The sequence below is a fragment of the Xenopus laevis genome, chromosome 8L, assembly GCF_017654675.1.
Source record: "Xenopus laevis strain J_2021 chromosome 8L, Xenopus_laevis_v10.1, whole genome shotgun sequence".
NCBI lineage: Eukaryota > Metazoa > Chordata > Amphibia > Anura > Pipidae > Xenopus > Xenopus laevis.
Genome location: NC_054385.1, coordinates 5,064,958 through 5,209,136, shown reverse-complemented (window position 1 = coordinate 5,209,136; position 144,179 = coordinate 5,064,958). Strand labels below are relative to the sequence as shown.

General features: G+C 41.1%; 1 protein-coding gene across 2 annotated transcripts; it reads left to right on the top strand.

The window, feature by feature from the left end:
- The first annotated feature begins 30,118 nt into the window (after window positions 1-30,118).
- Window positions 30,119-133,380, top strand: col5a1.L (collagen, type V, alpha 1 L homeolog). 2 transcript variants are annotated; one of them, XM_041572351.1, is made up of 66 exons: window positions 30,119-30,537; window positions 57,410-57,577; window positions 60,706-60,919; window positions 63,584-63,746; window positions 80,003-80,134; window positions 80,276-80,416; window positions 81,045-81,332; window positions 81,751-81,936; window positions 82,157-82,216; window positions 83,908-83,949; window positions 84,091-84,153; window positions 87,370-87,444; window positions 88,376-88,468; window positions 88,731-88,787; window positions 88,909-88,962; window positions 89,280-89,333; window positions 89,492-89,545; window positions 89,640-89,693; window positions 89,772-89,825; window positions 90,019-90,063; window positions 90,287-90,340; window positions 91,105-91,149; window positions 91,260-91,313; window positions 91,757-91,801; window positions 93,261-93,314; window positions 93,605-93,649; window positions 95,939-95,992; window positions 97,918-97,962; window positions 98,802-98,855; window positions 102,009-102,116; window positions 103,186-103,239; window positions 103,534-103,587; window positions 104,097-104,141; window positions 104,245-104,298; window positions 104,681-104,725; window positions 106,551-106,604; window positions 107,066-107,119; window positions 109,897-109,950; window positions 110,968-111,075; window positions 111,319-111,408; window positions 111,486-111,539; window positions 112,659-112,766; window positions 115,732-115,839; window positions 115,976-116,029; window positions 116,120-116,173; window positions 116,259-116,366; window positions 116,965-117,018; window positions 118,201-118,308; window positions 118,397-118,450; window positions 119,129-119,236; window positions 119,345-119,398; window positions 119,674-119,727; window positions 119,823-119,876; window positions 120,852-120,905; window positions 120,994-121,101; window positions 121,208-121,261; window positions 122,522-122,575; window positions 123,277-123,384; window positions 123,672-123,725; window positions 123,859-123,894; window positions 123,984-124,037; window positions 124,148-124,400; window positions 125,369-125,481; window positions 126,267-126,335; window positions 127,868-128,101; window positions 128,906-133,380. In XM_041572351.1, exons 1-66 carry the CDS (start codon window positions 30,435-30,437, stop codon window positions 129,050-129,052), a joined length of 5,580 nt encoding a protein of 1,859 aa, XP_041428285.1. In that variant the 5' UTR covers window positions 30,119-30,434; the 3' UTR covers window positions 129,053-133,380. The 2 variants fall into 2 exon arrangements, with proteins under 2 accessions (XP_041428285.1, XP_018084979.1); XM_018229490.2 differs by lacking the exon at window positions 126,267-126,335 and adding an exon at window positions 126,145-126,213.
- The last annotated feature ends 10,799 nt before the right edge of the window (window positions 133,381-144,179 follow it).

Sequence of the window (144,179 nt, the reverse complement as noted above, 5' to 3'; positions counted from 1 at the left end):
CTCCCTCTATTGCTTTTATTGTGATGTTCTTTCATCCCTCTCTCTTTCTTACACCTTCGATATCTCTTCCCTTTCTTTGCCCCCCCTTTCTTACTATTCATAGTCTACATCAGTATCCTAAGCGGATAAGTTTTTTTAGCAGGCCAGGTTTCAGTCCCGTATGACTATCGCCTTAATTGTGCAACTGTTGGTTGTAGGTAAACAAAAACAAAAAGCCTATGACCAAGTGTCCTAGAGACATGAAACGCGTCAGGCATGAGATGTTTATATAAATACAATTTTCATATTTTTATTTATCATCAGTCTGATCTATGTGTGACCTACCAGAGTGCCTTGCTCCAACTTTTTGTTTACCTACATACGGTTTGTCCACTCCCTTAGGCTGAGGGCCTGGGGCAGGAGCACCTGGGCCACCTGTTCAATTCGGTGAGTTATTCTACTGGTGAAGTTTTATACTTAGACATATTTGTTTGCTGTACAACTGTTGGTTGTAGCCCATCTGAGCAGCTCCTTATCAATAGCATCTGTTGGTCATGAGAAAAGTATTTCCATAATTTTGAAAGTGTAATAAAGCCTCAAAAAAGTTAGGCCAGTATATGTTAAGCAAAATAGTTTTTGCTTATGCATATGTGTCATTTTGGTCAAATTTGCCAGGTGGGGTCTACAGGCTGTCTGTCACAGTGAGGGTGCAGTCTTTTCCAAGGGACCATCAGTGCGTGCTGGTAGTTTTAATTACTTACATAAATATGAGTCATTACGTTTATAAAGGTGGAGGTTTTTCCGCACTCCGGTGCCCAGCATCTCCATGCAAAGCCTTGAAGTCAAGATTAACTCATGTTTTTTTAGCTCTGGAAAGGTCTTGCTATTAACAAGGTTTAGAAAAATAATAATATTGGTTGTGGCTTTGAGGTTAGGCTGCCTCTTCATTTTTTAGCGTAAAGTTTACAGCAACAGCCACCACAAAAGGCACCAAGTGAGACATTTCATTCCCAGAAGATAATCGGAGAGAGATTTCCAATAACCAGCTCCACAAGTTGTAACAAAACTGCTTTGAATTCGGTGCCTTTTAGCCGACCCCCCCCCAGGAACTGTGCTACACCATATTCCTTCTACCTCAACACTAACATTCTTTAATGTCTGGATGTTAATTAAACAAACAATCATCGCTTGCTTAAGAATATAAATATATAGAATTCTCATGAAACTTGCCAACACTTTGGTTCAGGAGCCAGATGTTTAAATGAAATAGAAACGTACCACGGAGAAGGCTGTTTTGTTACCCCACCTTGCAGTGTCACCTACGTCAGGAATGACTTCATCGTGCACAACAGCAACAATTTCCAGTATGAAGTGCCAAAGCCCAAACGGAGACCGTTTCGATTTTGTATCTTTTTTTTGTTAAATATTTGTATTTATTATTATGGCCATGGAAAGGAAATCTTATTCTGGCTAAGGAGATTAATTATTGATGGACCATCCAGTTGAACTGGCCACTTGGTGGCACATGTCTCGTCTGTGGACCATAATTAGAATCAATTAGACACGTCGGCATAATAACTGTGCAGAAATGTAAAGCTTGTAGAATATTTTTTTTTTTTTTTAAACAGTTCTGACATAATGGAATTCATCATCTTGAGACGTCTGTAGAAATAAGTCCAATCAACTGGACTTGCTGTGGTTCACCAGTCATCCAACTGGCTTTCTCAGTTCAGAATGACTTGTAAATAAGATCTTTCTGGCAAAAATACAAAATGTTCTGAATTGCAATGTCAGATGGCCCACAAGGATACCAGAAAAACTCCCAGTGGGCCCTCATGCTGTTACACATTTGGCCTATTTCTTGGCTATTTCCTATTTCTATGAGAATAAAGAGACTTAATAGATGGAATAATAGATTATACAGGTATGGGACCTGTTCTCCAGAATTCTGGGACATGGGGTTTTCCAGATAAGGGATCTTTCTGTAATTTAGGTCTTCATGCCTTAAGTCTACTAGAAATTCATTTAAACATTATATAACCCCAATAGGCTGGTTTTGCTTCCAATAAGCATTAATGATATCTTAGTTTGGATCAAGTACAAGCTACTGTTTTATTACTACGGAGAAAAATGAAATCATTTTAAAAAATTCGGATTTTTTGGATAAAATGGAGTCCGTAATTCAGAGCTTTCCGGATATCGGGTTTCTTTACCTGTAGTATGTAAAGAAAAGATCATAGGAGAATAGAGGTTGAGTGAGGAGAGGAAGAAAATAATACTAAGGGGCCGATTCACTAAGGGTCGAATTTCGAAGTTAAAAATACTTCGAAATTCGACCCTCGGATTGAAATCCGAGGGTTTTAGCGCTAATCCTGCGATCGATCGATCGAAGGATTTTCCGTTCGATCGAACGATTAAATCCTTCGAATCGAACGATTCGAAGGATTTTAATCCAACGATCGAAGGAAAATCCTTCGATCAAAAAATCACAGGCAAGCCTATGGGGACCTTCCCCATAGGCTAACATTGACTTCGGTAGCTTTTAGCTGCCGAAGTAGGGGGTCGAAGTTTTTTTTAAAGGGGAAGTACTTCGACTATCGAATGGTCGAATAGTCGAACGATTTTTCGTTCGATTTCGTTCGAATTCGAACGAATTTAACCAATTCGATGGTCGAAGTACCCAAAAAATACTTCGAAATTCGAAGTATTTTTCATTCGAATCCTTCACTCGAGCTTAGTGAATCAGCCCCTTAGACTTTTAACATGTAGGGGCTCCCTGACCATCAATTTCTTTTAAAAAAAACTTTTATGGGGTGCCCTGGTGCCACAGTTTTTATTTTTTTTAACTTATAAGGGGGCCCTGACCAGCAATAGCTTTTTATAACTTGTCTGTGAGGGGGGTTACCTTTTTTAACGCTGATGTCTGTGTGTTTTTTTTAACTGTGGAGTGGGAAGGATCTGGGGTGGGGGTTGGGGCATGGGGTGGGCGGGTCCCCGAAAATTTTGTTGAAATGGGCCCCGTGATTTCTAATGGTGGCCCTGCTAAGGAGCCACAGTAGACTTAACTTACTTGACTTGAGTAGCGTGGGTCATATCCCGCGAAGAATCTTCTTTTCATTTTAACCATGGATTCCCAAGCAAAGATTTAAGCTTGTCTAGGCTTCATACAGTATTGTACTCTCCCAATCTGCTAATTTCCATAACTGTAAGATGATCTGGAAAGGACTGCATCATGGGAGATTGCTCAAGTGCAAAGGGGGGCTCCTTGCATATTACCAAAGTCCCATGTCCTTGTCACATCTATGGATTTGATATCCCATCTAGGGATGCTTTTAATTACAAGGAAATGAAAAGAAAGTATACAAAGAAAAGCTCGAGCAACTGCAGCAGTAAACTGACAGCAAGTTAAAGAAATAATTTCCAGCTAATTGCATATTTTCTATCCCCCTTCGGGCAACCTGAACCTAAAGGTCTCCTCAAAATCTACTTTCCCTTTTGAGTGGATGACAAGACATCTTTGGTCTCCTTGTTAATAACATTGCGTTCGTTAATGCCCCCATCTATGGCATTTCTCTTTGAAGCGTAAAGTAAAACATTTATAATTGCGTGATTAATCTCCACCTATCGCTGCGGTGTACGGGGAAAGCAAATGATTCTGAGATGTCACAGTGGAGTTCTTTAATTTAGTAATGTATCATTAAATTAGGCATAACATTTTCACAAGGGAGTTTTTCCTGCCATCAATTAGAAAATCTAAAGTTTCATCCAAATTACTGGCTAATCGGAATCCTTGGAAGAAGTTTTTGTCTTATAACATGTTTCAGGCTTCCTGGCAAAACAGTGGCCTGGCTGAGTTACTTTCCAACCTACAGACACGTGCCAATAACCAAGTGAAAGCTGCTCAGAGGAAAATATATAGCCAGGTCTGTTTGGGCAGACAGAAGGGTCACCCTGGGAGGACTTATTCCTGGATATTGTCCAACCTACAGTATTACGAGAGAGTCCACAAACCAAGGCAACTCCCTTGTAGCGATGGTTAAACAAAACAAATAATATTCTGCTTCTACAATTGTGCCAAAAACATTTAGAAAAGTTTAACACCCGCAATATTTCTGTCCTCCTGTATCTGTATTCTGTATCATTGAATTGTCTTACCCTGGGTGGTGCTTCTATGGGTTTGAACAAAGTAGAAGGCTAGAAAAAATGGTAGAAGAAATGGTAGAACGTTATAGATAGCAGGAAATTATGGATAAAACCACTCAACATAAGAAGAGGTGAAAATAGCCAAAATTTATTGAAAACGGAAAGAATGGAATGGTCTTAAGAGCAGAAGAGATGGTAGAAGGAAAAGAAAACTTTAAAGAAAGATGAGAAATGAGTAGTAAAAATAAGTTGTCAAAAAGTGATGAAGGAACCAGGAAAGCAGATAGAGGTGAGAAGAGAGACAAGGGCAATAAAGGATTGGAGCAAATCTGTGCATGGAGCAGAACGGTGTAGTTAGTGGAGGACAAAAATGTTTGTTTACTAGAACATGTCAAAGTTATTGAATTATAATTCATTGGTTCATTTGTATCTTCTGCTCATGCTTATTTATCTAGAATAACGATGTTCAAATTGAGAAGAACTAAGTCTATTTTTTGATTTCTCTTGAAAGCGTTCCCTAAGATTTGAAGTCCTCTGAGCAAACTGAACACGGAGTTATACAATGTGCATAATGACAGTACTGCAAATGTTCACTGTTTGTTCCACAAATAAATTTGATCAAGGGGAACTAAAATATGTTAAATTTCCCTTTTTTTTTCTTGATTAATCTAGACATGTTGCCCTGATGTCTATTAACATTTTACAGTGAGCCTCATTTATACCATTTCCGGCATTTTTGGATCTATTTTTGGACCACCACTACTGGGCAGATTTTACAGTTATTTAAGTTTTCATGGACGATGGCTGGCAGGAGACAATGTGTTCATGTAACATAAAGCTAAGTTCTTCATTTTGATTTCCTAGAAGTCCATCTTAGGAAGCATATATATACCTAACATAAATACAAACTTCTGATATCTCTGCCTACAGGACACTCACACTTTTTTTTCATTATTGGAACTGAATTGTGCCCCATATTGTGTGGGTTTTCCTCTTCCAAGTACTGTGGCTTCCTCCCACACCCCAAAACATACAGGCAGGATAATTGGCCACCGAATTAGTGAAGGAAAACCTAACATGCATTACTTCTTAGACGCCTCACTTATTTCTCTCTGAACATATAACATATGTAGCCCACCACATACATACATGCTACTTTAGATCAGTGTCACATGGTGGAACTAAATTGGTAAAGGCCACTTAGTGAAAACTATACATTTTTGAAGAGAGCATGTTCTTTTTTTTTCTTACATGCACCCAGTACAAAAGGAAAATGTTCCTTTTGGTAACCTGAAGCCCATAGCCTAGTCAGAAAACTTGAGGAACTTGATTAAGGTTTTTGATCCGTAAAGCAGTGAAGCAGTGAAATGACTCTTCTGTAAATTGTGGCTGCACTTTGATTTCTTTTCACTCTACTGTAATCAAAGGAGACTTTATATCATTTACAGCAAGATTCCTAGAGGAACCTTTCATATCCCATCCAAGCACCAATTCTCCAAAGTACCCATTATGGATGGGACTCGCGTCACAGCTCATTCATTATGTAGTTGAAACAAAAAAACAATTATTGTCCTGAAAGTGCAGCAGATCAGGGGTGGTTTAGTGTTTCCAAATTCCTCCTGTGTATAATTACAGTTAGCTGCTTCTCTGGCAAGAATGCCTTTAGAGCTGGCTCAACTCAGAAAGACAGATTTTTCAGTAGGGACAGTGCTCTTGACTACTACTCTGTCATGATGTTCTGAATGGAACGCAGGCGTGTTCTCTGCGATATAAATGTTTCATTTAGTATTTCTGAAGAAATTGCATTCTTATTTGCTGTCTCACTGGGGCGTGGGTTAACTGAAAGTGAAGAGTGCGTGTCCAATCCTGGTCTTTTAGGGGCATTGCAGGAACATCAAGATAATGCTCAGCATTCGTGTTGGTGTCCTTTGTTTGTGTTTTTGGTGCAAAGTGGGATTTTCATTGGTTCCTTAGTACAGTTAAATGATCCATTATCCAGAAACCCACTATCCAGAATTCTCCGAATTACAGAAAGGCCGTCTCCCATAGACCATTTTATCCAAGTAATACACATTTTTAAAAATGATATCCTTTTTCTATGTAATAATAATAAAACCGTGCATTGTACTTGATCCCAACTAAGAGATAATTAATCCTTATTGGAAGCAAAACCAGCCTATTGGCTTTATTTAATGTTTCCATGATTTTCATAGTAGACTTACGGTATGAAGATCCAAATTATGGAAAGATCTGTTATGTGGAAAACACCAGGTCCCAAGCACTCTGGATCACAGGTCCCAAACAAGTACCTATTTGCCCTCTAATTTTATTTCGGCCATCAGAACTTTGCCTAAGCTGGTTTCTGTTCTGATCCTGTTGAAGCCTCCTGGTTTTCGACTTCTGTCTGTTTTTGGACCTCAATTCATACAACCAGCCCTAACATCTTGCCTGCCCCCAACCACCATTTTCTCTTACCCTAGTCTGTACCTTGCTTTCTTTGGTTGACTTCTGAAGTGAGTTGGTTCCGTGTTGGTGCCACTGAAGAAAGTTCTGGAGCCCCAAAAGTGGACATCTGTGTAGACTAGTGAGCCAGATGTCCTACCACCAGCTCTCTCCACAAGGTTTTACTAGAAGGCTTGGAAGTTATACCATTTAGCAACTCATTAATAAAACAAAACAGTATTCTGAGAGGTTGGACTAACTTGTTTCCCCTTTCTTCTCCGCTTTCTTGTCTCAGAAACATCCTTTAGAATGCTGCATGGAACTCCTGACTGTTGTTGTCCACAAAAAATACTTTTTGATTGTTGGCAACCTCAGGACTAGGACTATAATTTACATTTTTGACCTTTGTTGGAGTTTCTCTCTCTAAGTTTGATCAGTTAGAATGCATTGGTTGCTTTGAGTTAACTTGCCTTTTTGTGCTCCTTCAGATGATAACATTCCGTTACCCTAGGAAATGCCTGGAAACGACTTAACATAATTAATATGGATACAGTTGCAAAAAGCAAACCCTTGCCAGGAGAGATGATGGATTACAAGTAAGGCTTCTAAAATTTTCACCTAAATAATTTAACTCCAGTGAAATAGAAGATGAAATGGTAGACTCCAACACTGAAACCTTCCATGGATTTTTTTTTATAACATTTCCCTGCCTTATTTAAAGTTTTAAGGTTACATAAGGTTCAGACAGTTAAAGTGATCTTATGTCTCAACCCACTCCTCCTGTGTTGCAAAGAAGATTAGCAAAGGGAAAGTTGATTGCTTTATACAAGCTGCTCTGGGCACATCAATGATTTCTGAACTAAATTTCGAACATTATTCTGCAGGTAAAGGAACTGCAATCACTGGAAATCATAGCTTAGAACTGTATAAAGCCCAGACCTTTCCTGGATTCCCTGTGGGCTGTATTGGGTGTTTTTTCCCCAGTTTCTAGTTGTTGGTTTATTCTGGGATTTTCTGTTTTGATTTTTGTCTAATTGCCTCCCCTGTCCTATCATGTTACTCAACATACACTGGGATTGACTTTTGCATAATTCTGGCCAAAATACAAGGCTTTGGAATTGGGTCTGTAATACCTTCCAAGGAGCAATGAAGCAAAAGCTCAATAGATATAATTTACTTCCTAATATTTCAGTTAATTGTGAAAGTTTGGGGCCTTTTATAAAGTGTAAAAGCTATAAGCATATGTGTCTCAGCTGAAGTTAATGTGTTCTAAACCTGTTGTAGAAAGAGACAGATCTTGGATATTTCTTGAATGAACTCTCCAGTCATTGATCCTGGCGTCAGACCGCTGTTTAGCAGTTCAACATTCCTAATCTGTGACTAGTGTCATTAGGGGTCATTTACTTGGATGCATGTGGACCCTGGATGCATGTGCAAGAGCAATAAGGGGTGCACCTTTAAAAAGCAGTTGTGTCCAGGGTCTAGCTGTGTTCTGCACCTGATTGGACATCCACCAGTGCTCTTTAAAGGGATACTGTCATGGGAAAAAATGAAATCAGTTAATAGTGCTGCTCCAGCGGAATTCTGCACTGAAATCCATTTCTCAAAAGAGCAAACAGATTTTTTTATATTCAATTTTGAAATCTGACATGGGGCTAGACATTTTGTCAATTTCCCAGCTGCCCCAAGTCATGTGACTTGTGCTCTGATAAACTTCAATCACTCTTTACTGCTGTACTGCAAGTTGGAGTGATATCACCCCCCCCCCCTTTTCCCCCACAGCAGCCAAACAAAAGAACAATGGGAAGGTAACCAGATAGCAGCTCCCTAACACAAGATAACAGCTGCCTGGTAGATCTAAGAACAGCACTCAATAGTAAAAACCGATGTCCCACTGAGACACATTCAGTTACAATGAGAAGGAGCAGCAGCCTGCCAGAAAGCATTTCTCTCCTAAAGTGCAGGCACAAGTCACATGACCAGGGGCAGTTGGGAAATTGACAAAATGTCTAGCCCCATGTCAGATTTCAAAATTGAATATAAAAAAATCTGTTTGCTCTTTTGAGAAATGGATTTCAGTGCAGAATTCTGCTGGAGCAGCGCTATTAACAAATTTATTTTGGAAAAAAAATTTTTTCCCATGAGAGTATCCCTTTAAAGTCTGAATGACGTGTAAAGGTGGCCATGCATGCAGACATCTGGTGGTTGAACTACATCAACTAACTGATGCAGTCCTCAATCCGATGGAATTTTTAAACTTGGCCAGATATCAATCGGAGAAAGCCCTTCGGATGTCCCCATACACTGCCCAATAAGCTAGTCTGTTGCCAGGTTATATCATGAATAGCCACCTTAAGTTTGGGGACTGGTGGGGGGACACCACATCCTTTCCATAGTCCTGGTGGGCCCTGAACAGCTCAGTCCAACACTGCTTGGACCTGATTAGACTTGGCACAGCGGAGATATAGGGAAACAATTTCCTCATTAATTACAACACACTTTTAAATATATAATTAATAAATACATTTAGGAATCTACATCTTTCAAATGTTTTTTTAATGAGATCCAAAGGATTTGTCCTTGTTTTTTTTATAATAACATACAGACAGGAATGCATTATAATTATGCCACTGAGTAAGAGTTCTGCCTTGGAATTTCTCCAAATACCCACAAAGTTCTTTAGATACGTTTCACGTCGCTCCCTGGATACACAGTCTTTCTAGTGAATCTTATTTTCCTGCTTTTGTTTTATTTTCAATTAATCACTGATTTATTTACCAAATAGGTCACTTTGAGCCAAGCATTTTGAGTTTTTTTTTTTTGTTAGAAGGAAAAAACAACCACAATTAGCAGTATTAACAGAGACCTCAGTTTACAGTTGCAAATTCTGGCATGTAAAATTGCTGCGTCTGTGCAAAGGGGAGAGCAACACTCATCGCCGTGTGTCCTTAAATGACTGTTTCAGATAATCATTTTTTTTCCTTTTGGCTGTTCTAAGATTTATTCAGCTTGGTAATGTCATTGTTCTGCAAATAAGGTCCATTTTTTTCAGTCGATAAGACCTTGTAGGTCTCTTGGCAGTTGTGTTCGTTTTTTTTTCTTTGATGGTCTTTAAAAATTCTGTTTAATATCTGATCTTTATCACATATGAAAGCCTAATCTGATAAACATGCCTTTTCTATTATGTGGTCTATAAGAACAGATTCTTGTAGTGACTGTAGTAGCAATATATGTAGTCCTATGTGTTGCGTTAGTGTCCTCTTCAAGGAAAACAGATATATTTCAAGAAGATTATATCCCTGGTAAAAGATGGTGGGATAGATTGAATTCTGATGGAGGGTCAGTATGAGAATTGTCTATGTAGTCCCATTGATATCAAGATGGGCATTCCCACCAACCCCTTGAGGATGATCCAAGTGTTTAGACAAAACTTAGATGTAGTCACTTGAAGCTTAATGTAAAAATTGACACTGATGTTGGATTATGACAGGTGAATTCTACTCTTGGAACCAACCAAACCACAAAAAGATCATATGACTATGCAATAGCGGATAGTGTTGGATATTACTGGCTTATATACATACATCCCAGCTTTCTGATTGGGCATGACATGAAATAGGATCATGGATGTTTCTATAGTTTATTGTGTGATTACTTAAGTAATTTCAGGTCAACTGTGTCCAGGCTGCAGGCTATGAAAGTCCGTAAAACCAACTATACTACCTTAAGCTTTGGAAAGTTTTATAATCTTCTACATGGCCCTACATTTCACACACAAACGTATATGGGGTTCAATGGTATAGCAGCGTATCATAATTTTAATAATTTTTTATTCTAAAAGACACATACAAATCAACAACTTTATGTGTGTTTAAGAAAGTAATTTCCCTTTGTTAGATTTGTTATATGTGGTTTCTGCTAGCTAGTATCCCAAAGAATAGACCCAAAATTAATTCTATGTATGCAGAAGGAACGAATCCCCTTTCTGCTGCTGTGGACTAGAGCATGTTTGGACAGATAAACTTTGCTAGTAGGGACTCCTTAAGGAAACTATGCCAGGATACAACAGGAATGAGCTCTTCCCCCTCCTCTACAAAACCCAACGCATTCCTTTGTGTAAACCTAGTTGAATGATGTGGCAATGTTAGTTTTAGTTGAAGAAAAAAAAAATGAAATGGGGCTTGAAATACATCATTTAGTGACCAGCAACAGCAGTTACAGATGTCTCAAGCCACTAGCTTGTTCATTCTAAATAATATACATAGTAAATTAGGCTGAAAAAAGACCCACATCTATCAAGTTCAACCTTTTTAGTCTATTTATAACCTGCCTAACTGCTAGTTGATCTAGAGGAAGGCGAAAAACCATATTTGAAACCTCTCCAATTTGCCTCAGAGGGGAAAAATTCTTTCCTGATTCCAAGATGCAATGGGACCAGTCCCTGGATCAACTTGTACTATGAGCTATCTCCTATATCCCTGTATTCCCTCACTTGCTAAACACCATCCAACCCCTTCTTATACCTATATAATGTATCAGCCTGTACCACTGATTCAGGGAGACGATTCCACATCTTCACAGCTCTCACTGTAACAAACCCCTTCCCAATATTTAGCTGGAACCTCTTTTCTTCTAATCAGAATGGGTGACCTTGTGTCAGCTGGAAAGACCTACTGCTAAATAAAGAATTAGAGAGATTATTATATGATCCCCTTATATATTTATACATAGTTATCATATCACCCCTTATCAACAAAAAAAACGCTACCCCGGGAAATGGCCCTAACGTTTTACTTACCCCTCTGTGAAGATTCAGGGATCGCGGCAGCCATCTTCCGGTTCCTCAGTGATCTGAGAATGAGGCCGGCGTAGTGGCGCATATGCAGTTGGGGCAATTGCCCGGTTCGTGATGATTGCACGTGTACTGAAATTGACAGAAATTGCAGAATCGCTGGAAGAAGACACGAAGACCCGGAAGACGGCTGCCATGAACTGAGATCCCTGAATCTGCACCGTGGGGTAAATAAAAAGTTAAGGCTATTTCCCCAGGTAGCAGCTACACTGGGGAGGGGGGATCTATGTAGGGTTTTTTTTTTTGATAAGGGGTTAAATTCTCCTTTTAAGCGCCTTTCTTCTCCAGCGTGAAAATCCCCAATTTTACTTTCCTCATAGCTAAGATTTTCCATGCCTTTTACCAGCTTAGTTGCCCTTCTCTGGACCCTCTTTAATTCAAAAATGTCCTGTTTGAGTGATGGAGACCAAAACTGTAGGGCATATTCTAGATGGGGCCTTACCAGTGCTCTATACAGTGGAAGAATGACCCCCTCCTCCTGTGACTCTATGTCCTGTAATTTGTTATAACAACAATAATCATAATGCATTCTATTCCTTGGTAATTATATAAAGTACTTGGATGTGAAACCATCCCTGATAAATTGCCATAACTTTTTATTAAAAATCAATAATCTTCTACAATAGAAAATAGTAATAAAACAAACTATGTACCACTTTTTGGATCACGCAGCCGATGTCTCAAACTAATTAGTGTCCCCAGTGAAATCAGTTGAGAAGAACTACTCTAAATGATCTTCACTCTGGACTTTCAGTAATAACTAATAGAACAAATAGAACAAACCTTGCATTAATTGGCCTCCCACAGCACCAATTCAGGACCCCTAAAGGGGACCATCACTACAGTTTGGTGCCTGTGATGTCTTTGTTTTTGTTGTGTGCATTAAGAGCTAACATCTGGTACGCAACAAACTGTGGGAATATGTCTAAGAATATAAAATAATACATTGAAATATTATATTTTATAAAAAAAAAAAGAGGTGTCCAGAGACAAAGGGTGTTGTTTCTGTTGCTGTTTGTCAGCAAAGGGAATATATAAGGTTCTTTTTCATGAACGTCCAACATGGAATGTAAATTGTTTCGACAATGGTGACAATTTCCTCAGTAGTATCATGGGAATTAGCAGGTGTTCGAACCTATAAAACCCTGGGACCTGTGAGCTAATTTTGCTGCAGATGTGAAATATCACTTATAGTGAAATAAAATAACCTCCAATTTCCTTTTTGTAATTTACTTTACACTGAAATAAATCGTTCACTCTTTGGAACTCTTTCCACACACCCAACAGCAACCTCGTCCCATAAAATGTAAGACAATTAAAATTAACATTCCATTGTCTTCTCCAGAGCTTTATACATTGAACTTTTGCTGCTAAAATGTACTGCATGATAATCCCTTCATTTTCATGTCCACCCAAATGTCCTTAAAGGGACACTGTACAAAAGCAGGCATGGTCCAATCATTTAACACATTGATTTTTTTCACTGTAAAGCATGGATCTCAACTGTCATTGAGCTACAGCTGAGCAAACATATGTGAGGAAGTATCATTGGTTAGCCAACCTAGCAGAACTAAAATGTGGAGAACTAGGTCATTGATGTCATCAGGATGGCACCTGGTATGTTGCATATTTACAAGTGTTTTGACATCATTTTTATAGCACCCCCACCCACCCACATATTGTAGACTTTGCCGATTACATGGAGAAAGTTGGACAGGGATGGTTTAGATTACAAGGTGCTTGTTATTTAACTGTGGTCTAATCCATTTTCTAACAAATTCAACTGAAGGTCTAATGAGATTTCCAACATTCCTTCATCAGCTTAAAGTGTTCTGGCCCATTTAGTCAGTTCTGAAAAGACTGCTCTTTGATTTAGCTTATAAAAATGACATGGTCGATAATGCGTGGTTTAGATTCTCTCCCCGACTTGGGCTCAAGCTATACCTTGAAAATGATCACCAAGCATGAAACTGTATTCATCATCTATAAGAGACTACAAAATCCATTTTTAGGCCTTGGGTAATTGAAACCATCGTGCCTGAATGTTTTGGCAACAGGTTTTCCAAATAACATTATTAGTCATTTCTTGCCTAAAGAATCAAATCTCCCTTTATTTCAAAAGATAACATACTGGGGCGTATTACTGCGTTCTTTCAAGTTTAATTGGGAAGGGGTCTCAAAACACATTTATTTTCTTATGCAAGTCTACCGTAGAGGGCTGTCTGATTGAAATAATAATATTGGAAGTCAATGTTTCAGATTCAGATCATCCAGATGGATGCCTGCAGGCCAAATGTGGTCCTCTATAAAGTGTTTTATGTCACTTTGCCTACCCAAGGACTTTTATAATGTAATGTCAGACAGGCAGCCTACTATGAGGGAAAAAAGTTTGGGGGCACTGGTTGCTTATGTACCAAGATTTATGCAAGACTGTGGTCCTCTAGCCTTTATGGTGGATTACAAATGGTTCTCTACAAATAAAGTATAAGTTTCAGGTCCAAGCTGATAGCTGATGTGTTGGGATGGGGATCCCCAACCTATATTTACCCATGATTTACATTCAAATGTAAAAGGAGTTAGGGAGCAACACAAGAATCCAAAACATTCCTGGGGGTACAAAATAAGGGCTGTGATTGGGTATTTGGTAGCCCCTATGTAGACTGGTGGCCTTCAGGAAACTCTATTTTGTAGCACCTGGTTTTTATGCACCAAAACTTGCCTCCGGGCCAGGATTTTAAAAATAAGCTCCTGCTTTGAGGCTACTGAGAGAAACATCCAAGGGATTGGTGAACAACATGTTGTTCTCAAGCCAATGGTTGATGATCACTGATCTCGGATAACAATGTTACATTTGAGAAGAACAAGAAGAACTAAGTCTATTTTTTTATTTCTCTTGAAAGCTTTCCCTATTTTCACAATTTGTTCCATATAAAAATAAATTTGATCAAGGGGAACTAAAATATGTTGAATCTCCCTTTTTTTTATTTTTTTACTTGATTAATCTAGACACGGGATCACTGTGTTAAGATCATTGGAACAAAAGCTTAATTCTGGAATTACACCAAACTAGTCACTGGCTAAGATGCCATAGACAGTCACTCTTTAGTGGGCTGGGGGGAGGCTGATTGAATAATTAAAAATCCCAGGGCCTTTTTTGGGCATTTTCCGGTACAAATTGGCTGGTCTCATACAGTTAGCTACGTAAGGAAAATATTATGAAGTCTGGCTTTAATGTAGTGGATCTTTCCATGTGTTCCTCTCCTGACAGGGATAGATAAGCTGCTATCATGATCAGATTGTTGGACCATGGACCAGATTACCAGATCAGCACAATTTGGACACCCCTAAGCAGAGATATAAAAAAAAACCTCTAGAAATGTAAAAGTGAAAAGATTCACCAGTAGAAATGTTGGGTTCGGGTGCCAAACCCTGGAGAGTTGAACACAGTAGAAGCATATAGATGGACTGGCACACTAAAGACTCTGGTCTATTTATATGTTTCTATGGTGTTCTACCTCCTAGGTGGTAAAACCAGGCAAACATGTGCGTATTTGACAAACACAGCAAAGAAGAGACTCTTGATGTGTTGAACAGTTTTGGTCTTCTAGAAGTTGACCACCAGGGACTAGTTGTAATGGTTCATCTTAGAAAATTGCAGCCAAGAATTTGCTGGCTTTTACCTTTTAGCAGCTTGTAGTCCTCTGCTGGTCTTCAGCTGAAACATGGCAGGTCATTTTGTGGGTGGCAAGCCTGGCCATGCCTTATTTATGTAAGACTGTAGACCAGTCAAAAGATTTTGCTATGTGTTATTTGTGGCCCTTAAACACTCTCAATGCAAGATCTCTTTTGTTTATTTGTTTTCCAGTCTGCCCCCAAGCTAGGTTTAGAACATTCCGTTCAACTTGCACCCTTTATTTAACAATCTAGGCTATTTTTGCAATGACTTGCAGCCATTTTTGGTAACAAGACATATTTATGTATTAAGCGCTGTGTCTGTAATTAATTTAAATTAAAATCAGAATTCTATATGGTGCAAAGTAATCACAAATGCAAAAGTCCGGATGTAGTCTCATTGTTCGCCAGTCTTTGAACATGTTCTAGCTAATGGTGTCTGACTGGTACTAATTACCTAGGATAAGTTTTATTTGGTTGCAGGGTTTTGTTTTTGTTTCTCATAAAACATATTATTAGAACATGAACATATTACAACTGTGACTGTCAACTGGGCCTTATTAACAGTCCTTTTATAAATAGCATTTGACATAAATTATGCTTAAACAGACTGTAAAGCTTGTTTTAGCCGCAGTACATAGTATTGCTATACATTTCCATTATAGTGGTTGTTCACCTTTGAATTAACATTTAATATGATGTAGAGAGTGCTACTCTGAGACAATTTGCAATTGGCTTTCATTTTTTATTTGTGGTTTTTGAGTTATTTCGCTTTTTATTCAGCAGCTCTTCAGTTTGCAATTTGTCATCTGGTTGCTAGGGTCCAAATTACTCTAGCAATCATGAACTGATTTGAATAATAACCTGGAATATGAATAGGAGAAGCCTGAATAGAAAGAATAGTAATAAAGAGTAACAATACGTTTCTAGCCTTGATGGAAAGAGAATCAATATGAGTTGTTGATGTGTATAACCTACTGAGGTCTTATCAATTTTGCAAGGATGTCTCCAAAAGCTATGGCCTTCAGCAGTGGCCTCCATGTAGCAGGATCATCCATTGTGAACACAGTGTATGCAATTTATGCATCATGGGTTGGTCACTGACTTTGCATCTATTGCCATTGACTTTGCAACCATTGCCTTTACATCCATTGCCTTTACATCCATTGCCGTTGACTTAGCATCCATTGCCGTTGACTTAGCATCCATTGCCGTTGACTTAGCATCCATTGCTGTTGACTTGGCAACCATTGCTGTTGACTTGCCATCCATTGCCATTGACTTGGCATCCATTGCCGTTGACTTGGCATCCATTGCCGTTGACCTGGCATCCATTGCTGTTGACTTGGCATCCATTGCCGTTGACTTTGCATCCATTCACTAGAATGAATTCATTCTAGTCATAGAGAGCATGGGGGAAATCCAGTATTAGGTTAAGGTTTTTCCAGGTTTAATTGAAAACCTTCTATCCTAGGGGCCTTTTCATAAATAAACGTGAATGAGAGACTCAAACAATGTGTATTAATAAGACCACATTTGTTGGGCTTTTGGAGATGACCATACTGAAGTTTAACCATGAAGCTGGTTTGGTGTCTCTGATGTTGAATATCTTATCAAATAAATAAAAATGATAATAAAATAAATCTATTCATTTTGGTGTCTCCGATGTTGAATATCTTATCAAATAAATAAAAATGATAATAAAATAAATCTATTCATTTCCAGAGCTGCTGAATTAAGTGGCTGGATATTATGAAGTGGAGATTGTGGTTTATAGCCAGTAATGAGCTGGCTACAGTCATACAGTTTCACATCTTTATAGTTTAATGTACCAAAGTGAGATTTTTCTCCCCGGCGCGGCACTTTCCCACGCTCATTTCTAGCGCTCGACTGCCGTTTTACATAATTAGCACTAATGAAAATTGAAAGCAAAAAGAGAACCCTTTGTGATAAACATATCAAGGTCCATTAAATAATTACCGACTATTTATATGAACAACTGTTTGCAGTCAGGCACAAGCAGAGCCCGTCCTTTCCATAAACAGAAATAAATGCTTTGCACGTTTTTCGAGAAAGTATCAGTCGGTCGTTCTTCTTTCATCTGCATTTTTCATGTTTTTTTTTTTAAATATTTGCATGGTTGTTTAGAATGTGGCTCCTACACCCCTAGTTACATCTTGGGAGCAGGTTAATCAATAATTGTTAAATTTAGAAAGATGATTTTGGAAATATGGTGCAAGAAATATTCTGGGGAGAAAAAAGACCCCCCCCCCTCCCCAAACCTTTTAACTTCATGAATGTGGAAAACACTATTTATAGTTAAATTTGAGAAGAGGGAAAAGCACACAACCTTTGTTAAATGTCCCTCCTGGCCTTGTTAAAACGTATGCTTTTCCATCATTCCCCAAACCCTATTCGAGTGGGTCTGTTAATCTGGTTACGACCCATTCACTCATCACCATGTGCGGATAATTGCCCAGAGTTATTTTAATCATGTAATTAACTGATGACAGTGATGTCAGCCCCTTTATATCTTTCCATCTGCCCAGTGCACCTGCGGCAAAATAATGGCTTGATCTATATGCACACTACAGAGAAGGAATGTTCTGGGCACACAATAAGCTATACCCTCATACTGTACTGTCTAAGGGAATCAATATGGCACCTCCCTCCTCCCATATGTATAAATACAAATATACAGAGAAGGAATGTTCTGGGCACACAATAAGCTATACCCTCATACTGTACTGTCTAAGGGAATCAATATGGCACCTCCTCCTCCCATATGTATAAATACAAATATACAGAGAAGGAATGTTCTGGGCACACAATAAGCTATACCCTCATACTGTACTGTCTAAGGGAATCAATATGGCACCTCCTCCTCCCATATGTATAAATACAAATATACAGAGAAGGAATGTTCTGGGCACACAATAAGCTATACCCTCATACTGTACTGTCTAAGGGAATCAATATGGCACCTCCTCCCATATGTATAAATACAAATATACAGAGAAGGAATGTTCTGGGCACACAATAAGCTATACCCTCATACAGTACTGTCTAAGGGAATCAATATGGCACCTCCCTCCTCCCATATGTATAAATACAAATATACAGAGGAATGTTCTGGGCACAGATTAAAGGCTGTCATTAAAAGTGTTTATTTAATAGTATTTTCTAAATGTTATTGAAAACAATGGCTCTGTGACTGACTGGGCCGGTTTTATGTAGAACAGATGAAACTTGTCTTCACAATTAGTTGTCGGATCCCAACAAAACCGTTTACAAGAAATAATTGAATAATATAAATAATTGTTGTAGAGACAATGTAAGATATGTGCTGTTTAATGTTTATCACAAATGTATATTTATTCTCTCCAAAGAAACACAATTCATTATAAAAATGTTGAAGAACAGGCCCATTATAAAGAAGGTCTCGGCCCCCTTACAAACTTTTAGCATCAAATACAATGTACTTGTTACTTCAGAGAAAACAGTTGAGGATGTGGAATTGAATAGATGGGAAATGGGATAAACATACTATATGCACCATCCCTGTCTGTGGCCACAATTCTTCCTTTTTTTTCTTGCTTTTGGGCAATATTCCTCCTTTGAAAATGGATCCCCTTCTGAACTTGATGGGTTTCCTTGATGGGTTGACGTCATCTCTTCCCCCTCCCTTGTTCTTCCTATTAATCCAAACAGGGAGCATAAAGTGGGTTTGAATCGGTTGTTATTCGTATGGTTCCTGTAAGGGAACAAGAATCTCAGCTCCTATTTCCCAGCATGAGCAAGCAACCGCGCTCTTCTTCTTCCCAGCATTCCTGAAACATTCCTTGTCCCTCTAAAATCAAATAAGGTACAGGGGAAAAAAAATTCTGGGAACATCTGTGTTTTTAGAGGTGGAAGAGCACAAATGGATGGGCCAGATGACTAACATGTGTACGCTCTGCGGGGATACATATTACTGCTGTGTGCTTGTTGTCTTCTTCATGGTCTGGCAAGCATTAACATACTTTCAAGTGAGCCATAAAGGCATCTTGAACTGCATGTTGTGTACTCGGAACTAACTGTGTTGAATGCAAAGGGCGACTGTTCTTAGAAAAACTAGGTGGGTAACTGACACCTGGTTGGTGGCCCCTCCAATAACTCTATGCGCCGTGCTATATATTAAGATACAAATATTGGATCTATTTCTATTACCTGGAACTATGCAGCGTTTGACTGGGGGTGTTGGGTCCAGTGGGGCTGCTGCATTAGGGCCCACTGCCACCTCCAGGGGCCCCCTGTCCAAGCCCCCTCTGTCCCAGGGGAGGTCACAAAAGAAGTGACAGAGTGCAGGTTGTGGAGAGCGGGTCTGGGCCCACGTGAACTCGACCACACCAGTTTTTTCCCGGTGTCCCGCCAGCCCAGTCCGATCGTGAACTATATATATAACACTTCGCCAGGTGTAGATTCACCAGGACAACAAAAATTCATTACAACCCGAAGTTGCGTCCAGGGCGTCGAACGCTGGCAAAGTAGCGCTAGCGTTACTGCGGCAAGTGAATAGAACTTGCGATATCGTTGCCTAATTTTTATACGTCGGGAAGTTAAAGTTGAATGGACGTATATGTTGCAGCCAATACATTACACTACTCAATCCCGGGAAACCTTAATAAAATAAAATAGAGTTCTTATATTGCCCTACAGAGGAGCCCAGTGTATAGTTAATGTGCCATATGTTAGGAAATGTAGGGGGGAAGCCGGTTACCCCCAGAAAAAACTTACGATCTTTTGCAGCCTATCACCCTGAAAAATGAAAAGTCGCCATTGTTTTTGGGACTATTTTTTTTGAGGAAGTCCTATCTACTCGATTGCACTTCGCCTGGTTTGAGGTGGTGAAGGCAAGTCTGTGGCAAGAGGAAACGTTCAGTAAAAACCGCATCTTAGTGAATTTGCATAGTTATGTCCATTCGCCAAAACACAATTTAGCCAGGCATAAGGGAGCGAAGTAGCTCTAGACTCTTATCTCCTTCGCTAGCAAAGTTACGACCAGCGACCGTTAGTAAATCGGCGAAGTAACGTCACACTGGCGAATTTTCGCTATCGTTAGTCACTTCGCCCTTTAGTAAATCTGCCCCATAGTCTGTTCCCGGGCACTACCTAACCACTAGGTGTCCATTGAAGGATCTGACTAGCTAAAGGACATATTAAACCAATCAAAATAACATTAGTTTAAAACAACTTGCAACCCTCATTTCCAATCTCTTGCTAGTAAGATAATTTGATTAAAAAAAGGCTCATGCAAATATATCTCAATCTGTGGATTCTGCCAGAGGGCCTGCTGAAAGATGCCATAGACATAGTCACTCTTTATTGGGCTGGTGGGGGGACTGATTGGGCCTCTGTGTACAAGAAATGCCAGGGCCTGTTTTGAATTCCAGTCCAAACCTGTATGGAAACCCTTTATCCAGAAAGATCCAAATTACGGTAAGGCCATTTCTCCATTTTATCCAAATAATCCAGATTTTCAAAAGATTTTCTCTGTAGTAATAATAAAACAGTTGATCCCAACTAAGATGTTATTAATTCTTATTGAAGGCAAAAACCAGCGTATTGGGTTTCTTTAATGTTTACATGATTTTCTAGTAGACTTAAGGTATGAAGATACAAATTTTGTAAATAACCATTAAAACCCCTGGTCTCAAGCATTCTACATAACCGGTCCCATACCTGTACCTCAATGGGCCATTTAGTGCGACGCTGAGCAAACCGCCACCCTTCCCCTGTATGTGTTCAGTAGCTTTGTCACTTATATTTCTTTTAGTTGCTCAGCTTCTGGGAACCTGCTGAATCATCATCATTTTTTTTTTTTTTTATTGAGAAAACGGCTCTGTAAATAAGGGTAAAAAAAAAAATCTTCTGAAACAATGAAGAATATCAGATTTCATGCACTGGGATAGAAATGTTCTTTGTTAAATGTATTCAATTATGATGTGGAATTTATTTTTTTTTCCCTGCACGACCATATGGTAGTAAATGGTTTGGAGCTGGCGTAGTCCTCTGTACATGAGTGGCTCTCGCATGTGCCCAGTTACAGGGTTATAACTATAGAGAAAGCAGACCTGATGTGATGTCTTTCCAGAAAAGCTAAAAATCTTTCATGTGGAATCCATTTTAATGGGACATTTGACTTTTGGTGCTCTTTACCTTTCCCTTTAGTTGTGTCTTTCAGTACTAGCCATCTAACTATTACACTGTACTACCAATAACCATTTTATGAAGGGAACATGAACATAGAACAAGCAATAACCCCTTCAACCAGAGGTTCCCAAACTTTTATCCAATTGAGCCACATTCAAATGTAAAAGGAGTTGGGGAGCAACACATGAAATAAGTCCCTGGGGTGCCAAATAAGGACTGTGATTGGCCATTTGGTAGCCCCTATGTGAGTAGGCTCTGTTTGGCAGTACACCTTGTTTTATGCAACCAAAACTTGCCCCAAAGCCATGAATTTAAAAATGAAGCACCTACTTTTAGGCCACTGAGAGCAAAATCCAATGGGTTGATGGGCAACATGTTTTTTGCACATGGTTTAGATCCCTCAAAACCAGCATTTCCATTGCATCTTGTAGCAAATCTGAAGCCTCAAAGAGAACACATGGTGCAATGTGAAACTCTTAACAAAGTGCCCTGGTGGTTCGTTCCACATGAAAAGCATTTCAAGTGAGAAGACCCACTCCTTATTAGAATGCAAAGCAGAGAGAATCCTGCGAAGAAACCCCAGTTTTGCTGATGGCTAGTTCTAAGCATTAAACAATCCTGCTCTAATGATGGGTTCAAGGCTTTATAAACCATCAGGCTTGGCTTCCTTGGGAAAGAATCTGACATCCAAGGTCCACTATGAAAACAAAAAGCAATTCGATGTAGATAGACTTGTAAATATATATGTTTGACAGATAATCAAGGCCCAATCATAGTGCCCCATGATAACCATGCAACAGTCCAAGATATCAGTCCATGAAAGGTGTGAATTCCATGAATATGTGGATAGGCAGCTGAGCAGGGAAGGGCTCAGTGGTGTGGGGTATTTTTTAGTAAATCATCGCCAATATACAGTGCAGACATATGACTAAGGAGTACAAGCAGTGAACCAGTTCAACATTCCACTGTAGTACTAAAAAACTGTGCACTTTAGTTTTTAAATGGCATGCAGATATATTTTATTCAAAGTGAACTCCACATTGGCCAGTGAGCCATGAGTACAGTATTTTAAGGTAAAGAAAAAAAAACTTCTGCAACAACGAGTAACACTTCAAAGGATCACATTTCATGGATTGGGAAATACATGTCATGTATTGAATGTTTTCAGTTATGATGTGTTTTTTTTTTCCCCTATGCAACCGATTGGTAATAAATCATTGGTTTTGAACCAGGCTCCAGAGTTGTCTTCTGTACACATGAGAGTGGTTTGAGGGCTTGTATAGGGGCCTTCAGGGGAACTGATAAGACATTTGGATATACATTAAACATTTTCCCACTAAGCCCCTATATCAGCCCTCAAACCACTCATGTACAGATGACTATCCTGGAGCCCAGAGTAACGTATATCTCATTAATAAATGGGGTTTTAAAGTGATTCAGCTGTGCCTTCTTTATGTCTATTCCACTTTCACCCAAGTATCAATTCAACTGTATTCATTAGACTATTAAAGAGGAGGCTACATAAAGAGGGCACAGATGAAGAACAACTCAAGTTTTTTTTTAAAACCTATAGTCATATTTTTGTGTTACGTCTTTGCTTACTACGAATTTTATGAAACTTTCAGGTAAATTCTAGATTTTAAAGTACAGTCCTGGTGATGTCCTGATTTTGTCCTACTCATCAGCAGAATAGCTGGTAACCATCAGCCTTGCTATTCCAAGAAGTCCACATCATACCCATGTTTAATAATGCAGTCTGTGAGAGTTCATAGCAGCTTCTGACCAGTCATTTTCTGCCTAAAGTTCTACCTAATTTAAAACAAATGTCCTATGGTTCAGTAAGGTACATGACTCAAACAGGTTGTGAGTCACCCTCTAAATATGGATCACAGCTGCAAGCTCTTTGTCTAATAATTTGACCATCTTACTTAAGGTTGTCTCTCAAAAAACTTGGACCTGTAAATCACAAGTTTATTGCAGATTAAATTCTTGCTCAACCAAATTGTCTAAGTGAAAACTGCCTAACTGCTAGCTGATCCAAAGGAGCACAAAACAACTCCCATCTGAAGCCTTTCCAAATTTTTGTTTTTTGGGGGGAGGGGTCCTTACTGATTTCAAGAGGGCAATCAGACCATTGCCTCAATCAATTTTATCCAAAAAAAGGTCAGTTTCAGTAACTTTGTATTTCCTCACACCTATTGCAACCCCACTGTCCAAGTTTCTACTTCCTTCCTTATAAAAAGCAATTACATTTATTGTATTGTGAGATGACCTGCCCATCATAAAGCCATTCTAAATACTACTTATAGTGCTCTTCCCCAGAACATACTCTTGAATGTAATCCTTTTAAAAGCCTTTAAATGAACCGCTGATGCCGACACATGACCGGACAGAGAGAACATTTTATCATTGATATACTTTTTTGGATTAGTCTTTGCTAGTAAAAACATCTGTTCCTCATTTTCTATTTTTTCCTTGATTGCTACTTTACAACTTATTGTAGTATTATAGCTCCTAAAAAGTGTCTTTTTTCCACTGACATGTAATTTTTGATTGCTTTAATCTTCATTCCTATGAACTTCTTTTTATCATCTAAATTAAGCCACATAGGGTGCTCCTTAATCTAAATTAACCATTTATTTTGTTTTAACCATTTCTGTTATGCAGGACACTGGATCAGACTGTACACTAAGGGGCAGATGCATCAAGGGTCGAATATCGAGGGTTAATTAACCCTCGATATTCGACTGGGAATGAAAATCCTTCGACTTTAAATATCGAAGTTGAAGGATTTAGGGCAAAAACTGCGATCAAACGATTGAAGGAATAATCGTTCGATCGAACGATTAAATCCTTTGAATCAAACGAAAAAAGTCGAAGGATTTTAATCCAACGATCGAAGGATTATCCTTCGACGAACAAAAATTTAGCAAAGTCTATGGGGACCTTCCCCATAGGCTAACATTGGGTTTGGTAGCTTTTAGGTGGCGAACTAGGGGGTCAAAGTTTTTTCTTAAAGAGACAGTACTTCGACTATCGAATGGTCGAATAGTCGAACAATTTTTAGTTCGAATCCTTCTAGTCGAAGTCGTAGTCGAAGGTTGAAGTAGCCCATTCGATGGTCGAAGTAGCCCAAAAAACACTTCGAAATTCGAAGTTTTTTTACTTCGAATCCTTCAGTCGAAGTTAATGAATTGGCCCCTAAGGGTCTGATTTCTTATTTTTTTCATTTTCAATGTGTTTTGCCGTCAAAAAAAAAAAAAAAAAGGTTTTAAAATGTTTTGCTTGTGGTCTGCCCCTTAGTATTGCCAGTGCAGGGAAGAGCTAATTACCTATTCATTTAAGCAAAATGAAATTTGAAAAAAACAATGATCCATTTGTCAAAGTCTAAATCTACTGAATCCTTGGTCAACCGCATCTCTTGCCCATAGACCTACTTCCAAGGGAAATTTGTAATATTTCCAGTGTTACTTTTATCCTAGAGCTCCCCAGACATGTTACATTAGTTAAATGGGGTCCTTCTGTCCTGCTTTGTGACTCATTCAACCTCTGTTCCAGTTCATTAATGGAGGATTTGTACTGTCCCTTCTTTCTTTTATGCTATACCTTTTATTTTGCACATCATGTCTAAATTGTTTTTCCCCAAGTAAACCCTAAAATACAACTTTTAATGCCAAAGTTATCAAGAATAAAATAAAAAGTAGGACAGCACCCAAAGTACTTAACTTCCAAATAATATTGATACATCCGGGAACATACTGCTCAGTCTCTAGACTCTGTATAATGGCAAATAACATGCTGCTAAGCAAACTTTATGTGTAATAATCACTGAGATGGGGGTGGGTGAGCAGACTCTGGACACGTGGCCTTTCTGCTGATTTTGGCCTTTATTCCTAACAATGCTTTAACAATAATAAAATACTTTGGTGTTTTATTATAAGGATGATAATTTGGCAGTTTATCAGGTGGCTTTGCATTTATGGGAGGTCCGTATAGACCCTCACTTCTGCGCTGCTTTTCCCCCACAAATATTATCATGGTTGCTACGCTATTGTATCATAATCTGCTCAGCCTTTATGCTTGCCTTAGCCGTGAAGCTGTAATTGTATGACCATATTTTATAAGGGTAATGGGCAACTGTATACAGTACTAAATAGATTTGCAGGCTGGCAAGAGAGAGTGCGATTACAGAATGGTTTTACATTCACAACGAACGCCTACATTATCTAAAAGCCTCTTGCCTCCTCTGGGCCAGGGATCTCGGGGAAAGGGGTAAGGGGCTCCCCCAGCCTCAGAGAAGGGGAATCTGAAGACTTTAGGAACATTTTACGCCAGGTGGTCCTGGAGATTTTAGCAACACGTTGTGCATGTTTTGCACTTGAACTTGGGTGAAGTATCTCGGGCTTCAAGAAAAAAGAGGGGTTCCTGTTCCATTCTGCAGGGTGCGGAGCTCTATCGAATTGCTCACCTTTGGGCAGCTGCTAGACTCTGATGTATGCTTTCTTATGGGTGGTGGCACACAGTCGCCTGTGATAAAGTTGCCTGCTATAAGGGCAGAGACAGACGAGAAGATTTAGGGAGATTTAGTTGCCCGGCGACAAATCTCTCCTTCCTCTTTGGGCGACTAATCTCCTCGAACTGCCTCCCCATCGGCTAGAATCTAAATGGCCAGCGGGATGGCACTTGGAGCACTTCGTTTTCTGAAGTCGCCCGAAGTTGCCTCACAAGGAAACTTCGGGCAATTTTTCAAAAACAAAGTGCTCTGAGTGCCATCCCGCCGGCAATTTAGATTCTAGCCTGCGGGGAGGCAGTTTGGGGAGATTAGTCTCCCGAAGAAGAGGCAATTTGTCCCCGGATGACTAATCTCCCCAAATCTTCTCTTCTGTCTCTGCCCTCAGTCTTCACTACTGCCGACTAATCTCCCCGTAATTCCTTTCCACCAGCAAGAATGTGAATCGCCGTGGGATGGCACAAATGTCGCTTTGGCTTTCCAAAGTCTCCTAAAGTTGCCTCACAAGGAAACTTTGGCCAACTTTGGAAAACCCGAAGCGATACTTATGCTATCCCGCATTCTTGCCGGTGGGAAGGAATTTCGGGGAGATTAGTCGGCAGTAGCGAAGATTTATAGCAGGCAACTAAATCTCCCAGTGTGCCGCGACACTTAAGCAACATCTAATTTGATCTATTTAATTGAATACAAACCAACCAATAGCACTTTTAGCCACGGAAGGGCTATTCAGCCACGGCCCAGAACAGACTGACACGTTGTCCTAAATCCGCCGTATACGAATGCACTGAGACCCCTATCCACCCCCTCCTTTGTGTGTTCTAGAAAAAAAATCCTGGAAATGAAAGGTTTCTGCCAATTGTTGTATCCACACTGATGAGCTCACAATCACTGTATAGAACATACTGTAAGTCAAGGAATAATAGTGAAATAAACCTCCTTCTTTGGTTACATAGAAGTTAAGGCACATTATCCTATATGCAGATGGTAATATTCAAACATTAAAAGCTCCCCCTTTTTTATATTTTATGTACTGAGGAATATTACACGGTATCCAAAAGGCTGAAAATACCAGAAGGCCTTCATGGGAAGTCCCTCTGGAGATTAAAGATGCAAAAACCAAAGCTACAAGAATCTGGAAAATCTGATGTAGACCCGAGGTGTCTAATGTGCCACGCACTGTACCCTATGCTGTTTGACTTTCCTTAACCCCCCTCGGGGGTTTCAAATTTTGATGTAGTGGAAACTTGTGCAGGGAAAGCTCAGAGAAAGTTCAACGTTACCTACATATGTAATAGGTCTTTCCTGAAGATCTGATTTGCTGCCCTTGCAAGAACTTCTATCTGACTGCCTTGGAGAATATTGAGGGCATTATCTATCTTGATGTGGGACCTCAAGCTGCACTTAAACTTCAACACTCAACTGACGGCCAAGAACTTCAGTTTACTTGATATGGGGTCAATATTGAAGTTGAGGTTCAAACTATGTGTGGATGTCTTCTAGTAGACTCTACTCTCTTTACACTCTCACTAGCAGCATGTTTGAGGCTCTTCGATTTCACACCAAATGGTCTGGAAAGTAAATCCTAAAATAAATATGCACACAATTCCTAAAGAATTCATAGTTTTATGGCACCACTCCGTACAGACTATGAACAGATGCAGCAAGTACTACATATACCAGCATAGTGGACTTCCCAGTTTTCTGTTGAGGTCACTTTCCATTGTGTATGGCATGGCACTGCTGGAATTTCATTGGGCTGCTGGTTGGCTCTAACTTACCCTTGTAGAAGACTAGAAGGCCTCCCATAGGGATGTAGGTATTTTGTCCAGTCTTCTTTAATGCCCAACCACCTGTTTGCAAGACTTACGGCAATGCCTACAAAATGCTCTAGATGTGTTGTTGGCCGCAGCTGAAAGTCTTTAGGATCAGATGAGGCAACATTGATTATTGTTGTCACTCCAACCGTGTTGCTTTTGTAATTTATCTATAATAGGCATGTAATTTCTCTATTTTGCACTCACATTCATTTTCTTGGATCTGACACGAGAGCTTGACTGCATTTGGCATCCCAGTACATTACTGCTTGGAATGCTCAAACCTTTCCATGCTCAAGAGGACCATTTTCCATGTTTCCTGATCACATGCTTTTATGGTTTTGCGATCACTTGCCAGAACCACCTAGTAAATAAGTCCTTGCTCTCGGTGAACTGAGCATATGTTCATTCTAATAACACAGTTGCAAAGATTTCCACTTGAATGGAATATAGGTTGAAGTGTTTGTGTTTAGCATTGTGTCCCATCATGTTTTGCTAGTTGCATCTACAAGGCCGGGATACAAGGTGCCTCATGGGCTTCCATCATGCTTACTAAGTGACTATTATGCCACTCTTACTATACCTGCTATCCCACAGCTACACTCCCTTCCCAGAGACTATTATCCACTGTTACTATAGACACCATCTCTCCCTACTATACCTGCTATCCCACAGTCACACTCCCTTCCCAGAGACTATTATCCACTGTTACTATAGACACCATCTCTCCCTACTATACCTGCTATCCCACAGTCACACTCCCTTCCCAGAGACTATTATCCCACTGTTACTATAGGCACCATCTCTCCCTACTATACCTGCTATCCCACAGTCACACTCCCTTCCCAGAGACTATTATCCACTGTTACTATAGACACCATCTCTCCCTACTATACCTGCTATCCCACAGTCACACTCCTTCCCAGAGACTATTATCCACTGTTACTATAGACAGCCAATCTCTCCCTACTATACCTGCTATCCCACAGTCACACTCCCTTCCCAGAGACTATTATCCACTGTTACTATAGACACCATCTCTCCCTACTATACCTGCTATCCCACAGTCACACTCCCTTCCCAGAGACTATTATCCACTGTTACTATAGGCACCATCTCTCCCTACTATACCTGCTATCCCACAGTCACACTCCCTTCCCAGAGACTATTATCCACTGTTACTATAGGCACCATCTCTCCCTACTATACCTGCTATCCCACAGTCACACTTCCTTCCCAGAGACTATTATCCCACTGTTACTATAGGCACCATCCCTCCCTACTATACCTGCTATCCCACAGTCACACTCCCTTCCCAGAGCCTATTATCCACTGTTACTATAGGCACCATCTCTCCTACTATACCTGCTATCCCACAGTCACATTCCCTTCCCAGAGACTATTATCCCACTGTTACTATAGGCACCATCTCTGCCTACTATACCTGCTATCCCACAGTCACACTCCCTTCCCAGAGACTATTATCACACTGTTCACTATAGGCACCATCTCTCCCATACTATACCCTGTTATCCCACAGTCACACTCCCTTCCCAGAGAGCTATTATCCACTGTTACTATAGGCACCATCTCTCCCTACTATACCTGCTAATCCCAACAGTCACCACTCCCTTCCCAGAGACTATTATCCAACTGTTACTATAGGCCACCATCTCTCCCTACTATAACCTGCCTACCCACAGTCAGCACCTCCCTTCCCAGAGACTTTATCCACTGTTAGCTATAGACCACCATCTCTTCCCTACTATACCCTAGAGTCACACTCCCTTCCCAGAGACTACTATTACTATACCACTCCCTACTATATACTATACAGTCCCACTCCACTTTACCCCAGCTATCCACACTCCCACTCCCACTTAGGACAGGGTACGGTACAGTCACACTTCCCAGACTATACCAACTATTCCACAGTGGGGTCTTAGAGTTGTTCCACTCTCCCTGCATTTCATACACCACTACATTACTCCCTACTATACCGCTGTTACATCACTGCTATAGTTCTATCTCAGAGGCTGTTCTTCCTATAACTAGAAACGCTTTCCTCACCTCTGAAGTTATACAAAGACTTGCCCATTCCCTAACCTCTCCCTTTAATGTCCCCCTCCTGCTCTGATTTTAGAACTTCCTCCCAAAGAGGTGCAGGAGCAGCTGCGGTGTATTATTCTCTTAAGTGCTGCTAATATTCCTATTCTCTCATTTTCTCCCCAAGCCTGAAGTCTGCCATATTGACTAGTCCGACCAGCCTTTCACTGATGTCAGATTTTGGGGGGGGGGAGAAGAAACTTTCATTCTTTTAGTGATTATCCCCCTCAAGGAATGTGCACATTCCCTTTCCCATCTTGCCCTGCCACACACTCCTCTCACAGGCTTCTCCAAACAGTTTTTTCCTACAAACTTTTTTTCCCTCCCCCTCTTCTCCCCTACACCCCCCCCCCTTCCTGATCCCAGTGTAAAGGGGGCAGAGCTTGCACTTCTTAAAGCCCTGATTTGCTGCCCCTCTCTGCGACTGACAGTCTCTACATAAGCCTAAAAAGGCTTTTCACTCTCTCTTCGCTGGACAAGGGGCCATCACTTCTGTTGGAACCCCAGTAGGACCAGAGCTGAGACTGAGGGGACACAAGGAACACGGCAAAGTCCTCACCAACTCCCCCTACATCCTAACAACACATCCCAATGGCTTTATAAAAGTTCCAGCAGCAGGGTGTTTGCCCTAAATCTCCTTACCCCTCTTATTTTGTTGCATTCCAAGATCTAAAGTGGGGACACCTGAAACTGAAGAGATTACCCCCCAAAACCAGAGGAGCTAATGACTATGGATTCCCACACGAGATGGAAAAGAAGAAATTGGACAATAGAGTGGCCCCTCCTTGTAGCTTTATCCTTGTCTATATGTTGTCGCTTCAGCGCAGGTAAGGCACCAAATATGCATAAGTTCTGATTAAGACTTACTTTTTTTGGGGGGTTTTCAAGGATAGAATTAAATCGCCCCTGAAACCTTTAACAGATCTGGCGAGTCCTCTCTCTCGTGTTTTCCCTGCAAACTCTCTGACATGAAACATTTTTAGCAACTTTTTGCCCCTTTTTTTTTTTTTTAAACTACCACCATGTGGTGCATTTAGAGTATTACATACATAAATATTAATATAATGTTAGAGCAGTACTAGTAACTTTATTACAGGACAGGAATTTAAGGTTATTTCTTAATATGAAGGCATTTTTATTTTCTGGTTTTGAGAAAGAGCGAGAGCATTCTGGCTTGAGATGTAATCAGGATGTTTTTAATTGTCCATATTAGTCTATTATTATTTATAATTATTATACTATTATAATAGTAAATTGTTGATATTTGCTCCAGATATCTCATTGTAGAGCAAAGCAGCTGGAATTAGGGTAGAATCTATGGAATCGGTTGTGTCTGTCCATATGTATGACTGGGTACTTGTCCAGCAGTGAGGTGCATGGGTGTGTTCCCTACAGTGGATACATACAGCTGCGGGGAGCCCCAAATCTCTTCTTTAAGACTTTAATGATCAGTTAAAGGGCCAGAAATGACAAGCATTTAAATACAAAGCAATGGTATAAACTGTGTTAAAGGGGTGGTTCACATTTAAATCAATTTTTAGGGCAAAGATACACGCTGCTTTTGGGAGATTAGTCGCCCAGCGACAAATCACTTCTACTTCGGGCGACTAATCCCCTCCCAAACTGCTTCCAGCCGGCTAGAATGTAAATCGATGACGGGATGGCACTCAGATCGCTTCAGCTTTCCCAAGTTTCCTTGTGAGGCAACTTCGGGCGACTTGGTAAAATGAAGCTTTCCGACTGCCACCCCACCGGCGATTTACATTCTAGCTGGCAGGAAGGCAGTTTGGGAAGAGTAGTCGCCCGAAGAAGAAGCGATTTGTCACTGGGCGACTAATCTGGCTAATTCTAAGCAACTATTCGATTGGTATTCATTTTTTTTATTCTTTTCAATAATTTTTGAAATATTTGCCACTTTCTTCTGATTCTTCCCAGCTTTCAAATGGGGGTCGCTGACCCTATGTAGAAAACACACGCTCTGTAAAGCTACAATTGTTATTGTTACTTTTTATTGCTAATCTTTTTCATTCAGGCCTCAACTATTCATATTCCTTTCTCTTATTTAAATCAATGCATGGTTCCTACCAGTTGCGTAACTAGGGCCCCGCACAGAATCATTTTAGGGCCCCCAAATTATCCAGCGGTTATCTTGTTTTAACAATATATATTAAAATGACTTTTATTATTGATTATTATTATTATTGACTTTAATTAGGGACTCATGGGGCTCCCTATACCTCCTGGGTCCTCCTGCAGTTGCAGGGTCTGCTTCCTCTGTAGTTACGCCCTTAGTTGCTATGGTAATTTGGACCCTAGCAACCAGATTGCCGATTATGAAAAATGAATAAAAAGCGAAATAAGTAAAAAACTGCACAATAATAAATGAAAAGCAACTGCAAATTGTCTCAGAATATCCCTCTCTACATCATACTAACGGTTCATTTAAAGGTGAACAAACTTTTTAACAGTTTTTAAAAATATATAAGCTGTTGTGTAGCAATAGGAAAGATGAGTTAAAAGTAGCAGGAACAATAAAAGTGTAGCCTTAAGGTGGCCATAGACGTAGAGATCCGCTAGTTTGCCGATGTCGCCTAATGAGCGGATCTCTGCCCGATATGCCCACATTGAAGTTGGCGATATCGGGCTGATCCGATCGAGGGCCCTAGGGCCCAACAATCGGATCAATATGCAGGAGAATGGGCGGTCGGATTGCGGGACTGCATACACGCAGAGATGCGGCTGTCGGGATTTTTTAACCCGCCAGATATCGATCAGGAAAGACCGTCGGAGGGCCCCACACACGGGCCAATAAGCTGCCGACTCGGTCTGCCTTTACAGAACATTTGATTTTTTAGATGGGGTCAGTGACCCCTATTTGAAAGCTGGAAAGAGTCAGAAGAAGAAGGCAAATACTTTAAAACAATATAAAATAATTAATAAAGACCAATTGAAAAGTTGCTTAGAATTAGCCATTCTATAACATACTTAAAGTGAATCACCCCTGGACGTTCAATGTTGGGACAAATCTGATGTCTGAACTTGGCATTGAGTGGGTACATATTGGATAAGGCTGATTCCTAATGTGACTAGTGTAGGCAAAGCTCAACTTACATGATAAAGCTGTGAGTGATGTCAATTTGTGTTATACTGTGGCCCTCCTGCTGGTCACACTCACAGTTCAGCTCACACAGAACCCACAGCCCAGACGTGGCCCTCCCAAGGGATTTCTTATGGCCACCAGCCTGCCCAAAACTGACCTAGACCATGACATCATCATGTAATCTGGCCCTGCACTATGATGTAAGCGAGTGCTGCGTTAGACCATATGTACTTTTCATAGTTGAATCATTATACAGGCATGGGTCCTATTATCCAGAACGAGGTTTTCCGGATAACGGATCTTTCTATAATTTGGATCTTCATACCTTCTACTTGAAAATCATATAAACATTAAATAAACCCAATAGGCTGGTTTTGCTTCCAATAAGGATTAATTATATCTTATTTGGGATCTGTTTTATTATTACAGAGAAAAAGAGAAAATAATTTTTAGAAATTTGGATAAAATTGAGTCTATGGGAGACGGCTTTTTGTATAATGGGTTTCCAGATAAGGACAAGTCTAAGTCAATAAGTAAGGAACCCCATAGTCCCCTGTGTGGCAGTGATGGATGAATTTCTCCGGGTACGCTTCGCCAAAATATTGTGAAAATCGAAATTGACGCCCATGTCCAATTTTCTACGCGCATCCCTAAGTCACTAACGTCAATTTTGACGCTGGCGTTAAAGTCAATGGACGTCCAAATAGTGTTGATGCGTGACTATTTTTGAATATTTTGTGCGACTTTTCAGATACTTGTCTAAAATTTTTTGACTGAGGTGAATTTTCGCCTGGGTATTTTCGCGGGAGATTCGTGAATTTATTCGCTGGCCGCACAATGCGGAAATTCGCGGCGAATTCGTGACAGGCAAGTTTATTCGCTCACTACTACTGTGTGGCCCTCTAGTACTGAGTTATCCAATGGACAGAAGGTAACAGAGTTTGAGACAGGTGTATCATACAGGTAATCATCAGCTCAAAGCTGTTATTCCACCTCTGATTGGCTGTGCCCACATTATCACTGTGTCACCTAATCCTGTTTAAAGTGTGAATGTTTCCTAAACATGCAGCTGATACTTTTATCTATTTTTTTTATCTATCTATCTATCTATCTATCTATCTATCTATATATATATATATATATATATATTTATATAGCGACTGGAATATGAATAGGAGAGGCCTCAGTAGAAAGATGAGTAATAACAATACAAAAAAAGTAGCAATAAGAATACATTTGTAGCCTTACAGAGTATTTGTTTTTTAGATGGGGTCATCTAAAAAATTAGGGTCTAATATCCTTATCATTTACAGTAGGGGGTATATTATCCCTTATAATACATGAGTGATACTCAGAGTTCCCTGTATAACTCAGCCTGCAGCCTTGTGTCTTTATATGGTCACAGAACAACCCCTCAGTGACTTCTAATATCCTTATCATTTACAGTAGGGGGTACATTATCCCTTATAATACATGAGTGATACTCAGAGTTCCCTGTATAACTCAGCCTGCAGTCTTGTGCCTTTATATGGTCACAGAACAACCCCTCAGTGACTTCTAATATCCTTATCATTTACAGTAGGGGGTACATTATCCCTTATAATACATGAGTGATACTCATAGTTCCCTGTATAACTCAGCCTGCAGCCTTGTGTCTTTATATGGTCACAGAACAACCCCTCAGTGACTTCTAATATCCTTATCATTTACAGTAGGGGGTACATTATCCCTTATAATACATGAGTGATACTCAGAGTTCCCTGTATAACTCAGCCTGCAGCCTTGTGCCTTTATATGGTCACAGAACAACCCCTCAGTGACTTCTAATATCCTTATCATTTACAGTAGGGGGTACATTATCCCTTATAATACATGAGTGATACTCAGAGTTCCCTGTATAACTCAGCCTGCAGCCTTGTGCCTTTATATGGTCACAGAACTGCTCAAATGCTGCTAATACCTATAATTTTTAACAGGGGGGTACTTTATATATTGTTGGTCTAAACTGCACTCTTAGCTTCTAGTAGGGGGAATTCTGGTCAAAATCAGACCAAACCCTTGTTATCTTTTGGCATTTTTGTTGAGTATGGATGGATTTTGAGTTTCTACCCCCTTGTTTGCCCCACCCCTGCTCTTTCCCCCAACTGCAGCCTATATGAACCGTATGATTATAGGGTCGGTACAATACATCAATGAAAGAATAGATTTTGAGATTGGAGCGTTTTAGAAATCTGCACCGACGATAATGCACTGTTTGCAACAGAATTGGCTCATTTTAACAAATGCCTTAAAGTCCTACTCATGTCCCATACTACAAACCTGGCCCCAGGATACATTTTGCCACATGTTGGTATGACCAGAGAGATGCCCAATTCCATGAGCTATAAAATACAGTCAATTAATTTTGCACTAAAGTTAATACCTAGATCTCCTCTGTGTATGAGTTCATTCCCTACTGGGATCCTTTCCTAATGCTGTATGTATTATGGAATGCTTAAAGCCTTGATTCATGGCCATTAAACCCTTAAAAATAAGCTGATCTGCCAAACAGATTGTCACCACCCAGGGTTTATGTGCCGTGGAGAATGAGACGTTCGCTCATGGTCAGCAGAAACCTACCTTTATCCTTGGGTGCCATGGTCATTTCCAACCAACGTCTGGCACCCATAATGATGTTGACTGTGTGGTCACTATTCCACCAGAGCAACTGCCGACTCTTAAACAAAAAAAAGAAAATGCTTTGGCAGGATGGAAATCCGAGGGAACACATGTGCAGCCCATTTAGTCGGCCATTTTTGGCTTTCGCATGTGTTTCCGATCACCCACATTAGAGGTGTGCGCCATTAGGAATGTTTAAAGGGCAGGATCACTGCCAGTTTGTTTTATCTCCATTTATGATGCTTTTTATCACTTTACCAGGTTCTTTTTAGCGACATTTGAAGAGGATGATGTCATCGATTGATGGGCAGTCTAAGTGAAAATGATTAGTTGAGCCATAGGTTTGGATACCACTTATCTACAGCTTTTGTCATTTGTGTTCCATTGTCTAGTCCCCTGTGCCAAATAAGGGCTGTGATTGGCTATTGGTAGCTCCTATGTTGATGGGGAGCCTACTTGAGGTTCTCTTTGGCAGTATACATGGTTTTTCTGCAACTAAAACTTGCCATTAAGCCAGGAATTGAAAAATAAGCACCTGCTTTAAGACCACTGGGAGAAATATACTGGTTGGGGATCACTGGTTTAGCCCCAATGTCCATACATTGAGGTGCTATGCATGTGGGGAAATCATGGTGTGCACCTTCTTGCTAAAGGTGGTGCATCTACAGAAGAAGCAGACCCCTTGGCCGTGGTGGGCCTACTTCCTCTGTAGGGCGACTCCATTGATTTGAGGGGTAGAAAGAAATTGTGATTTTTATTTTTTAATGCTTGACAAAGGGGTACAACCCCCGAAACGTTGCACAACTGCAAATAAACACACAAGGGTTTGTCCCTGTTTGCACCAGCCTTTGAGTGTCTGTGAATCTTTTGGAGTTGTCTGATTAGGAAGGTGCCGATCCCTCCATCACCGTGCCCTGGGCTTCCATTTCTGAAGGCCAGGGTGTGCGAGCGGTGCCTCATATCCTGATTTCTGTCACATGACTTACTGAAACTTGTGTATTATAATAAATAAAGTAAAATATGAGGGTATTAGAAGTCACCTCGGATTTCCATGACCTGGAATGGTCATGGAGCTCCTCAGTAACTTATAATATCCTTATATTTGACAAGAGGGGGTATTTTATTCACTATATAATAAATAGGGGATTTCGATGAAAATAAAGAGTAGAAGGGAAAAGTCACATTATAACTGTAGCCATTGCTATGTTGGCATTGATCGTTTCACTACACAGGCATGAAGATCTGCATACTGCTGCTTGTATTTACCTTTATGGACCCCACCAAGAAATGTGTCCGTTGAAATCCGGCTAAGATAAGTCAAAACAGACGCGATCCATTAATTCAAAGACTAGTTAATGGCTTAAGTTACGAGAGCTTTTCTTTTTTTCTTTTTTTTTTCTTTTTTGTGTGTGTTTTGAAGTTTAAAGATGGCAGCCACATGTAAGTGATGGAAAGTAATGACATCATTCCTGGATGACACAAAAGTTTCCAAGTAGTCTGTATCACTCAGCCATAATGTTATTGGCAAATGCAAGTGCAGCCGGTCCGAGGGCGACGTTATCTTAGGAATGTAGTGGTTCTGAAGGCTGAAATGGTGCAGATCATCTCTAAAGAACCCCCGATAAGAACTCCTTTAAAGTCACTTAGAACTAAGAAAAGGAACTAAAGGCTTCTTCTTTAGTTTATGATATAGGAGGTAGGTGGATTTTCTGGCGCTTTCCACCATTCTGCAATGGTAAACATTTTATTGTTGATAATAATTTCATACTGTATATGAGTCATAAGCTAGAGATCTGATTGGGTCTACTGAAGCCACACCCAACCCACTGACTTACACCCCAACCCACAACAGCTTTATGCTCTATCTTCATAAAAACCCATGTATGATCCAATAATCCTAAGGTTGAAGCTTAGGAATATTAAATAATTTGCATTTGTTATGTTGTTATGGAGTTGGTTCTTAAATGACATCTGGAAAGTATGGGGATCAGTCAATAAATTGTAGGCATTCCCGTAGGATGCCAGTGTATGTGGGTGATGCCCTATGTAAGAGCTGCTTTCTGTAGATCAAGAATCCCCAACCTTTTTTACCCATGAGTCACATTTTGCATGTAAACAGAGTTGGGGAGCAACACAAGGATGAAACATGTTCCTGGGCGGTCACCAAATAGAGTTGTGATTGGCTATTTGTTAGCCTCTATGTGGACTGGCAGCCTACAGAAACAAACCTGGGGGTCCCCAACTTTTTTTGCTCATGGGTAAAAAAAAAAAAGTTGGGGACCCCGGGTTTACTGCCATATAGAGCCTCCTGTAGGCTGCCAGTCCACATAGAGGCTAACAAATAGCCAATCACAACTCTATTTGGTGCCCGCCCAGGAACATGTTTCATCCTTGTGTTGCTCCCCAACTCTGTTTACATGCAAAATGTGGCTCATGGGTAAAAAAGGTTGGGGATTCTTGATCAACACAAGCATAAAAAATGTCCCTGGGGTGCCAAATAAGCCTGTGGAATAAGCCCTTATGTGGACTGGCAGCCTACAGGAGACTCTGTTTGGTGGTACACTTGGTTTCTATACAACCAAAACATACATCAAAGCCTGGAATTCAAAAATAAGCACCTACTTTAAGGCCACTGGGAGCAACATCCAAGGGACTGGTGGGAAACATGTTGCTCCTGTGCCACTGGTTGGGGGATCACTGCTGTAGACTGAACAAAGGACATGGATATTTGTGTTTCTTCCAGTGGCAAAAGTGCTAATTAGCTTTAATCCTTGCCTGATCAGATAAGTCCGATTGTGAATGCAGAGGCTGAGGAAGAGCTTAGCATTTATTCTTAGCCTGCTGCTATGTTTTTTCTGCTTTATTTTAGCTTCCTTAAGTACCCATCAATCACGCAGAGCAGGGGAAAAGAAGAAGACTGAGGTCAAGGAGGGTTATAGCTTTAAGATCATGTGGCAACAACCATTGGTGTTTTTAAATGTGTGTGTGCATTGCTGTAGGTCCACAATGGACTCGCCTATACTTGTGGTGGTGAATCCGGTGCCTAAGTTGTTCTTTATATCTAGATGTGTTTTGCCACATAGAATGATGAGTATGTGGGTATGGGCTTTAAGCTGTGTTGGTGAGGCCTGTTCATTGAGAACATGTGAATGGACAGATGGCATGGGTGCTGCTAACTGGCAGTTCATGCATTTGGCAAAACATAAAATACAGACGGCAGTTTATTTCTCTAGTGCCCAGGAGGTTATACTGTACTGTAATCACATCCCTTTTTTAGATCTTCATAGGATCCTTTTATCCTTAATGCTCAAATATATCTGTCATTCTTCAAACGCGGGCTAGTTAGAGTTTATATGAAGCTGCTTGAGTTAAAGGGTAAATGTGTGTCTGATTAGCCCGACAGTCGATAATCCACAACATGCCATGATGTGCCGTAACTGGTTTTCTGCAAAACCCTTTGAAATGAGAGAGATGGACCTTCAAGTCTTCTACGTGCCTTCTGTGAGCTTGGCCTGAATTGTATGGCTTTTGTGCCCTTATCCCCATGGCCATGTTTGTATGTGATAACAGGCCATTAAATACATTATTGTACGTGACGTGGATCAAAGGCAGCTGGTGCTACATAAAAGCATGTTGCTTGTAGCCCGAGAAGCCTCCTGTGATTACTTTAAGGAAAGTGTTTAGAGAAGCCCTTCCTCTTGGGAGAATGGTTTATATAGGAGAAATCCCACATGAAAGGACTTGTTTAGTCAGGATTTTTAAGTCGTTTTGCTGTTCTCGTAATATAAGCTCATGTCAAGATACAAAGATGAAGTCTGTATAATGGAGTACAGTAACGTTGTACATCTAACTCACTAGGGCTGCCTTAAAGGGGTTGTTCGCTTTTGAATGAACTGTTAGTATGATGTAGAGAGGGATATTCAGAGACAATTTGCAATTGGTTTTCATTTTTTATTATTTGTGTTTTTTTACTTATTTAGCTTTTTGTCCGGCAGCTCTCCAGTTTGCAATTTCAGCCATCTGGTTGCTGGGATACAAATGACCCCAACAACCATGCATTGATACAAATAAGAGACTGAAATTGGAATAGGAGAGCACTGAATAGAAATATGAGTAATAAAAAGTAGCAATAACAATACATTTGTAGCCTGATGAGGGTCAGTGACCCCCATTTGAAAGCTGGAAAGAATTAGAAGAAAAAGGCTAATAATTTTATAAACTTCAGTCACAAGGCATTATATGTCCTAGGTACGGAACTGGGAGTCTGATCCAGCTAATGTACTGTAGCTTGTGTGTAGGGATGTAGCGAACCGCCGATAATGTGTTCGCGAACGCCGTTCGCGAACACCGGCAAAAAATGCGAACAGTTCGCGAACTTCGAACATCCGAAAATCGTTAGATTCGAACGATCGAAGGATTTTAATCGTTCGATCGAACGATTTTCGTTCGAATCGAACGAAAATCGTTCGATTTTAGCGACCGAATGGTCGAATGGTCGAACGATTTTGACGCGAACGCCTATTGGCGAACGTCGCGCGCCGTTCGCGAACTTGCGGCGGACGCGAACAGCCGATGTTCGCGCGAACAAGTTCGCCGCAGAACAGTCCGCGACATCCCTACTTGTGTGTATGTGTATATATATATATATATATATATATATATATATATATATAATACACAAAAGCCATGAATATCCTGTAAATTATAACCTTATAAATGTCAGTGATGTCATCCGTTATAAATGTCTGTTAGTGATGTCATCAGTTAACGATGAGTAGTGATGCCATTTCTGTCCCATGACTCACTAAAACTTGTGTATTATAATAAATAAAGTACCTCTTGTGGTAAAATATGAGGATATTAGAAGTAACCTTGGAGTTTCATATTCATGGAACTCCTCGGTGACCTATAATAACCTTATATTTTACAATAGGGGGCGATTTTTTCACTTTATTATAAAGTAATTAAGGATGCACTGAATCCACTATTTTGGATTTGGCCGAACCCCCCTCCGAATCCTTTGTGAAAGATTCAGAACCGCATCTGAAAAAAGGAACCAAAAAAACTTTGTTTGCTTCCTTGTTTTGGCTTATAAAGTCACGTGATGTTAAAGGGATACTGTCATGGGAAAAAACATTTTTTTCAAAATGAATCAGTTAATAGCGCTGCTCCAGCAGAATTCTGCGCTGAAATCCATTTCTCAAAAGAGCAAACAGATTTTTTTATATTCAATTTTGAAATCTGACATGGGGCTAGACATTTTGTCAATTTCCCAGCTGCCCCTGGTCATGTGACTTGTGCCTGCACTTTAGGAGAGAAATGCTTTCTGGCAGGCTGCTGTTTTTCCTTCTCAATGTAACTGAATGTGTCTCAGTGGGACATGGGTTTTTACTATTGAGTGCTGTTCTCATATCTACTAGGAAGCTGTTATCTTGTGTTAGGGAGCTGTTATCTGGTTACCTTCCCATTGTTCTTTTGTTTGACTGCTGGGGGGGGAAAAGGGAGGGGGTGATATCACTCCAACTTGCAGTACAGCAGTGAAGAGTGATTGAAGTTTATCAGAGCACAAGTCACATGACTTGGGGCAGCTGGGAAATTGACAATATGTCTAGCCCCATGTCAGATTTCAAAATTGAATATAAAAAAATCTGTTTGCTCTTTTGAGAAATGGATTTCAGTGCAGAATTCTGCTGGAGCAGCACTATTAACTGATTCATTTTGAAAAAAATGTTTTTTTTCCCATGACAGTATCCCTTTAAGGATTCGGATTCGGTTTGGCCAGGCAGGAGGATTCGGTTGAATTCCGAAGTGAATCTTGGATTCGGTGCATCCCTAAAAGTAATAGATATAGAAACGCATTGCCTCCAGCTGTGGCAAGACTAGCAGCGCACGTAAATGCTTTGTCTTCCTCTATCCAATCTTTCTGGCCAGTGTATTTATAGCTAGAATGTAAATTGCCGGCGGGATGGTACTTTGAGCCATTTGTTTTCCGAAGTCACCTGAAACTTCCTCATGAGGCAGCTTTGGGCGACTTCGGAAAACGAAGCTTTCCGAGAGCCATCCCGCCGGCAATTTACATTCTAGCCATCGGAAAGGCAGTTCGCTGAGATTTGTCGCCCCGAAGAAGAATGCCGGGTGACTTCTCAACCAGAATCTCCAGGTCTCTGCCCTAAACATGCTGTGGGTGTTTTATCCAGTAACCCTTCCCTCCCTTCTTGTGCTTTTTGGAGACACTGATATGGAAAAGCAGGAGCGTCCCTTGTAATGTGAATATTGGGATATTATCCTCCGTGAACACAAAGTTAAGGTTAGAGGGGAAACAAAGTAGGAAGCATGGAATTGTCATGACTGATATCGTACACTCCAGGTTTAATGCAGAAATACATGAAACGATTGGATTCCCTTTGAGCAACATTTGCCAAATGGATGAGAGCATAAAAGGGGCCTATAAATAATAAAAAGGCAACTATACACCTTAAACAGGCATGGGACCTGTTATCCAGAATCCTCGGGACCTGGGGTTTTCTAGATAACGGATCTTTCCATAATTTGGATCTTCATCCCTTAAGTCTACTAGAAAATCATATAAACATGAAATAAACCCAATAGGCTGGTTTTGCTTCCAATAAGGATTAATGATATCTTAGTTGGGATCAAGTACATACAACTTTTTTATTATTACACAGATAAAGGAAATCGTTTTTTAAAAACTTGGATTATTTGTATACAATCGAGTCTATGGGAGACAACCTTTTGGTAATTCTGAGCTTTCTGTATAACGGATACTATACCTGTAGTTACGTTTTTATTGCTCCATTGTTCAAGCAACCTTAATAATTGGAACAACATCTGGCAATGGCCACCCCAACGTAGTACATCATCGGCAGATGAAATTTTCTTCCCAGACCCCGTTTAGGGGTGCCCAGCACTCCCCCCTATTGTTGCACCCTAGGCAGGTGCCTCTTCTGTATACCCCTAGTTCGGTGGGGGCAGGGGTTGTGCCTGGGCAGGGGGCCCCTAACACGGCCACCTGGTGGGCCCCGGACCTCCAGTCCGAAGCTGTGTTCTTCATGACGAATTATATAGAGGTATGGGATCCATTGTCCAGAAAGCACCAAATTATGGAAAGGCCATCTCCCATAGACTCCATTTTATCCATGTAATCATGTACTTGATCCCAACTAAGATATAATTATTCCTTATTGGAAGCCTATTGGGTTTATTTAATGTTTACATGATTTTCTAGTATGACGATCGAAATTACGGGAAGATCCCTTATCTGGTAACCCCAGGTCTGAAGCTTTCTGAATAACAGATCCCACACCTGTATAATACATATAAAGTATTGAAGGCACCAGAACACCCAGTTACGTGAATCTTTGAGTTTATAATGGAAAAACAGACTGGTTGCCAAAATGACTGTATCCTTATCGGTGCTGGCTGGGGTCCCAGTGTACACATGCAACTCTAGTCAGAGCCAAAGAGAAGCCGCAGGGTAAATGAAGGCACTTGTCACAAATGGTTTACTCCTGGTTGTGTGGCCTTTATACAGAGGGAGTCCATGGATATTGCATCTGGATTTATTCCTCCGGCCATTGAGATATAAAGTGTAGATGTTAGAACGGTATGTGATCTTGTAGATGCCACGGCCTCCCAAGCCGACGCACACTTCACTCCAAATTAATCTTCTAAATGAAAATATTCCAGCCCTTGAGATTATTTCGGAGCATTTTTAGCCTACAGGTAATCAGATAAGAACAAGAATGTGATCAAATATTCTATTAATTCCTTTCGTATCTCAAAGGAGAATGTGAAGGGTTGGGTGGGGGGGGGGTAGCGTAGCAGCTGGGCGTGTATTCTCGCTCTGCCAAATGTTCTACGACACATAGCGTTACATTCGTTACCTGTAACATATCCTAGTAGTAAACATCGTATTGGCAAATAAGTCTTTCTTTGTATTACTTCCCAAAAGAATCAAATGACATTTAGAGCGAATTACGGGTGGCAGTTGTAGTGTTACAGGAAGTGTTAGTGTTTGGTGATAATCGGTGGTGTAACTATAGAGGAAGCAGACCCTGCAGTCGGAGGGGAGCCTGGGGGCCCAGGTGTGGGGTCTGCTTCATCCCCAGCTGCTCTCTTACCAGCGAGGAAGGGGGACACAAGTCAGACGAGAGGGTGGCAGAGGAGCCAGATCATGCCCATTTCACATAGACAACCACAAAGGGACTCGAACCCTCAATCTTCTCATCCAAGTCAGACGCCTTATCCATTCAGCCATGTGGTCTGTCATTGGCGCTCAGGGGGCACTCTAGTTATGCCACTGGCGCTAATAATAAAGAACTTTAAGCAGAGAGTTTAATAGATCACTGGTGGGCATTGGCCTTGGGAACAGATGCAGCCTTTATAGTAGGGTTTCAGTCGGACAAAGCATCCTCCCTAAAATTAGATCAGGGAAGGGGGCATTCCCCCCATTTATTAGCAAAGCCAGTCCTTTGGGACAGATCATTTCAGCACACACAGCCTCGCCGTCTCTAGCCATCTAATAATAGCCGTAAATATCCTATAACAAAAGATGAAATCTGAATATCTGAAGCGCCAGTGTTATTAAAACTCTTAATTTCTCCCCAAACCACAGACTGAAATTCTAACTGTCTGGGACAGGGCCTTGCTGTTACCGCACGATAACCCACAGGTGCTGGAAATAGAGCTTTGCCGGCACATCCGACCACTCGCACTCGTATTTTCCAGTTTCCAGGGTAACCGTGAGTAGGGGTAGTGAGTGCAACCTGGCCGGTATTTTACCAGCCTGGCCGGTAAAAAAAAAAAAAAATGTTATTAATAGGGAAAAAAGATAAATATATAGGAAGGCCTGTATTTTTTTTCCAGAAAAGATGGCAACCCTAAACATGAGATAAGCCGCTGCCGAAGCCAGGCAGTAGGTCGGCAAAATGAGTCGTGCGGAATCATTTTCTGCAGTGGAAGAGTCACAGGGAGAGTGTGGGACAGAAGAGAGGGTTTAAACACAACAACTGTCACTTAGATGCTAGCCATAACATTCAATCCGTGGGAATATAGACCCATAGGCTGCCTGATTATATTCCCTGTGTGGAAATAATGACCAAATGTTCCATTACCTCTGCTGTCTCAGCTAACTGTCTGCTAATAGTCGGCTAACTTTCCACTAGCCGTCGGCTAACTATCCAATTTTGTGTGACAATGACACAACGTCTTTCTGGGCAGCTAATTAGGGAACAAGTGGAAGGACCAGGACAGGGTTCAAGGGGTAACAGGGGCAACTATTACACAGGGTTCCATTGGGTATCTAATGATGGCCCTACTGCAGATAATACCGTAGAGGGTGTCTGGCACAATGGGTGGCACTTTTACAGGGTATGCTGAAACCTTGCTCCACTCTGACTGTCTGTAGCATGGATTGCTTGTTTTTGCTTCTTAAACTCAACAACTGTGAGAAATAGCTGCAGCAGCCTCTACCCTAGCACAGAGGCGATGGCTCCGACCACGTAACTCAATCTCTTTTGCTACAAATAGAACCATGGAACCAAAGTCATATTGTATCCCCGGCGCCAGCATTGTGTGCTGCAGTCCATAGAATATATCCGCTTTCTAAAGTGGTTTTGTACTGACCAAAGTGCCCCAATTGTGTTCCCTTTACAATACCGAATGATACAATTCTTTGTCTGCTGCAATGGTGTCCAGCCTGGAGGTAAGTTAGGGTGAGATTTGAGTAGAATACTTGCTCTCCTATATGAACCCGAACGGGGAGTTTTGGGCTTAAAATGTATTTTACTTATTTGCACAAAGATATTTTAGAACTAATGAATGAATGTCTTGGTATATCCTGATACACCAGTCCAATAACTGTAACCTAAGGGGGCCACAGGTTGACCCTTCAAATGGAATTTGAACTGTAAAAGTGCAATAACCATGGCCTTAGACTCCTAAGCAGCTCCATTTGTACCAAGAAACATAAATCGACAGTTAATTATGAATTCTCTTAGGGAAACTTTATCGACTGCTGTTTAAACGATGTTCATACCACTGGCCCATTGACTGCACAGAATGACCTCAGCCGAATGGTAGCCAAAGCAAACAAGTCTGGTCTTGTGGTTCCATGGAAGGAATTGTCTGGAGAGACATCTGTTTATGACTTTTAGGGGGGTCTGGTCACTGACTGTGTATAATTAACACTCAGCCAAGGTAATGGGAACTCTGATGGTCATATGTAAATATGCAGAGAACTCCTAGGCTAAGCAGTTTTATTAGTTTGCTCCTCTCCAGTGATCAACATATTCTGGCTAGAACCAACTCCAGTGAATGGAAAATGCAGACTATTCCACTTAAACTACTTTTAAGGGCTGTTTATGGAACCATATAAAGTTCAGATGTATTGACAGTTGGTACTATAGGGGATCGTGAAATCATATTACTATAGGGGATCATTTGATGAGTAAATTGTAGGCTATAGAGTAAATGGCAGATGAGCGGGATCCTCTCTACATTTGTAACAATAACCTTGTACCGGACTTATATTTTTGTATATATAAATGTATAATTGAGCACTCTGGTGCCTAAATTGTGTTTTTAGGCAGGAGAGCCTGTTGAAATGTCTGCACTATACTTATGTAAGAGACTATTCCTACGTATGATGCAGGAAATCTTCTATTAGGCCGAGAAATGGGTTTCACATCACTTTGTGCTATCGGTGATAATAATGCACTTTCCTGTGCCAAGACACAACACGAGAACAGGAATGTGAACCAAAATTGCTTCCTGGGCAGTCGAGAAGAAAAGCTTTGTGTGGCGTTACATACAGAACCTCAAGCTGTGTCCTAGTATAGTAACTGTAGTGTATCCCTGCCCGTATTCCAGTAGAAAGTAATCGGAACTTGGCTTGTCCCCATTGCATGGGGCAAGGACATTGTCACCTGGTTCATGTATGGTCTAGATTGGGGGTCCCCAAATGTTTTTACACATGAGCAACACAAAATATTCCTGGGGTGTCCAAATAAGGGCTATTTGGAAGTCCCTATGTGGATTGGCAAGCCTTGAATTCAACCACCTGCTTTGAGGCCACTGGGAGCAATATTCAAGGGGTCGGCAAGAAATATGTTGATTTGTTGACTTTTGTATTTGCATTCACGTGAACAACTGCACATGCCCTCTATTAAAAGTATTTATTTTGAAATCCAGAGTTGAAGAATGGATTCGGGGAGTGCTAAATGGCCTGGTTCCTGGTTCTGGGGAGATCTGATCTCACTAACAGAAGGTCAAAGGCTTAACGATGGCCGTGATACAGGTGGTTGTTGGCTGCTGACTGGCCACCCGTGATTGAGCTGGCAGCTTATTTGGGGAATCATATTGGTTGAAGATCAGGCTATAAAGATCATGGCCAAATTGTGCCTGGCACCCTTACCTAGTGAGTGGATCTTCCTATTTATGGTCAGTTTGGTGCAGCTCTTTGGCGTTACTCCAGTTGATTGTCCAGGGTTCCTTACACTTTCCTTGACAGTCCAAGCTGTATCCTTCTGATTGCTTAGTCGTTCAAGCAACACTATTAACCTCAAATATCCAGAACTTTCAGCAACTGTCATCTCTATAGGGTTTAACTCGTTTACTTTTAACGGCTTCCCTGTGTGCAAACTTGATCATGTGGGGTCTCATCCAAACAGCGATGGTGTTTTTTTATTATTATTAGAGAATGTGTGATTAAATCTGTGGCCCCAAGGCAGAGCAAGACCCAGAAGAGTAATCAGTCAGGCTTGTTCAGCCCACTCGGCATGTTAATACATTAATGGGATGTTTGGAGAACTCTGTGCAGCCCAACAGGATAGTAAAGGCTATTTCTAAAGTTGCATTCATTCTTTTCCAGTCTCAATTTCAAATCCCCATTTATTTGTGCCCTGCATGGAAACCTAGGGTGCAATTTAAGGTCTTGATGCTGCAACATCGTTGCTCAGGGGATTTCAGGGTCTGAATATGAACAAACTGCCATGTTGCGACTGCCAATTTCTTATTAAAGCAACAACATGGGGAGTAAATCAAGCAACTTTATTATTTGATCTCTCTTAACGCCAAACATAGTGGCTGGATGATGCCCTGTTTCTCAACTCACCGTGTAAATAAAAACCCATACATTTGTGGTTTCTTCTTCAGCGGATTTCCATGCGGAGCTTTCAGGTCAAAAAGTGCTCTTCATAAGCAGATATCCCCGGGCAGAAAGAACAATGGTTGGCCTAGACTCCGAAACCTTCACCCCCCTCCTTTTTCATCCCTCCTTACTATGATCTCTTTTCTCCCCGGAGTATTTTCATCCTGTGTTGTTTTAATATAATGCATTCTTTTGTTAATGATGGGAATATTACTTCTGCCATCCCTGGGGGATAGAAATGATTCATTACTAAAATATTCTGCTGATCGTACAGAGTTTACAGAGTTTAGGATCGGAGGGGGTTTTGGCTCCTGCTGAAACATTGATGTGGACAGAGGCAAATTGGACGGAAGCAGCATCATATTTTATCAGATCTTTCAATCTTGTACCATATGCGGTTTCTTCGGTGCAGAAATGATAACGGTAATTGCCTTATGCTGAGATACGAAGGCCTCAATTTCATTTACAATAAGAGTAACATATATATATATATATATATATAATATATGTGGAATGCAGTGCTCCACCTTTGACATCTATTTTATATGTTCACTAGTGATGGGCGAATTTCTCCCGTAAAAATTTGACGCCGGTGTTAAAGTCAATGGCCGTCCGAATAGTGTTGACAGGTGGTGATTTTGACGCGAGCAACTTCTCGGATGCGCTGGAATTTTTGCTGGAATTTGTGAATTTATTCACCGACTGTGAAATTTTCGGCGAATTTGTGCCATGCACTAATGTTCACCCTAAGGACACAGAGGTAAAGGATAACTGGAATAATCCTCGCTAATGGCATCTGAGGATCTCTAACTGTCACCATGGCCTTTATAGTTAATCTGAGTGTAGTTATGGGGTACTTACTAGTGAAGAGACAAGTATTGCTCCCTGTTCCATTGGCCGTATGAGAAAATTCATTGGAGGATAAACGTCCTTCTTCCGAATGGAAGTGGAGCTTTCACTCACTGAGTGTTCACTTGTTGCCGATGGAGTAGGGTTTTATATCCTTTATAATAATTGTATATATCCTAGGTAACTCTGGGACCAGCAGTAGGGTATACACAGGTCTTTGTTACTTAAAAATACCTTGTAGGGCAACATCAGGCCCCTTGGAAATGTGCAGTCCTGCTGTAGGGGATGGAGATTTAGGTAGTTAATGGATTGGAAATCCGTATTGGCAACATTGGAATATAATACAGTGGAGTTGTATAGCAATAGAAGAGAAAGCTTACCTGAAACTTCCATCCCAGGGCCAAGGTGCAAACCCAAAATGTATGGTCTTGGTCTGGGCTCATTCCCAAGGTTTCAGTCTTGGGTGGTCATAAGCCCCTGGCAATGGTATTGGGATTTTATTGGAAGCTAAATGGGGGCTGTGTAAATCAACAGTGGACTTATAAGTAATAGAATAAACAGGTAGTTAATTATGCAGCTAATTGGACTGAATAAGGCCTATGTCATGTTTCCCCTATAAGACGCTCTATGGAGATTCTCGGCAGAAGATTCCAGATGAGTAAACAAATGAAGCAGAAGATTTTCATAGGACAGTTTCAGGCTATTGGCACTGGGTAATTGGCGAGCAAACAGCAAAGTTAGTCTGCACACAAGTCATTTGTCAGCGTAGTGCAACCAATCACTCCCCCATTAGCAAAGCAAACACTCAATACACACGAGTCCAACGTGGGCTTCTTCTAAACCTGTACCCTGGGGCCACTGAGAAACCACGAGGGAAACTCATTAACATTGTCTGAGAAAGCTCAAGAAAAGGCAGCTGTGCAAGCAGCACCCATTCAACTCCAATTTGCCTTCTCTTCTGGAATTTTAGCAGCTTTGAGCTAAGAGGGGACGCGAACGCCTGCAGGTGAGGGGGGTTTGTTTGGAATGAGCTGGTGTCATAAGAACATCCAACTTAATCGTGGCTTAAAGTATTATCTGGTGTAATGCATTAAGTTTTCATTATTCTATTCAAAGGGGTTGTTCACCTTTAAATGAACTGTCAGTATGGTGTAGAGAGGGATATTCTGAGACAATTTGCAACTGGTTTTCATTTTTTATTATTTGTGGTTTTTGACTTATTTAGATTTTTATTCAGCAGCTCTCCAGTTTGCAATTCCAGCCATCTGGTTGCTAGGGTCCAAGTGACCCTAGCAACAATGCATTGATATGAATAAGAGACTGGAATGTGAATAGGAGAGGCCAGAATAAAAAGAGAAAAAGTAACAGTACATGTGTAGCGTTACAGAGCATTTGTTTTTTAGATGGGGTCAGTGACCCCCATTTGAAAACTGGAAAAATGTAAAAGTCAAATCATTCAAAAACTAAAAACATGAAGACCAATTTCGAACTTGCTTAGAACTAGCTATTCTATAATATAATAAAAGTTAACTTAAAGGTGAACAACCCCTGGTTCAGAAATGTTTTTAGCTTTAAATGACCCCAGTGTTCTGTCTGCACACATTATATAGGGAATAATGATTATTAAATAATGTGTTCCATGTTCATAAGGCACAAGGCTGGCCAGGGAACTCTGAGTATCACTCATGTATTATAAGGGATAATGTACCCCCTACTGTAAATGATAAGGATATTAGAAGTCACTGAGGGGTTGTTCTGTGACCATATAAAGGCACAAGGCTGCAGGCTGAGTTATACAGGGAACTCTGAGTATCACTCATGTATTATAAGGGATAATGTACCCCCTACTGTAAATGATAAGGATATTAGAAGTCACTGAGGGGTTGTTCTGTGACCATATAAAGGCACAAGGCTGCAGGCTGAGTTATACAGGGAACTCTGAGTATCACTCATGTATTATAAGGGATAATGTACCCCCTACTGTAAATGATAAGGATATTAGAAGTCACTGAGGGGTTGTTCTGTGACCATATAAAGGCACAAGGCTGCAGGCTGAGTTATACAGGGAACTCTGAGTATCACTCATGTATTATAAGGGATAATGTACCCCCTACTGTAAATGATAAGGATATTAGAAGTCACTGAGGGGTTGTTCTGTGACCATATAAAGGCACAAGGCTGCAGGCTGAGTTATACAGGGAACTCTGAGTATCACTCGTGTATTATAAGGGATAATGTACCCCCTACTGTAAATGATAAGGATATTAGAAGTCACTGAGGGGTTGTTCTGTGACCATATAAAGACACAAGGCTGCAGGCTGAGTTATACAGGGAACTCTGAGTATCACTCATGTATTATAAGGGATAATGTACCCCCTACTGTAAATGATAAGGATATTAGAAGTCACTGAGGGGTTGTTCTGAGACCATATAAAGACACAAGGCTGCAGGCTGAGTTATACAGGGAACTCTGAGTATCACTCGTGTATTATAAGGGATAATGTACCCCCTACTGTAAATGATAAGGATATTAGAAGTCACTGAGGGGTTGTTCTGTGACCATATAAAGGCACAAGGCTGCAGGCTGAGTTATACAGGGAACTCTGAGTATCACTCATGTATTATAAGGGATAATGTACCCCCTACTGTAAATGATAAGGATATTAGAAGTCACTGAGGGGTTGTTCTGAGACCATATAAAGACACATGGCTGCAGGCTGAGTTATACAGGGAACTCTGAGTATCACTCGTGTATTATAAGGGATAATGTACCCCCTACTGTAAATGATAAGGATATTAGAAGTCACTGAGGGGTTGTTCTGTGACCATATAAAGGCACAAGGCTGCAGGCTGAGTTATACAGGGAACCCTGAGTATCACTCATGTATTATAAGGGATAATGTACCCCCTACTGTAAATGATAAGGATATTAGAAGTCACTGAGGGGTTGTTCTGAGACCATATAAAGACACATGGCTGCAGGCTGAGTTATACAGGGAACTCTGAGTATCACTCGTGTATTATAAGGGATAATGTACCCCCTACTGTAAATGATAAGGATATTAGAAGTCACTGAGGGGTTCTGTGACCATATAAAGTACTCAGAGTATGTTTGCTAAGGTTACTTTGCAATTATAAGTAACAGAAGGTGTGGACAGAAGTGATCCAATAGGATCACTTACGTAGGCAACCAGAATGCATATTAAAGGTTAAAAGAGAAGCAGACTAGGAAGGCATATAATGATATTGAATAGATCACATGAATCTACAGCTTCCCATTTACAGCCCTCACTATTGCCCATGACATTAATAGAAGAGGTGACTAATAACAGTCGCTGTGCTTTATATAATGGCACCACGGCTAACTGAGCTTTGGCCATTTATTTCTCTGAGGGGCCAGTTTCTCATCTGGCAGAAACGCTGTGAATGTGGCAACTGTTTGTATCTCTTTTCCTTTCTGTAAACAAACTAAGAACATTTGGCGACAGCGGATAAAATTGGTTCCAGATATTCCCTGCAGCTCCCGATAACCGAGGGAATGGCGGTTCTGCAGGCGAAACCAGTTTATTATGTGAGCTCATCGGCTGCGAGGGAAAATGTCAAGGAGATGATCAATGTGATTGATGTGTAGCTCTTCTCTCTGCTCTACAGAGTCGTCCTGCAGCAACATCATCTCAGTAGGCTTCTTTAAGACCTCTGGAGTGGCTCCAAAATGACATTCCAGGAGATCTGATGTTAGTGAGATCCTCAATGTGACTGATGGGGCTTGGCAGTCCTCCTTGGAACCCTTTTAGCTTCATGTGTCTCCTGCAGCGATTGCTTTGGAAGCTTGCCCCACCACTAGATGCTCCAAAATCACAACTGTATCAGCGGGGGGATCACTGTAGCAGATGTGGCCTTGGCTGAAACCTATAAAAATTTACATCTAGAAACAGAACCAAAAAAATTCGGCATCTGATTTCATTAAGAAAAGTGGCAGCGGCAGTATATGGATCTTCATTGACTTTAATGGGACATCGATACATCTGCACTATGAGATTTCTGAATGAGTGGAACTCCTGTAGGAGTGATACCTGCCTGAGTATCACTCATGTATTATAAGGGATAATCTACCCCCTACTGTAAATGATAAGGATATTAGAAGTCACTGAGGGGTTTTTCTGTGACCATATAAAGGAACAAGACTGCAGGCTGAGTTATACAGGGAACTCTGAGTATCACTCATGTATTATAAGGGATAATGTACCCCCTACTGTAAATGATAAGGATATTAGAAGTCACTGAGGGGTTGTTCTGTGACAATATAAAGGCACAAGGCTGCACGCTGAGTTATACAGGGAACTCTGAGTATCACTCATGTATTATAAGGGATAATGTACCCCCTACTGTAAATGATAAGGATATTAGAAGTCACTGAGGGGTTGTTCTGTGACCATATAAAGACACAAGGCTACAGGCTGAGTTATACAGGGAACTCTGAGTATCACTCATGTATTATAAGGGATAATGTACCCCCTACTGTAAATGATAAGGATATTAGAAGTCACTGAGGGGTTGTTCTGTGACCATATAAAGACACAAGGCTGCAGGCTGCGTTATACAGGGAACTCTGAGTATCACTCATGTATTATAAGGGATAATGTACCCCCTACTGTAAATGATAAGGATATTAGAAGTCACTGAGGGGTTGTTCTGTGACCATATAAAGGCACAAGGCTGCAGGCTGAGTTATACAGGGAACTCTGAGTATCACTCATGTATTATAAGGGATAATGTACCCCCTACTGTAAATGATAAGGATATTAGAAGTCAATGAGGGATTGTTCTGTGACCATATAAAGGCACAAGGCCTATATAAAACAGTTTTTTGGCTATAGCTTTCCATACAAAAGTGCTATTAATTAAATTTCTCTGCATCTGTTTCTGAATTACAACTTGAAATGTAAACGTGAGATTGAGCTCAGTGTGTGTTATTGCCCCTAAAGCACAGAGCGAGGATAACACAGAGAGAACAGGATAGATCTATTCCCAGAAAGCTGTACAGGAATAAATCTATTGCTATGTGGGTCAGTCTTTTTAGCGCTTTGAGCAATCGTGCAAGACGTTATTCGATTTTTCCATCTTCTGCTTCATTCTTCTATTTGTGGCACCTGCCCTCCTTTCCCACACTATATATTTTTAGGGTCTAATAAAAGGAAGACACAGCTGCCAGGCACATGAACTGTGTGCGGATCATGGCAGAAGCCTTGATATTTGTTTGAGCTGTTGGATGTTGAAGCTGTGCATTGGAAAAGTGCAACTGTTTTGGCCTTAATAGAACTGCCCCATTGTGACACTTTAATAAAAAATGCCCAAGAGCCACTTACTGCTCAGCTGGGAAAAATTTGTCATTACACCAGACAACACATGTGGTCTTTAATAAACTTTTATCCATTTTGCTTGCTTACAAAGGCCCAGAACATTCCTTTTGTATTTATACATATGGGAGGAAGGAGGTGCCATATTGATTCCCTTAGACAGTACAGTATGAGGGTATAGCTTATTGTGTGCCCAGAACATTCCTTCTCTGTATATTTGTATTTATACATATGGGAGGAGAAGGTGCCATATTGATTCCCTTAGACAGTACAGTATGAGGGTATAGCTTATTGTGTGCCCAGAACATTCCTTCTCTGTATATTTGTATTTATTCATATGGGAGGAGGAGGTGCCATATTGATTCCCTTAGACAGTACAGTATGAGGGTATAGCTTATTGTGTGCCCAGAACATTCCTTCTCTGTATATTTGTATTTATACATATGGGAGGAGGAGGTGCCATATTGATTCCCTTAGACAGTACAGTATGAGGGTATAGTTATTGTGTGCCCAGAACATTCCTTCTCTGTATATTTGTATTTATACATATGGGAGGAGGGAGGTGCCATATTGATTCCCTTAGACAGTACAGTATGAGGGTATAACTTATTGTGTGCCCAGAACATTCCTTCTCTGTATATTTGTATTTATACATATGGGAGGAAGGAGGTGCCATATTGATTCCCTTAGACAGTACAGTATGAGGGTATAGCTTATTGTGTGCCCAGAACATTCCTTCTCTGTATATTTGTATTTATTCATATGGGAGGAGGAGGTGCCATATTGATTCCCTTAGACAGTACAATATGAGGGTATAGCTTATTGTGTGCCCAGAACATTCCTTCTCTGTATATTTGTATTTATACATATGGGAGGAGGGAGGTGCCATATTGATTCCCTTAGACAGTACAGTATGAGGGTATAGCTTATTGTGTGCCCAGAACATTCCTTCTCTGTATATTTGTATTTATACATATGGGAGGAGGAGGTGCCATATTGATTCCCTTAGACAGTACAGTATGAGGGTATAGCTCATTGTGTGCCCAGAACATTCCTTCTCTGTATATTTGTATTTATACATATGGGAGGAGGTGCCATATTGATTCCCTTAGACAGTACAGTATGAGGGTATAGCTCATTGTGTGCCCAGAACATTCCTTCTCTGTATATTTGTATTTATACATATGGGAGGAGGAGGTGCCATATTGATTCCCTTAGACAGTACAGTATGAGGGTAAAGCTTATTGTGTGCCCAGAACATACCTTCTCTGTATATTTGTATTTATACATATGGGAGGAGGTGCCATATTGATTCCCTTAGACAGTACAGTATGAGGGTATAGCTTATTGTGTGCCCAGAACATTCCTTCTCTGTATATTTGTATTTATACATATGGGAGGAGGTGCCATATTGATTCCCTTAGACATTACAGTTAAATAAAGTTATATGAAAGGACTGTGTTGTTCTGTTCATTTATTTTAACTTCGGTGCTGACATTGAGTGACAGCGTAATCTCTCCTATGGCCTTTGCTATTTCTGTCGGTGTGTAATGCTGATGTGTTGTTTGTATTCTGATCCCAGTACCCTCCTGTTTTGTGGCTGGTGGAGAAGTGATGCTAAATGTTGTCAGCTCTGTGGACAGCTGGTTCTCTCGGGGTATTACTCCCAATGAATGTCCTGCAGGATGTTTTTACAGCATTAGAAATGACTGCCAGTAGTGTGACATTTGGCTTTCTGCCACTCGGGATACCCAGCGCATTTCATTCTGACTCTATTGAGAGAGCGATCTTGTCCCCCCCGTGAGTGACTGACAGAATTTAGAATGTTATTGCCAATGACTGGCTGTCTGAAGGCAAATATATCTTACTGCTTCTAATATTATAAGGCTGGTTGCTGCTTCAACAACCCAAAAATAGCGAATCGTGACCAATATTCCTTCTGTGCCTATGGTGATGACGTCACAATGGAGAGATAAAAATGGACGCTCGCTTCTGGGTCCTATCCCCTTAGATGAAAATCCAACCCTCCTAAATCTCTGAGCCTTGAAATAAAGAACGGCCACGTACATGAAGTACTGGCATCCAAAGAGAGTTAATGACTGCAAAAGGCAGTGATTACTTTCTGCGACTTAATTAAGAAATATGATGTTTGCTTTAATAAGTGCTTGTTTTTAGATTGATGCTCTGAGTGATGGATTAGAGCAGACTGAAGCTTTGCAGCAACTGTTTTTTTATTCTCTGCGGCAATCTTTACATACACTTTGTTGTCCTTAAAAGACATCCAGGCGGGTACATTTCCAGCTGAAATATGTTGCGGGGAGGCTTGATCAAAGCTATGTGTGACTTCAAAGGGGTAATTATACATGGGAAGAGGCAAGAGCAGAGTGGAGCTGCAGCCCTCTTAGTTACCCCCAGTAAGTCCCTGGCACAGATTTGAGACTGGGTTATGCCACAGCCATACTCAATGCTTGCTCCATTGACTGGCTAAAATATCAACCAATGAAGTGAATGTATCAGAGCAGGTACTAATGAAGGTTTAAGGAGGACTAGCCTCCTCAAGAAGAGTTATAAGGCCTCCTCAAGAAGAGTTATAAGGTCTCCCAAGAAGAGTTATAAGGTCTCCCAAGAACAATTATAAGGTCTCCCAAGAAAAGCCTTGGTAGCCTCTCCTTGAGACTGGGTTATGCCACAGCCATACTCAATGCTTGCTCCATTCACTGGCTAAAATATAAACCAATGAAGTGAATGTATCAGAGCAGGTACTTATGAAGGTTTAAGAAGGACTAGCCTCCTCAAGAAGAGTTATAAGGTCTCCCAAGAACAGTTAATAAGGTCTCCAAGGACAGTTATAAGGTCTCCATGGACAGTTATAAGGTCTCCATGGACAGTTATAAGGTCTCCCAAGAAAAGCCTTGGTAGCCTCTCCCCAACAACAATCTCACACTCCTCTCCTAGCAACCAGAGTGTACTTTTAGCCCCAAAACTTGATTCCTACTGAATCTCATTAGGCGCCTGACTATTTCCCTTTAAAACCAACTAGTTCAGCCTAGGAATGTTGCAAAGTAAGAGCAGTGATGGATAACGGTGTCACGTTGACCCCCTCCTGGCACTGTTTACGGGGCACTGCAGCTGCCACTGCCAATAACCGTGAGCTTTAAATATTCCCCTTTCCCTCGGGTTACAAGAGTAAGGAGATAGGGCGCTTTCTTTTTGAAACAGAATAAATATGATGAAACATGAGTGAGTACTACTGAAATAGCGACGTGCTGCTCATTCCTTGACTCTGCTCACCCCTCACCTCTGGCAACATCTTCTCTGAAGTCACAATAAAGTCAACGAGTGCCCGGCAGTCGCAGAACAGTGTGAAACCTGAGCCCGTGCCAGTCGTAATTCTCATGCCTTTGCTTAAGGGACAATGTCCCGGTCTGGTTTCTTCAAACATTGGTTGTCTTACGTGTAGACCAAATATTGATATTGTCCTATGTACCATGATCATATCTGCTTTCTGCAATTGTATTGGATAAAATAATGAATGGATGTTCCTCTTTTTTTGTCTCTTTTTGCAGCTGAACCAGCAGATCTTTTGAAGGCATTAGATTTTCACACTTTACCAGATGGTATCACAAAAACGACGGGCTTCTGTGCCTTCCGAAAATCTTCAAAAGGACCAGACGTGGCATATAGAGTGTCCAAAGATGCCCAGCTTAGCGCTCCGACCAAGCAATTGTTCCTTGGTAAGAGCCCTTCATTGTCTTCATGTCGGGTGCATGTGTTCCTCTAAAGAACTTTGGAAGGAAACTTCTTGCCCTTGGTGCTAATCAGACTTATCGTTGACTTTTTGAAAAGTTAGGAAACCAGCTACAGTATACATTAGAATGAGATTGTCCAACACTTTCCCCTAACTTTCCATCAGGAAACCCCACACCATACTTAGGGCCTTGCTTACAATTTAGCAACCTCTACATTAAGTGGTGGTTGAACATTGGTTAAAGTAGATACCAAGTACCAGTCATCCAACAGCCAAAGGGAGTTGGCAGGTTGTCCAGTCTGTAAATATTTTAAGTCAATACCCAACAATAGGTGGACAACCTCTTTAAAGCTTTGAACCATAATCAGTGCACAGATCCCAGTGCCTCTCATTTAACGTGTAATGGGTACAGAATATTTATACTTGAAAGCCATGTTTTCATGGAATCACGGTCTGGTATATTATGGATACCAACAACCCAAAGGCAAACTTTGCAGCGAAGTGATTGCCCAGAACCTGAAAACAACCCCTTTAAATCCAAAAAACACTCATGTTTGCTGAATATGAAGCAATTTCTTGAGTCTAGGTAAGCGCAGCCCAGAGTGGACCATATTAAAACAATCCCGGGCAGTTGACCTGCATTTAGAGTCCCAAATCAAGAGCTGGATTACTGGAGTCAATCCCAAAACAACTTCTGTTACAAGCACAATCCATTTTCCTGCACCTCAGTTTCACTTTAGTCCATTCCAGTTCACAGCAGGACTCAGCTGCAGCTTGCTCGCATATGGAAGAGAGCGATTGTGGGTTCTTGTGTGCTTGGAAACCTTCTCTTAGCTTGGAACGTCAATTAAGATGGCTTTTGCTGTGAATTGGCAGCCTAGAAACAAATTTGGGGTTTGTGGCCCTTTAAGACACTGGGGTCAGGGAATATGGTTTATGAGCCTGAATCCTGAGCTATCGAAATTCTCAGCACCAATTACATGGCTGCCAAGTTGGATCTCCACTTGCCTTTTGATCAGAGTTGTGGTTGAAGGCAAGGTTAAACAAGAACAAACTGTAATTGCTTTGTGATTTGGGAGCAGTCTATTGAATTAATACATTATGTATTAAAGCTTCCTAGAGTCGATGTCACAATGGTGGTCGTACAAATAAACACAAAAACTGGTCACAGTCAGGTGTTTTTGAGGAATGCAGTCAAAGCAAAGGCAGGAGCAAGAATGTAGTCACACTGATTGTATCTTAACAAAGACAAGTCTGAAACTCTTTATAAAGGGATGAATAGCCAGGCTCTTATGTAGATACACAGGGGTGGAGAAGGCTTGATCCTCATTTGAGCTGCCATTCAATCCATCTATAGAATACGGCAAGCCATTGGAAGGCAGTAAGGATTTCATGGCTTGTTTTAGTTTGTTTAACGAATCGTGCAGTGAAAATGTATGTAACGCTGCAGCACCCGGCCATTGTAGGGAAAGGGGAAAGCAAGGCCCCAGGGGAGAGAAAGTGTAAAGAGAAAGTGGTGTTATACAGATAACTAGAATCTCCGCCATAAAGCAGAGCAGCACTGCTGCTAATATTAGTCAACAGAACTGCAATGCCTGTGGTCAGATACCCCATGACCTGATCTGTGCAGCAACATCAACACACACAGATAAATGCACTCACATATCCCACACATATCCCATACATATCCCATACATATGAATGTTACAGAATTATCTCCCATGGAGAAGCATGTACATTAACTGAATTATGCCTTTAAAGTGCTCCACATTCAACTATGCATTTGGTGGGTTTCTCTTGTGGTTTTACGGTGCCTCTAATCAGACCGTTCCCCTTCCCACCATTAACATCTCAATGGGAAACACATGATCGTTTTCCCTTCTTTTATCTTTCAAACCCGAACAAAACAAAGGCAAAGTGCAGAGTCTGCAGTAATTCTGCTAATTGGATTTTTCAATCTGTCATTAACTCTACCTACAAAAGACAGGCTGAATTTGAATAGGCCCCCAAAATAACTTCACTGAGGGACAGAAAGGCACTTTCATTTATCCACCTGTTTTCACTAACCATCAGCCGGATTCTTACAAAGAGTGGCTTTTTTTACATTTCTAAACACAGTTGTGTTGCTGAAGCACAGGCCCGGGGTCACAAGGTTTAAGATTTTCTAATGTAAATGGCCCTCAGGTTAGAACTATGGAACTGAGGCCCCAGGTTCATTACTGCAGCCCTGTTTCTCATACTGCTTTGTGGGTCATCATTGCAGGACTGTAGTACCCAGCCTTGGGCTTATCCTCTATAGCTGTTAGCTGAAGTGAATATATCAGAGCAGGTACTAATGAAGGTTAAAGAGGACTAGCCTTCTCAAGAAGAGACCAACTTCCAAATATAAGCACACAGTTAAAGGTCTCCCAAGAAAAGCCTCCACCCAACAAAAATATCACCCTTCTCCCTAGGAACCAGGGTGTTCTTTTAGCCCCAAAACCTGTTCATTGATTGTAACTGAATCTCAGGCCCAGGTTCATTACTGCAGCCCCATGCTTTGTGTTCACTTCTTGTGGGTCATCATTGCAGGACTGTAGTACCCAGCTTTGGGCTTATCCTCTATAGCTGTTGAATTACCATTAGCTATTTTCTCATATAGATGTGTTAACAGAGCTAGAAACAACCATTTGGCCATGTAATGCCTATGAGGGTTGGCTAGGGTTGTACCTTATTTAGAGTTAACAGGGCAAAACAGTTCATCCATTCCAAAACAGGCCTAAACAGTTCATTCATGCCAAACCAAAAGAGTTCTGAAAGTAAATAAGTTCATCCAGTTTGGAAAAAACGTAAGCAGATCATCTATTAATATTTGTAGGAGGGTCCACACCCAAGTCTACGTCCAATATAAATGTTCATACCACAATTAACAACTTATACAACAACAATTGTTTTCTGCAGAGCCAATGCCATTCTAAGTGTTTCAGATTGTCCACCACTCTTGTTGGGTTTATCTGAAGAAGAAACTTTTCCAACAGTAGAATTTCTGGACACGTGTAACTGACGAGATGAAGCAGAACAGGACTAGATTTCATTGGCTGGTTACTAAAGTCTCTGCCTTGGTTCCATTTTTAGATACCCCATTCCCAGAAGATTTCTCCATTTTGGCAACTGTGAAACCCAAAAAAGAAAGCCAGGCATTCCTGCTTTCCATCTACAATGAGCAGGGAACCCAACAGATTGGAGTGCAGGTGGGCAGGTCTCCAGTGTTCATCTATGAAGACCACACAGGAAAACCAGACCCTGAGGATTACCCCATCTTTAGAAACATCAATCTGTCAGATGGGAAGTAAGTGTCTGTAACCGTATTCTGCCTCCTAAATCTGAAACCAACCCAAAATTGGTTGCTAAGTTCATATCTGGCTAGACCTCCATATGAGGGCGGTATATACTACTTGTATGTGATTCGATTTTTGAATAGAATGTTTCTGTTTTCTTCTTTGTATCTGTAGCTTTCATACTAGACTTTCACAGGGAGGCTGTTTGTGGCTCTGACCTTTTGAAACGTTGGGGGGGGGGATTGTTTTCACTAGGCTGCCCCTTTTGTCTCATATCATGGATGGTAACAGGACTTGGTGTAGGCCTCTTCCTATTTATCTTGATTGCTTAAAAGTGACAAGGAAGGAAGAAGGCCAGATAATTAGCCTGATTGACAAATTGCAACCCTCACTGCAAACACATAGAAAGGTCAGATAAGTGAATTGAACTTTTGTGTTGAAGGATGAAAAACTTCTCTAGATAAATGGCAGACACTGAAGAAGAAGGTGGGAGTCCACCACACACACACACACAGAATGGGATGATTGATGGGTGCTGTTTTTTCTTTTTTGTTAGTCCTCATCATCTCTAACCCATATTTACAGGTTGTATATGTGCAACAGCCAATGAATTTACCCTTTTTATCTGCTTTATATCATCCTGCTAGTGCTAAGGGAAACCTAAGCCCTAGAAGTAACTGTAAATGGATAATACACAAGTGCAATGTTTGATCTTTTCAGATGTGTCACTAATTGACCTTTAGACTCAGCCAAGGTTTTGCGTTTCCCTAGAGTCAGTGGCCCCCAACTAGAGGCTCTTGAGCAACATGTTGCTCACCAACCCATTAAACATGGCCTTGTTTTTGAATTCCTGCCTTGGAGGCAAATTTTTGTTACATAAAAACCAGGTGTACTGTCAAACACATAGATTACCAAATAGCCAATTGCAGCCCTTATTTGGTGCCTCCAGGAACCTTTTGCATGCATGTGTTCCTCACTAACATTTTTACATTTGAATGTTGTTCAATTGATAAACAAGGTTGGGGATCCCTGCCCTAGAGGCTGCAAACCAACAGTTGGAGAACCTTTGTTCAAGGGGTAAAAAAGGTTGGGGATCCCTGCCCTAGAGGGTGCAGACCAACAGTTGGAGAACCTTTGTTCAAGGGGTAAAAAAGGTTGGGGATCCCTGCCCTAGAGGCTGCAAACCAACAGTTGGAGAACCTTTGTTCAAGGGGTAAAAAAGGTTGGGGATCCCTGCCCTAGAGGGTGCAGACCAACAGTTGGAGAACCTTTGTTCAAGGGGTAAAAAAGGTTGAGGATCCCTGCCCTAGAAGGTGCAGACCAACAGTTGGAGAACCTTTGTTCAAGGGGTAAAAAAGGTTGAGGATCCCTGCCCTAGAAGGTGCAGACCAACAGTTGGAGAACCTTTGTTCAAGGGGTAAAAAAGTTTGGGGACCCCTGCCCTTGAGGGAACAGACCAACAGTTGGAGAACCTTTGTCTAACATTCTTCCTTTCCATTTACGGCCTAAGTTTCCCTTGAATGCCGCCTGCTCTGTACCAAACAGCATATTAGCGCCACGCTGAAAACACATTAGCTCAGGAAATGTAATCACTGATGCTCGTACATTGACACATTAAGATGATTGTTTGCATGTTTTTTATTTGGCTAATCCATTTTTTTATAAAGATCACCGTATTCGTTCTGCTGCAATAGGAGATAGCTCCATTCCCAGAAGTTTTTCCATGCTGCAGTCTCTTAAAGCAATTAGCACAGACACTGATCTAGAAGGTTCTAATCCACATTAACAGGCACAATTCTAGCAGCCGCCTCTGACACGAAACCCTCACTACCTCCCCTGGGTATAATTATGTCCCTACCATGCCAGATATTTCCTAATAATAATTAACAATTGGGCTGAGAAAGGGATTTGGGTAGTTCTTTGTGCAGTTGGACATTTTCTCTATTAATAGATGTATATGAATCCCTCACTACATAATAACTTGTAGAGCTCATGATAAATAAAGAAAATGCTGTTTATTTCCCAAGCATAATGTTTAATTTTCCAAGTGTACTCGGTTATAATGGGGCATCTGATGGGTATGGTTATTGCTGCTCTACCTGCTTCTGGCATGGATGTTGGAGAAGGTAGAGAAGTGCTTTATAAGCTGTCAGTAAACTAGGGGTTTCTATGGACCACCAGAGGACAAAGGAAGGACTGGGGACATGGAGGACAAAGGAAGGACTGGGGACATGGCCGCATGCTTGGCAAACTGGGACATTTTATTAAAATGTAGGAAGGGATAACAAGGCAAGGCAGAACATGGTGCACGATAGGATAAACAACCAGGTAGATGGCAAGTTCAAGTTCAAGGCAAGGGTTAAAAGTCTGAGAGTCCCTTGACTTATTGGCCTGCCAAACAGATAACTGGACAATAATTCTCCAAATACCTGCGGGGCAGGCTAAACAATTTTTTTGGGGGACATCTGCCTCCACCCGTTGATGCAAACTTCTCCCAACAGGTCTTCACAGACCCACATTGTGATCTGCTCATTGACAAGAGATTCAAATGGTCGGATGTGCCAAGCACTAATGCAAAAATGTATTCTGTTAACGTTGTATAATAGGATTCATCTATAGACTCATAATTATTATTTTTTTTATTATTCTGAAATGATTTTATCCATTCTTTCCAGGTGGCACCGAATAGCCATCAGCGTGCATAAGAAGAAGATCACCTTGATAGTGGACTGTACAAAGAAGATCAACGGTTTCTTAGATAGAGATGACCACCCCATTTTAGATACTAACGGCATTGTGGTGTTCGGCACCAGGATCTTAGACGAGGAAGTCTTTGAGGTAGGCACGTGCTAAGGGAAAGTCTGATGGATATTCCAGTTTGTTTGCTCCTAAAACAAGCTGACTTTGGCTGCTCTAATGGCTTAAACATATCCCACTGGAGAGAGAGAAATGGGATTTCCATTCTGACCATTCCAAAGAAATGTACCAGCGCTTTCCAGGTAGTGTGGATGGGAGACAATATCAGGCGTTAAGAAATGCGACTCTGCAGAAGTGCTGCGGCACTTTATAGCTTTATAACTCTTATTGAAAGGGGGGAATTTATAAAATCATACATTTCTGCTTGCCAAGAGTTGTCGGAATCGTCTACTCTCCTCCAGTGATGATTTGAAGAAGATTCTTTATTAAACAGGTTGTAATCCCAAAAATGACATTTCTCCAATGAATGAAAAATCTACTTCTAAGCAATTTGTAATACAAATTAATTGCACATTCTAGTGGCTTGTAAATGCAGGGTTGGACTGGGCCAGCGGGCACTGGGAAAAAACCCGGTGGGTCCCGGCCCTCACCTGCTCCCCCAGCTGCCCAGTAAAGAGCTGAACCTGTGCTGTGGTTTTTGCACATGCGTTGGGTTCAACGTGTTTGTGCATGCGCTCGCCAAGCCCAGGAATTTAAGGTCAGGGGGGGCCCCTGGGGACTGCTAGGAGGGCCCTCCATTTGCAGCCCCAGTGGGCCCCCAAGGCTCCAGTCCGACCCTGCCTAAATGTAATTGCTTCTGAAAGCGGTATCTGGCCATCCCTTGCCTATCCCTAAACCATGTAGCAGCTGTCAGCGCTCCCCCTGTCAAGACTCCAGTTCCCACAATGCCTTGCATGTCCTGCAATTAACAGCGAGTCACAGACGTGTGCAAGGTATTGTGGGAAATTGAGTTTTGGCAGGAGGTGAGCTGACGGCTGCTACATTGTTTCACTACTACATGGAATGAGAGCCAGCATCGAAGACAAGATCAAGGGGAAGACAGACCCAGCTTTCAGTCAACATTTGCAATTCATGTTTATCGGTCAGTTGCTTGCATTAGGCGAGATTTTAGGTTTGGGTTCATAATGCCTTTAAGGACAACTGAGAGAGAATTCATATGGAAACTCTTATTTTGCACGTCTCATTTCCTGTTCAGTACAAACCTCACTTCCTGTAAGCTGCCGAGAAATTGTATTTTTAACCACGGGTTCTTACGTATAAGTCAGGATACAGGTTAATATCTATCAGAAAGGCTGTTTAATGTTGGCGGGTCTCCGTGGCAGGAGAAAGTATCATTTTAAGCTGCACATTGAATTCCAAACCAATATGTGACTATTTACAGTGAGCATTCCAGGCCTATGAATGCCGGCGTGTCATTAGTGTGCAATTAACCCCGGTCAGCTAATCAGCAAGTTAAAACAGGAAATGGACATTTAGTAGAACAACACAAAGTGAATTCACTAGTAAAACACATGCGCTTGTAAGAAAAATATTCTCACAAAGGATGTTCTTTGTCGTTTTGTTTTCCCTTTCTCAGTTTGGCCTCACAGATCTCTTATGTTCCCACCTTGCTTGTGAGATAAACTAGAAACGGTTGCCCTTGGGCTGGTGAAATCTACCGTCCCAAGCCTGACATGTCTGTATACTGGACTCTAGTGTTCCCTTTCTTAGTGGTCACTTCATCTTGAGTGGGAAGTGATCAGCATCTCAGTGAGTTCCCTCATTAGGCTTTTCTTCTCAAAACTGTTTATACAGCTGCCTCGCCGTCCTGCTTCTAATAGTCAATAGTCCCTTTGATTTTCCAGAGAAAACACCCTTTCCCTCATGGTGTTGAGAAACCCCTCATGCTAAGGCCACTGAAACATAATCTTCACCCCCCGCATCATGTCCATGTTTCTTTTGAGTGGAATTTGTATATCAAGCCCCAGTGGATTGGGTAGAAAGGTTCATAGTCTTCTACAGGACATTTATGTTGATATTTGGAGTTATTTTATGATATTGGCTGCGCACCTTCTTACCTCTCTCGGCGTTAATCTTCTTTCTTTTTCTTGCTTATAATACTTTAAGTGAGTAAGAAAGCAAGGTAATGCTACCAATGTAGAACATGGCAGGGAGCTATGGAAAGTAGAGCGTTCTTGCCAATATCTTTCACAACCTTGCAGGTTTTCCGACATGCTGGCTTTCATAAAAAGTTCAGACACAGCCAGGTTTTCTGTTTATGTTAGAAACTGTGTCCTTTACTACGGAACAGGTTTGTGGGAGGAAATATTAGTTACTGATCGTCTCCTTACATCTCATTGCTATGCTCTGTTGACAGCCTAGTGTATATAGAGCCGTGAGTGCAATATTGCTCTGTAATGCAAAGCATAGGTAATTGCTCTCCAATAAGACTTTAGGGACTCATTTTCATTGGCTGTTGAAACAAGCCATTCAGGTCTTAGAATCTCTCTTAAAGTGCATTGGATACAACAAGTAACTTCCTTTGTGTTTAAAGCTGGTCCATCCAACCAGATTCCATGGACTGGATGTGGCCTTCCAAGATATTTTTATGGCCCTCAGGCTGGTCTGTCAAACCAAAGCAATGGGCTGGATGAAGCCTTCCAAGAGATCAGTGTTGGACTGGGATGCCAGGGGCCCACCACAAAACCTTAGGCTGAGGGCCCACTTTCCAAACTACTATACCTCCTCTCATCAACCTCTTTATTCACCTAGTCTCTTTTCTCTACATACTATACTATCTTCTTCCATTATTAAGCCTCTTTGTTCTCATAAAGAAATAGGGAATGACCATGAAATAGACCAAATTGTTAGAAGCAAGAAGCCCACTTACCCCTGGGCCCACCGGGAGTTTTCCTGGTATCCTGGTGGGCCAGTCCGACACTGCAAGAGATTTTTATGGTGCTCAGGCTGTTCAAGAACTCAATTGACCTCAATGGATTTACTGTATATCATCATTATTATATTCAGGGCCTTGAATCTGTCATCTAGTGAATTATACTAAATATACAAGGATGTTCTACAAGGTTAAGGCCCTCCAGATGACTTTAACCCCTAATGCAGATGTGCATCTGTGTTTTGGAGTAAACAGAAGTCTCCGTCACATATATATATATCACTTGGGGGGGAAGGAAGATCACGGGGTGTAGCTGAACCAATTTGTATAGGTCATGAGCCAGTACCGGTACATCATCATTATTCCTTAGCCTTAAGGTAGCTTGGCCTGGCTCCCTACCAGAAGACCGATAAAGGCAACCTTAATATACTAAATTTTAGATAATTAATTACAAGGAAACATTCCCTTCTGTACATATCAAGGATAGTTACAACATCATAAAAGCTGAATGAATATTAGGCAAAGGTTATTTAGGGTCATCACTTGTTTACCCGAATAGTAAATGCATTTATGGCTCTTGCAGGCAGAACATCGGTTTCAACCTGGCAGATAAAATGGGTTTGGAAAATAATGTTGCTGTGTATTTTAAGGTAAACCTGTGATTTAGTGCTGGATAAATGCCTCCAAATGATAAGGTATCACGAATGCACAGAACATCATCAAATGGAAAGGCATTTTCCCCCCTGTGTTTGTGCCGTTGGGCCCTACAGTGCATTGTAGCTTTCCAAAACGGTTTTAATTTAGTGAACAATAAGGCGGGGAGCAGCTGGATGCACACCTTGTGATTGAAACAAACAAGTCCTGCTTTGCACAAGCTTCAGCGCTCTCTCTCTCTCTCTGGAAATGGCAAGAACACATGAAATACTTTCATTCTGCCTCGGCATTCTCTCTGACAGCCTGGGCAGCGTGCCAGCCCCCCAAAGGAAAATCTTCACGCTGCCTTAGCCATCCCCGGTGTGCAGGTGGAGTTCTGACTCAGATATAGACATGATCATTGCTGTACATGTGCCTCTTGCAAATCAAGCAGATATCAGACCCTTGGGAGGCTGCCCGGGAATGCCGGAGTGGATTTCTGATGAGTCGAGCAGAACACAGGATGCCCACGTCTGACTCATTCTCCCTCCACTGACATCCAAAAGCAAACATGGAAACATTTCATCAGACTTGTTTACTCTATTGTCATCTCTTCCATAAGAAAGTATTAGTGTTTTGTTAGGGATAGAGTATGTGGATAGAGTATGTGTGTGAAAAACCTTGTGGTACCTTCTGCAGGCCTATGACCTGTCAACAAGTCAAATGTCCAACACATCTTTCCAAAATTGTTATCTTGGGACCATCTCTGATTCTGGCCAATGATTTATTTCACATATTGAAATCTTCAAAGTGTGCTAAAGATTTATGACTTCAAACACTATTGTAACCTTCTGCTAACTGGGTTTCTTCTGGCTCATCAGCAGCTCTTACTATATGTCCTTCCACTTGTTGCACCTATCTACCAGGCTTTACTGTAGTCTCCACAACTCCTGGGATAAAAGTGAAAGTCTTAAGGCTTGCATATAAATAAAAAAGTGAAATCCTGTCTACATCGGAACACCTACTTCTAAATACACCGCTAATCCTGGTCTGTTCTCCAACTGCAACCTTATTAGCTCTCCTGTCTCAAACCTTTACTACTGCATAGTACCACAGCATATTCAGAATATCTTCAACTAATTCAGTGTTTAAATGTTCCCTGAAGAAGTATATGATCATAGGAAATGGTCTTGAATAATCCTTGACTATGAACCTTCGACCTTGTAATTCCACCAAAGATTCTTGGGTTCCCCATTGCCTCTAACTTGTAAACTCAGCTCAGACTGGTGCTTTTAAGTGGATACCATAGTTTATATATCTTCCTACAATATATGGATGTTACTTGGATGAAACTGGACCTCATTCAGCATTTGTATAAACAACTAGGCAGAACAGATGTGCAGGAGGGTGAGCTCTTCACAGATGGTTTAGAATTACTCATATACTTTCCAAACACACAAGCCGTCACTTCATAGATAAGAGATTTTGTGCCAATTCCTTGAGGATTAATTCCAGTACAGTATCCTACAGCCAATGCCAGTACTGGGTTGCAACAAATATGGATAATATATGGCTAAGGCAGAAATACAGCTCTGAACAAGTTAGACTGAACTGACTTTTTTAATGGCATTTTATAGGAAACCAGATATAAAGACGTTATTGTTTCTCTGCTGAGCAACTCCTGGACCCCAAGAAGTGCTCTGGGCATTTGTCAGAGGCAGATTTACAAGTAGAAATTATGAGTGTGGTTTTATTGCAGTCAAGTAGTTTTCTGCTAATTCAGATAGGGTTTGAATTATTTAATACAAAGATGTCACCATCTGGCTTTCATGTCGGAATCCATTGCCTTATTTACTAGTCTGCTGGCAGCTGGTGTTTGTAGAGGGTTGTTTTGTTTGAATGGAATAAGAAAGTCTTGTGCTCCAGGAACACTTTGTCACGTCTGTGCAAACGGTTTACATCTGTCTGGCCATCTTCCCCGTGTAGTGACAATTAGTTTCGCCCAAACTGTGAACGCAGCAACGTCCCTAACTAAACAAACATTCAGCTTCAGTCTCCAGTGTTTACTTCTTAGAGGCATCGGACCTGCGCACTTACCAGTTGAAGATGATGGGAATTACGGCTTTTCATCGGTATGGTGGTTGCAGTTACGGTTTCCATGACATTTTTTCATGCCATTGGCTTCTGCCCAAATGGCTTTGTATATTACTTTTTGTCTACTGCAGTAATCCCCAACCAGAGGCTCTTGAGCAACATGTTGCTTACCAACCCCTTGGTTATTGCTCCCAATGGCCTGGTGCTTATTTTTGAATTCCTGTCTTGGAGGCAAGTTTTGGTTGCATAAAACCAGGTGTACTGCCAAACAGAGCCTCATTTAGGCTGCCAGTCCACATAGGGGCTACCATATGACCAATCACAGCACTTGCTGTATTTAGCACCATCCAGGAACATTTTTCATGCTTTCATTGCTCCCCAACTCTTCTTACATTAAAAAGTTGCTCACAGGTAAAATAGGTTAAGGACCCTTGGTCTACTGCTTAGATCTAAAACAAGTGCTTTGCCTTGGGTTCCCATAGTCATAAATGATTAGGGCATTAAGAGTGGCCTAAGTCAGTCTGTAAAAGTAGCCAAATGGTTTATTGATGTTTGCTATGAGTTGGATTGGATTTCGAGGAGACACTTCTGATAAAGGGTGTTTGTGTGGGAATCAGCTGTCTAGAGATGAAGTGCGTAGTACCCTATGACAACCAGACTTGACCCAGGAAAACATATAAAACTCACTAGCTGGAGTAAAACAATGTCATCCCTTAAAAGCCTAAAAATATAATTTTATATTAAAAACCATTTCTGGTTAGCTTTATGGAAGCGATGAAAAGATATCCGGGGCGATTGTCCGGTTCGGTATTCCAGAACCTTTTTTCTTTTCCCCTGCGAAAGAATGACTCAGTGTAGAAAAATGTCAGAAGCGCAAATATTTTAATTTGATTTGTTTTGGCTGATGGGAACAGGGAAAGGAGGGTGGGTAATTCCTTACACTGTTCTGGCAATGGAATTCAGACGTTAAACAGACATCTTCTAAATGCAGCCGAGAGTCACTCATGTTAGCGAGTCATATTTTCGCAGTGTGAGAGGTTTAGCTGTAGGGATGGAAAGATCGCTGTGGTGTTTTCTGATGCACACATCCTATTTCTGTTTACAGAAGCTTGGCGTTCTGCCTGAACAAATTCATGGAGAGTAGACATGGGCACTTTAACTCTTTGCTTTTGAATGCCTTGTTTTGATGATGCCTTACATATTATCACCATGCTCGGCAACCTGCCTGGTCTACCAGATGGTCTAGTGTTTTTGGTGGAGTTGCTCCTTGTTGGGTACCTACTGGAGACTTTTGTTGAATGTGTTTCTTGGGCAGGCAGCATTTCAGTTGATTAGGTTTGAATCAGAGAGGGCATTCTCCTCTTTCTTCTTAAATCCAGCTCCACTACTTCCCTGTTGACATTGATTCCTGGTGGAAAGCAGATTGAGCGCTGGGTGAAAAAACTGCAGGTTGAGTTTGATTGAGGAGGTTGAAGGTATGGTTGAAGGTATGGGTTGGTATGGCTGATTAAGACTGGTGATACTGGGTGATCTCATATTCTTACGCCATTCCCAGTCCTATGTGCATATGTAAGCTTAGCATGCTAATAGCAATCCTGGAGGTCACCATTGTTTCTCTCCCCTCAGAACCTGCAGGCAAAGCTTCTAAAATTGTTCAGTAAGATCTAAAATGTCACTGGCTATTTGCCAAAGCCAACAGAGTGCCCCTTTTGGAAAGTGGCACATAGGGTTCATTTTACAACACAAACCACAGTATGTCATAATATCAAACGTGGCGGGAGATAATTAAGTAGACCTTTTGTAATTGGGAGCTTTTTAGGGTTTTAGTAGTGTGTGAGTCAATAACATTGTTCTACCTGTGTGCAGCTGGAATTGACTTCTGTGCTAGTTTTTCCCACTGCTGATTCCATATTAATATGTAGTATTTAAGTGATAAACAGATGCTGAAATCTCCACTACCCCAGGCGACAGTTACATGATGGTTATGCGTGTGAGCATAAAGACAATAGGGCTGCCACGTTTTCTGTAAATAAATACTCTGTTGTTCATTGTTCCCTAGTAGCTGCAATTGCCTCTAGTGCCATTTTTATTGGTTGGTAGCAAAAAATAGAATAACCTGTGGTTTCCCAGAGCCCAGCTAGAGTCTACTGGGCCACATAGCAAAAGAGTTTTAGGGCCCACACCAACGGGAAGGATGATCTAGGCTGAAATTGCATCAAGACTTCTACCAGGTCTTATATATTGCCATTTGGGCTAGGTTTTACTATACTTTAGATATCACATGTCATATATTTTAAATAGAGCTTGGTTTCAGTGAGGTCTTCTGCGTAGACTCCATAGCACCTATCATCCACTGTGAACATGAATTTTCCACTGATTTGGAATTAAACCCAGGACAATTAAAACCATCCCCTTCCTATCATCCATCAGGTCAAGGTTGGACCAGTGGTATAAAACTTCTTCTGGCTTAAATGCTATTAAAATGGACAGTTTATCCCCCTACTCCTTTTTCTAAGGCAGCTCCTTTATTGACTGGATATTAAGCAAGGTTTACAAGATGTATTTTCTTTACTAGAAAAAGACACGGTGTAGATAAATCACTCTTGATTCATTTCTAGCACACTCATCATTCCAGCCAGATGAACCACTTTCTCCTAGGCGCGGTTTTCCATCGAAACCTGCCAGTTACATTTGATAAACCCATTTACAGTCTAAACAAACATCGTAGCAATGTGTTCATTTGAACTTCTAGCAAAAGCAGGGCAACATCTGATGACGCTTCCCGGCAACTCCATTTCATAAATCTTTGTAGCTTTCTGGATTACACTTCATAGTAATTTCATATCAAAATTTTAAGTGGTGGAATGTTCTATTTAGCTAGAATGTTGCCAAGAACCAGCAGAAGGCCATCTCTTCATAGGGCCACTTGCAGAAACCTACTTCAATTAAATTAAAATAGATGAGAACGCACTATTGTTTTTTAGCCAATTTGCCAACATCTGGGTAAATTATTAGGTAGCTAGTGTCTTTCCTCTGTTCCCCATCTCCAATGAATTCCTGGCATAATTGTCTTCTTCTCTATGTACTTTATTTTCCTATAGCATAAAAGTTTGAGCTGTAATCCTCAAACCCATCATTGGCCTGATTCCTAAATGTGTACATGTCCCTCAAACATTCTACAAACAGAGAGTTCTTCATCCTTCTTTGCTCATCCTACATGACTTTTCCGTGTGACTTAACAGGGTGACAGACATGGAAATCCAGCTTGATGCTCTCAGATGTTCCATTGCTTCCTGAACTTTGGCAGCTGGTCCAGAAACTACCAGGTCAGGGCAGACAATTGGCTCTATTCATGGTATTTAGAAAACTACTGAAAGGCCCTCAATGAAAGAGAAATGGTAAGGGTCATGCAGGGAATGTAGCCCCCTGTTCCATCAATGTCGCTATTGCTCATGCCATTGTTATATAATGGTGTTAACACTTTAAGAACTTTTATGGAACTTAAATAAGACTCCGTTTTGGTCACCAAGATTCATCGTAAACACGGCATTAACAGTGTCTTATTATAATATCAGATATATTATTTTTTACAGTTAAAAAAGAGAAAACCCTGCCCACCATCAGGTCTTTTTGAGCTTTGGCTCGCCTTAAAAAACAAACATATAAAGATTAGCACTTAAATAACAGCAGCAGGTCCCTGGCACATAGACGTTACATGGACCAATATGTCAATGGCCAGCGAGATCTCTCACCTTTTGCATCTTTCATGACCCAGGGTATATTGGACATCTGTTCTTTGCCGGTTGAGGCTCATCATGGTCACATTTGTTCATGGATCATGTGGTAGAAGGTTGAAAGGCATTGCTAATTGTTTTACAGGGGGGCTATTTTAAGTTTGCCCTTGGCTCATCTAGTTTATTGCATGCGAGGCCTGTTATTAGAAGGAATCTGCCATAGCTGGTACCAAGCTTCCATATGCTACCTAAAAAAGCCATTGACTAGAAGGTCAGCCATCATGTAGCAAATCAAAGATCTGTGTATGCAGGCCTTCATAAATGTCTCATAAAATGCCACTTTTACATTATACTAACTGATAATGGATTTAGGAAACCATTCTAGCTTTGTAGAACATCTCTTGTTGAGTAATCGAAAGGCACTGCCATAACAGATGGAGAGTTCTGACTTTAGATACTCCCATTGAATAGAACCCAATCTAAGATATATCGTAGTATTTATTGATGGCTGAGTATGGAAAATCTTGGGTGGGCATCAGAGCTGAACCTCCTGGCCTCTCAAGGACAGGCAGGATAGGTGTTTCCCACAGAGCTCTGGTTTTAGACTTGAAGAGTGCATTAGTGTTCACCAAATAGTTTAGGAGATTTTATGACTTTATACACTCTTTTTTTTTTCCACAGTAGCAAATTGCTGGCTTTGCCCTTTTCCCCAATAATTACATATAATTTTGTTTTTCTGGCTTTCTGACTTGTGGCACTTAGCACAATACTTGATTGGCAATTGGCTTCCTTGGCTATAATAATAATAATAATCATTCTTGTAAATCACGGGTTGTGCTAAAAGGTTTTGAAGTGCTGCATACTGAAAGCAGCATCTTGATCAAAGGCTTTTTTATTTTAAATAATTGGATACCATTGAGACATAATCACCTGGAAAACAAAACATTAAATTTGTGAAGTGGCTTGTTACAGGATAAAAATGTTTTGGTTTTTTAAGAAACACTAATGTGGCTAGGACTTTTTTATAGGTGAGTGTTCACGGTAGCTAGGACCTTTTCATATCGGAGAGAGCTGTGTCTAGGACCTCTTTATAGGAGAGAGAGATAGCTGTGATTTGGACCTCTTCATAGGGGAGAGAGCTGTGGCTAGGAACTTTTCATAGGAGAGAGAGAAAGCCATGTCTAGGACCTCTTCATAGAATAAAGAAAGTAGTGGCTAGAACCTCTTCACAGGAGGGAGAGAGAGAGCTGTGTCTAGGAACTCTTTATAGGATAATAGGAGTTGTGGCTAGAATGTCTTCATGGAAGAGGGAGTTAGCTGTGTCTTGGACCTTTTCATAGGGGAGAGAGATAACTGTGTCTAGGACCTCTTCAAAGGAGAGAGAGCTGTGGCTAGCATGTCTTCATGTAAGAGAGAGCGATAGCTGTGCCTTGGACTTCTTCATAGGGGAGAGAGCTGTGGCTAGGGCCTTTTCATAGGAGAGAGAAATAGCCGTGTCTAGGACCTCTTCATAGGAGAGAAAGAGAGCTGTGGCTAGCATGTCTTCATGGAAGAGAGACCTAGCTGTGTCTTGGACCTCTTCATATTGGAGAGAGCTGTGTCTAGGACCTCTTCATAGGAGAGAAAGAGAGCTGTGGGTAGCATGTCTTTATGGAAGAGAGAGCAATACCTGTGTCTTGGACCTCTTCATAGGGTAGAGAGCTGTGTCTAGGACCTCTTCATAGGAGAGAAAGGGAGCTGTGGGTAGCATGTCTTCATGGAAGAGAGAGCAATACCTGTGTCTTGGACCTCTTCATAGGGGAGAAAGCTGTGGCTAGGGCCTTTTCATAGGAGAGAGAGATAGCCGTGTCTAGGACCTCTTCATAGGAGAGAGATAGCTGTGGTTGGACCTCTTCATAGGAGAGATGTATCTGGCTTGCATTTCATTGAAAATATGTCTGTGGTTAGTTCCATTTTAAATGTTAACGAGGTGTACTTATTACAGGTATAATGTATGATTTAGAAACATTGTTATATACAGTATGTGTCGGAACACTCGACCCATGTGCTTAGGAAGGATCCCATCCAGACTAGGAGGCATGGAAAGATCTCTTGGGGTTGATTCCCAAGCTTCCTTTCCCAATATCTTGCCATGACGGGGCTTCCAGAAACTTTAGTGATGGCAGCCATAGCGAGGGAGCAGTAGCTGCAGTTTAACTGTAACTTAAATAGGGGGCTGTGATGAGATTTCATATATGAAGTCTGTGAATCAACCCTATGAGATCTTTGCATGTCTCCTAGTCCTGATGGGATCATTCCTAAGCACCAGGGGTCAGTTCCCTCTCTCTCCATCCCATCTGCACAATGTAGAGGCCAGCCTCCCTGTATTTATAGCCCACAGCTGGTTTTATTCCTAGAATTTTCTTTGCTCCAGCGGAAGAGAAAAAGATTCATCCTCTGTGTGTTTGTCATTTTTACTAGGTGGTAATGAGCGTGACATATGCCGGCCAGGATAGGTCACATTCCTTAGGATGCCTCCTGTTTGAACGGTTCTTCCACCAAAGCAATGTCCTCCATTTGCCTTATTTTATCTTTAGCATGTAATGTTCCAGGAGACATTGCTTAGCATTCCTAACTGCCTACAGAACAGCTCCTCCCTGATACTCCCATTGGGGTGCTCAGGTCATGTGGCCAAACACCAAATATTAGATTATATAGAAATCAATCCATGGGTCCCTCTATTTACTATCCTTCAGCTGAACCAACTGGACCTCCTGCCTGTATATAAATGCCCCTTATTTCAACCTATTCCAGGGTGGCCTTCAAACTGGTTATTGTGTATAGCCCACTGAAGAGCTCTACGCCTGAACATGTTACAGCTCTGAGCTCCTATAAGAGCCCATGGGTGTTTCCAGGTACAGTATAGGATTTTTAGAATTTGTATCCTCTTCACTTCTCTCACACTTATTCCTATCGCTTTAACGGAGTAGGAGAAGGGAATTCTGCAAAAACGCACGCAATGATGTCATTATTTATTCAGCGCAATGGCTAAGTGTCATTCCTTCCCTGCGTTCTTTCTGCTTTGGAATGGAAATGTGCCTGGCAGCCTGTGAAGTCTTATGTCAATATTGATCCATCTCAGTTTTTAGAAGACTTGCATTTTTTCTTGTCCATTCACCTGCATCAAATTTTTTTTTAGGCTTCTTAGGTTAGGGACTGATAAAAATGACAAGTCAAAATAGAAAAACTGTGATTTTCAATTTAAAAAAATAACGCACGTCAAGAAGAAACTTGCAGTCTTGTTGGAATAGCGATTTATCAATATTAATACCCAAAAGCCAACTTTTGGGTGACATAACAGTATGAGGGTATACCTATGGGAGGAGGGAGGTGCCATATTGATTCCCTTAGACAGTACAGTATGAGGGTATAGCTTATTGTGTGCCCAGAACATTCCTTCTCTGTATATTTGTATTTATACATATGGGAGGAGGAGGTGCCATATTGATTCCCTTAGACAGTACAGTATGAGGGTATAGCTTATTGTGTGCCCAGAACATTCCTTCTCTGTATATTTGTATTTATACATATGGGAGGAGGAGGTTCCATATTGATTCCCTTAGACAGTACAGTATGAGGGTATAGCTTATTGTGTGCCCAGAACATTCCTTCTCTGTATATTTGTATTTATACATATGGGAGGAGGGAGGTGCCATATTGATTCCCCTAGACAGTACAGTATGAGGGTATAGCTTATTGTGTGCCCAGAACATTCCTTCTCTGTAGATTTATATTAATACATATGGGAGGAGGTGCCATATTGATTCCATTAGACAGTACAGTATGAGGGTATAGCTTATTGTGTGCCCAGAACATTCTTTCTCTGTATATTTGTATTTATACATATGGGAGGAGGAGGTGCCATATTGATTCCCTTAGACAGTACAGTATGAGGGTATAGCTTATTGTGTGCCCAGAACATTCTTTCTCTGTATATTTGTATTTATACATATGGGAGGAGGAGGTGCCATATTGATTCCCTTAGACAGTACAGTATGAGGGTATAGCTTATTGTGTGCCCAGAGCATTCTTTCTCTGCATATTTATACATTTTGGTAGGAATTTTGTTTATCCAAACACAGAGTAGGACAGTATTACGTCCATTAAGGCAAGCAATATACCGGTTTCCATGCACATAAACATCTAGACAGTCACACTTCCACCTTCTATGAAAAACAATATGGCAACTCCTTTAGTAAAAAAAAAAAAAAGGTGGCCTCAAATATTTATCACCAGTAGAAATAATTTCACCTAAAGAGAAACACTGCACAGCGCACACTATTTACTTTGTAACACTGACCAAGCCCTAGAATTTAATTGGGCGAATGAAGGGTCGTGGAATGAGCAACACATACTGCAGCAGAAACCTGATTATTTGGGCAAATTCCTGTCTGCTCTCGGCTCGGAAAACATAACATTCAATAATAAGAAAATAAAGTATCAATTCCCCCCGAGCTCAGCACAAAATGAGTGGATCGGCGGTGCCGGGGTTGAAACCCTAAACTCTCATTGGTCTCCATCAGAAACTTCCTGCGGTTCCTTGGTTTATGTTCCCTCTACATCTGTTTCCCATTTAGCTCTTGGTAACCAACATGTTCCTGGGTTCCTTTCTCTCTAATCTCCCCTTGAAAAAAAAACTCCTGAATCGGCAGAATCTAAAATTAGCTTTTATTTTTTTTTCATTAGAAACAGGTTAACATAATGGCTCCATCCCTTGCATGTTCTGTAAGAAGACTTGGCTGACCATTGTCCTACCAACTGGAAATATGGATCTACAGTAGTTTGGCTTCTTCTTCTTCTTCCGCCTCCTCAAAGAGGCCCCTTCTTGCATGGTCCCTACGTTGGCTGTAAATGGACATGCTTGTTCCGTGACATGCCCAAGGCCCCAGTTTATTGTGTGGAGCTACTGAAGTGGGGCTCTGTGTTTGGTCTGCTTATAAAGTGGCCCATTGTCTGCTGACACAGTTTGTCGTGTCTCCCACACACACCAGCCAAGAGCGTCTCTTTTCCACTTGGAGCATACTTCACATTCTCTGAGGTGGATGTATGTACGTACTTAAACTGAATTACTGTGTCCTCAGCTCAAATTCTTCCTCTGGGAGCTTTACGTCTGGCAGCTCCTCCTTATAAGTAGATGGACTGGGACTCAGGAGGAATAAAGTCCGTTCTGTCGCTATATTTGTACCTTGTGATGTTGAGCCTTTTTCTTTATAATCTCATGAAACTGAACAGACGTCGGGGCATTTGATCTGTTGTGTACGGGGGTCTTACGGATAATGAAGACAAGCTGCCTAGTATAGCAAAGCAGCTCTAGGAAACCTCAAAAGTCTCCAAAATATGCCGAATGGTTTGCAGAAGGTGCTATGAAGACACAAAGTGTCATGTTGGGGCTTTATAAGCCCACCGATAACCTGTGGACTATATCTTTATGAACATTGACGTCATCAGGGCTTAGTGATTTCACTCGTGCTGTACGACTCTTGAAATGGGTGTATTTATATGAAAAAATACTTAAAGAGAAGGATATAATACTTTATCTCAAGAAGTCTATGACCTGTATAAAAGCACTCAGCCTGCAGCCTCATGACCACGAGGGTCTCTATTCCGAGACTTCTGATATATTACATTAAGGGGGTATTTTAATATTTCCTAAATGTCATAATTTCTCCGTCGCCATTGGCATAGTTGCCAGACTCCGTATACATGAACTCACGTCAAATAGTACCGGTGCAACCTTGTCCATAAGTACTCCATGCTCGGAGCACAACATCTTCAACAGTGAACAGTGCAGAGGGGTTTACATGTGGGTTACTGCCCTATATATTTGGATGGGGAAAGTGGACAAACGTTGGGAGCAGTTTACTGTAGGTTACATGAGGATGGGAACCACCATGAAAGCTCATGAATCAACATGGGAACCACCGTGAGCTCCCTTTGATCTGCTGAATAATATATGTAGGGTGGTTGCCCACACTGTGCCATGTACTTGTTCATTATGGCCGAGCCTGTGCTGAAGAAGCATTCAGTGACCTGGGCGAATGTTGCTCAAGGAATTCCCTGTCTCCGCAAAAAAAATGATTAAAATCCAACAGAATTCCGTGCTCTTTTATTGAGTCCCATTCTTCCACCGCACTTCCAACGCAAACTGAAGGCTTTTCCCACCAACTTCTTTCTCTTCAAAGAGCATCACCTCCATGCAAACCCAACTTTTTTTTAACAAAAGTCAGCCTGATGGTTAAAGGGGAAACCAGAACTCTTAGAATTGATTTTTGCCTCCTGTCATCTGTAGTTATTCAGCCTCTTGTAGTTGGACTCTGAGTCATCCGCGGGCACCTTGCCTAATTGAACATTCATTCTTGCTTTGTTTAATCAACAGCTTCAAGACTTTGCAGCGGCAGCCCCAGCTGTGGCCCAACTCCTTCTCTTTCCATTTCCGACTTTAACTCACCCCCTGCTTCATTTACCTGCCACAACGAGTCGGGTGTACGTTATCATTTACCTTGCGGTTTCAATTAGAGCTACTAATTCCCAAGCTTTGTTTCTATAATAAGGCAAGCCGCCAGGAGTTTACAGTTTACACTGCTGATCAGTCTCTTTGTAGATGCAGAGTATTTACTTTAGGAATAGGATGGGACTTGCTGAGCTGTAATTTCTGACATTAGGCTAAAAAGCGGCACTGCTGTTTCTACACCTCCTTTCATTATTGTGAGGTCTAATCCATCATGTCTGAACAGAGTAAATAAAGTCAATAAAGACTCCAATCAAGAGAGGAAGATAAAGAATGTTGTTCTGCTTAAAACTAATATTCACAAATCAGAGGTTTTATTTGATTTGACATTCACCTATGTAATAACCATGGTACAACTGAATCTGTGAGGGCAAAACATCCCTATATATGTAACGTACATTTTACAGGCCAGAATAAGTATCCTAATCGGTGGACGTCGCTTTCTTCTGTGTTTCAGGGAGATATTCAACAGCTGATGATTGTGCCTGACCACCGTGCGGCCCATGATTATTGTGTACACTACAACCCCGACTGTGACACCGCTATGCCCGATGCACCCCAGTCCCAGGATCCCAACCAAGATGAATATGTAAGTATTGCAATGCAATAAGCCACCACTAGCCTAGTCTTTAATGTCCTGTTATACTGATTTGATCTTCTCGCATATACCAATGTAGAGTTTTGGGGTACTTTTGGAACACCTCACGCAATGCGTGTCATTGTTTTGCAGTACCCCGACGCTGCTGAAGCGGAAGGAGAAGGTTATTACTATGAATATCCTTACTACGAAGATGAGAAGACCGAAACTGTAACAACCAAGTCCACGGCTGATAAAGCCGAGGTATTAAGGCCCGAAGCTCAAATTGAAGAGGTAGTGTATTCACCAAACACAAATAGTACAATGTCTTTATTCTGCTGTTTTTGGTGCCGTTATATAGTATCTAGTAGGTTCCTCCATATGGTTGTTACCATACCTGAGCCCCTGTGTTTCCCATTAAAATTAATGGTATCAAGCCTTACTCAACTGGCCTGTAGCAAGCGTACAACATAATTCCCTATATTTGATAATGGAGAAACAGAACATTTTTGAAGAATCTGATATTCCCTGGCCAGGCCCACTTTTGCATCCAATTTGCAATCGGATAGGAATCAGAGTGTAGCTGGACATGTTGCTCTCAATTCATTCATCCATTGATCATCAGCCAATGCAAGTGGCTGCCCTGCCTCATCGAGCACCTAATAAACAAAACATTGGCCCATCTGGCCCCTCAATGGTTGGCCATACTGCATAAATATGATAATTCAGGCCTTAGGTCAATGATTAAATCACAGTGAGTATTATGTAGACCCATTCTTGGCATGATACAGTCCTTGGCCAATAGTGTTTTCCTCTTATCTGTATTAATAACTCTCTCCAACCTTTGATATAGTAGGTCATGGTTTTTATCCCTTTAAACTAAAAATAACTTTTTTTTACTTTCAATCTTTTTATTCAACAGGAGGAAACACCCACAACAACTGAAGCCCCTGCTATCCCCGAAACTGATGCTCCAAGAGTTGAGACCAGAGTAGAAAGTAGAGTAGAAAGCAGAGTGGATAACCCCACGACAGATGACTACAACTATGAGACTGTACATGAGGAATATTACACCGCCTCTCCTTATGAAGATATCAACTACTCTGAAGGAGAGGAGACAGGAATTGAGACTGTGACTACTGAGGAAGGCCTCGTCGATGGAGAGGGAGACATTTTGACCAAAACTGTCATCACAAGCAGCTCATCCAATGTAATTTGCATATTCCTTTAACATGTGTACTCTTGTCTTAGTTTGTGGCCTAGTAAGTCTACAAAACAAAAAGTCCGTGTTTACAAAGAAGGCCTTCAAGAGACTTTCTGTTTATGGACTTTTTAAAGAAGGGTTAAGGTCCATTCCGAGTTCCATAAATGCGCCGGCATCTCTGTAGCCTGTTGGGTGCATTCAAAAATATTCTTCTATATCTGAAGTAAGCCTAGTGGCTTTGGGTAGTTCACCTACAAAAAGTTTAGTGTAAATTATCAATATTGTGTTTATCAGGCTTCCATTATTACAGAACTTAAAGGCTGGACTTTGTGTTTTATTAAGCATTTAATGCTGGGCTACATTCCCCCAACCATGTATTTTTGTATCAGAGGCAGATATTAATTGTATGTCACTGGATTTTTAGGGTTCCTCGGTCCTCACCAGCGGAAGTTCCAAAAAAGACGACAGTACCGATGGAGATTTCACAGAAGTGACGGTACATGAGTACGACCAAGAGAAAGGCGCTTACTATGACATCTACGATGATAAGCTCTTCACCGACACTGAAGATGGAATTGGTGGCCAGCCGGCTGTACAAGAAGAAATTAGTGTATGTCTTCAGAGTTATTCATTTGTTCCACACTCTCAAGAACCACCTTCACTTGTCTGTTGATTGTATTAAGATGCTTGCACAAAAGACCAGAAATATCAGTTATATCTCCCAGATGCCTTAGTCATCCATCCACTGGACCTTCTAGAGACCCTCAGCCCTCCCAAGTTATCCTGTGATGTTGCAGCTTTTGTTAAATTCTTTCTTTTATATGCTTCAGATTTCAGGTGGGGCGAGAGGTGAAAAAGGACAGAAGGGAGAGCCAGCCATCATTGAACCCGTAAGTTCCTCTGAAATACAAAATTTTGGGGATCAGAAGGGATCTTTCTGATAATGAACAGTGGGACAGCAACAACGTAGGCAGAAAGCCTACTCCTAACTAACTCACGGCTCATAATTTCCTTGGATTAGTTGGGTGCAGAAAAGATGAGAAGGTTATGATATACCAGAGTGTCCATTCTGGAATTATTGATGAAACATAGAAACTTGGCTGCCCTCCTTTGGAGTCACTGAGAACTGCAGTATTGTCCAGGGGAGAGAAGGGCATCCAACATGAATACTGAATATGTTCAGGTAGAGTTCCATATTATACAACTGAAGCAGCACATATAAAAGACTCCGGGCTGACTGAATTAAAAATCAACGTCCAACCACGAAGTGACACACAGACCGCTCCAATTGCTACAAGTAATGTAAACACTTGGATGCGCACCCATGTCGAGTATCCTCAGATGTCTGAATCTGCAAACAAAGCACTAACAGCAGAATAAATATTGGCAGAATCCCCGGATGTTTGCACGACGAATAACCGAATGAGTTCTGTTCATTACTGGGCTCAGGGCAAACACACTCCTTCACTTGCACCACAACAGTCTGGGGTAACCAGCTCATTCACCCTTCTACTCAAGTTTGTGGTTTAAATTCAACTTTAGGAACCTCACTTCAGGTTCTTTTGGTAAATCACTCACTGGATTGTATGTGTTCAGAATTGACTTGATGGGGGGGATAAGTGAAATTGGTTAGGAAGGTCTTGTTCATTTCTTCTCAAACATCTCAAACTCGGGGTCATTTGTGGATAATTTCTCTCATTCCATACAAAACAGCACTGCTGTACAGCTGTAAAAGTGTGAAGCTGTGGAAGGTACTAGGGGGAGTTTTCCCCGTTCCTTCCATTAACAGCCTATTAAAATACAGGCAGCAAGAGTCTCCAGTTGGCTGGATTCTGTTGGGGGCTGGAGTCGCCCCTTGGACAGCTGAACATATCCAGGAGGGTTAAAACAAGCCATGATACAGCACATAGTTCCCCAAAATAGCAGGGACAGAGCATAAAACCTGGAGCACGTGTTTATTATGCCACCCACAGAGGGCATGGGTCTCACACTCATCTCTGGGGAGGCCAATAAATCATTTGCAGAAATGTTATGGCAGGAATCCACTGGGATGACATCATTTTGGGATATACAGACCGCTAGGGGCAACATGGGAAAATTCTGTTTATTTTATACATAATCAGAGCAGCTCCCACACAGTCTCATACAAATCTCTGAGGAGCTGGGAATGTTGTATTAAGCCTGTTTATAGTACAACCTGAATCAGCTACCGTCTTGTTGCTTTCCATAGAACAATGTTCGATAAGTCTCTGCATCTCAATCTGGTGTAGAACAGCAAATAGACTATTTATAACCCCCCAAAAAACTTTAAGCATGGAAATGGACTCTCCATAGGGTTTCTTACATTCCTCAAGCAAGAACATCACTGTGACTTCTGGGAGGTCTCTGTAGCACAGGCAGACAACCGCCTATAATAAATAACAATATTTTTGGATTTTAGCTCAGGCTTTTGCAAGAGATTATGCAGATGTAGTAGAAACCCCAAACATTCCCTTTACATGTCCATATGATTCTGCTCAGGGCGAAGGAGCTTGGCATGTTGGTAATCCGTGGCTAATAACCAACAATCTCCTTTCTTTAGGGAATGCTGATTGAAGGACCACCCGGCCCAGAAGGTCCAGCTGTAAGTAATGTGTTTTAAATTTGTGGTGTTATTAATATCAAACAGAAAATCGTTTTTTTTGTTTAGAACCTCCAGCATCTTGCAGGAGATGTTGATGGGCAGGAGAAGAGAGTATGCAACTCATTTCTTTCTTCTTTGCAGGGATATCCTGGTCCTCCTGGTACCACAGGTCCTACTGGCCCATCTGGAGATCCCGGAGAGAGGGTAAGTGCCGTCTCTGTGTTATAATTACCCCATGTCCATCAATATCCAGAGCCGTGTAGATGCATCGGGTTTTTGGCCCAAAGATCTACATATCAACATAGCTCTTCCCCATACATCTCATATGTTGGCTTTTGGAGTAGGACAGAATCTGGATAATTGGTCTTGCAGAACAAAGGAAAAATCAAAACGACGCTTCAAAACTTTGCTCAACCTCAAAGAACTTTTATAGATTTGCTTATATCAACAAAGCTGTAGGTAGAGATTGGCACCTGCTTGGTGTGAGAGACACAGTAATGGTGGGAGCCAAATCAGAGCTGTTTGGAGTATTACCCTGTGTAATGAATGCTGTCACGGCTTCCTAATTAGCCCAAGGCATGCTGGGAGTTATCGGTTAACAGTAGCTATAGCCAAAGAATCCCAACTCAACCTGGGGAATCCACCTTTACTTTATAGAACCTTTACATATTTTGAATGAAAGTCAGCTCTTGTGTTGTATCCTTAAGCCACGTCCAAATATCCCAGAGTGTTAAGAGATCTGTTTCCTTTATCTTCATTCATGGTTGCCACCTTTTCTGGAAAAAAAATATAATATTTATCTTTTTTCCCTATTAATAACATTGGGATCAGCCATCATTTTTACCCGTAAAATACCGGCCAGGTGGCAACCCTATTGCTTAGCACAGAGAAATGACATCACACACGCAATGGGGCACACATGGCTTTCATTAGGAACAAGGCTTAGTTTTCAGGGTGTGTCCAGGGTGTCTGAAACTGTGGGAAGTCAGGCAAGAAATCCAGGGGGAGGAAGGAGCAATGTTCCGGAGAAGCAGAGCCTTCCCTCCTCCCTGTGCAACAGCCATAGACCATTACACTATTGATTGTGTGATGGGGTGGGGGTGCTGTGTGTGTTTATTTATTACACTTTTTAACTCGGGGGCCCACTGCTTCTTCAGCTCACTGCTGCCCCCTGCCACCTGCTTCTTACATTTCACAAGGACAAGAATTTTGGGTAAATGCAGAAATCCGGCACTGCCTATGTTTCCGAGAGTCTCAACCAAGTATTCTTTGAACAACGCATGCAAGTAATAACTTAATGATGATACAAATGCCCTCGTTTATGAAACTGTGCCGGTATAGTAGGTTCAGGATCAGCCAAAGCTCGGGAACTTTGCCTCTGAAAGAGCATCTGACCAGATGGTTATTTGGATGGAATTTCCATGCTATACAGCGACACCTAGTGTCTGGAAGGGGTTTCAAGTGCAACAAATGTGCAATAATGTAGGGTGTTTACCCCATCAGACGCTGCAGCCCTCTTTAATAAAAGGGATGTATTAAGAAGGTCCTGCTCAAAAGAGCTTACACTCTCTATTTTATATAAAATACAGTGAATTTTCCTTCTGTTGTGGTTGGCATGGTGATTGTTCTAATGCTGGGCTTGCTAAAGGACCCAGGTCCCACTAATCTGTCATGATGAGATTTCCATTTGGGAACAGAGCTAGAGCTTATCAGATAATTAGGCTACACAGTTCCTTTAGGCGTGACACAAACACTCATTGATGTTTGTTACCAGAAGTGTGGCTTCAACTGGATCATGCCAATTAAAATCCCTTCGTATTTGTATGTATGTAGGTCCCTGCCCCCACAGAGCTTATTAAAGGGAAAAGTAGTCCATTGAGCCGGGCAAAATCTCGCTTTTACTCATTCGAATGTAATTACCTATAATAACATGTAAAGCTGGGAACATCAGTGCTACTTCTAAATCACCATTAAAGGGAATGTAAATCCAAAAATAACACATTGCCCAATGAAAGAAAATGTAATTCTAAGCAACCCCCCAATATCCGTTCTTTAAAAAAATGTCAGTGGTTTTACGTGTATTTGTAGAATTCTATTGAAAGCAGAATCCATCCCTTTCCGCCATGTTGGTGCTGTCTCTTGAAACAATGTTTCGGGTCATATGCACTATTTGTTCAACCCACGGAAACAATGTATCGAGTCGCACACACTATTTATTCAACCCACGGAAACAATGTAGCGAAGGTCAGACCTGCCTGTCTCAAAATGAAGAACACGAGACTAGAAACAGACAGGCACTGGTTTAAAAGAGCCATTTTTTAAACAAATAACTTGAAAACTCGTGAGAATGAGGAATTTGCTTAGAATATTTTCTTTCATTAGGCAACACGTTCTTTTTGGGTTAACATCCCCTTTAATGAAAGTGTTATATTGTCCCATGATTTGCAGCAGTTTTATTCTGCTGCCTATTTATGTACTGGAATAATATGATAAGCAATATTAAGCTTACTGCTACTAGTTTTGATAGCTGCGTTTGGGGGCAGTGCTGCGCATAGAATAGTACCCAAGGCTGGATTTTAATTCCATTTAAAAAAGAAAGTTCATTCAGCCAATATCCTGCCTAAGCTGAAGAATCATAGCTGCTAAATACATAAGACCCCATGATAAATGAAGAAATCCACTAGAGGACTGGTCTTCCCAGAGACTCTTATTCCTGTTCACTGAAGCTGCTGCATTCTCTTACCTCTGCCTCCCACCAGAGGGAGCTCTACTTATCTCAGGTGGTCCCATGAACTAATGTGTTTCAACATATCGTAGGACCAGTCTGTATCTTTTGTTTTAGACCAGTGATGCCCAACCAGTGGCTTGTGAGCAACGAGTTGCTCACCAAACCCTTGGATGTTGCTCCCAGTGGCCTCAAAGCAGGTGCTTAGTTTTGAATTCCAGGCTTGGAGACAACTTTTGGTTGCATAAAAACCAGTTGTACGGCCAGATAGAGCCTCCTGTAGGCTGTCAGTTCACATAGGCGTCCACCAGAGAGCCAATCACATTCCTTCGTTGGCATCCTTAGGAACTATTTTCATGCTAGTGATGCTCCCCAACCTTTCTTATATTTGAATGTGCTCGCGATGAAAAAGGTTGGGGATCCCTGAGTTAGACATTAGCCTGGTTAACACTCTACTCCCTGTTCAAAAGTGGAGTCACTGCTGTGCTTAGTCTATTAAAGTAATTAAATCAGCCTCTAGTGCTGGTCACCATCTGATATGTTAAAGGGCTCCTCTTTATTTCTGTTATTTTTCCTATGTATAATGATATAATGATTCTTCCTTTTCCTGGTAGGTGAGTAAAGTCCATTCTAGAGGAGGCTGGCAGTCTTATATGTAAGTAATTACAATTTCGCTGTTTTTTCTTTCCTCCTAGGGGCCCCCTGGTCGTGCAGGTCTCCCAGGAGCTGACGGATTGCCCGGACCCCCAGGGACCATGTTGATGTTGCCAGTAAGTGCTTTGTCCGACACATTATCAGGGCTATACAATGCAATTTTTTCCATATTGTCATCAGTTTCATAGATGTGCATTGCATTTTAAAAAACATTTTTCTGCCTGTACATTACTACTATTGTCCCCAAAGGAAGCCCTGCCTAGAACTGGCACTTTCAGGCCAAGAAAAGACGCTTTAGAAGTCGAGGCTTCATATATTTCCAAGTTCAATGCCTTCTAAGCTTTTGCTCGGTTCGTTTCATTGTCAATCTAACCAGCATCGCAAGCAGCACTGTAGCATTATATGAGCCGTTTACAGTAGATAAAGGGAATTCAGTCCTGCTTTGTCCCGTGGGAACCAAGTTCTGATTCTGAGAGTTGAACTAGAATCCCTGCTATTCCCTTGAAATTGTTATCCAGGCTAATGCATGTTACAAATATGCAGCTATCTCACCAACTGTTTGAAGTTAATATTGAGATCCCATTCTATCATCGCTCCTTTTTAGGATGTCACCCCAGGTATTTTGCTGGCACTGATAAGTAAAGACTTGCCAATTGCCCAAACACAGTGCAGACCCCATGAAAACACTGGTATCCTCCAGTGGGACCTCACCCCAATCAAGAAGTAGCTATGCACCAACTACAAAGTGGGGGTAGCAAGCACCCTGTTTAAGGACTAGTGTATTGCATCAGTCTTTTTAAAGGGATTGGTTGAGAATTGATGTGGCCTATTCTCAATTTTGATCAATCATTAAAGGGAATTGATTGAGATGAGTTCTGGTCACTTCCTTTACAGAAATCGGAAGCTTCCACCTCTGTGGCCTGCAGGACCTGGGAGTGACCAAACTCATTGGAAGCCTAACTAGATACCAACTGTCACACCATAATAAATGCAGTAGTCAATTGCAATAATACTTTTATAGAAATACTCATATTTCTCTCTTCACAGTTCCGCTTCTCTGGTGGTGGAGATGGTGGATCTAAAGGACCCCAAGTGTCTGCCCAGGAATCACAAGCCCAAGCTATTCTCCAGCAAGCAAGAGTAAGCCACCTACAGTTTATCATGCAGCATTTCTCAATCTTTGGCACTACAGAGTCAAGTCTGAAAAGCCTGGCTATGAAATATAGCAGCCAGGGAACTTGGTTTTCTACCAGGTTATTGGTAACATGTATGATGACAAAAGATCCTGTTGAAATGGATTCTACCAACATAAAAATTATCAATTATCCACTGTATGCTAGTATATGGTATCTCTATCTTACCTGTATAATGGTTTTAATGTTGATACCTGTCTTTTTTGCAGCTGGCGTTGAGAGGGCCATCTGGTCCTATGGGTCTTACAGGAAGACCAGGCCCAATGGTAAGAAGAGACCCTTTTGCTCTTCTCTCTCTCTCTCTCTCTCTCTCTCTCTCTCTCTCTCTCTCTCTCTCTCTCTCTCTCTTTGAGACTCAGATGCTAACAGCCCTCTCTGTCTTTTCAGGGTTCACCGGGTCCTTCAGGATTAAAGGGAGAATCAGGAGACTTGGGACCTCAGGTAGGTACATAAAATCCTCGGCCAATTCACCAGATGCATTGGCGTAACCTCACCCCAACCCTTTTCCTTCATATAAGCTAACTTACACTGCAGAAGATGTGCTATAGACCTTAAGTGTTCTCGTAAATATTTCTTATCCACACTGGTGAGAGCCTCAATAACATAAGGTAGTCAATCTATAGCCTTGTTTCTTAACTTTTTTGAATTGGGACTCCACTAAAGGGCATCGTGGTGAACCACCAGAAACTACCACGTGATATTTTAATGTTCTGAGCTTTAGGTTAAAAACTTGTCTTACATATATTATTTCTGTTTAGGGACCACGTGGGTCACAAGGTTCTCCAGGTCCAGTAGGAAAACCAGGACGAAGGGTAAGACTCTAATGTTTGCTTCTGTAGGTGCCAACAACACACGAAATCACACTTTGTGAAAAGAACAAGCATTTGTCATTGGACATTGTATTGTGCATCTGGGAACAGAGACCAGAGTGGATCAGTTGGATGTGCTAATAAAATTTTCCTCATTACAGGGACGGGCTGGCAGTGATGGTGCTCGGGGAATGCCTGGACAAACAGGACCAAAGGTAATATTGCTAGAACCTGCATCTGATATTACTCTGTAAGCCATAGCAGAGAAAAAAATATTTGACATACTTACTTTGGTTCCATCTTTTTCAGGGTGACCGGGGATTCGATGGGTTGGCTGGTTTACCAGGCGAAAAGGGACATCGTGTAGGTTGAGTTTTTTTCCTCTGACTCTATTTTGCCTTAAATCACAATTTGTATTTAATGGTTACTGTTGTCTTACAGGGGGAGTCTGGCCCACACGGTCCCCCTGGGCCACCTGGAGAGGACGGAGAAAGGGTATGTAGAATTGCTCCACAGTTTTAATAAAATACTACCAGCTAAACATGTCCACAAAATGGCAAAACTGCTTCCCACAAGGCACACAGTAAGTGGCACCACAAGCATCAGAAATAGTACATCACAGGGCTTTACAAGAATCAAGGACCAAACTGTAACGTGCTAAAACAAAATCTTGTATTTATCTTTTCAGGGTGATGATGGAGATGTTGGACCTAGAGGGTTGCCAGGTGAACCCGTAAGTATCTACCCAGTATTCTTTCACCCCTAATTTGACTTTCACCCCTAATTTGACTTAACATTAAGCAGGTGCCAGAGTGAAAGCAGCTGAGAGCAGAAGATGGGTTTTATCTGCAGATAAAATGTTGGGGGTGGACTTAGCTCTGGTTTCATGGGTTAGTACAGTGTAGGTCCATGTATTGCTTTCATTTGTTTATGTGCTCTCTCTCTTTGTTTTTTAGGGACCACGAGGGTTGCTTGGACCTAAAGGACCTCAAGGGCCACCAGGATCTACTGTAAGTGCTTCTGAACTTTTTGGTTTTTTTTTGTTTTGCACATAGTTTATAATACAATGTCAAAGCACTGGTGACTTGGAGGAGAAAACCTCCTTCTCTCTGGCGCATAAGGAAACTCTGATCACCTCTGCAGTCATCCATCACTCATATCATTGCACCCAGAAGAATAAACCAGCAACACTTAATGAGGCTGCTCCGCCGAATCGCTGTAAAGATCTCAGCCTTATTATGATATCTCAAACAATCTGCAGCATGGAACCATTCTAGCAAGAAAACCTGGCTGCCGAATACCTATCAGTCATTACAGATTTACTTGAGAGGAATGCAGTTCTCTTAATATAACACTTTTAGTATGCAAAACATGTCCTCGCTCTTAAACTGCCCCTAGAACACCAACATTTCTGCTAGGAATAAAATAATATGATTGACAACTTAATGTATTCCACATAAATTAAAGACTTGTGTATCAGCCCCCCCCCCCCTACTTGCCTCTTTGCATTGCAATGTTTTCTTACATCTGTGCACAAAACAACACAAGCCGCCAGGCATTGTGGGTACTGCTGCCCTCTGAGAGAAGCGTTGGAATGAAAATATCAAATGTATGATTAGAAATGCTGCCAATCGTATCTAGCATGAATTAGAAAAAAATTAAATGTATTGGAATCTTTCAGGGTTTGTGTGATTAAATTATGGTTGGTTCCTCCTTGTGTTGGAATATTTATGCTTATGTGATTCTAACATATTTTGTTTATTCCCTCCGTCAGGGTGTTCCTGGAATGGACGGTCAAGTTGGCCCCAAAGGTAGTGTGGTAAGTGATTTCTTTCCGCTCTTCTAGGAACAGTGACTGAATGAGCCGGCTGAATTCTAAACTCTCTTTGAGGCTTGTCTTGATATTGATCTTTATCTCCTGTCCTTTAGGGGCCTCAAGGTGAGCCAGGACCACCCGGGCAGCAAGGGAACCCAGGAGCACAGGTGAGTTCTACCAGGCACAGCAGCATTTGAGCCATTGTCCCAGTGTATTTCTGTTCTAAGACGTCCTGTGGTCATTTAACACCTTGGTCTTCTGATCTCTGCTCCCTAAGCATGACTTAGAGTAAGGTAGGCATGGTGGCCATCTTGATGAATTTTCAGCAGGCACCATTGGGTTATGAACCCCTACTGTAATTTATATTTAAGCAGCTTTGATGTGGAGATGCAAACAATGGGCTCTAGAACATTCACAATGATTCAACTGCAATAAAAGCAGCAGCAAAATATATGTGTCAATGATGCCTTAGATGTTTAGAGCATATGGCACTGTAAGAGATAATTATAGACAATGTATCATGGAATGCTGCTTCATCAGATACACCAGGATAAAATAAGCAATGTGGGAATGGCTAATGTCTGTGACTCATCTTCTTTATGTTCCACAGGGTCTTCCAGGTCCTCAGGGTGCTATCGGCCCACCAGGAGAAAAGGTAGGATAAACACTTTCCTGCTGTTGTGTTCATTCAAAAAAAAAAAAAGTCTACCATTTGTCCAACACAAACACAAGTGACATCTGTTACCAACAAAAGTTACCAACACAGAACTATGGACAAAGCACGCAGAGTAATCCTCTTAATTACTTTCATGTCCAGTCAAACGCTGGGCCAGTTATGAGCCACGTTGCTTAGACTTGAGCAGCTGAGTTCAACAGTGATGTTCTTGTTCCAATTAGACTTGGTAAATCAGTTGTGAAAGTGTAGAACATTCTCTCCCATAATTTCCTTTTGTACATCCAACATTAAATTCCCTTTAATTACACTCTTTCTACTCTTAACTTTTTGGTGGCTTTTCCATTCTTCTTCTCTTTAGGCTCCATACCCTATCATCTTCCACCAAATAATATTGATTCCTCCTCTTGGCCCTTCCCCTCAATCTTCTCATTCTTGTCTATGGACGGGATTACCACTAGCAGTTCTTTCAAGTTTGCAACCTTATTCCTAAAGCGCTACCCCAAAGGGGAAGTACAAAAGTTAAATCTTGAGCCCTTATGGTTACTGTTTAGATGGTGAATCCAGGAAGATGCCAACTATTGCTTAAATCTTCCATTCCTCTTGATATGGTATCTTTGGGTAGGTATTAATTTCTAGTAGTTTCAGAAGCCATCATACAATAGTGGGGAAGTGGTGGGATAAATTACCTGACCCTGACCCATAGATCCATCAATGGCAGGTGAAGGAGGTCAATACCACTAGCTACCTGAACTTTTCTGGATGGAACAAGCTTTCAGCTTATGTCATTACTAGAAACCCATGAATTCAATGCTGTAATTCACTATATAGGTATTGTATTCACAATTCCAAGAGGTTCCAGCCAGTAACTGGAGTATGAGTTCCCTGCCCTGCAGCCTCGCATAACCCAAAGTGAGCAAAGCAAAGACTGTACAGCACAGGAGATTGCCTTCATAAATAGATACGAGAAAAGCAATCTGCAGCATCTTATTTCATATAAACTATTTATATGGATCCTGTCCTGAGTGTATTGAGTAGTTAAAAGTATATGATGCAACTGATATTTTTTAGGTGTACTTTACAAGAGGGTGAAGCATTAATGCTATTTCTGCTGGTAACAGTACTTCCTATGCCCAATATTCTTCTATGAGAGGTTTCAGCCTCTCAGCTCATTCCAGCAATTTTCCATTATGAATTCTATTGAAACAAAGTCATAGGTTCCCCAACCATTACAGGTGGTTCTGCTCTTCATTTTAGATCTTTTCTATAGTCTTCCATGCCAATAAAGCTTAACCTTCATTTCTCAGGATAAACTAGAATTCCCCAAAGGCAATAGCTCAATAACCATAAGTTAAATACATTCTGCATGGCAACGCTTTCAGATTTCAGTAGATACGTGAAAATCTGTATTACAACCTGTCTTTCCCATGTTTTGTCATAGGGCCCTTTTGGAAAACCAGGTCTTCCAGGAATGCCCGGAGCTGATGGACCTCCAGTGAGTATGAGCTCTTCCATTGGACACTACTGCCTGTGACTAGTATATGATCAAAGTATCTGAGGAGCAAGGGTTTCATCAATCTGTTACAGTTGGGCAGTTCCCCATGGGACTCTTAAAAATAGGGGCTCTGTTCTGCTTGGAACACTATTGATAAGCAGATATTGTCCTTGAACCTGTACAAGAATTATTTCAGATCATGTGTGCAGATTACGTAAATTTGTGTGACTATTGATTTTCGAATATTTGTGCCAGCAAATATCTGAATTGGTGTGTCTTCTGTCCTACAGGGTCACCCGGGTAAAGAAGGACCATCAGGGGAGAAAGGAACCCAGGTATGGAATTTGCTTTCTATGCATCACATTGTCTTTGAGCTTATTCAATGTGCAGCTGACAGCAAGGAAGTCCTACACCTCCAAGCACAGGCCAACCTTTAGTGGTGGTGGAACCAGTAGCAGTACAGGCTTAAGAATTCCCTATTTTTTAAATAATGTAGGGTTGTGCAACATACGATTCAACAGACTACGACTGGTAGTACTGTCAGAGCTGTATAAAGTGCACATAACTGTTTGCTCAGTAGCTTATGGCTACTTATTGCCCCCGGCCATTGTTCATTTCTCACAGCCCTGGTATTTCCAGTGCTAATGAATAAATATCAGAGGAATTGCTAAGGGTTTGACCATTCTAGTTTGTAGGCAGCTGATATCTGGCAATATCACCCTGTTGTATTACTGCAAAAGAATAAAAACGAGTGTCCTTTACATCATGGAATGGACTCTGGGCTTGCTAAGAAGTACAGGAGATTCAGCTTTTCCTTTGGTTCAGCCACTGGGTGGCAGTGTTGCTCCACGGGTTAATGCTACAATCTCCCTCCAGTGGGGCATCAGTTGCAGTGAACTGTTACCTATGTATCCCTCACTCACTGCTCCCCACTTAGGATTCCTGGATGGATAAGGAAGAGCCACTTTGCCTCTGTGAGTTTAGATTTATACCTTCCACTATTTCCATCCAGCACATATTCCTTCTCCTTTAGTCACACACAGGCAATAAACAAATGACTTCATACATTTCCTCACTCAGCTCATTGCCCGAATATCGATGAAAGATTACGGTGTAACATTAACACATGGGGGATTTTGATTCACTAATAAAACCCATGAAACCAAGCATGGCTGAATAAATGACCGGGGTAGCAAATATAGAATCGACCTGTAGCCAATAAGAGCAAAAAGAATACGAGCAAACTGTAGCCAATCAAAAAAATGCAATGTTCCCTGGACTAAACTAACCTGTTGCCAATCAAAGAGTTTGGATATTCTTAGGACTAGACCAACCTGTAGCCAATCAGAGTAGCTGACATTGTGTATGAACCCTTGGAATCATAAAGAGATCCCACTACCCACTAAATTATGGGGATATTTTGGAAATCTGTAACAGCCCTACATAATGTAAATTATTCCTTTATTGCTTACTCATCAAAACCCACAACAGATTTATCTTCCGTTCCCAATTCTGTTTGGTTTATTCGGAATCTTGTTTACAACTGTAGCTTCCAAGGCACCAGGCACAGTATTCGGCATTTCTGAATGCTAATAAGATTATATAGCTGGAAAGCTGGCTTGCATAACATAACGGTTTGATATTGTAAATTGTAGGAAGAGAATTAGATTTGGAACAGGAATCGGAGAAAAATGAAGTCACATTCAAAGGAAGTAAATGGTTTAGATTAATGGTTCCCAAATGGGGGGATCAGTGGATCCTGAAGTCCAATTAAGTTAAGAACTGGGGAGAATTGCAATTTGCTGTCCTCAATAGACCTGAAAGCCCAGTGGGAAGGTCAATGAGGGGGTGAATAGTTACTTATATCCTTAAAACTATGGCTGCATCGCTGATACACCCAAATACTCCCATTCCTGTGCTCATTTTATAACAGGCCTTTGTGTAAAGGTTTGACCTTCAAGGAAGGCCCTGGCCAAAGATTGGATCGTCAAGTGGGACTTGGATTGTAAAGGTCTGACAACCACCTTTTAAGACCCCACGCAGTGAAAAAAGTGATAAGCTCCTACCTCCCCCCTCTGAACTGCTTGTGCTCTCAAGCACATTAAATGAGAAAAGATCATCATTCGAAGGAGAATGAGAGAAGAGTGTGACAAATACATCTCCTCTCTTGCCTAATGGATCATTAGAAGTCAGCAAGGGCTTGCATGGGATGAGCCTGTTCCTCCTGTAATTAACCCTAATATATATATATTATATTATATACACACATATGGCACCTAGAGCTCCCTTTATTCCAAATGCACCAACACTAACACTGTTTCATGAGATTCCTTTCTCACCTGCTCACGTCAAAGGTTTCTCACAGTCGCATTTCGTAGGTGAAGAAACAAACACTTCTATTTATATAAACATAGACACGACTGTATGTGCCACACAAACCTTATCATGCCCCTATACATACACACACTGACACATACATATGCATATATAGAAGAAACTAAATGCTGTCTGATGGGAAAACACAGTGAAATGATTCTAAACTATTAAACCTTCTTTGCTCTGACCTACTACAGCCTCTTAATTCCTCGGAACTAACAAGGTGCCCCTCTTTTTTTTCTATTCAGGGACCTGCAGGGCCACAGGGGCCACTCGGATACCCAGGATCACGTGGTGTTAAGGTATGCCCAGTTGAATGTTCTTGTTTTGGGTTGGTAATATCATTTGGATTTGTGAAACAAGAGGAAGATATTCCCAAGAGGCTTCTTTGAGATCCATCCAATTACTAACTCCTCATTTTAAGATTTGGATGAATTTGGGTTTTGGATGAATTTCACATCCCAACCTTAACTTACGTATTAGAATTGACAAAGCTGAATCAGATAGACACCAAAATGTGTTGGCTTGAGTTCTGAAGTCACGTGACCAGATTTCAATGACCAGATATGGTTTGGTTGAAAAGTGGGATCAAGGCAAATCTGAATTTTCAGTGCTTCGGTTCCCCCAAATCCTGTGCTGAAGTCTGGAGTTGGTGAATTCCTATTGTTAAAAAGATACTTTTCTTCCAAAAAAAAACAATTTTGGGGGGGATGCCAGTGTCTCCCCTCCCGAGAATGACCTAGAGTTCAAGAGCCTGCATACTAAGGAAGGTGGCTTGGGTCACTAATAGGTGGGCATAGCTCTAAAGCTTGGGCATTTGGCAGTACTCCTTAGTTGGTTCTAGCAATATGGCATTATGTAAAACAATAATCCCACAGATTTTCGGTTTGGCAGTACATATATTTGCAGCCTTTCTAGAAGATAGAAGATTACTTCCATTGTAATGGATACATACTGTATGGAGGACTGGTACATCATATAAGCCATTTCTTTAGTGGTTGAAATTGATTAGACAAGCCTTTTAGATAAGCAGAGCTCTTACTCTTGTTGGAGGCAATGGCTTCTGATGAAGGTAATGACCTCCAGTGTAGACATATAAACCCAGTAAAGGATGCTGGAGGAGGAAATTAACCTTTTTGATTCTAGAGGGGGCAGCAAAGCACCACTTTGTGAGAATGAAAACCTGCAAAGAGTTGGAGGCACATGGTCGTTGCAGGGGGCAGCCATCGTGTGGGGGGGGGAGCTTGTGTGCTTTTCTGAGCTTTTTTCCATTAGAGATACATTAGCCTGTGAAGTGCACAAAATTTGGCTTTAGCACCGTCATTAAGCTAATTGAATTATTCTGCATTGCTGTGGAGAAGGCAAGTGCAGGACGTCAGAAATCCTCTCCCTTAGTGTCATAATTAGATTTGCTAAAGTGGAGATGGATGAATGTATCTCGGTGCCTAATGGACGCAATTTAGTCGTTTATATATTTATTTGTGGAGTGTAGAGAAAGCCGTTTGATGCAATTATTCACCATAAGCTCATCCACAGGCGCAATTAGATTGATGTTTTTCAATAAACTGGAAAGGTGAGTCGGCCGGAATGGGACTTTTAGTTTTAATTTTTTTGCATGAATTCATTGGAGTCGGAGACATGATTATCTTGGAGCCATTTCTTTTAGGGTATTTGCCAGTGGGTCAGTTTAAAAACAGATACACATGCTTGGTATGCTCTGGGCTGATGTTGAGAAGCAAGGCTTAGAGGTGGGCTATAAATGGTCTTATATCTGTTGTAGAAGCTGATGCTATAGGACTGGTGGTACATAAGCTGAGAAAGCAGAAATCAGCCAAGAGTATGTTCTGTGAACTGGAAGAAAAGAGAAACTGGAAGCATCTTCATAGTGAAAGCTCCTGTCCTTGAGCTGGTAGTAGGGTTTCCACCTGGCCGGTATTTTACTGGTCTAGCCGGTAAAAATTATGGTTGATCCCAATGCTATTAATGGGGGAAAAAGATAAATATATAGGAAGACCGGTATTTTTTTCCAGAAAAGGTGGCAACCCTAGCTGGTAGTGAAGTCCAACTTTAGTTCTCTTTTAAACTTAAGCCTGGTAGGGTGTACATGTATTGATCCTCCGAATGATTGTTGAAGCCAATAGCAATGACTTCTTTTTTATCAATATTTTTTATTAGTCTTTATCAATCTTTGTTACAAAACCTCTATTTCGTCTCTTTGTTTCTATAGGGCGCTGATGGAATTCGTGGTTTAAAGGGAACAAAAGGAGAAAAGGTAGGTTGCCATGACACCCAGTGCTTTATTATTGAACTATCTATTAAATATAAAGTATTCACACACATAGACATAACAAAGGAGCACACCTGAAGAAAGAGGTAGGATAACTGTGGGATAGGATGTTGGGTGGTATGTTTTGGGGTTGACACTGGGAACATGGTGGCAATGGAAGAGAAAAAAGGCCATTGGCTGTAGGTCAAAAGCAAAGCACTTTTCTTGGGAAGATATACCTGGAAGAATTAAGATCCAAATAGAAAGGCTAGATCATGACATTTAGAGATGGGGGTGCAAATAAGGGCATCATAGGTTACCCACAAGTGTGAGTAGAAGTGTTGGGCAGATCGTAGCAAAATAGGCTCTGCTACATTCAACATTCACTGTGGACAGCCACTGAATAGAATGTAGGCTGGGGGAGAGATGGAAATTAGAAAATAAAAGTGAAATACAAAGCAAAGTGCTGCAAAGCGAGAATTGGAACAAACATACAGGAGCCATGTACTCCTCAGTGGAAGGCAGATAAGGACACATGGAGCACTAGATAGGGCATGTAGAGCGGCAAGTCAGCGCCGGCTTATATTGTTCTGCCTCCACCTGCCGTGTTAGCCTCCCTGGCTACGGCACATCTCTATTAATAGAAGCAGTCAAGTGTGGAAGAGACTGTGGCTCCCATAGCAACGGGCAGCTAGTCCATGTTTTATTCTGCTACCCAGTCTCTCCTATGCTCCAGCTGCCATACAGTGTGTTCTTCCACCAGCCACAGGGCCTGCATAACTGAACTGTGTATAACCTGTTTCTTCTATTTCTTCTATGTGTTGTTCTTCCTCCCTCTGTTATAGGGTGAAGATGGTTTCCCTGGATTTAAGGGTGATATGGGCATCAAAGGAGACAGAGTAAGCATCTAAATAAGATACAACATATGTACATCACACAAATCCTACCTGAAGTCACCTAATATGATTTCTATGTTACCTTATTATCAGCTTGCAGTGCAGACAGATACCCCCAGGACCTCAATGGCCATTGTATTAGTTCTTGGCAGTGTCGGACTGGCTCACCGGGATACCAGGAAAAGTCCCGGTGGGCCAATGTGTCAGTGGGCCCTCATGCTGCTAGACATTTGGCCTATTTCATGGCCATTCTCTATTTCTATGAGAACAAAGTGGCTAAATAGATGGAATAATAGATTGTAGTATGTAAAGAAAAGGAGGAAAGATGAGTGAGGAAAGGAAGAATAATAGTACTAAGAGTGGGCCCCTGGTCTAAGATTAATTGGTGGGCCCCTAGTCAAAGGTTTTTGAGTGGGCCCCTGGTGTCCCAGTCCGACACTGGTTCTTGGTCACTTTGGGAGGGAGGTGTAGTCTTGATTTAACTGTGGTCACAAAATTGATTTATTGTATTATAATTTGCAGTTCCCAATAGGGACTTCACCTTTGCCCAAACTCATAGACTGTTATAATATTGTATTTTACATTGATATTGGTTAGTACCCACAGAGAAACTATGCCTTAGGCTTAGGGTTACCTGTTTAGTCATGGGTAGCTGAGAGTCTGGGGTACTTTCTCCCAGTGAAGAGATGAAGTTGGGTTGGGATAAACACAAGGTTGCTGGGTATTATTTACTCTCCTGGTCTATAAGGGCAGGCTGTATACAATACTCATCGCAGATTAATGATGAACCAAGGCCTCTATAATATATTTAAAGGCTTCCATTCTCTGGAAATGTGACCCCCTATTCTCTGCTTTAGTACAATGACTCTATAGATGAGAAACTTGTAGCATCACAGAACTTTTGCCCCTTTGGTGCATGGGATGTTCCAGGTGGTGGCAGTGCTGTTTAACATTCATTGGGAGTCTTGTTTACCATGAGATAATGATTGCTTTTCTGTTACGGGAAGCTTACATCAGCTTTGTTTGCTGTTTGGTATCCACATGCTCCTTTCTCGCAGGTGCACGTGCTGGGTGGCCTCTTGGGCATTTTAATAAAGCGACCGTGAAGCGTGTTAATCATTGTTCCCATGTCTTAGCCTCTTGTTTGTTCCACGGCATTGGTTTGCAGGTATATAACTGAGCAAGATATGACATGACTTGTGTATGTGCAGCCGGGTCTTTAGGGAATTCATTTGTAGCTGTCAGTGCTCTTCATTGAAGAGTCCACATGGTTCTCTGGTCACGTTCTCTTATAGTAGCTGTCCCTCTTTGAGGGTATCTTTCAAATGAAACATGGGAATGCCATACTTAATTAGTGATTCTGTGTCAGCACACAACTCCTCCACTGTTTCTGGTGCACGTTCAATGGTGGCCACCCCACACCGTAGAAGATTCAATGTAGACAAGAACAGCACCTTCTTAATGTAATAAAAAGGCCTTTATTCAAACATGGCACAGACCAATAGTAGCAACGTTTCAAGCCATCTCTGGCTCTTTATCAAGCTGGATATCAAGCCAGAGATGGCTTGAAACGTTGCTACTATTGGTCTGTGCCATGTTTGAATAAAGGCCTTTTTATTACATTAAGAAGGTGCTGTTCTTGTCTACATTGAATGCCATACTTAATGACCATTTAAGGGGAAGCTCTTTCAGAAAATGTTTACAGTTTCTGTAGGATACCATGCACTCCCACTTTATAAAAACATAGTTTCGGTTGGACTTGGCTATGTCACATTACAGTCCTTCTGAAAGCTAGAATCAATATATTCATTAACTGATAACCCATCTGAACCTGAGCACTGAAGGAATATGTTAATTAACGTGGCAAGTTTATTGGTAATATCCCACCAGCCTGCCCTTATTGGTGTCAGGGTGGCCTTCATATCATCAATTAAAAGATGAAAGCGCAGGTTTTTAATTAAGGCATTATCACACCACTCTCTCCAAAGCGCATTGTATTTTTAATCCAACGGGTCATCTTGAGTGACTTTGACAATAGATGAGCTGACGAAGAGAAGTACAAGCTCTGCATTCATAAATCACAGCTTGGCAGCTGGTTTTTTAAGGACTTGGTCATATTTAGAACATTAAACTTGATATTTAAATATTGCAACTACAGAAAAGGCCAGTTTCGTGCCTATCATGCAAATTCCTTCTCTTTTTAAGTCCATCAGAATTATGGAGAAGTCTTTATCCTCAAACCTGCAAACTGGGTCATTTGCTACTGTTCCCAATAAATCACTTGCCTCTCATCCGCAGAAGATGGTCCATTGATGGCCATTGTTTTATGAGACGTCAATGTCCTTTCACCTGTACAAGTGCCCCTTCACAGATAATGAAATTATGAAGTTTGTGGCTTCTGTAGCCATCGCCATTCTCCTGGAGAAGCTGCTTTGTGATTAATCAGAAGTCTCCTCTCTTCTGTAGACAGGAGTTTTTACTTAAGGTGGCCAAGCACTGTGTATGGGGACCACCGTCAGGCCCACCATTATCTGCCCAAAAATTGGCGTACACAAGGATGCCATAGAATTGAGTAACTAAACAGGGAACTACTGTAAGAACTGGTATTTGATCTGATGTGAAAGTTAGACCAGGAAAAGATGAATTATGAAGAATATATTTATGTTGACTTTCGCTTTACTTACAACTGATATTTACCAAACCATGGCAAGTTTATTGTGTACAAAGCAACACTTTAGTGCTACTCTAACTTATCTATGAGGGCTTCATCAGTGGCACATCAATACACTCAGACTCCCTGGAACAGTGTCCAACAAGGAATTCCCAAGGTGTGATGGGAAATGGTGGACAAAAAAACCCCATCTGTATTAAACTGAATTACAGATATATTTTTTAAACCCCACCACAAATAATTAAAAACTTTTTTTTTTTTTACCCACGCTAGTGAATCTGAAAAGCTTCTACAATCTATCTACATTGGGAAACTTCCTTATAGAGGCAACCAAACTTCTATTATCTCAAATATCTCCTGACCTGTTGAGATTATTACCTCCATACTACATTCATATTGACCTTTCCTATTAACGTTTTTGTGTTCCTTCATTGTTATCCTGTCTATTACTTACACTCCCTGATTACCTTTGTGTTTATTTCCAGGGTGAAATTGGTCCTTCTGGTCCCAGAGGCGAAGATGGTCCCGAGGGTCCAAAGGGTCGAGGTGGTCCATCTGGAGAACTAGGTCCACTTGGTCCTGGTGGTGAGAAGGTAGGACAATAAAGGCAACCAGGGCAGCAAGTGCATATACAAACAAACAGCTGAATGATATAGTTGCAATAACTTTATTTGGAAAGAAACCTAGAAATGAAGATGCCTATTATTGTACTACACATTTCCATTTGTTCTAACAGCCCTTGTACCAGCACAGTTCCTTTTTTCAGGGTTAGAAAACATCATTGGGCATTTTGAAAAGCCAGACGAGCACTCTGTTATTTTGTTCTCCATGCGAGAGATGCTTCATCTCTCTTTAAGTATTCTGACAAATGAGCATGAGAGGTTGAGAAGTGTCAGTAAGCGTGCCTGACGAGAATGGCTGCATCTTTATAATTGCGGGTACACGGAGAATGGTAAAAAAAAAAAGCAGGGCTGGCGTATTTGCCGCATCATTAAAATTTGTTAGCACTCCCATATCATGTCCTGGACAGAACATGTACTTACTGCTGACACAGTAATTGGCTTGCATGCCGATTCCTTGTAGTCTTGGCAGAATTCTCACACGTATTCCTGAAGGTTTTTATTATAATAGGATGAAGTTCTTAGCAAAATCCAGCCCTCCCTCTTTCATATCTGTAACCTATTGTCCCCTGTCTGACCATGAAATGGGTACTTCATACAGACAAATTAATACTTTTCTTTAGGAAAAATATTACAAAATAAATGAGATGTCCCCTTCCGCCTCCCTAAGAGGGTTTCTTGCTCTGAAACATATGTACGGTGTAGAATATCATACTCAGATGAAGTATAACCAAAGCCACTTAAATCTATGTTTTAATTGGTCACTAAAAATATAATGCACCAAATATACTTTACTTGCATATAGGAGGTGACCATAATCCACTCAAAACCTGTAGGACAAATGATAGACTGCAGTTGGTCTGATCATTCATGAAGCCTTTTAGGTTCATTATCCCCTTGTAATATGAAAGCAACTCCCTGTGTCTCCATCTAAAGTCTGAATCATCATCAAATCCCCAAGTGAAAAATAACTTAGAAATGTCTTCTCTCTGACTGATGTCTACTACATGTGAAGGAACTAACATATTTTGCCATTTTGCAGGGAAAGCTTGGTGTTCCCGGTCTACCAGGTTATCCAGGAAGGCAAGGTCCAAAGGTAACATTGTCCAACTCTCCACCAAAAGATTTCTGTGCCAAACTGTACTGGTTTATAGCCTTTTTACTAGAAATAAGCAACGTGCTTAGTTCCACCCAGCTGGCAAGATAACAAGATAGGTAGACAAGGATCATAACTTGACTAGTTATTAACAGAGCTCAGGGCTTTTCTACAGTATCCCCCTAACAATATAAATCTATATGCTGTTGATCTGAGGTCACATTGAGATGTGAACCTCTCCAGTATCAAAAGTGAGACAAATGAACTAACGTTTTCACCTGCTGTTACCCAAAGGGTTCCATCGGCTTCCCAGGATTCCCAGGAGCAAACGGAGAGAAAGGCACAAGGGTGAGTGACCTATTTTTCTTGGGATGTAATAGAACTGAAGATTACTTTTAGTTGACTGTAGAAGAAAATAAGTGGTTTTCTTCACGTTTGCTACATGTGTGCTATCTACATAATATTCTTTCTCTTGATACCTGACATGGTGTTAAAGGGAATGAGTGGAAATTGAGACTAAGGCACTTAAAAAAAGGGATAATTAGTAATTTCACGTTGGTTTTATTGCAGCTTCTAATAATGCTCATAAAAGTTGTTTCCTATAGGAAATGTGACAGAAGCACTGGTTTTATCCAGTCTAGGCTCCACATTCCATTCAGGGAATCAACACTTTGTCATATTAAAACTAGTTTTTCTTGGGATATTTTTAACCAAAGTTTGACCCAGGTGGTTGGATTTCTGGAACTACCCACAGACACCATGATGGTGGGATGGATAGAATAATCCAGTTTTGGTCAACATGTTTCATTTGTTATCTGTTTGCTTCATTAAACAAATGTTCTTTTTTTACTTTTTAGGGTACCCCTGGCAAACCGGGTCCAAGGGGGCAACGAGGTCCAACGGTAAGAAATCCAACCTTTCTATCATATAGCAGACTACTAATGTGCTTTCGACAATGTTATTCATGCCAACATGAACTGACCAAACACACTGTGTTCGCTTTAGGGTCCACGTGGTGAAAGAGGTCCAAGGGGAGCTACAGGCAAGCCAGGCCCCAAGGTGAGTTAATAACAAAATGGTTCATTTTATTTTGATATGGTTAATGACTAAATGGAACCCCACCCCAAGGATCAGAGGGAGCATAGCTACAGAGCCTACATCTTTGGATTGATTTGATATGGCTGAATAAATGGTACTCCCCACAAGGATCTATTAGAGGGAGCATAGCTATAGAGCCTTCATTCTTTTTGGATTACTTTATTGCAGTTAGTTCTATGGATAATATAGAACAAGACTGATATAACATAGGGCACTAGTTAAGTCCTATCAATATATTAAATGAAAGAATCTAGTTTGTATTAGCAGTTGGTTGTTTCCTACAGTCTGGACTATGCACAAAGATGGCTCCTCACTTAATTTGCTTTCTTTCTCTGTCTTGCAGGGTAACTCTGGAGGGGATGGCCCAGCAGGTCCACCTGGTGAAAGGGTAAGATATATATATATTTAATTTCAAGCTAAAATTTAAGTATCTGAGTAAGAGGCACAGTGAACAGGCTTATTTATCCCTTCCTTTCCTTGAAGAAAATCCGTAATGTACACTTGCAGCCGATACTCATGTAGAATGCATCTCTATCTACATGTTAAAGTGTCCAAAATTTCTGTTTTCGCTCTGAATTGCAATTTTCTGGTTCTCAAACTGTTATGGGAGGAAAAGACATTTCATCAGATCAATTTGGTAATTAAGAGTTGCTGAGCACTGGATATTCACAACGGTGCTTAGAAGTCACCTATTAAGAGATGATTAATAATGAGATAATTAGCGATGTCAGCACATCCCAGTGACCCTGCTGGAAGCTGCCTAATTTTTGGCAGTTGCACACCTGTTTCTGTTATGATAACAGGGTCCCTAGGACAAATGTGCTGGGTTTTTTGTGTACATGCACCCCCCTTGTTTCTCACCTCACCGTGCATGAAGATGCCCGTCACCATTAAGCTACAAGATATAGATCAGATTATGGAAGCATTCTAATGGGGAAAGAAGACCAGTGATGGGTTATTCCACTAGGGTTCTAGCATGAAGGAGAGTCTAGCACAGTGTGACAATGTCCACTTGATGAAGTTTAACTTTAGATTGGTCTGCGGCTAGAAATGGCACTTTAGGTGGTTCACTGCTTCACTAAGGTTCCTCAAGCTTTTGAAGTGTGCCAACCAGCATATCTAAGGAAAATGGCAACAACAGAATCTATCCATGAGATGCCACCACTATAATGTGGTATGAACACCTGGTATTGCCAATAAATTGATTTGTTTACGAAATATGCTTCCATTTTGTTGCAAAGCCTTATTAGAGGTTGCCAGTTTGCTGTAAAATGTTCATGGATCCAATGAAAATTATTCATCCCAAAGCAAACATTCAATCTGTTTTAAAATGTTTGGTGTGGCTACTAAAGGAAAAACCAGTGTGAAGTGAAACGGGTCCGGGAGCCACCCAGTAGCGCTTTCATAAGGTAGAACACTCTGACCACTGACTGACTGCATGGCTCCATCCAGCAGACCCGCTGTGCTTGTTGGTAAAGAAATCGTACAAGCATCTTAGCTGAAGTCCTGTAACTATGGCATTGGGCATGGTAGCATGGTGCCATGGAGGAATGTAATCTTCTGTAGTGTTTGCAGTAGGTTTTTACGTGTTGTCAGAACTAGTTCTAATTATGTTAGAACGAGCAGTTTGAGCACTAATCTAGATCTGCATGGCCATTCAGATGGAGTCAGGACACAAATGGAGCATATACTGCCATAACCTCTCTTGTTGAAGTAAAGGGCGTGTTCTGTGGGCAGCATGGCTCTATCTGTATAGCTAGATAGTATTTTTGAAGAAGATCATTTATGGGGGGGGCTGACTGTGCTCAATAAATGGTCTAATCAAGGCCAACTAAACATACAAACAATACCTGCCTGATGGCCTTTAAACTTGTAGCCAGTGCCAAAATCATGAGTCGTGCGTCTAGGAGACCACTTCTACAGTCTAGAATGAGAGCTTATAACTGCAGTTTATTCTGACAACACTGAGCAGTCTTAGATTCGCAGTGCATGCCATACGACAATGCCTTGGCCATCAAAATGCGGTAGAGCTCCGGTGGATTGGTTGAATAAAGACATGTCTTGCGGCTTACATTCATGCTTGGTAGATTTGCATGGAGCAGCCTTAGAAAAAAAAAATTGGCAATTCATTACAATGCAGCCAAATAAATTAATTTAAATATGTCTGTTTTATCGGTCAAACTGCCTTGCTCACACCTTTTCTTGTATAACAGGGACCCCCTGGACCTCAAGGACCCACTGGATTTGCAGGACCGAAGGGCCCCCCTGTAAGTAAAACTCATTTTCATCCCTTTTAATTACTTAAGCATAGTCTTAATTACTACTATGGTTAATTTGCATGATAGAGTAAACACAGTTGGGTTTTTGGATCACACCAATAACAAGTAACCACTGGTTTTGCATAATACAAGCTCAGCCACCACAACCTTTGATAGGAATATCTATTTGAGGACTAGATAAGTGGATGTGAAGCAAGCTAGAACATATAAATAACCCATTGTGTCTATTTACTAACGTCTAGTCATCCTATTAATTCCATAAACCCAAGGATTATCCACCAGCCAATTCTGATCTAGATGGGAACTCAATCCTTAAATACAACAGACTAAGCTCTGCCTAGTAACACCCCTAACTAGCAAAACCAGCAAAACACATAAATAAAACCTTCAGGAAGTGAGATAGGGATCATATGAGATCTGTTAGTTACTATCATTTTCTTCTGTTTTAGGGTCCACCAGGGAAAGATGGACTTCCCGGCCACCCTGGACAACGGGGAGAAACTGTAAGTACATGGATAGTTTTCAAAGCATCCTTACATCTGACTTTCACTGGTCGCGTGGTTCCTCTAAACCCTTCCCTGTAGCCGAGGAGATGTCACCAACTGTTTCAATGCTAGGTGCGTGTCTCTTCAACTACATGGAGTGATTTACGGGAATCGCCCCCCATTTGGCCAGTGAGGTCAGAGTAACGATGGTTAAATGCACAAGGCAAACACCTAGGGAGAAGCTAGGGAGATCCTTACCAGTGAAATCTTGGTTCCATCAGATTGCCATGAACAATGTCCAGTCTCTCACTGAATGTGTTCAATGACAATCCTGCTTGGTCCATCTTTTCCATTACTGGTACACCAAATCAGCATAGGCCATTAGATATAAGAAGCAGGTATCCATATTACTTTATCTTTCTTATAGAATGAGAAACTGTGACTGTGTGTAACTTCAAATACAATTACATGTTCTTTAAAGAACTTGGGTTTAGACTCAAACTTTATTTTTTGTGCCGTTGGGATTACATTCATCCAGTCCCATGCAGGCTCAATCCTAATATACTTGATGATACAACCCTCATTCTCCTTGCTGCCGGGACCTGTTTGAATTGTACATCTAATTTGTTTTTTAAGTAATGGCATGAGGTAGATTCAGGAAGAATAATTGTATCTGAGGTGCATTCATTGATGGCTTCTTAGGGAATACTACAGTCGGTTAGTAGGAAATCAATAAGGGTTATCTTCTCAATCACACAAAGGTTTGTAAAGACAGCAATACTGTATAGAGCCTGAACTTAGTGGGACGTTAGAACCTCTTTAAGTATGGTTTAACTTATTTATGTAATTTAGCACCTAGTGTAATAAATACACCTTCTAGTAAAAGATGTCTGCACCTAATTCCTTGTATAAATAACAATAGGATTTTCTGTACATATAGTTATCCACCAATCACACTCTACTAATACGGATAGGAGTAAATGATGATTAGAAAATAGCAACAATGGCAGTTCCCCTTGGCTTTTGTACAAGGCACGGCATTCTATCACAGCCAGCTTGCCATTGCTGCATGGAGTTCAATACACTAGGAACTGTTGTAGGTACTATTCTGCTTTGGCCTTACAATCGCTGGTGTACTGCAAAACAAACGTGGCACCATTTTGCCGGGATGGCTTTTTTGGCAAGGCTGCTCCTAGCTTGCCTCTAAGTTGGTCGTACACTCTTTGGATGCATACGGCTTGGTCAGTTGTAAGAGGTTGCAACGCTGAGACACTATCCCGTGTTTCTCGCCAAGAAGTATAATGAGGCATGCAAAAGGTATGGAAACTGAGAGATTCCATTGCGCCACTGCTCCATGTTTCTTACAGCGCTTTCTTTAAAGGGGATTAAAATTTAAAAGAAAATGGGTCTGAAATGGTATCTGAAGCTACTCAAGCATTATCTCTGTGGGACAGCAGGGCTACTATTAGCTTACTCACAGTGTAAGTGCAATATTGGCAGTCTCTACCATATACCAAGGTATAAAATATAAAAAAATCAAGCACCAACCTACGTTTTCTTTTAGATGTTAGTTTCCCTTTAAGTACAAAAATGTGCAATTTCTGGAGAGTATTTTTGTACACAGAACTGGGCAGTGCTGGGAATGGGATTACCCTTAGGCATGCATGATTCCTATTAACAAATCTGTTCTGTTCATTGCTTACTGTGATCCAGAGACGATGGTGAGTGTTGCACTGCATTATTCTAACCTCTCTAATCAATATCTTTTCTCCACTTGAGTTTCCATTTAAGAGGATAACATAAAATACTGTTTAGCAGAGGTGGTGGGCGCCATGTTTAGCTATACGCAAACTTCTCATAGTGGGAGAAGGACCATAGGCTGACCCAGCTCTTGGTTGTCCAACATGGAGCTTGGGACTGGAAGGAATGCAGACAAGCTTGGCAGCCACCAACCCCACTGGCAAAATAATGGCATCTCATTCATTCAAACCAAGAAAGACACATCCCTTTTAGGACATGGAAGACTTTGCTTAATGGGACAATTAAAATCAATATATATCGTGGCAAAACGCAAAACACCACTCAAAAATAAAAGCTGAAGCTTACACGAGGATAGTGCCCTTTTAATTTCCATTCCATTTCAGGACTGAGAGCAGTGATAAAGAATGGAGAGGCAGCGTACTGCAAGAAGTTCAATTATTTACGGCACTAATGGCCACGGAAGATCAGTACAAACTACCGAACAGACTTTGAGGACAATTCATACATTAATGTTTTAAGAGGACGTAAAGCCACTAAGGCTCTGACACAGTAGTCTGTACTTGGGTAGCAGAAAGTACATATATTTTTCTTCCTTCTACTGAATCCTTTCTGAACCAGATTTGTTTGGGAGAAGGGAGAACACCTTGTATTTAACGAAGACCTTCTCAGAATCAGCTTTCAGGGTTATTAGTGTTATTAGCTCGGTGCACGTAAAACACCAGGAAGCAATAACCAGACCTAATTATTGCTGTGGCTAATTGCACCGATCCCCATAAAACTGGAAATGAAATGTTAATTTATCTATCATTCTGCGCTTTTTTTAATGGCAAACAAAGCCTTGAATGCTCCTTTCTTGTGCTGCTCTAACAAACCCCATTAACCTTCCTTGTACCCCATGTAATATTGTGTTTTCTTGTCCCTGTCTTGCCTTTCCTGCTCTCGGGGTGTTTCTTCACAGTGTTAGACACAAGTAACTCTCTGTGGGCTCCTCTTTCTGCATCTCAGCCCCTCATGCTTTATGTTCTCATCACTAGGGCTTCCAAGGAAAGACCGGCCCTCCTGGTCCCCCTGGCGTTGTCGGTCCTCAGGTAAGTGGCAAAGGTTTTTGATTCCTGAAATAACCGTACGGTAGAATTAATTAGACTTTGATGTATCTAAAATTGAGATCTGCCTTTGCCAATGATGCACTTTGATTGCCAGTTAATTCATTCCCACTGGCATTGGGTGTGGACTACTCCATGGGGTCTATTTATCATGCTGTGTAAAACGTGGAGGAGCAACCAATCAGATATTTGCTTTTCTTTTCTAAATGTGGAAATCTAATTGCTGATTGTTTGCTATGAGCAACATCAGCAGTAATGTTTTACTCTACTTTTTACACAGCATGATAAATAGGTTCCCATATGTATTATATTTTGTCTGAGACTCCCCACTCTTGAACTTCACCCTTCCAGCAGTAAGGCCTAGCATTAACGGTCCTCTTTGAGCAGTAATCCCTGGTATTTGCCCTTTCTTCAACCCAAGAAGTTCTTTATTTGCATATAGACTTGACATCACAGCCCATGTTAACCCAATTTTAAACAGATAGATGTGTTATTGAGCCCCCTCTCCAACCAAACCATACTTTTAGTACTTATCCCCCTCCAAACCAATCTACGAGTTGAACCAGACCCAGCCTATGCCCAGCCCAAACTGTCATTCGACATTAAGGGAATGTTGTGTGTGTTTCTTACACAACAGCTACTTTCATTAATGTACAATTTCTTTATAAGTCATAGACAATCCACATTTTGCCTGTAATCAAGTGGAAAATCCTCGCTGTGAGATGCCGGAACATCTGCTCTTCTGTCATATGCATAGTCATGTATAAACGTTAGTTCAAGCTTAATCACATAATTACAATCGTTCTCCTGGAATTTATTCTGTTTTTATTAAGGTTTAAATGTGTTTTTAAAAATGATTTCCATGACAGATATCTCGGCATCTCCTCAAGAAATAATCTTTAATTGGCTTTCACTGTCCCTATAGTTTCATTAAATAAAACGTTATTGAATTTTCCTCTGGCCCTTGTAAGCCTTAACGCTGCATGCTGTGAATGTTTGTAGGGTCCAACTGGAGAGACTGGCCCAATGGGTGAAAGAGGGCATCCTGGCCCTCCAGGCCCTCCTGGTGAGCAAGGTTTACCCGGTGTTGCTGGTAAAGAAGGATCCAAGGTGAGTAGGCATTTCAACATTTAAGAGAAGCTTCCAGATTTCTACCAGTAGTAGACAAAAGATCTCAAAAAGTTTCTTTATACACTGCAACTATTATTGCTATGACATTTTTCTCAGCATAGAAGACCTTGATAAAGTTCTAGCTTTGTCCATAACATACAGTCTGTTACCTTGTACTTCCATTATATTTACTATTATTATGCTAGAGACTCATGTGGTCCTTACTTGTCCTTTCTATTTAAGGGAGACCCAGGTCCTGCTGGTTTACCTGGAAAAGATGGTCCTCCCGGTCTAAGAGGTTTCACTGGAGAAAGAGGTCTCCCGGGTCCAATTGTAAGTACTGAGATTACATTAGTTCTAAAATAGGTTAAAGACAGAACATGACTAATTATTTTCCTTTGTGTTTATAGGGTTCTCCTGGACTTAAAGGCAATGAAGGTCCTCCTGGTCCACCTGGCCCAGCTGTAAGTGATCCTTAATCTAGTTTTTTGACCTAAACAACTCAGATGCACTGTTCTGATAGGGAGAAACCCTTGGGGTATATACACAAAATAATTTCAAAGGGGCTGCAAGTATATTATGGTATTATATATAAGTCCCTATGTTGAGCTTTAAAAGAAATGCATGATTTTCTGTTGGGTGTCCACTCCCTAATAAAGTTGTGCTACAGTTGTGGCAATGGACTGTGTCACCCAATGCAACACTGTAGTTTCAAGGTCACTCCCAAATATTTGCCATCACCCTAAATGTTTAATTCCTCTTTGGGGTTTAATAGAACAATGATGACTTCAACATGACCAGAATAAGATCCATTATAGGATGTGCCGTCCTAAGCTGGGTCTGTTTCTTTAAGTTGCACAAGTATCACAATCGAAGAAGTGCCCAAAATTTTCTTTTTGGCATATTTAAGAACAAATGCTTTTCATTATAAAAAAAAATTTAAGCCTGTTCAGTTTTACTCTGATCAAATCGATACTATGCTTAGTCATTTATTCCAAGAGCATCCCAGGATCGATATGAAGTCCGGAGAGGAAAAACACTCTTTCTTAGTGAAGATGTTGGTGACAGAAATCACATGCAGTGCTTATAAAGAGGTGCACAGTATGAAGCAACTTCGGACGACTTCAGAAAACGAAGTGCTTTAGCGCAGGCGATTTTTCATTTTAGCCAGCGCAAAACAGAGGGAAGGCGTTTGGGGAGATTGGTCGCTGCAAAGATGAGTCGATTAGTCACCAGGCGATTAAAATCTCCCCGAATCACCCAGTGTGCCCCTAGCCTAACTGCCCATCTTCAGATTATAGTTACATAGTTAAGTTGGTTTGAAAAAAGCAAAAAGTTCCATCAAGTTCAACCCTGCCAAATGAACCCCAGTGCACATATACACACACTCAAACCAACCCCTCCATATGCTCGCATAGACTATATATACCAATTTCTATACCTATACATTGCAAGAAACATAACACTGACACATTTTTGTTCCCTTGTTGAGAAGAAAAGCCGAATCCTTCAAATTCAGTCTGCATATAAAGAACTATCTTGAAGTTTTACATCATTCATAGAGAAATTTGTTCTCATTTTAGGGTTCCCCTGGTGAAAGAGGAGCTGCAGGTCCAGCTGGATCTATTGGACTGCCTGGAAGACCTGGCCCTCAGGGACCACCAGGTCCTGCTGGTGAGAAGGGAGCTCCAGTAAGTATCACATGTACATTACATCCTAAAGTACGAGTAGTAAACAGAAATAGGGGATCCTACAAGTCTTACATTTGCAGCAGACAGTCTAGACATTTATGACCAAATTTGTGGGCCCTAAACTTATTAACATTCCAGGTTACTAGGATAAATGGCTGGCTCTAGGTGATCCCCAACCAGTGGCTCATGAGCATTATGTTGCTCAACAACCCATTGGATTTTGCTCCCGGTGGCCTCAAAGCAGGTGCTTTTTTTTTAAGATTACTGGCTTGGAGGCAAGTTTTGGTTGCATAAAAACCATTTGTAGTGCCAAACAGAGTCTTCTGTACCAAATGGCCAATCACAGCACTTATTTTGCACCACCCAGTAACATTTTTCATGCTTGTGTTGCTCCCCAACTATTACATTAAAATTTTGCTCACGGCAGGGCCGCCATCAGGAGGGGACAGGGGGGAGAGTTGTAGGGGGCCCAGAGGGTAAGGGGGGCCCCCTTGACTTACTTGATTAGCCTGGCCCCCCCATCTTTCTGAGAGCTGTTGACTTCGGGAAGGCATGGACGTTTAAGGGGCCCTGGCCACCAATTTTCTTATAATGTGGGGGGGGTGTGCGGTCCTAGCCACCAACATTTTTTAATAGGGGGGCCCTGGACACAAATGTTTTTTTTATGGGGGGCCCTGACCACCAATACCTTTTTATTTTTTATTAACATGTGCGAACCCTAGCCACCAATATTTTTTTGTTTTTTTACTGTGTGGTGGGGGGGACCTGTGGGGTGGGGAGCACGGACTTGTAGGTGGGGCTTGTGGTGGGCGCAGCCCAGGGGGCCCAGGAAATTTTGTCTTATGGGGCCCTGCGATTTCTAATGGCGGTCCTGGCTCATGGGTTAAAAAAGGTTAGACCCAAGCACTACAATTCTTATTAATTTATATGCCTTCTTACCCTATCAGAGAGAGGGAAAATGTTACATCGATGTGGTACTGCCTTGTTGTTGATGTAACCAAGGTGGCTCTATTATGTTTTCATGCCCTGACATCTTGATTCTTCTCACATCCTGGCAGCCATACTGAATGGGTGAGGGCTTATGAAACAAGTAGAGGTTCCTGCTATTAATGAAAATATAAGCCATAAAATCAGCCAACTCCATAGTGCTACTGGTCATGAGACTCAAGGGAGAAAATGCTCTTTACTTCTGGTGCTGCTGTGTGCGGTTCCATTCCATACAGTTTAACTTCTGCCCACTTGTGACCCTTTTGATATGGATCTTTGTAAACGCAAGACCCCTTTACCCCTGGTTTATAGAATTCAGCTATGGAATCTATGGAATCTGTCGAGACATTAACCACATGTCTTATTACATCTGCTCGTACCGAGTGTTGCAGTCAATCAATTAGCTGAATATTCAAAGGTTTTGCAGCACTGGTTACATTCATTGAGTGTCAGACTCTACCACTGGGATTTAGGGATCTTTTTTTTCAGCAGAAGAAAGAGAAAACCAGCATTTTATTGAGAATATTTCCAACTAATGATGGGACATTTGGCCAGAACATGTCGAATTTTGGTTTGGTAGTGCTGGGGATTAATCTGTACTGGAATGAAATATCTGATTATGGCAAGTCTTTGTTCTTTGTAGAATAAACACCACCATTTATGAATTATACATTCTCTATATTTGCCCATCTAATCATGTTTATGGTGGAACACCAGAAAGTTCTTGGAGCTCAGGAACTCAATCACGATAAAAGGTTTAATTACTTAACTAGGCAAACACATTCATACCTTATGTACATCGCCTGGCAGATAAATGTGTTTGTATATCATAGTCCATTTAAGAATAAAAGCTCCAGCAATCCGCACATATCTACAAAAGCTCCTTTTGATCCCATGTAAATCGAAATGCCTCCGACGCTGATATTTCAAACACTGTATAAATTCCGCGGGGACGTGCTAAAGGCAAAAGTGAATTTCAATTGAATCAGGACATTAATGTTGATTGATTCGAGTTATTAAATGTGCTTTTTCCCATCACTGAATTTTTTCGCTTACATTGGCGGATTAAAAGACGCCAGAACAGAGGCCAGGAAAACAACTTCATAAAGCTGTGGCTGTAGGGTACACGGAGAGTACATTTTATGTCAAATGAAAAGCGCTATTTACATTATTTATGGGCCTTTGACACCGGGCGCCCAGGATTTATTACGCACCTTGAACATTCGCCGCATCGCCATTCATAGCTTAAACAATGAGAGGACGTACAACAAGAGCTTGTTTGTGGAGCACATTCTACGACTGTGTCATAAATGCCATTGTGTAATCCCAGTGCTGCCGTGTAATTTAGGGCAGGGATATTTTATTTGCCATTAACCAATGCTCACGCTGAAATAATGTGATTTTTCTCCTTTTACCTATTGTTTGCATGACTGGCTAGACTTGGCAGGAGGATAAATCACTCATGAGGAAAGAGACAAATGTTAGGCTGGTCTGTTGTAAGAAATCCATACATTGGTCATGACAATGCACTCCTTGTTGATGTTGCAGGTGATTCAATTGGCTAAAGTTGTGGGTGAAACATAAAAATGTACCAATGTTGAGTAATATTAAAGACGTGTTGAGCAGAATGTCCATATCTACCTATTTTTCCAAAAATGGGCTCTAGTTGTCTGCATGTGTAGAGTCATCAGCTGACCCAAAACTGTGCTTCTTCCAACCGGTGGCTCCATTATGTCCAACCTTGTTTGGGAATAATTCAGTTGCATTGGCTGGAGACTTTACCATTTTGAAGTAGCCTATTTGACTATAATAACCTTTGACTAGAATACCCTCACTAGTACATAAATGAACCATAAACTGTAGTTCTCTTATTCAACGTTAGACTTTAGTTTAAGTTTTAAGTCTTTTATGGACCAGTCTGTACACCGTTTTGGGCGTTCCTTAAGGATTTCATCTATATTTTTCATTTTGTTTACAGGGTGAGAAAGGACCCCAGGGACCTGCTGGACGTGATGGTATCCAAGGTCCTGTTGGACTTCCAGGCCCAGCTGGACCTGTTGGGCCACCTGGTGAAGATGGTGACAAGGTGACTAGCTAACCCTCACAGACTATTCAAAGATTTCTGTGTTGCCTATACATCTAGGCCATGGTGCTGATGATGTGCAAATGACACACATATTAGGAACCATCCTGTTGATTTTCTTTCTCCTATTATTGCACAGGGTGAAATTGGCGAGCCTGGGCAGAAAGGAAACAAAGCAGATAAAGGAGAACAGGTATCTGCTGTATCCAATGGCAATTAATCTTAATTTATTTTGTGTTCCCTTATTTTGAATATGTATATCATCTCTCTCTTTAATCTCCAGGGTCCCCCAGGACCACCTGGTCCACAAGGTCCCATTGGTCAGCCTGGTCCATCAGTAAGTAAAATTGTGAATTTGGGATGACATAGCGGTAAGAAGTGAGCTCTTATGGTTGTTTAACTTGTCTCGTATTCCATTGTAGGGATCTGATGGAGAGCCAGGCCCCAGAGGTCAACAAGGTCTTTTTGGACAAAAGGGCGATGAAGGACCTAGAGGTTTTGCTGGACCACCAGGACCTGTTGGACTTCAGGTGATGCCAATGTTTCTAAACATGCACACATTTGTATATTCATGCTGCCTTCATAATTGTTATAAAGGAGGACAGGCTCGTGGACTATGTTAATCATAGGTATTTGCTAATGTGATTTCTAGACTATTACAGTAATATATTCAGGTCTAATTTGCCAAAACCTATTATTATTCATCATTTACCCTTTGATCAGCATATTACAAACACCTATCATTACCCCTTGTCGCAGATGTTTTATAGTCAAAAGAGATGGGTGCCCTAAAGTCTGCTCATTTCTGCTGCATAAATTACACAGGGCTGTCAAACTTAAAGGAATATATGGGCCCCACCTTTTGAGGACAACATTATTTTAATACACTTAAACCTGTGCCATGTCACATTATTGGCTCACTACATTATAATGTTGGAGAGCAGAGAAGCAAAAGGATGACCATTGTGTCTTGTACTTCACAGCGAATACATTCATGACTGATGCTTTGTGCAAAAAACATTTGGATAAAGCTGTGTTTATGTCTTGTCTCTTGCCTAAGAGAAGACAGGGGTTTGTTTCTGCTACAAAATGTTCCATGTGACATTGGCTAAATTATATTCTCTGCAGGGTTTACCTGGACCACCTGGTGAGAAGGGAGAAACAGGAGATGTCGGTCAGATGGTAGGTACATTAGATGTTCTTAGTTTCTCTGTGTTTTGAAGCAATCAGTATATGAGGGTGGTAACTTAATGCTACATAATATCTATGTGTTAAAACTGCATAAAGTATGGAACATCGGTCCCCAAATTGTGGAAGACACCACCAGAGTAATGTCTCAGTAGAGGCCAGGCATGAAGCCATTTAGGGAATGATTTGGAGACAATGCACCCCTAGATACAGGTGGCTCCGACTGAAGATCAGCTAATAAAAGATGAGCAGTTTTTGCTGTCCTAGATATTCTATGGCTGTGTTTCATGTATTTGTAACCTTGTTAAGGGAGGCCTGACTGATGGACGTCCAAGGAGGGTTTGGACTTAAAAAAGTCACTAGTATATATTTAGTAATAATTAGACTGGCAAAGCAATATGATTCTATCCAGTGCCAACATTTTCAAAAAATGTTGAAATGCATGAATATATTGCAGGCAGAGTTGGTCACTTTGCATACCATCAACATATTGTGTCTGAATAAAATGGCGCCATCAGGCTAGGACATCAAGAAACCTATGTAGGTCCATGTGATCCAGTTATGTAATTGTAACATATTTAAACAGTCAAAATAAACGCCACCCATTGGCCGGCAACAGCCACATCAATATTTTAGTGCCATTTAAATACTCGCTGAGGCATTGCTTCCACTGTATAAATAAATCACATGGGCCTATTAAATCCAAATAAATGCTCCGCGCTCCGAGTGCACACACATTAGCAAGAAACTGATTTTTTTTTACTCTCTGCTAATTTGGGGACAAAAAGGAATTAGATACACGCGCAGCAGAATTGCTCTATTAAAGAACCATTTTGCTGATCTAGGGGAAAAAGTAATAGACAAGCAATTAAAAGATATTGTCCATCCAATTGCTTTACAATAGCAGTGAAATAGAATCAGCATCAGCCAGGAAGATTTTTATCCTTCTTTGTTTAAAACTTTCATGGATACACCCATTCTAGTTTCAACATCGTCACTAATAAATTCAATGTTGAATGAAAAAAAGGCTATATATTATTTTCATTATTTACAAGTATTTAGAAAGCCCCAACCTATTTCTGCACTGCTGTACAACAAAAGGATTTCTACCTCAAACATATTATGCTATGGAAGGGTGTATACATTAAATATTTAATTGGTTCTGTTTATTTTTAGGGTCCTCCTGGTCCCCCAGGTCCGAGAGGTCCTTCTGGCTCCTCTGGAGCTGATGGCCCACAAGGTCCTCCTGGAGGAATTGGCAACCCTGGTCCTGTAGGAGAGAAGGTAGTGTATTTGAGCTGGTATCAATGAGCTTCAGCCATTGGTGCTGTGATCGGTGGGGCGATACATGTAAACTCTCATTCTCTACTAGGGTGATCCTGGAGAGTCTGGTGAACCTGGTCTTCCTGGTGAACTTGGACCACCGGTAAGCAAATTCTATGGTACTGATAAATATTTATAAAATACTCAAGGCTCCTCCTGAAACTTCAATAGTACACCCCAAAGTATGTGTCCGCTATGTACGCTTGAACTATAAAAACACTTTTCCACCCACCTCCGTTGCGCTGGTGGAAGACCTGCACCTAAGATTTTCAATAACCTTTAATAGCCTACAAGTTCTTCTCCGGTAACTACTAGGATGATAAAGGATATCAAAGATGTTGATTATGAAGAAAAGGCTAGCCAAGCTGGAATTGTTTACACTGGAGAAGAGCCACTCATGGGGGGAATTTTTAGGAAGCCAAAAAATGCATATAAACCGTCACTTCCCAGGCCCAGATTTGTGGAGATGCCACCCAGGCCTAGGATGGCAGGCTTTTAGGATGTGGTTGCTGCCCACACCCACATTGGTTCAGAAACACTGGGGATTTGCAGGAGATAAAATCTGGGCCCGATGATAAAAATTTGCGAGAACAAAAGGGAAGGGACAGGATCATCGAAAGTCAGCGGGCCTAGGGGTGCCCATTATGTAAATCTGGCCCTGTCCCTTCCAATTCCCTATGGTACCTATGAGTCTATATAATCATCTGGATCTAATGTATACTGCCAGGTACACTTATCACTATTATCTGTTTATGAATTGTTTGATTTTATATGTCCACAGGGCCCTAAAGGTGAGAGAGGGGAAAAGGGAGAAGCGGGTCTTCAAGGTGCTTCTGGCCCTCCTGGCCCTAAAGGTCCTCCAGGTGATGATGGTCCAAAAGGTAGCCCTGTAAGTACCTCTCTGCAACTGTTAGCTTGTGACTTAATACCGATGCACTTTGAATAGAACTTCTAACACTCACATCATTCCTTTGTTGTTGATATTTTTATATTTTAGGGACCAGTTGGATTTCCTGGTGATCCTGGACCTCCTGGAGAACATGGTCCAGCAGTAAGTACAAAGACCTACTTGTATTAGCACCCAGGGATTTAGCATATACTTCCCTGTCTAGTTCTTTAGCCCAATGAATAATCTTATCTACTGTCTTTGCCAACAAACCCTTATTTTGAGACTCTGGCGGGCAGGCTCTGTAAGAAGCCTTTTCTATTGTGTTATTCTGGGAGGTGGACATGTCTTGTCTACCATTAGCTTGGTCATGCTTGAAGGGGAAGAATAAAAATGTATCTGTAAACATGGTTAGATATTTTGTTTCATTTTAATTTCAGGGTCAAGATGGTCCACCTGGTGATAAGGGAGAAGATGGTGAATCTGGACAGCCAGTAAGTGTTAATTTAATTGGTATTAGTTAACATGTACTGCGTTCAATTTAACTCATGGTCATATATGACTTGCACTTCTTTTTGTCTTTTTCCAGGGGTCGCCAGGTCCTACTGGAGAGCCTGGTCCATCAGGGCCACCTGGAAAGAGGGTATGTAACAATGATTTATGGGATATGGTAATATTTGTTGAAGATAAATAGAGCATGCTTCTGGAAGATTCTAATGTGAAGGCATGTACAGAGGAGTAAAGTACAAAATGGTGTCTGGGGAAAAGGCCAACAGAAACTATTATAATGGAGAGCACTAGGAGGTGGGGAACAGATATAGCAAAGTGTTGGTGGAAAAGTTGAACAGGAGCATCCAAAATAGTGATGGGAAAGAGGATAATTTGCCCTGTTTTAAACAGAGATGCACACAAAAGGAGAAAGGACTAATAACCTACTATAAAGTGGAAGGAAGTAAAAAGTTAGAGACAAATGTGCCCAGGTCAGGAAAAATAGATGCATTTGGGTAGTGGATGTGACAAGGTGCCAAATGCACCCAGGACCTGGTGTAGAAAAGAGGGGAATATACAGCTGCATCCACGAGGAAAGGGAAACAAAATAGCAATGGTAGGGTAGGAGGAAAAGGAGCAGCATCTATTCAAGTGGAGGAGCAAGAAGATCAAGGTATACAGTGTGTTCATTATACTAGAATTCAACTAAGGAGGTCCCTGATGGCATCCAGAAGCAAAGCTGGTAGAGGCTGTTTTTACTTTTAGTGCCCCAACCAATTAGAACACATGTCAGGCATGCCCCCAGATGACACATTTTAGACCCTGAAACATTTTACGCATACCTGGTTATGTTTATTTGCTTGAAAAAGTATTATGGTTGCATTCTTAAGGTGGGTCTTATCTTGATTTTTGTGACAGGGAAAAGGGTAAAGAGCTTTTATTGTAAAGCATCTACATATTAATCTTCAAGCCTTTATACTTAGACACAATCTTGTCAAATTCCAAGAATATTGGGTAACATGCCAAGAAAATACACAATTCTGTTTGTAATCTTGCAAATAATCTTAGAAGGAGGAGATCCAACAGTCCATGCAATGTACCAAGTCTCACTCAAGATTTTCTTCTTTAGGGTCCTCCTGGTCCAGCAGGTCCTGAAGGACGTCAAGGAGAAAAAGGTGGAAAGGTAAAACGTGTTAAAAGTGTTTGTCCTGTGCTACACATAATACCCATAGAATATAAAAGTGAATTATTTTTACTACTTTTCATTGTAGGGGGAATCGGGTTTGGAAGGACCTCCTGGTAAGACTGGCCCCATTGGTCCCCAAGGACCTCCTGGAAAACCTGGTTCTGAAGGCCTTCGAGGAATTCCAGGCCCTGTTGTGAGTAGATATATATGACCTGCGCTTGAGACTGTCTCTGCTCATATCTATAGTGTATAAAAGGGTAGTTGCATTTATATACTAAATTTGATGTGTTCTTTTATAGGGTGAACAAGGTCTCCCCGGTTCACCAGGACCTGACGGCCCTCCTGGACCTATGGTATGTGTACTGGGTTTCAAATACGCAACACTATTTGGTGGCAATAGAAGCCCTACTTGGTTTACACGGGGCAGAACATGTGTTACACTCTTGACCCTTATGAGTTGGAGCCTTGGCTTGAAACTAAAGTAAAATATAGACATTTTGGTTAAAAAAATCACGCAGATGGGCACAGGTCACCTTTAACCAACTTGATTTAACATTACAGTTAAGTAATCACAAGAGCCATTAATATCTTGTAAGTTATATCCTTATAAACAGTGCTTAGTCACGACTCACTCAAACTTGTGTATTATAACAATAATGGTCCCCCTGTTGTAAAACATCCCTTATAATACATCAGTGATACTCGGAGTTCCCTGTATAACTCAGCCTGCAGCCTTGTGCCTTTATATGGTCACAGAACAACCCCTCAGTGACTTCTAATATCCTTATCATTTACAGTAGGGGGTACATTATCCCTTATAATACATGAGTGATACTCAGAGTTCCCTGTATAACTCAGCCTGCAGCCTTGTGCCTTTATATGGTCACAGAACAACCCCCTCAGTGACTTCTAATATCCTTATCATTTACAGTAGGGGGTACATTATCCCTTATAATACATGAGTGATACTCAGAGTTCCCTGTATAACTCAGCCTGCAGCCTTGTGCCTTTATATGGTCACAGAACAACCCCTCAGTGACTTCTAATATCCTTATCATTTACAGTAGGGGGTACATTATCCCTTATAATACATGAGTGATACTCAGAGTTCCCTGTATAACTCAGCCTGCAGCCTTGTGCCTTTATATGGTCACAGAACAACCCCTCAGTGACTTCTAATATCCTTATCATTTACAGTAGGGGGTACATTATACCTTATAATACATGAGTGATACTCAGAGTTCCCTGTATAACTCAGCCTGCAGCCTTGTGTCTTTATATGGTCACAGAACAACCCCTCAGTGACTTCTAATATCCTTATCATTTACAGTAGGGGGTACATTATCCCTTATAATACATGAGTGATACTCAGAGTTCCCTGTATAACTCAGCCTGCAGCCTTGTGTCTTTATATGGTCACAGAACAACCCCTCAGTGACTTCTAATATCCTTATACTGTGTATATTGTGTGCCAAAGACTATATATGGACAACCTCATCTCACACAACCCTCCCCAACAGGTTGTTAGACATAACTTTGTATTTACTTTGACATTTACTTTGTATTTGTCATTAAACATGCTTTTTTGATCTAAAGTTGTGCATTTATTGCAGGGTCCACCTGGTATACCAGGACTGAAAGGAGATTCAGGTCCAAAAGGTGAAAAGGTACGTGTCACACAAATACCTTAGGACAGGAGTGTCCATACTATAGTAATGCGAGGTCTTCTTTTAGTGATGTTGTCCCCTTATGATCTACATCCATAAAAGCATTGTTAGCATTCTGTTCAAGGGAAAATATTACTTAAATATTTTATTTATGAGATTTTTATTGCTATATTTAACAAACAACTATTCCTTATGTAACCTTAACATAGATTTCTTAACCTTAATAAATATCGTAAAAGCATGAAATAGAAATGTAATTTAATCAAACTGTTTGTTGACAGTGTCTTCAGATATACTGATCACCAGCTAAAGGTGTACTGGTAGATCCCGATCTACCTTTTGGGCACCCCTGCCTTAGGACTACTGTATATAACACTGGTATTGGTTCTCTTACTGAGCAACCAGCAACTTTGTGTCAATGCGGTATATAATTAGAGTTCTCCAAAGACACATCGTATGGGTTTTTATTTGTTATCTGCAAGCCACTAGCTAATCATCTCAAGCTTTAAGTATTAGGTTAATGAAATTGTTTGAACGAATGGTTCACGTAAGTTTAAGATGAGATCATTTTACTGATGCTGGTTTAGTAACCAATAAAGCCAAATCAACGGCACAAGCTACTCATGTAGGTTTGACTTTGAGGTGTTCTTTTGGTAAGCATTCAAAAACAATCATCTTATAAAGCGGTTTCTTTACTTTAGGGTCATCCAGGTTTGATAGGTCTCATTGGACCTCCTGGTGAACAGGGAGAAAAGGGAGACCGTGGCTTGCCTGGCTCTCAGGGACCACAAGGTGCTAAAGGAGAACAGGTTTGTATTGTATAAATGTTCATTGTCAGTGTGTAGCCCCACATTGTGTTGTCCAAACATTTAGATTTCAAAGCTTTGGCTTGTTGCAGCACTTCAAAAGTTGTGTGCCATGGCCCATGACATAAAGATAAAACAAAAAGCCACCCAACCTCTTGTGTCCTTAACAACCATATCTCCAACCACATTCATCTACCAACCCTATAATAAGAGTATTCAGAGAATCTGTTGCATTAATGTTTGGTCTGAATCTTTCAGATATTAATGATGCTGTTGTGTTTGCTTTTCAGGGTATTGGTGGTTCATCTGGTCCTTTTGGACCTCCTGGTCCTCCAGGCTTACCGGTAGGTTTTTTTTACTTGCACCACTCAGCTGATGACTGGTTTAATATTGTCTTTTAAAGTTAAGTTACAGAGATTTAGACTTGTGCAGAGGAGGTTACTTTAAATATTGAAAACCTTTCTTATTACATTGCAGGGTGGTCCTGGACCAAAAGGTGCTAAAGGTTCATCAGTAAGTGAAAGCTGGTTGGAATATAGATGACCAAATATGAAATAATATTTTATTATTTGACTTTTGTTAAATCAATTATCTGTTTTCAGGGTCCAACTGGTCCAAAAGGTGAATCTGGAATCCCTGGTCCACCAGGTCCTCCAGTGAGTAAGACATAAATTGGCCAAGAATCATAATTCTGCTTTTAATTGGTAGAACAAACAGACCAATGAGTAACACAGTCATAACCATTTTGCAATGATTTCTATTCTAGGGTCCTCCAGGGGAAGTTATCCAGCCTTTGCCTTATCAGTCCTCCAAGAGGACAAAACGTAGCATTGATGCAAGTCAAGTAGTGGATGATGATGAAAACTACATGGACTATGCTGATGGAATGGAGGAAATATTTGGTCCTCTGAACGCTCTCAAACGGGACATTGAACAAATGAAACACCCAATGGGCACTGTGGAATACCCAGCAAGGACTTGCAAGGACCTTCATCTGTGTCACCCTGAATTAGCAGATGGTGAGTTAAAAGATGCACTGTTAGAAGTATCACACAGAATTTCTTCTGGTAGGTACATGAACACACAGTCTTGCTGTTTTCCAAGCGGCTCTGGAAATGGTGCTTGCTTTGTTTCATGACAAGTATCTTTGGTGAAGCTTCTTGTTTGGCCAAAGCTGAAGTCATTGTAACTTATGGGAGCACTCTACATTCATTACAGCCTTGTGGAATAACTCAATCTTCCATGTTCTACAGATGAACAGAAAGTAGACAAGACATGCATGCCATCTAAAGAGGGTTACCTTATAGGGACACAATCTGTGACACCTTAAGGACATTGTAGAATTTAGATCAGAGAAAACTGAAGTGAGAAATTGAAGTTTTCTATTACATTACAGAGTGAAATGGTGAAAAGTCAAGGCAAAGTCAAATACAGCTTGGAGGCAATGAGGTTTTTCTTAACGTGGGTGTATGATTGCTTTATTAATAGTAAGGAGGTGACAGGAGGGTTCATCAGGATCACCATAGTAGAATGATTGTGTCACTCAAGACAAGAAATAGCTGGAAGCCAGCACATATGGAAGAGAAAGGGGTCAAATGAGACATAATTAGAGTTATGCAGGCCAAAATTTTGTATTACATTACTGCTCCCAACTCAAGTCAAGTGAAAGAGAGTTTGGAGGTCATTGTAGGAGACAGAAATTGGGGACAGTTGTCATTTGCATTGGAAACTCCTTAAATATTTGGGATATTATTCAAAGCAAGCGTGGTTAGAAAAAAAGCATTGGGAATAGAATGGAAGCATTTGGGTTGATGCAAGAGAGGAGGCTGTTTACTTTTCTAAATGCCTATTTAACGCCTTTGTTTGAGGCCAAAACCATTTATCAGCTGACATGTGGACACTAGAGAATAACAAATCCACACACAGTAAGTACTTGCAGTTTCAAAAGCTGGAATCACGTGTCTCTCTTTTCATCCTTTAACTCCAGGGGAATATTATATTGACCCAAATCAGGGATGCTCGAGAGACTCTTTCAAGGTTTTCTGTAATTTCACAGCCGGTGGAGAATCTTGTATCTTCCCCGACAAGAAGTCTGAAGGAGTAAGTGTTGCTGTTTCACCCTCTAATTATACCAGAATCATGTGTCGATGTTTTGGTATCACTGTTTTTATAAAGTAAATGCTATAAAATAATCAGGACTGGAAGATGAGAAGATGCACTTCAGGTCTACACCCTCCTCATGAAGGTGCCTCAAGTGACTCTACTTACTCCAAGACGTAGCTCAGTTTAGGGCCAAAGAAATGCAATATCCACTTCTAACTGCAATTGATTTCTTGAAATGTCATTTTTGAGGGGAGAGTTGTAATTGTTTGAAAATATGTATCTTGTCTTATTTAATGTCTGACCTGTAGGCTTTGCTGAACTGATCATTTCTCAGGGACATTGTTTTCTGTTTTATAAATTGCAGTCAGGACAAGTAAAACTAATTGCACTTGCAACTGCCAAGAGCGATGCATAAATCTGCCACCAGTTTTGGGGGCGGGGGGATTAAGCACTTTGCAATGCTTTACTTTTAACTGTAAAATGATGCAAGAATGTATTCCATTATATAAGTCTAGGTGGAAGGGTGGAGCAGTACAGATTGACATTTATTTGAGTTCCTTATTCCAGTTATTTTCCTTAGGGTACTTCTTGGGAATTATTGTAGATTTCTGAGGAATGTAACCTTTTCTTTCCTGCTATCCTCTCCCTTCCACGATTTAGGCTAAAATTACATCCTGGCCCAAGGAAACTCCAGGCTCCTGGTTCAGTGAATTCAAGCGTGGTAAACTGGTAAGGTCCAAACTTTGAATTCTCTTTCTGTAACTCCATGTCATATTTTACAGAATAAACTGGCTCGCTGGCCCAAAGAGCTGCCTGGTACATGGTATAGTCATTACAAGCGGGGTTCCATGGTAAGTGGCTAACCCGGCCAACAGTCTCAAGCAGAGCACGTCATGGGGATCTGCTTTGGTTATGGCCAAACCACTCTGCATGTCTGACTAACATCGATTCCAGAGAGAGTTATCTGTATGTCACTACACAGTGGAATGGTTGGGGGTGACTGGTGGAACTCTGTCAACAGCAAGGTGTTCTTCAATGATTCAGAAGAAAACCAGCGAAAATTTAGGTTTACTTCTAACAAGGCAATGAACAGGCCCTTCACAAGGGTCAAATTACATAAAGAGACATGGTTTCGTCAGGGTGCCTTTTGTGTCTTGGTGGTGGTGCTTTGTTGGCTGTTCTTTCTAGGGATTTGAATAAATATTGTCTGCTTTCATTCCTTCTTCCATAAATCAGATTTTCAGCTGCCGTTTGGGTACCTATGAGCTCTTCATGACATTATAGAATGAATAATGCCCAATAGATTGTAAACATATAAGGAAACTCAATGAATTTACTCCTGCTCTCTGTAGAGGTCATTCCAATAGGAAGCCAGTCTGTGCCTTGTGCAGAAATACAACTCCCAACTCTCCCTGCTGACCAGGGGCAACAATAACATACTGGAGAGCCAGTACCTCTGCACAAGCCCCGCTCAAATACTGCAAATTTATTCTATTTCCCTGACATCACGGTTGAGGGAAAAAAAACAAAAGTTATAGTTTCTATATCCAAAGTCTTAGTGATCATGAAGAAGATTTGAGCAATCCACTGGTGCTCTTCCCTTGGCTGAAATATCAGAGATACTCAGTTCAGCGCCCGGTGGCTGCTTTGAAGTAGGAAAACTTCTGAGCTGCCTCCCACCTCTTGCTGCCAGCAAAACCTCTCTGTGCCTTAACTTCACAGCTTCTTTCAAGCCCGTTATTTTCATCTTGGTTTTTTTTTTGCTATCGAGCGATTTCCTTCATAAGCAGACTTTATCCCGAGTCCCCCAAGTGCTTTGTGCTTGAGATAATGAAGTGAATGCAGGTGTTATGTTCCCGCGCGTGTGTGTAGGTGCTTCAAGAAACAGCTAACAACTTGTATTGTACCCAGTGCCATACAGTAATCTCTCAATTTATATCAGTTGAAATTTACACCAAAACATAAAATTATAATGATAGACAATGGATAGACCATAAAGTCTGAGTAACAGAGCAGGGTGCCAGGGAAGGGTTAGCTGTATCTGCTTGCATGGCTTCCTTCTTCCTACTGTTCAGTCACATTTAACGCCCAGGAGACAGAAGAGTGACGTGGCCTGAACTGCGGTTTGTATTCTTTTTATTCTTTGGTCATTTATGGCAAAATCCTTCACATGGTTACACGAGCTGTTAAACATACTCATAACTCAATACAGTCTTCAGTAGGCTTTGCCTCAACGCTCCAGAAGTTCAGAGACAATAAACGTGTCAATAAGCCTATTATTCAGCCATACACGGTTAAGGAAGCAATCATACATGACTTGGAAAGTCATCGTTACACCTGCCTGGTCTCCTTTGCTCACTCTCTGTTCTTTCACTGCCTTCAGTTATCCTACGTGGATGCAGATGGCCATCCCATTGGAGTGGTACAGATGACGTTCCTGAGGCTTCTGAGTGCTTCCGTGAAACAGAACATCACCTACAACTGCTACCAGTCCGTCGCATGGCATGATGCCACCACCAACAACCATGACAAGGCCATTCGCTTCCTGGGGTCAAACGACGAAGAAATTTCACACGACAACAGTCCTTACATTCGAGCCATTGTGGATGCATGTGCGGTAAGTGACCCTAAATAACCCATTCCAACATGGAGTCTGGCTCCATATCTAATGAACAGTCAATGATTTAGTGTTATAGCAAAATTACTGTAGTTTGAGACTTTTATATCCTCCATCAATTTGACTGGCATTTGTACAGTAACATGTTGATCAGCTTTAGGCTATAGGAATGCCATAGCAATGAATAGGAACCCATAATCAGGTCTCTGTGGTGTTGGCAATACTTTACTTATCAATGGGCAAATTCTATTGAATAAATTACCTGGTTACCCTAAACATGTGACACACCCCCAAGGTTACACACCCAGTCTGTCCTCTTCCTCTCAATGATGCTCCATGTAGCCATATTGTAACCTGGGGGTTTGTCACATGTTTAGGGTAACCGGGTCCTTAGGCCCTTTGAGTGACAAGGAGTCACTTTCCCAGCAATTTGATGAATTAATAAATATTCTTAATGTTAAATAGGCCTATGAAGGAAATCCGAAAGTGGTGGTAGGAATGTGCCTAGGCTGGCAGGCCAATCTAGGCCTGGAGATAATGTGGTGGTGATTGTGGGGTAGAATTCTGAAAGAACTATTGATGGAAGATAAAACCAATAGGATTTTTAATTCCTCGGTCTTAAAGAACCATATGAGAAATGGAGCCGTGGATGACCAAATACCAAGAGTGACCATTAGAAGACCAACGTCACTGTCCTATTGTTTAAATATACATATTGTCAGAGTAAAAAATAAGTTTGCTGTACAAATCCTTTCCCTGTTTTGCACATTATGGCTGAAACTTGTTTGTTTGTTTTTTTTCTAGTCAAAGAAAGGTCATCAAAAGACTGTTCTAGAACTTGACACAACCAAAGTGGAACAGGCCCCTATTGTGGATATTATGTTCCACGACTTTCGAGATCCGGCACAAAAATTCGGCTTTGAGGTGGGACCAGTGTGTTTCATGGGCTAAAAAAACCCCCAGAGTTGCGATATTAAAAATCAGCCAAGAGAAAAGAGGCCAATCACAAATCAGAAGTCTCCAAATGAGCAACCTTGAAACCTCATCAAAGTTCTATATATATATTTTTTTTTTCACATGCACATTCTGAAACTAAGACGGTGAAAGGTAAAAAAACAAAAAAAACAAGACTTCCCAATGGCTTTGAGCCTGGACCACCAACTGCCAACACAGCCATGGAATCACATGACTTAATCACATGACCTATACAGCATCACACCATTATAACCCACATATAAAAGAACAATGGTCTCTGAGACTCGCGTCCTTTGGTCCATTATCACTAGAGTAGGCCTGAAAAGCATTATCCCAGCCTGACGTCAATTTGGAACACTATGGGGACGGCCCTTTTCGAGCCTAAGTCAAGGAAACGGCACAGTGAGTCTTGTCCCGTTGTATTAAAGGTGCTTATATTTTTGTATGTTTGTAAGTAATTATTTGTATTGTATATTTTATTATTTTTGGGGGGCGGGTGGGGATGGTAAAGAATATTATTACTTTTCCTGTCTTTAAACCCTGCATATGGCTTAAATTTCAATGCTGAATTCATCCGCCGGCATGGTAAGGTGCCAGGTATTCTTTCACTCGGTTTCAACCTGAAATGCTAGACCCATACGAGGCTGGCAGCTCCTTTGAGTACGAGAGGGTGTTGCAATAAACTGCCTGTCTGGCGCAGAATCGCTTGCCTGGGTTTTGACTGAAACTGATATCAGGGAGAATATTTGTAACTATTGACACAACTGTGCTTCCATCCCAATCCTTAGGGATACTGAACTGTGACCAAAAAAAAAACCAGACAAAGCACAAACACTCATAATCTTCACCACTTGTGACAGAGCAAGGTCAACGGCTTCCAAAAACCGCATGGAGTCTGTTAATGTACCCAAAGGGAGGCTCTTTCAATCTTTGTTTCCAACTGGAAAGCCACTGCTGTAGGTCTGACCTGAGCCAAGTGGAAAGCCCGGCTTGTGATTGGTCTTCCAGCAGGTAACCCACCCTCCTTTCTTGAAAAGCTCTGTATCTTGTCACTCAGTGGGAGATTGCCTACAGTAGAGCATATCATGTTTATATGTATGGAAAAGGTGCTATATTTCTCCCTCTTGTTCATTTCTCCCTGTGGTGCTATGTGTTATATGAAATCACTAATGGTGCTCCATCTGTGGACCAGCCTCCCACTGCTTTACCCATATTCACACACCCATCTCTAGTTAGAAGAGAGGTATAGTGCATGCTGCTCTTGTATTCATAAACTGTGTAGATATGAGATAATTCTATTAATAATAAACAAAAATAAGGAAAAATATCTGAAAACGGTATTGTGGCAACGTCCCATTCAGAAATATTCCGCTTTGTGTTATCGCTCCGTCTGTTGTTTGTGTGTTGTCATGCTGGATTGTACTCAAAAACTCCAATACTGATTTGTATTTTGTGGTGCTAACTTATGTATTTTTGTTTGAAAACATTGAAGAAGAGATGGCCTTTTTTCTCTTGTGCTGCCCCCCCAGTAGTGCAGATTGTGTGACGACAGTGGGGAGGAGAGCAGCCCAAATTCGGTTCTTGCCACATGAACTTTTTACCAGACACACGTACTGTACCAAGAGGTTAATATGGTGAAATTCACTGACCAAATAAAAAAAGGGACAAAAAGTGTTGGAATTGTTTCATTTATGGGAAGGAATGTGTGACATATCCACTGCTTCAATGTCGAAGGTGTGTGTTCTTAATTAACTAGTTCTAGTTATGAGTATTGGGTAATCCACTACTTACTGATGTAGAAGTGGGGTCATTGGGGGGCGGGCTGCTGAACAAAGAGATCAATGACTGCACACCCTTCTTCTGATCACAATAAAAAACAAAAATCAATGAATTCACCCCCAAATGCACAGATGATAAATATGAGGCGCTCTAAGTGTGAATGCTCCCAAAAAAAATCCCCCAGTTGTGTTCTACATGTAGCCCTCGCTGGGAATTATAGAGGATTTCCCCACGGTGCTAGATAACGGTTCTGTGCCAAGCCGTCTCTCAATCCTGCACCCAAACATTAAGAAATTGGAAATTAGGTAGATTCCTAATGATCAACGTACAATGCCACTTACCCTTCCACAAAGGCAGCCATTAACATCTTGGTTCAGAAGCTGAGCTACTAATGAGTCGGTCCCATCTCTGAGACCCTGGAGCAGTGATTGGTACAGATTTTGCCGAGACACAAGACGCCTCGGGCAGTCGAGCCCTAATGACTCATGTCTTCTTTAAATTACAACTCAGATGCAACAGCATTTAAGGCATCTTGCAATAATCTTTGTTATCTCAGGAACCATCTTGGCACGGTGTGAAAGCCTCAGTTTTTCCATGACAAATGGAGCAGATAAGGGTTCTATCTGACAGTCTTAAAATAGCATTGTCCCTAGAGATTCGCCGTACTCTAATTTCCATCCAGAGGCGCATTGCATGCAGGCTGCAGACCCTACAAGACACATGTGGGACTTAATTAGCATTCGTTTTTAAATCTGGGTGTATTTCTGAACAAAGCACTTGTGAAAGGGTCTGTGATGCATAGCTAACAAGCCTCTGAGCAGATACAACATTATCTCCTATCTTCACTGTGAAACAGAAAGTAAGGAGATGGAAGCATCTTTTTTTTAGTTCCGGTATTTCTATTTAATGAAACATATTGGGCAGCGGATAAGCGCAATTCCCCCCAGAGAAAGCCAGTCCATCACATAGTAAGTGTTTCTATATGAGCAGTGTTGGGCGCTATCACGTCCAGTTTCATGTAGAAGACACAAAGCTTTTACTACAATTATCTGATTGTTTCCAAATGACATCTGGCTGCCTCCTGGCACTCTCAATAGCAGATCAACTTTTCAGCTCAGAGCTGCCGTCTCCCAAATCCAGTGGCTGCAACACAAATCTTTCTTGTAAAAACCAACCCAATAAATAATGGCGCCAAAATGTTTCTTTTTCCAGCTGCAAGCATATGCGTCTTCGTTGACCCTCGATTCATTGTGCGGGCGATGAGCTGGACTTTTGGAAAACTCGGTGGTATACGTTGATGAGGAACGCTGAATGCCAGACGTTCCCATCTGAATTAAACATTAAAACCAAGGCATCTATAATATTTTATCAGTGCGGTAGGTTTATTCAAGCAATGTGTGGTCAAAAGAACTGTTAAATACACTCGGAACATCTGTCTATTCTGGTAGCACCTCAGATCTCATTAAAGGATCTTGGTTATGATGGAAAACACATGAAGCTGGTGGGAGCAATTGAGAAGATCATGCAAAGGATGATGGCTCACCACAAGAAAGTCTATTCTTTGATGATATCTACGACTGATCCCATAAAAAATTCCATTGAAATTGAATTTCGCTGTTTTTGAAGTTGTAATGACTACTTCCAACCACATCTATGCTGCACCAGAGTATCCTAGTCTGACCCATCTCTTGAGCTGAAGGTTTCTCACAGTACAAGTAGGAGTCAAAGATCTCTGGTTTTGTTCATTGGCTTGTTTGGATTCTCTCTGCTCCCCCATTTCAGTATTCTATAGTCTTGCCTACAGCTTCACTTTCTGCTTTCATTCCAGTTGTGTTTTGCACAGTCATTGGTCCTCCTAAGAGCATTTTCATTGAAGCTCCCACAGGGATGAACAGCAAGTCTGTAGCTCAAGCAATGGACCGGACTAGAACACTTTCATTGTGGTTTAGGGGTAAAAAGGCGTGGAGGCCTTAACTGAAGCAATGGGCTGGACTAGAACACTTTTATTATTTAGGGGGAAACAGGCCAGGAGGCATTAACTGAAGCAATGGGATGTACTAGATGATGATCAACAAGGGACGAGAAGGTTCCACCTAAAGCAATTGGCCTGGCTAGGATCCATTAATAGCAGCTCATAGGAGGCTTGAGATCACAGTCTTTAATTCAAAGAGAGGGAAAAGATAAGGGCATTTAAAGGGTCGCAGGGAGTCTTTACTGGTTTTGTGTAAGCGCTGTCATAAAGGAAAGCCCAGAATTAAAGAGACAACTTGCTTCTCCAATAAACCCCCCTCCATTTTCCCATCTACGGCTTCTGTTTAAGTAATTGTTTATCAAGGAACTAAAACGTCTTTGCGCATAAAAACATCAGCTCTTAAAGGTGTATTTTCTACCTAAATGAATGTGATACTGTCTAGGTCATGTGATTCTTCATTCGCTCAATATTGTTCAATGTCTTCCCCTCCCCCCCCTCTCACGAGACCACATACAGGATCTTTACCGAAATAAACGTTCTTCTTGTATTTGCAGCACTTCTTCTGGTCTCATTTTATTTTTCTATCCGTTTTCTTCATCTTCCCTGGTTTTGTTTTTTTATATGACTTGAATTATGTCGGGGGAATCAAATTTATAAATTAATTTTGAGATGAGAAGCCGCAAATTGTCCACTTCTTCATGAAAGAAAAAGAAAAATGAAATCCATTCACCGTGTACTAAATTTTTAATTGAGGTTCCCTCAAAGGGTTTTTTTTTTTAATTTTTTTTTTTAAAAATGATATTTTAAACCTGTGTAATAAAATTAAATATTTTTTTGTTTTCAATAAAGCAAGTTTACTGTTCTTACCTGGTTACTTTTTTTTTGTTTTTTTTTTTAAATATAATAAAGATTTTTTTTTTAAATGTATTTTTGTTCCATGGGAGTGAACAGTGTTCTTTCAGAGCAGGTACTACTACTACTACTATTATTATTATTATTATTATTAATAACTAGAATAACAAGGGAAAAAAGTACTTTGTAAGGGCAGCGAGGGAAGGATTCAATTAGTTGGTAAGATATTTTTTACTATTTCATTTTTATCTGTTTCTCTAGCCCAAAATATGAAAAATAATTTTCTAATTATTTTTTATTTGACGGGGTGGTTCATCTTTAAGTTAAACTTTTAGTCTGTATCTTTTTAATTGGTCTAAATTATTTATTTATTTTTATAGTTTTTGTATTGTCTTTTTCTTCTGACTCTCTTTCCAGCTTTCAAATGGGGGTCACTGACCCCATCTAAAAAGCAAATGCTCTGTAAAGCTACACATTTATTGTTAATATTTTTATTATATAAATGGGTCTATATTTTCCCTCCCAGGGGTATTAATGTTAAATTCTATTTTATTCTTTAATTTTTTTGAATGTTTCTGCAGAGGTTAAGCTCCGGTCACAATATAAAAACATTTCTATCACTGGCTGAATATAGAGTCTCGTATTAATCAGTGTTTTTTAATGTTTACTTATCTTTAATAAGGTTTTATGAACATATTTTTATTCATTTACCATAGCAAGTATACTTTTTTTTCAGGGGCCAGGAAGAAAAATCGTGTCAAATCGGGCAAATGTATTGTGCATAGGGTTGCCACATTTCCGTGGCCCGTGATCAAGGCAGAGGGTGGAGCCATGATGTTAGAGGGTGGGTCAGTGACATTGTGGGTGGAACGAGAGACATCATGGAGGAGGGGTTATGACATGTCAATCACTGATCGCCATGTCAATCAAGGGAGATCCTGCCCGGTTTTCCTTATTTGTTCGGGTCAAATCTGGACAAATAGCAATTGTGCATTATATATATATATATTGGTGGGACCACAAAAAAAACTATGTATAATGCGGCAAAACAAAGTCAGGGGATGTAAAATTGTGGTTTCTGTGTACAGGTATGGGATCTGTTATCCAGAAAGCTCTGAATTACAGGAATATGAAGATCCAAATAACAGAAAGGTCCGTTATCTGGAAAACCCCCTGGTCCTGAGCATTCTAGATGACCGGTCCCGTCCCAGTATTTCCAATTTCCAATTGCCAATTTCCAATTGCAATTTAGTAACAAATTTACAATGAAGTCTAGGGGAGGGGGATTTTAATGCGCTGAAGTCTTATGGGGGTACAGTATCGGTATTACTTTATAAATCAAGGAAAAACATCTTGAGGTGGCCATCGATGCAGAGAACTGTGGCGAAGTTGACAAACAAGCGGATCTCTCCCTGGTATGGCCACCTTGAGATGGGCATTATCAGGTGGATCTGATCAGGTTCCTAGGGCCTAACAATCGGATCACAATGAATTGATTTTTAAACCTGTCCAATCACCATTTGTTCGATTTTCTGTCCGATATCAAACTGGGGAAGCCCACTGGAGGGCCCCATACACTGCCCTGCCTGTATATGGGGAACTTTAATCCAATATACCTGCTGGCATCAACTGCTCACGTTATGGACAACCCTGGTGGCAAAAAGACACGTCCTGCTGAAATTACTGGAACTAGGAATCATTGGACCAGCCAGAAATCATTGTTTATTCTTATAAAACTTGTCTAACCACATTAATCTTATTTCAGCTTCATCCAGTGGTTACATACGGCACATAATGCCAGGCAAGATGCCCGTCTAAATGTACTGAGCACAAGAACCAAGAGAAGAACGTGCTGAAAGGGACACGTGTTGCGTCATGGTAAGGCACAGCTCAAGAGTTGGAATCCTTATAGTTCCATGGGGGGAGACATTAGAAACATAATCTGCCTGGTGAGCGTTGCCAACTCCATTGCCCTTCCAGTCTCTGTTATCATTCCTCCCTATTTATAGCACTTTCATGAAGCTTTGCTTTACCGGCTGGGTCTGGTGGCACCTCTAGTCCCGACTGATTAAAAACAAACAGATTAAATGTGCGTGTTGGCTCCAGGCTCTAAAGCTGAAATGTTGGCTGGGCATCCTGGCACCGGTCAGAGAATCAACATACAGGATGGGTTCTCCTAAGTGGGTTTTCGACCTAAACTGAGTTTAACTGGAATTAAATAGAGAGATAACCACTTGGTCATCTTATTCCTAATGCCTGGCACTGGCTACTCACTGACCCCCATGCCAATCATCTGTAACTCGGCATTGGCCTGGCACATGGCCTTATTTATCAAAGTCCGAATTTTAAATCAAAAAAGTCAGACCAAAGTAGAATTCACAATGTGACCGTATTTATTATTAAAAATCACGATTTAATCGGATCGTGGACAAACCCGAAAAAATCGAGCAAAAATCTGAATCGCTCTATTTTTTTTCTGTGGTCTTTCCAAAATTGCTTGGTTTATTTTCTTGTTTTTTTTCTGTTTTTTTTCCCAAAAATCCAAAAATAGTCGTATTTTCAGGCTAATTCCACTGCAGACCACAGACACTTCCAAATAGGATATCTATAACCTTAGTAGGTCTGAGATGCCAGATTTTCAGATTCTGACTTTTTCCATCTTCGGGGTAAAATAAATTTTAAAAAATTTAGTATTTTTTTTCCACTAAAAGTTTGGATTTTATAGTAAATTTTTTTTTAGAGTTTTTGGCATTTGGACTTGTAATAGAAAGTAGCAATAACAATACATTTTTAGCCTTACAGAGCATTTGTTTCTTTTAAATGGGTCCCACGTGAAGCTGGAAAGAGTCAGAAAAAGATGGCAAATAATTCAAAAACTATAAGTAAAAATAATGGCCTATTGAAAAGTTGATTAGAATTAGCCATTCTTCGAAATACATAAAGTTAAGCACCCCTTTTACAGAACCAAGAACATTTTGGGGAACACGCAATTAAATGGTCACTGGTAAAATACAAGTCAAGGCCAGACCCAGTATTACAAAGTTATTGTCAATGTATTTGCTGAAAAATTTGTATTTACCTGCTGTTCTGCCCCCCAGATCTCTGTCAATCGCTGCTTCCATGTCAACCTTTCCTCTCCTGAACCGCTGTCCCCACACCCAACATATCATTCACTCAAGTGGCCTCAATTCATTATTTGCCGGCCCCTTTTACATCATCACCCTGACATTTACAGTCACATCTCTTCCCCCCCCCAATGGCTAGAATATTTCAGCAAGAAAGATGGCAACCCCAGAAACTGGAAGCCAGGACCAAGTGGATTATACTAGAAGCCAGGACCTGATAGATCAAACCAAAAACCAGTATATGATGGACCATACTAGAAGCCAGGACCCAGTGGATTATACTAGAAACCAGGACATGATGGACCCTACTAGAAGCCAGGACATGATGGACCCTACTAGAAGCCAGGACATGATGGACTATACTAGAAGCCAGGACATGATGGACCCTACTAGAAGCCAGGACCTGATATTCGGAGCAAAAGTGAAGCTCTTGCAAAACATGTTGAGCAATTCTCCCTTAGGATAAGGGGTACATGGACATGAGCTATTTTATGGTGGTTTAGGTGGTGGTTCTGTTCAGTGGAGTTTACTTTTTCCTTTAATTATGGGTTTGTGGTGAGTCTTTATGTGTCTGAATGATGAATAGGACTTGGTTGGTTTAGGCTGTGATAAGGTTTAGAGATAGAAGGATGGAGGTTATAGGTTCATCAGTATAATCGCCATTATTCATGCGTTAATGAGAGCAGTCAGAACTGAGCCAACACGAAGATCCCCAAACTGTGCTCAGCGTGTAAGAAATCCCCTATCTATGGCAGACTTCAGAAGGAACAGGCTGCACTACAGCCACCTTTTTTAGCCAAATAATAGCAGCGTGTGAGTAACGATTCCTGCCAAACATCTCCTTATTATCAGCACTGAACGGAGAGAAAAAGTCAAGATGATGAACAGAAGAGTCTGGCCAAGGTCTATGTGTTGTTAATTGCTGTGCTGCTGCCCCCTAGAGACGAGTGGGGCACAATGCAGAATTGGCTTTTCCGGCTTTACGAGTGAATGAAGTGGGTTCAGTGCCAGCTCTCCGGTGCCCAAATTGGCTTGTTTAATTTTATTTGTGTGGCATATCATGTGTCTGTCGCAGAGCTGCACTCAAATCTACAGATACCAGAAGCTACGAGTTGCTTGTTTCCTCTTTTTTTTAATCTCAAATACTTCAGTAAATAGTCATTAAAAGGAAGACTGGAAAACGTGGACTGGCCTGCATCCGGATCCATCTTGGGAGGGGGTGCAATAATATCATTAGTCACCCTGGACTCCCCTCAACACTGGTCCACATGAGGGCAAACAATTCCACCTTCTTTGATGGAGCACAAAAGAAAGAAAACACATTATTGTTGACTCTTCAAACCAACCCTAGATCTGGTGAAAGTGCAACATGTTTCAATTTCATAGAAGCGTTTTAGCCAGAATTTTAGACTTATAAACTATTAGCAAGAACTGATATTACTCGCAGGCAGCCATTGGCTCCTTACAGTTCTGTTTTCAGTTCCCTTAGCCCATTGTTTAAAATGAAGACTCTACTTCCATCTGGTGGGTCCTGTCCAGCCTTTTGCTTCTGCTAAAGTCCATGACTTCAATTCACCACTTGTTAAGTTGGCATCATTGTTCCACCCAATGGGTAAATAAGCCTGGATCACCAAAGTCAGTGAGATTGCAGGCCCATGAGGGGCACAGAAGATGATCTCCATTGGATCCATGAACCAGGGCGTTAAGTAGATGCCCATATGAGCATCAGGTAGTCTCCAGTGCCACCAAGTACCTGCTAGCCAAAGGTTTAATAGCAATACTACCAAAAAAGAGATGAAAGGATGGAAATGAAGTTATTCTAAAGCACAGGCTTCATCACATATACATCCCATTTACCCAAATGCTTGAGATGCTGCAGCAGAAACTTGTGCATATGTAATTATTCATCAGCGAGAGCACTTTAAATGCACAGAGTGTACCGTATTTATTGGAGAATATGTGAAATTTAGAATCATTTCCAAACCATTTATGCCACGTAAGGGAGTCATTAAGAAGTTCACAGATGATTTTCGTATTTCAAGGGACAAATTAAGGAAAAGCAACTGTGAACTGTGCCTTAATTACTTTGTTTTCAAACCGCCGGAAAATATGCAAGGTTTGCGAGGGATTTTCTTGGGTGGAGACGGCACAGCTGAGAGTATTGGGCAATTTTTGTAGCAGGTCCCTTGGCCTGATCACTGAACAATTTATACAAAGAGATTGGACTTGCTTTTTAGGGCAGTTGGACAACCCTGATATGAGTTCTCTTGAGATTCTCTAATGAAGAAGTGGGAGAGGGATTCTTCTGGGTTGTCCATTAGGTGAAGGCTTCAGGATGTCCCTGGTTTGATGTCTTCACCAAATGCCAGAAGATCTCCTGGTGGACCAAGCACAATTCATCTGTATTTTGTTTATTAAGAAAATAATATAACAAAGTAATACATTCTTATTACATAACACAAAACTTTAAAACAGAGCAAAATACAATCTTCTTTATAAAAAGGTCGTGCTCTAGCTCCACCTTGTGGTATTCATGAGAATAGCACCCAAGTTAGAAATGCAGGGGTTTTATTGCCTGGGTGCTATTCTCATGTTATACCACAAGGTGGAGCCTGGACACGACCCATGTCGTAGTACAATACAATGGGAAGGGGAGAAACTAAAGCTGTTGGTTCAACAATAACATTTTAAATAGTAATGTGAATTATTTGCAATATAAACAGTGTCATATAGAAATTAAAATTTTAACAACACAAACAAATCCGTCAGCAGAGGTGTCAGGTCAATGCTCTCTTGTTAGCTGCCCATTGTTCTCTTGATAGGCTGCTGATTGGCTGCTGAAGTTGACTGACGTTTATCAGAGCACAAGTCCTATGACTTGCGTTTTTTTAGATTTGAAAGCTGGAAAGAGTCAGAAGAAAAAGGCAAATAAATCAGAAACTATAAAAAAATAAATAATGAAGACCAATTGAAAAGTTGCTTAGAATTGGCTTTGGGGGGTATGAATTCTCTGATGTAATAACGGGTTATTATTAAGTCCTTCCCATAAAATGTCCATATTCCATGTCAATGTAAGACAATTTAAAATCAAAATATGTGTCCACTGACACATTTCTCAAATTGCTTTCCAGTAGCTGCCCATACAAACAGGAGGTCGTCAATAAAGAGACGAAACAAAACTACGTGTTCACATCACCCCGAGAACATGGATCTCCTCCCACCAACCTATACGTGCACCCCCATATTGATCCCCCACTCCTGGAAGTAATAACCTCCTAACATGAAGACCCTCATTTAGGGCTTATTTATTAAACCTCCACTTGGGTTTTCATTTCACTAAAAAGCTAGAATGTTTCAGGGAAAAAAACTCATATTTTTGGAGATTTATTATTCCCTAAAGCTGCCAAGAGCCAGAATCCAGAAATACTTCAGCTGAAACTGTTGAATTCATGTAAAAGTCAATGGCAGAGGTCCCTTTAATCATTTGAAGATGTTTTTTTGCCTTTATGATTTTTGGGTGGTTTACGTTTATTTGCGCTCAATAAATGGCGCAGAAGACAGAGATGGATCTTGTGTGACAAGGCTCAGATCTCATCCCTTGGGGACTTGGGTTGAAATCAAGCTGTAGAGGCAATTAAGTAGTGTTTTTTCCTCTTTAATGTGAACAAACATCATGATCCATGATAAATTTACCAAAAACATTGGAGAATCATGTGCGGCCAGGTGGCTCGTGGGGTAGCCGTGCTGGGTAGTAAAACCTGTGATTTAGAGTTTGAATCTGGGGTCCAAATCCAGTCAAAGCAGTGTCTTTTCTCTTTAAAGTGCTGAACAAACAACATAATCCATGATAAATTTACCAAAAACAACGTATAAGAGTGTGCAGCCATGTGGCACATGGGGTAACAGAACCTGTGGGCAAGGTCTTGATTCCGATGTCTGGGTACTGGGGTTCAAATCCTGTCAAAGCTGCAACGGAGATGTGTATTTTGTCTTTAAAGGGCTGAACAAACAGCATAATCCATGATAAATTTACCAAAAACAAATGGAAGATCATGTGCAGACAGGTGGCTCGTGGGGTAGCCGTGCTGGGTAGCAGAACCTGTTGGCCTGAGTTCAAATCCCATCAGAGTGTGAGTTCAAATCCCATCTGTGACTGTGAGGATCGCAGGTGGGAGAGGAGGGCGTGAGTTGAAATCCCGTCTGAGTGAGATCACTGTGGGTGCCACCCACACTGCCAGATGGGTAAGGAAGGCCGGAATAAACATGGTTGGGACATGCGTCCTTGCAGCTCTGGGGCCCCGGCTGGGTCTGGGCAGGGCAGTCTCAGGGTGGAGTCCAAACTCCAGTCGAGGCCCTATCTGCAAGGTGTTGTGTGTCTCTCTCTGTGTGTGTGGGTATCCTTCAAATATGTACAGGCAGCTTAACAGCTCCTGACCAAGCTCCACTGGGGCAGCACCAGGGGTGTCCCAGTGGAGTGACAATAGAACTAAGTGGTTATGAAGAAAAAAAATAAGAAAAAAATGACACTTAGAATTTAAATACTATAGCTTCTTTATTAACTAATACTAAGTGTCACTTTTTGCTTATTTTTTTTCATCATAACCACTTAGTTCTATTGTCACTCCACTGGGACACCCCTGGTGCTGCCCCAGTGGAGCTTGGTCAGGAGCTGTTAAGCTGCCTGTACATATTTGAAGGATACCCACACACACAGAGAGAGACACACAACACCTTGCTGATAGGGCCTCGACTGGAGTTTGGACTCCACCCTGAGACTGCCCTGCCCAGACACAGCCGGGGCCCCAGAGCTGCAAGGACGCATGTCCCAACCATGTTTATTCCGGCCTTCCTTACCCATCTGGCAGTGTGGGCGGCACCCACAGGGATCTCACTCAGACGGGATTTCAACTCACGCCCTCCTCCCCCACCTGCCTGTGATCCGCACAGTCACAGATGGGATTTGAACTCACGCTCTGATGGGATTTGAACTCAGGCCGACAGGTTCTGCTACCCAGCACGGCTACCCCACGAGCCACCTGTCTGCACATGATCCTCCATTGTTTTTGGTAAATTTATCATGGATTATGTTGTTTGTTCAGCACTTTAAAGAGAAAAGACACATCTCAGATGCTGCTTTAAATGGATTCGAACCAGAGTCATGGGTTTCAAACTGTGGCCCACCGGTTGTGCTATACCATGAGCCACCTGGCCACACAGGATCTCACATAATTTTTGGTAAATTTATCATGGATTATTTTGTTTGTTCAGCACTTTAAAGAGAAAAGACACATCTCAGATGCTTCTTTGACTGGATTTGAAATCTGGCCCACAAGTTCCACTACGCAGCAGTGGTAAGAATTGAACTCACGACTCTTCTAGCGCAAATCTCACGTCTTACCCCTGCGCTATTGGGTAATTCAAGAATAATGTGCAATTCTTTACGAATATATAGATCTGCCACAAATATAACTAAATCAAGATATTTATCGCTTGATACAATCTCCTCATTCCTAGTAAATATTTAGTTCTATAACCCATTTTAACAGGATCACTAAGCCCAGGGATGTGGTAAGAATTGAACTCACGACCCTTATAGCGCAAATCTCACGTCTTACCCCTGCGCTATTGGGTCATTCAAGAGTAATGTGCAATTCTTTACGAATATATAGATCTGCCACAAATATAACTAAAACAAGATCTTGATCACTTGATACAATCTCCTCATTCTTAGTAACTATATCGTTTTATAACGTTTTAAAGTGATCACTAAGCCCGGGGCTGTGGTAAGAATTGAACTTACGACCCTTACAGCACAAATCTTACGTCTTACCCCTGCGCTATTGGGTCATTTAAGGCTTGTATATATATAATATAACTAAAACAAGATCTCAATCACATGATACAATGTCTCCATTCTGAGTAACTATATCGTTCTAAAAGGCCTTAACGAGATCATTAAGCCCAGGGCTGTGGTAAGACTTGAACTCAACAAACAGCACAAACCACACTTCTTTTTTGCCCCACCTGAAAGTGATCTCTGATATTGATCACATGATAGAAACTCCCCATTCTTAGTAAATATAGAGTTCTAAAACATTTAGACAGCACTTTAAAAACCCCATTAAGTTTCCTTTTAATGTTGTCATCTTCAGTAAATAGGAATCTAAATATTTCAGATGGAACCTTTTTCATTTTTTCAAAGGTTTTAGGGAGAGTATGGTGCCTTTTTTAAATACAGGTATGGGATCTGTTATACAGAATGCTCGGGACCTGGAGTTTTCCGGATAACGGATCTTTCCGTAATTTGGATCTTCATACCTTAAGTCTACTAGAAACTCATATAAACATTAAATAAACCCAATAGGCTGGTTTTACTTCCAATAAGGATTAATTATATCTTAGTTGGGATCAAGTACAAGCGACTGTTTTATTATCACAGAGAAAAGGGAAATAGTTTTTAAAAATCTAAATTATTGGTTATAATGGAGTCTATGGGAGTCGGCCTTTCCGTAATTCGGAACATTCTGAATAACCGGTTTCCTGATAACGGATCCCATACTGGTTTCTATCATGTGATCAATATCAGAGATCACTTTCAGGTGTGGCAAAAAAGAAGTGTGGTTTGTGCTGTTTGTTGAGTTCAAGTCTTACCACAGCCCTGGGCTTAATGATCTCGTTAAGGCCTTTTAGAACGATATAGTTACTAAGAATGAGGAGATTGTATCTTGTTTTAGTTATATTTCTGGCAGATCTATATATTCGTAAAGATTTGTGGGCGGGCCTTGAATGACCCAATAGCGCAGGGGTAAGACGTGAGATTTGCGCTGTAAGGGTCGTGAGTTAAATTCTTACCAAAGCTCTTGGCTTAGTGATCCCGTTAAAGCGTTTTAGAACGATATAGTTACTAGGAATGAGGAGATTGTACCATGCGATCAAGATCTCTTTAAAGTGCTGAACAAACAAAATAATCCATGATAAATTTACCAAAAACAATTTGGGATCCAGTCCAGGGATCCTGTGTGGCCAGGTGGCTCATGGGATAGCACAACCGGTGGGCCAGAGTTTGAATCCCATGACTGGGGTTCGAATCCGTTTGAAGCAGCATCTGAGATGTCTTTTCTCTTTAAAGTGCTGAACAAACAGCACTTTAAAGAGAAAAGACACATCTCAGATGCTTCTTTGACTGGATTTGAAATCTGGCCCACAAGTTCCACTACGCAGCAGTAAGAATTGAGCTCACGACCCTTACAGCGCAAATCTCACGTCTTACCCCTGCGCTATTGGGTCAGTCAAGAGCAAACATCAATTCTTTACGAATATATAGATCTGCCACAAATATAACGAAAACAAGATCTTCATCGCTTGATACAATCTC

Bases quoted from the DNA above. Each gene is read 5' to 3' on its own strand.
- col5a1.L (XM_041572351.1), top strand. From the start codon at position 30,435: ATGACTATGGATTCCCACACGAGATGGAAAAGAAGAAATTGGACAATA. The intron at 63,747-80,002 runs GTAGGCACGTGC...TCTGTGTTTCAG, and splicing joins TAGACGAGGAAGTCTTTGAG to GGAGATATTCAACAGCTGAT. The intron at 117,019-118,200 runs GTAGGTACATTA...GTTTATTTTTAG, and splicing joins CAGGAGATGTCGGTCAGATG to GGTCCTCCTGGTCCCCCAGG.